The sequence below is a fragment of the Carcharhinus amblyrhynchos genome, chromosome 12 (genome assembly GCF_965287045.1).
Source record: "Carcharhinus amblyrhynchos chromosome 12, sCarAmb.v2.hapA, whole genome shotgun sequence".
Classification (NCBI taxonomy): domain Eukaryota; kingdom Metazoa; phylum Chordata; class Chondrichthyes; order Carcharhiniformes; family Carcharhinidae; genus Carcharhinus; species Carcharhinus amblyrhynchos.
Window position 1 is genome coordinate 1,823,616 of NC_137335.1, and position 144,179 is coordinate 1,967,794.

The 144,179-nt window shown below is 44.2% G+C and overlaps 3 protein-coding genes across 6 annotated transcripts; 2 read left to right on the plus strand and 1 right to left on the minus strand.

Annotated features, from left to right (window-relative positions):
• The first annotated feature begins 535 nt into the window (after window positions 1–535).
• On the plus strand, window positions 536–8,300 carry LOC145350514 (galectin-related protein-like). The gene is made up of 5 exons (XM_080199709.1): window positions 536–619; window positions 1,430–1,495; window positions 1,651–1,739; window positions 4,729–4,903; window positions 7,966–8,300. Exons 1-5 carry the CDS (start codon window positions 596–598, stop codon window positions 8,107–8,109), a joined length of 498 nt encoding a protein of 165 aa, XP_080055835.1. The 5' UTR covers window positions 536–595; the 3' UTR covers window positions 8,110–8,300.
• A 17,297-nt stretch (window positions 8,301–25,597) lies between these two features.
• On the plus strand, window positions 25,598–85,564 carry LOC145350730 (aftiphilin-like). The gene is made up of 9 exons (XM_080199969.1): window positions 25,598–25,708; window positions 36,295–38,130; window positions 59,465–59,613; window positions 59,936–60,062; window positions 60,726–60,782; window positions 62,367–62,486; window positions 70,752–70,812; window positions 82,976–83,099; window positions 84,441–85,564. Exons 2-9 carry the CDS (start codon window positions 36,325–36,327, stop codon window positions 84,583–84,585), a joined length of 2,589 nt encoding a protein of 862 aa, XP_080056095.1. The 5' UTR covers window positions 25,598–25,708; window positions 36,295–36,324; the 3' UTR covers window positions 84,586–85,564.
• Window positions 85,565–107,569: 22,005 nt separating this feature from the next.
• On the minus strand, window positions 107,570–139,779 carry sertad2b (SERTA domain containing 2b). 4 transcript variants are annotated; one of them, XM_080199711.1, is made up of 2 exons: window positions 139,602–139,779; window positions 107,570–109,971 (listed from the first exon to the last, which is right to left on the minus strand). In XM_080199711.1, the coding sequence occupies exon 2, from the start codon at window positions 109,965–109,967 to the stop codon at window positions 109,065–109,067; it is 903 nt and encodes a 300-aa protein (XP_080055837.1). In that variant the 5' UTR covers window positions 109,968–109,971; window positions 139,602–139,779; the 3' UTR covers window positions 107,570–109,064. The 4 variants fall into 4 exon arrangements, with proteins under 4 accessions (XP_080055837.1, XP_080055836.1, XP_080055839.1 ...); XM_080199710.1 differs by lacking the exon at window positions 139,602–139,779 and adding an exon at window positions 115,669–115,768; XM_080199713.1 differs by lacking the exon at window positions 139,602–139,779 and adding an exon at window positions 115,392–115,431.
• Between the last annotated feature and the right edge of the window lie 4,400 nt (window positions 139,780–144,179).

The following is a 144,179-nucleotide window of genomic DNA, read 5'->3' on the forward strand; positions in this document are numbered from 1 at the left end:
GGACTGGAGAATCCTGGGCGAGGGCAGAGAATCCAGTGGGAGCAGCCTGAGCCGAGGGGGACGGGTGTCAGGGGTGGGGAGTGTGTGTGCCGGGGCGCTGCGGGTGTGGCGGGCACTGTGGGTGGGGTGGATGGCAGGGTGGATGCTGGGGGTTGGGCGGAGGGTGTAGCAGGTGCCAGGGGCGTTGTGGGTGCCGGGGGCATTGTGGGGTGGGTGCCAGGGGCGGGGTGGGTGCTGGGGGTGGGTGCTGGGGGCGGGGTGGGTGCCGGGGTGGGGTGGGTGCTGGGGGTGGGTGCTGGGGGCGGGGTGGGTGCTGGGGGTGGGTGCTGGGGGCGGGGTGGGGCAGAGGCAGGCAGCAGAGGCACGGGGGGGTGCTGGGGGTGGGGCAGGTGATCGGGGCGGAGTGGGGCGGGGCGCTGCTGGGGGCGGGGCGGGCGGGCGCCGGGGGCGGTGCCGGGGGCGGGGAGAGCGCCGGGGGCGGTGCCGGGGGCGGTGCCGGGGGCGGGGCGAACGCCGGGGGCGGTGCCGGGGGCGGGGCAGGGGCGGGGCCTCCATGTAAATCCCGGGCAGCTCGCGCCGGGCCTGTCGCTGCAAGATGGCAACAAACAGGGAGCGATCCGTGAGTGCGGGGCCCGGAGAATCCCAGCGCCGCCCGGGCCGGAGAGACAGGGACCGGGAATCCGGGATTGAATCAGCGGATCCCGGGCACTGGGAATCTCCGGGATCCGGCCGGGAGTCCAGGCCTCGGCGCCGCGGCCGGGGGGGGGGGGGGGGGTTTCCTGCCTTTGGATCGGGAGGCGAATTTCCGCTCCCGTCAAATCCCCCAGACCCGCCGCAATAAAACCGATCCGGGAGGGGGGAGGGGGTGTTATTCAGCAATCTGCACTCGGGGGGGAGGGGGAGCTGGGGGAGGATGCTGGGGGGTGGGGGAGGGTGCTGGGTGGGGGTTGGGTGCTGGGTGGGGGATAGGTGGGGGATGGGTGCTGGGTGGGGGATAGGTGGGGGATGGGTGCTGGGTGGGGGATAGGTGGGGGTTGGGTGCTGGGTGGGGGATAGGTGGGGGATGGGTGCTGGGTGGGGGATAGGTGGGGGATGGGTGCTGGGTGGGGGATAGGTGGGGGTTGGGTGCTGGGTGGGGGATAGGTGGGGGATGGGTGCTGGGTGGGGGATAGGTGGGGGATGGGTGCTGGGTGGGGGATAGGTGGGGGATGGGTGCTGGGTGGGGGATAGGTGGGGGATGGGTGCTGGGTGGGGGATAGGTGGGGGATGGGTGCTGGGTGGGGGATAGGTGGGGGGTGGGGGTTGGGTGGGGGGTGGGGGTTGGGTGCTGGGTGGGGGAGGGGGTGTTATTCAGCAGTCTGCGCTCTGGGTGGGCAGCAGGGAGAGGGATTGAAATTGTTCTGATTTCTCCATTTGAATTGTGTTTTAGGCGGAGGACGGTCCCCACCTGAATAACTCACTCAGCTCCCCAGAATCAGAGGAATTTCCACGCCTGGTAAGAGAAAATACCTTTTTTTTAATGATTAAATTGAACTTGCTACATCAGCACGTTCCATCTGAAGATAATTCATGGTGTAATGACTGATTTAATAATGTGTAATTCTGCCCCATTCTGAGAGTTACAAAAACCAATTCCTTCCTTTCTTTAAGACTGTTCCTTTCGGTGGTGTCATCAAAGGAGGAATGAGACCCGGGAAGAAGATCATTGTTATGGGAATAGTGGATCCTAACCCGACCAGGTACTCTTTATTACTTACTTCTGGGATGTGGGTGTCACTGTCTAGACCAGCATTTATTGCCCTGACCTTGAGAAGGTGGTGGTGAACTGCAGTCTCTGTGGTGTAGATACTCCCACAGTGCTGTTAGGGAGGGAGTTCCAGGATTTAGACAGTGATATATTTCCAATTCAGGATGGTGAGTGACTCGGAGGGGAACTTCCAGGTGACAGTGTTCCCAGGTATCTTCTGCCCTTGTCCTTCTCACTGTAGAACTCACGGGTTTGGAAGGTGCTGCGAAAGGAGCCCTGGTGAGTTGCTGCAGTGTGTCTTGTGGATGGTACACACAGCTGTCATTGTGCACCGGTGGTGGAGGGGGTGATGTTTAAGATGATGGATGGGGTGCCAGTCACACAGGCTGCTTTGTTCTGGATGATGTCCAGCATCATTATTGGAACTGCATTCATCCAGGCAAGTGGTGTGTATTCCATCACACTCTTGATTTGTGCCATGTAGAGGGTGGATAGGATTTGGGGAGTGAGGAGGTGAGTTACTCGCTGCAGGATTCCCAGCCTCTGACCTGCTCTGGTAGTCACAGTATTTGTATGGCTAGTCTAGTTTCAGTTTCTAGTCAATGGTAATCCCAGGATGGTGACAGTGGGAGATTCAGTGATGGTAATGCCATTGAATGTCAAGGGGCAATGTTTAGATTCTCTCATTGATGGTGTGGTGTGAATGTTACTTGCTACTTGTTAGCCCAAGCTTAGATATTGTCTAGGTCTTGCTGCATTTGCACATGGACACGTGAATAAATTTGCTTACAAATCAGAGTTGCAAAGTTTTAAGAAGAAATTGCGTAGAGCAATTGGCAAAGTTGGACTAATCTCCAACACCATTTTCACCTGCAACTCAATCAGACTGACTTTTCTCTGGGTGAGCAGAGAGAATTTGATATAACTTTCCAAGGTAAAAACCAGGCTATCCAGGGAAAACCGGAATGGAACGTATTTGAGGGTTTACAGCAATGTGATCTTGGATTTTTTGGACCAGTGGATTGTGTGAGTTGTAACTAGGAGGAATTAATGGGCTAATACTGAAACAACTCAGTGAGGAATGTCTGTCACTGGGATTTGAAACTTTCGGTGTGTGACCAACTCCAACAGGGAAAGTGACAGAACAGATTCCAGCAAAACTCTACAAACAAGTACCAATTGTTCCATGTCATTTTCTAATCAATAAGCAAAAAATTGTTTCAGTTTGTTGTTTAATGCAAGGACCCAGTGTCAGTAGGGCAGCATGGTGACATAGTGGTTAGCACTGCTGTCTCTCAGTGCCAGGGTCCAGGGTTCGATTCTCGGCTTGTGCAGAGTCTGAACGTTGTCCCCGTGTCTGTGTGGGTTTCCTCCAGGTGCTCTGGTTTCCTCCCACAGTCCGAAAGGCATACTGGTTAGGTGCATTGGCTGTGCTAAATTCTCCCTCAGTGTACCCGAACTTGCGCCGGAGTGTGGCAACGGGGGGATTTTCACAGTAACCTCAGAGCAGTGTTAATGTAAGCCTTGTGACACTGAGAAATAAACTTAGAACTTAAACTTAAAAATTTAGTTTGTTCGAACTCACTTAAATTTAAGGCATTTTGAGATTGATCTCATAGACATTTGAGAAATATCTCGTATACAGCTGGGAAAGGAATTATCTTGAGAAATTATTCTACTCTTGAATTTATGTGTGGACAAAAATGTGAACAGCTTTTGTCGTTGGGAAATATTCCAATTTGACCTTTTTTTGGACAGTCCTGATGAGTGTGGTTAATACATTAGTTACAGTCAGTCCACAAACTGAGTCATGGCAGAGATATTGAGGGCCACGTGAACTTGTTTCTTCAGTGTGTTTTTAAACACAATTTTTAGTCCATCAGAGGTTGAAAAATTTGTGCATATTGCACTTTTCCTGTGACACCACCATGGTCTAATCCCCTCCCTATCGGGGTGGTACAGTGATTAACACCACAATGCCAGGGACCGTGTTCAATTCCCGGCTTGAATCACTGTCTGTGTGGAGTTTGCACATTCTCCCCACGTCTGCGTGAGTTTCCTTCAGATGCTCTGGTTTCCTCCCACAGTCCAAAGATGTGCAGGATAGGTGGATTGGCCATGCTAAATTGCTCCTTAGTGTCAAGAGGACTGGATAGGGAAAACACATAGGGTTATGGGGATAGAGCCTGGGTGGGATTGTGCAGACTCGATGGGCTGAATGATCTCCTTTTGCACTGTAGGGATTCTGTGATGTTTGTAACCTCACGACAGTTTTCTAAGATATCCACACTATCCTAATCCTGACTGTGAAGGAGAGTCGTACAGACTCGAAACATTAACCCTGTTCCTCTCTCCACAGACGCTGTCCCACTTGCTGAGTTTGTCCAGCACTTTGTTTTTATTTCTGGTCTCCAGAATCTGCAGTATTTCACTTTTATTTCGGGGTTTAGTTTTAAATGTGTGCGTTATGAAACAATTCAGTGGCTCTGTGTCAGTGAGCAAAGGGCTGGTGAGTGGTGAAACCTTAAACAAAAACTGAGACACTGGAAAAACTCAGCAGGTCTGGCAGTAACAACCAGGAGAGAAACAGAGTTAATGTTTCGAGTTCTTTGACCCTTTGGCATGCTTTGTTAATGTTCCCTGAAGCACCAAAGGACATTTCATTACTTCAAAGGCACTGTAGAAAGATGTTGATGTTAATAATTGCTCTGTTTGTGGCTGTATCGCTGCTGTCTGCAGTTCCCTTTCTCCACCTCCTCTTTCTCCTGTAAGATATTCCTTTATCTTGATTTTTCTCCTGATGTAATATCTGTGTGTGTCTCAATTTATGTTTTGTTTGCTCATGCTCCTTACTGTGCTATAGGTGCTATATAAATGTAGTTGTTACTGTCGATGCAGACAGTTGCTTCATTTAGAACCTTGGGTAGGTTAAACAACTTTTTTTGCGTCTGATTTTAATTTCTTGCTCCCTTTTGCTGCAGCTTTGAGATCAGTCTGTGCTGTGGGGACTCAGACGTATCACCAGCTGATGTTGCTGTGGAACTGCAGGCGAGATTTCCCGATCAGTTTGTCAGGAATGCTTTTGTTTCCGGAGAATGGGGAGAGGAGGAAACATCCATTCCCTATTTCCCCTTCATCCCAGACCAGCCATTCCGGGTAAGTGACTGTTGCAGTACATCGGGACCCCCCCCCCCCCCCGGAGCAGTTCTGGTCTCCGTGTTGTGAATTTGAGGATAGCCGTAGTGGAGAAAATGCACAGGATTTATATGGAGGAGGCGGAGAGGGAGAACAGCGAGGTTGGCTGAAATTCTCCGATCTTGTTCACCCTGCTACCACTGCAGGAGGAATGGAGAATTTTGGCGCTTAGCCAAATTCTCGTTCACAGCAGCGGGACTGGAGAATCCCAGCCGCGGACGAGTTGGAGAATCCAGCTTGGTTATTACTAACGGGGAAAGGCTGATGAAGCTGGCATTCTTTACGGCTGAGGAATCAGCAGATAGGAATATTCAGATCGATGAAAGGATTTGATAGGATTCAAAGAGAATGTTTGTTTCCACTGGTGGAGGAGACTAAAGGCAGACCCAAAATCAAATCTAATAGTGAATTCAGGGGAAATGTCTATGCCCAGAGTTTAAAGGTTCTGAAAGGGTTTAAGAAAATTGATCAATTGTAATAATTCCAGGATATAACCGCAATGATTGGTGTTGTTTTATTTGATGCAGTAAGTTAAACTATAACAGATCTTGCTTTTTAAAATGTAAACGATATTATCTTTTAGACGAGTACAGTTAATCTTTCAAACACATCATTGTGAAAGGTGAGTGTAATTCAGCCAACAATGTGCTAAAGTCTTTCCATTATCACGTCCAGTGGATTCCAGCCTAACGGGGGGGGGGGGGCACAGTCTCACCCGCTGATTTGGAGAAAGCTCTCCATTGTGAACTGATCTCAAACTAATTTCGCAATGAGTTTTGCTGCGTGTGTTAGTGGTAGTGAAAGATTTCTGGAGGTAGATCAATGAAGATTCAGTTTCCCCAGTGGATAATACAGGAATATTTTCCCAAGAGCCCAGAGGCTCGCAGCTTCGCACCGAGTTGTTGAGGATGATGGAATATTCTCCATGGAAAGAAAGTTGGATAAATCCTTCAGAACTCTGAGAAAAGAGCACGGGAAGTGGGATTCATTGGATAGTCTTTCAAAGGCCCAGCACAGATTTAATGGGCCAAATGGCCTATTTTCATGCTGTCTGATTCTATGAAAAACTTTCCCTGTCTCCTTCACTTTACCCTGACTCCACATTTGTATTACATGGTCAGCAACTGTGTGAGGAAGTTAGCAATATGAGAGAGTGATGTTATTTTGTGGACTCATTCTTTTGGACTCGAGTGAAGATGGAGTGAGTGATGGAGAAGAGCTGGGAGTGAATACACCAGGCTCAATTTTTAAACCATTCATAATCCAGCCACTCGCAGAGTTCAAGTATGGGCCGGTTGCAGGAGGATACAGCGATGATAATCTTACACAAGTGAATGACCACCTCTGAGAAGTCCCGTAATAGAGGATTATTGAAACTGGAGGAAAGCTTGCAGTAATACTGCAAACAACAGAGCTTAGATGTTACATTCTTCAGACTTTCCTCCTGCACAGTGGTTAGCACTGCTGCTTCACAGTGCCAGGGACCTGGGTTCGATTCCCAGCTTGGGTCACTGTCTGTGTGGACTCTGCACATTCTCCCCGTGCCTGTGTGGGTTTCCTCCCAGTCTGAAAGATGTGCTGGCTAAGTGCATTGGCCATGCTAAATCCTCCCTCAGTGTACCCAAACAGGCGCCAGTGTGTGGTAACTAGGGGATTTTGATAGTAACTGCATTGCAGTGTTAATGTAAGCTGACTTGTGACATGAATAAATAAACTTTATAGAGAAAAAGTAAAGTTAATGAACCCTTTTCAGGGCAACATTTGAATTTTTTTTAATCTTTATTCATTCTTGACTCGATGAGACTTGGAAACTCGTGAGACCTGCACTGGGTTTGTTAATAATTAAGAACAAAGTTACTGTATAACATTTAAATATATGGGCTATGTAACAGGAATCTAAACTAACTTCACTGAGTGTCAGTTCCTCGCCAAGTATTTATAAAGCCCACATAATGTCCAGTCCTTGCTGCTCAGCTGGTCCCAGAGGGTTAGTATGACGTGGCCCTTACGCTCCATCGCCACCACTTAGTGTGAATTCACAATCTGAAATGCCCCAGTGCTGCCAATGCAGCAGGAGCTGGTGGTTTTACTCTGGCTGCTGGCTGCCTTTGCAATCGAGTAAACGAGAGAAGAAACAGTCATTTGAAAAGACACTGATCAAATATGTTCTTGTTTTGGGATTCTAAATGACTGTTAATGCGGGTGGCTTACAGTCTAAGGACAGAATAGAACATGTTATATGACCTTTGAGTACGGAATATAGAAAGCCATTGTATTTGGAGAAAGGAGAAACTCTTCATAATTCATTGGCCTGGCAGAAATTCTTGTCTTTTTGTGCCTCAAGGGTTTACACACCTTCTGTATCGGCAGCTCTCTGGATTATTGTTCATATTAGTCAAGGTAGTCAGTATTGATCAACCATTCAACTGTGGAAGGCATCACTGCTGTGCCTGATGTTTTTCTCACTCTGCATCCACCTATCTGAATGACCCAGTATGGTTCACTGCAAACAGCAGCTCGATCATAGATAGACCAGACAGGGCAGACTGGCATGTTCCTAGTCTGTGTGCCTTGGTCCCATTCTAGTTATTGCTTCCAAGCATCGTTCCGATGAGGGAATTTACACTTCTTATTGCTACAGAGGGTGAACTGGAATTGGATTAAAATGGCAAAGAGCTAGACCCCACAGGAGTGAGGTTAGAAAACTGTTTGTACGCACCAAGGGCAGTTGGGAACTCTCTTCTGCGAAGGTCAGTTGATGCAAGGTCAGTTTTAACGTTTAAATCTGTGCTTTGTGTTATCTAAAGCGATGGAAGGATCTGGAGAAGTGGAGCTGGGTCAGCTCACTCACAATCTGACAGAGCTGCAGAGTAACTTGATGCAGAAAAATGAGTGTCTCCTGTTTCTGGGTCACAGCTCTTAGCTTTTATCTGTTTAATATTCTGAGTAAATGTGATGCATTTTAAAAGTTGTTTTGATCACATTTTCCTCAAAGACAACGGATTTCTTCTCCTGATTTCCAGCTCGAGATACACTGTGAATATCAACGGTTTCGCATATTCGTCGATGGCCACCAGCTTTTTGATTTTCATCATCGAGTCCTGGATTTATCAGCAATTGATGTGATAAAAATATTTGGAGATCTACAGCTGACCAAACTTGGTTAAGTGTAGTTTGGATTGTCAGGAGGAATTCTGATGGGTCAAAGACTCACCATCACACATGCGTGGCAGTACCAGCTGGGTCTGAACTGCCTCAGTGCCAGACTCCATTGTTCTCTGTCTGAAAGGAAGAATGGGACTGTTGTTTGGCTTTGGGCAATGAAACTGATTCGGGGAATTGGCCATTTTAGGAAGCAGTTGGGGGGGCGGGGGGGCGGGAGAGGAGGTGGTGGGGGTGGGCTGGTGGGTATGGGGAGGGGGGAGCTTATGATGGAAATTAAAATCCAATTAGCGTCGGTTTGACACTGCCACAATGATTCGTTCTAGCAGGTTAACGCGTCTGGAACATCTCCATAATGGGGAGGGTGGGGAGGGGGGTGGGAGAGCAGTGAATAAAATAAGTTGTGTTGTTCACACCACGCACTCTAGAATGTGTTACTGCACTGAAATGACAGCACAAATAATTAACAAATATATATTTTAAATAAAGGACAAATAGCAGGGTATTGTCTAGATTGTAAATAGTTTTTGTAGAGTGTAACATGAACAGTGTTGTTTGTGTTATATGACACTAGGTATTATTTATATACATCATGCCTTTTAGTCTTAATTATTAACCATCAGAATGTTAGCAACTGAATGTAGCAGATATTTAGATCCTTTCTGTACATGAAAGGTGTATTTCTTGAAATTCATTGCTTCCAATCTAGAAACTTAATAAGCTATGAAATTGTAGGCATTCTGACCAATAAATTAAAGAATTGTTTTTAAAAGAAGTAATATAATCCATAATGCTCATCTTAAAACTCTTAAATTGAAAGGTATTTTCTGGGAATATATTGATTCGATATTTTTTAGATTAATCTTCTAAACTCAGCCGTTGTTCACAGCAGTTGGCATCAACGGAAATTGCTTTTTTAATTAGGGTTATGTAAAGAATGTAATATTTCGCAAAGTAACATTTTCTAATTGTAAAAGGAACTAATTTAACAAGAAACTAGAATATCTGATATTTGACACATGCTCAGTTGTTGTACAAAGTTTATTATCTGTTGTGATTGTCAATGTAAAGAACAGAGTTGGAGAAATAAGACCAATCAGATTGTTTTAGGAATTGTGCCAGGAAGTGGCACATCGATGAAGGCAGTGCTGCATTCGGGGTCTTAGCAAATCTGCCATTCGGGCAGAAAGATGTCGGTGTTTTCCACTCAATCATCCAGTTGTTGTGTGTTGCTGCATTTGTCAAAATCTTTCACAAACTCTTCTGTGTATCCACCTCTCTGTCCACTCACTGCTACACTGACGCAGTCTCGTTTGTTAAATTTCAGGTTGACCTTAATGGTCCCATTACAGGAAATAGCAATATCATTGGAACTTCTCCTGTATCTGCATGTTGACTCACAACAGCAGAACACACGTTGCTTAATTTTGGATATCTCAATGTCTCTGAAACTATGATATACTTGGTAGATGCTTTGATAAATGTATGGATTGATGGAAACCTGTAAACTATGTAATTTATCAAGCAAAGATGCCTCTCCAAATGTAATGCTGTTATCAATATCAGGCACTTAACTTTGTTCAGATCAATCTTTAGTAAAATGAAAAATAAATATTTATAATTTCTCCAGCCTTCTTTTTACCGCTTTGCCCTGTCAGTTCAGATGACTTCTTCCCTCTCTGTGTAATGGGCGGAAGGAAATGATTCTTCACATCTGTTTCTTGCGTTTGATGTGATTTGTGACTAGTCAGTGAAAGGGGCTCCACTCCTGCATCATTCAGCCCAGATCCACCACCACCCCCTCAAAAATGCTTCTATAGCATCACAGCAGCTGTGGTGCCAGAGGCAGGGGCAACACATATCTCAGTTGGCAACCCACTTGCCTCTGAGTCAGAAGTTTGAGGATGCCTCCTTTAACATATTCCTTAATGCAAATCCCTTTGACCAATCTCCTGGTCATCTTGAATCCTGCCAGTGCAGAAAGAGGCCAGTTGGCCCATTGGGTTTGCACCAACTCTGTTAAAGAACATTTTACCCATTCATTTACCCCGCTAATCCCCTAACCTATGCACCTTGAGACACTAAGGAGCAATTTACATAGCCAATCCACCTAACCTACACGTCTTTGGAGTGTGGGAGGAAACCAGAGCCCCCAGAGGAAACCCACACAGACAAGGGGAGAATGGGCAGACTTTGCACAGACAGTGACCTGAGCTGGGAATCAAACCCAGGTACTGGGCACTGTGAGGCAGCAGTGCTAACTACTGTGATGCCTGTCCTAATATCATAACAAGTGCTGGCAATACTCAACAGGTCAGGCAGCATCTAGGGGGAGAGAGAGAAATAGTGGCTAGAGTTTATTGGCCATTCCTGCTGCGGGAACTTCTGGACATACCTTCCTGTCCCCCCCGATGGTGGAGGGTGCGAGCAATGGAGAACCCCGTGCACAAGGGCAGGGCAGAAGGTCCTGCTCCTGACCAAGGAACTTTAAAGGAACTTTAAGCAATGATTTTTTTTATGATAATTGTGTTCTGAAACTTACTTTCAATTCCAGATTTTATTAATTGAATTCAAGTTCCACCAGCTGCCATGGTGGGATTTGAACCAGTGTCCCAAAAGCACAAGGAAGCATTCTGGATTTTAATTGCTCCCCTATTGGTGGCCGTGCCTTCAACTACCCAAGTCCTAAGCTCTGCAATTCTCTCCAAAAAATACTGTCTCTTCCAGATGCTCCTTAAAACCTGTCTCTTGCAACTATTCCTAATTCCCCCTTTGTTCCTTACTGTCTCCTGGCTCTTCCTGTCACGCACCTTGGGATGTTTTACTGCAGTAAGTTATCGAGTGTAACTGTGACTGGCGGTTGGATCTGTGTCTGACATTCTGTTCTCGATATGGACTCCGTGCCTTTCCCATCCGAGGCAGCAAGTAACCATTTTTCATTTGTGAACTCGGGATCTTTGTTTAAATCCACCAAGTTTATTTTTTCCGACCTTTAAGAAATGCATTGCATTTTTATTGGATTAGGAAGGAGAAAGCTGAGGTACTGACACCACATTGTACATTCATCCAGCTGGAAAACACTGGGGAGTTTGTGAATTTAAATAAAACACTTCTGCTCTTGTTGAAAGGTGTGTTCCTGAAGGTTTTCATCAATCAGGATGAAGAGAAGAATGACAACTTTTGACTTGTCAACCAATCAGCACCCTTTTCCCTGCAGTATAAATTGTTGTGACAGTTTGAAATTTGGCATTTGTCCTGTTGAGTGCAAGATGTAAAGTTTCATCAACATGTCAATATTCACGATCAAGGGTCTCCCTCGGAGGTCCTTTCTTTCTCTGGATGGAGATGGAGCAGAAACGTACCCTCACGTTTTGACCTCCCCTTGAAAGTTTCACGGACGCATTAGGCTTGATTTTTATCAAGGCTGTGGGTCGTCATGTTGAGACCACACGAGGATCCTGTGTCCGCACTCACCGGGAGTGTTAAATTTTTTTTTAAACTTTATTCCAATCCAATCAAGTCAAATTAAACCCAATTCAGAGTCCCAACAAGTTGGGACATTCCCGATCCAAGCTGACAAGACAGGGCTCTCACCTCCTGTCTTGGGCTTGATCTACATGATCCAAGCTGACTGGAGTAGATGTAGCTCCTCCTCCAGGGCTTGATCTTATTTGCATCTTAGCCAAATGGCCGAGATGCCGCTTTAAAAAATTGCTTCAAATGAAGCTGAAATGTAACCTAATGACTTCAACCAAGTGCAGCATGTCGATACTACACTTGATCTTAGCCAAAAGGCCGAGTCACCGGGAGTGTTAAATACTTGATTTAATCAGCAAATTCAACAGCCAATTGCACACAGCGACATCACCAAACTGTAAACAGGATGAATAACCAGTTAGTCTCCTTTTAGGTGATGTTGGAGCAATAAATATTGGGCGGGACATTGAGAAAATTCCCTTGCTCAACTCCAATTAGGCCTGTGCAATAATTGGCCTGGAATTGAACAGGACAGCAAGCAACTCAACTTCACCTGGGTGACGATGCTCTTCTCTCCTGAGTAGAACTTCGAACCATAAGCTGATGACTCGTGCGAAGCGCTGGACCTGAGTCACACCTCTTCACAAAATACTAACTCAATAAGCAAAATACCACAAAGGCTGGAAACTGAAACAAGAATGGAGGATGCTGGAAAACTCCAGCATCTGTGGAGCGTGATCAGAGCCAACTTTTCGAGTTCTTTTACTCTTCGTCAGAACTTCATCGAAACTGGTTGTCTGTGGATATGGAAAACCCCCAAGTCTCTCTGTTCCTCCAATCTGTTGGGTTTTTTTTACAATTTGGGAAGTCCCCTGTTGTATCCTTTTTGGGTGTAAAGTGGGTGTCCTCCCATTTGCCTACATTGAACTTTATTTGCCCTGGTTTTGCTCATTCATTGAACTGTCAGAATAATTGTGCCGTTTTAGGTTTCTATCCACACTGCTCCATCAGAATGAAAAATGAGAGGTTGTTATGCCTGAAACATTATTGTATCTTCAATGGATCCATGGTTTTGTTACCCCTGGACTTGAATATTCCAACATAACCCTTGCTGCTTTCCCATTTTCCACTTTCCATAAACATAAACTCATCCAGAACTCCCGCTGCTGTATCCTAACTCATATCCAGTTCCATTCCCCCACCACCCTTGTGCTCTCTGACCTACATTGGCTCCCAGTTAAATAATGTTCCAATTCTCATCCTTACTGTCAAATCTCTCCATAGCCTCACCCTTCCCTCTCCCTGGAATCTTCTCCAGCCCCACAACCCTCGGGAGATAGCTGCACTCCTTTGATCCTGGCCTCTTGAAAATCCTACATTATAATAGTTCCACCACTGACAGCCTGGATCCTGCACTCTGAGATCCTCTTCACATCTCCCCGCTTAAAACCCATCACTTTGGCTTGTTTTTTAGTCACCTGTCCTCATATCCCCTTACACAGCGAGATAGAAGAGGGGAGCAGGAGGAGGCCATTTGGGTGGCACGGTAGCACAGTGGTTAGCACTGCTGCTTCACAGCTCCAGGGTCCTGGGTTCAATTCCCGGCTCGGGTCACTGTCTGTGTGGAGTTTGCACATTCTCCTCATGTCTGCGTGGGTTTCCTCTGGATGCTCCGGTTTCCTTCCACAGTCCAAAGATGTGAGAGTTAGGTTGACTGGCCGTGCTAAGAAATTGCCCCTTAGTGTCCTGGGATGTGTAGGTTAGAGGGATTAGTGGGTATAATATGTAGGGATATGGGGGTAGGGCCTGGGTGGGAATGTGTTCGGTGCAGACTCGATGGGCCGAAGGGCCTCTTTCTGCACTGTAGGGTTTGATGGTTCTATGCTCCACCATTCATGGCTGATCATCCAATTCAATAGCCCAGTCCTGCTTTCACCCCATAACCTTTGATCCCAAGTGCTATATAAAAACATAAGAAATAGGAGCAGGAGTAGGCCATCTAGCCCTTCGAGCCTGCCCCGCCATTCAATAAGATCATGGCTGATCTGAAGTGGATCAGTTCCACTTTCTTGCTCTCTCCCCATAACCCTTAATTCCCCTGTCTATCAGAAACCTATCTACCCGTGACTTAAATATATTTAGCGAGGCAGCCTCCACCACTTCAACGGGCAGAGAATTCCACAGATTCACCACCCTTTGAGTGAAGAAGTTCCTCCTCAACTCTGTTCTAAACTGCACCCCACCTTATTTTGAGGCTGTGCCCTCTAGTCCTGCCGTCCTTTCTAAGCAGGAAGAATCTCTCTACCTCTACCCTATCCATCCCCTTCATTATCTTATACCTCCATCATCTTATATCCAGCTGCCTCTTGAATACATTCAATATTATGTGGTTCTGGTCAGAATTTTACCGGCACACCGGTCCCGATTCCGGGGCAGGCGAGGCTCACAGAACGGAATTCTCTGTTGGCCTCAAGTGGGATCTTACAAGCCTCTTGTAAAGTACCTTCAGATACTAAGTTAAAGGTGCTACATAAAGACCAGTTGTTACTGTTCATTGATACGAGAAACCACACATTTGGAGTCTGTGTAGTTTAGATCACTGACTGGTGACGTACTGCCAACCGGCAAAATCCAGTTATGTTTTCTGCAGACACCCCCCATTCCGGTCTGACTGGTTCAAAAGCTTGTGAGTACCTGCTAATCAAACTGGGCTAATTCCTGAATCCAAGAATGATGTATTTTGGAGTGGATCTGTTTGAGCGCTGCAACCCAAAACAGGCCAACATTTCCACCATCAACTGTACCATCGTTTAGTTAAACACTACTTTCCCAGAACAAAGAGACACAGAGAGAGGTGAAGGTGCAAGTTGCGAGAAAGAGAGATGAAGGGGAAATAAAAGGGGAAGGAAGCACCAAGAAACAGAAGGTTTGGAACTGAGGAAGATGTTACACTTTTTGTTACAACATCTGAAATGCCGGTTTATTCTGAAGCTTGGTCGCGCTTTGCCAGTTTAGTGCATCTGCTTCATGGCAACAAATTACAGGGCAGGTTTTGAACCTCTGACATGTTTCAGTGAAAGGAAATTGGCAGAGATTAGATAACGTCTAGGGGTGGCACAGTGACTCAGTGGTTAACACTACTGCCTCACAGAGCCAGGGACCTGGGTTCAACTCCCAGCTTGGGTCACTGTCTATGTGGAGTTTGCACATTCTCCTCATGTCTACGTGGGTTTCATCCAAGTGCTTTGGTTTCCACTCACAGTCCACAGATGCGCAGATTAGGTGCATTGGCCATCCTGAATTGCCCCTTAGTGTCCTGGGATGCATAGGTTAGCAGGATTAGTGGGGTAAATGTGTTGGGTTCTGGGTATAGGGACTGGATGGGATTGTTGTTGGTGTAGACTTGATGGGTCGATTGGCCTCCTCCCGCACTGTAGGGATTCTATAGATAGAACCCAGCGTACGGATACGTATGAACGCCTGGGATTCTCCAAACTCGTGCGTCCCACCACCGCTCCCAGCGAAAACAGAAAGTTTGGTGCTCAGCTGAAACTCCAGTCACTGCAGCGGGACTGGAGAATCCCAACCGGGGGGCGAGGTCGGAGAATCCCAGCCGGGGGGCGAGGTCGGAGAATCCCAACCGGGGGGCGAGGTCGGAGAATCCCAACCGGGGGGCGAGGTCGGAGAATCCCAACCGGGGGGCGAGGTCGGAGAATCCCAACCGGGGGGCGAGGTCGGAGAATCCCAACCGGGGGGCGAGGTCGGAGAATCCCAACCGGGAGCGAGGTCGGAGAGTCCCGGCCGTGGGCGAGGTCGGAGAATCCCAACCGGGAGCGAGGTCAGAGTCCCGGCTGTGGGGTGAGGTTGGAGAATCCCAGCGGGGGTGGGGTGGGGTGGGGGGGGGAGGAGCGGTGGGCAGGCAAGGTTGGAAAATTCCAGTCTCCAGCTATTGACATAAAAATCAGGGTTGCCGGTCACTCTGAACATTTAATTTGAACTCATGATTTATTGATAATTGGTGGGAATTTTGCATTCTGACCTGAAGTGTGAAGGATCTCAGTGTATTTTTTTAGAGAAAACAAGTACACACAAAACAATGTTCATCTAAACTAAACCTGAAAGATGACTCAACTCTTCCTCCTGTTGAACGTTTGAAGTGTCATTAAAAATAAGTGAGTCATTTCATTGTAAGAACTTGATTAATGCAACAAAATAAAATGATGTCAAAGCTTTCCATCTCACACTCATCAGGACAATCGCAAGCATACCAGTGTCAGGGAAACAACAATTTTATACTGTGTGAAAGAGGTTGCTGATTGGTTGGCAAGTGGACTCTGATTGATAGACGCGTTGCCATTGGAGAATGTACCAGTTAATGGTGATTGACAGTTAACTGTCAAGCATTGTTTGAAATTTAAACCAGGCAGCTTGGCTCTGATTGGTTAAAGCATTGCCCCGAGAAGCGAACTAGTGAATGGCTATCACTTATTTTGTTTCGCTGAAACAGGCGAGACATGTGCACACCTTGCCCAGCTGTCCCCAAAAATCCATCTTATTGCATCCAAACCCAACTGTGCCCAAAGCTCATTGATCATATTCTTAGGTTAAGCGTTTCACCTTCGATATGACCCAAATTCCCACCATCATTTATCCTCTCACAGGATGAACAGAGATTAACATGTTAAATAGGAGCAAGAGTGGCCCATTCAGCCCTTTGGGCCTGCTCACTATTCATTATGATCATCCAACTCAGTAACCTTTTCCTGTTTTCCCCCATATCCTTTAATCCCCTTTGCCCCAAGAGCTATATTTAATTCCTTCTTGAAAATTTACAACATTTCTGCTTCAATTGCTTCCTGTGATAGTGAATTCCACAGGTTGACCACTCTGTGGGTGAAGACATTTCTCCTCATCAATGTTCTAAATGGTTTATCCCGGATCCTTAGACTGTGACCCTTGGTTGTGGACACCCTACTATCAGGAACATCCTTCCTGCATCTACCCTGTCTAGTCCTGTTTGAATTTTATAGGTTTCTATGAAGTTGTGTTAAGACACAAAGCCTCCAGACCTTGTCTTTATAACATTCCTTGTTCTATTCCCATTATTTTATCTTTTATCTCCCGGCTCAGCTCTCAGTCTCTGTCTCGCACTCACAGGAGCCACCGTTGTGAATTAGAAATAAATATTATTTCATTTCTTACCACTCAGCAACGTGTCTATTTGTGTATCAGTGACTCTTAAAAATGAATGAAAGAAATTGCAGCAAGTAGTTTGAAGTTTAGTGGAATCTGCCATCTCCTCATCTGTTGTCTCAGACGCACCATTGTTTCCATAATCAAAGTTAACTTCCTTTATCGTCAAGTTTAATAAACGACGGTTTGATTTTGGAATTAATACAATAACTGTGAGGTGCGTTTGAATTGCAGTGTGTGTATGGATTGAGTGTTTCCCCCTGAACAATTCTCAGCAAGAGTAACATCCCTGTGGACATTGTTTGTAATACAGTAAGAATACCTCGATGCAGAACCCTGCCAATTACAACAAGGTCAAACTCACAACCATTCAGTGTAAATACACAATGCTCTCTTTTTAGGACTTTATAAAAATTGGATCGAAACAAAACAATCCGCTATTAATAGTTTGTTTCACCAGTACAAACGGTGCCTCATCAGAGTTGAATTTGCCCTGTCTACATCAATTAATATGTAAATGGATGAGCTATAACAGTTCTCTGTATCGAATAGTGATGAACAGATGTGGTATTGACTGCAATGGGAGACAGCTGTTGGTTAGACTCAGACCCCGTGACAGTGGATTGCACTGGTCATTAACACAGGGAACAATCTCCAATGGAAGTTCCAGTACATTTATTACAAGCTGCTGCTCAACAAACAACCTTTTGCTAATATTACAGTTCGGACCGCTGGAGGCAATGGACATAAACTTCAATTCTTTTGTTCATGTTTGACTGGGAGACATTTTTCTGAGAAAACTGAAGCTTTTTACAGGAGTGATGTTGCCAGAGAATCATTGTCCAAACATAGAAGCAGAGAGGATAGGAGCAGGAGGAGGCCATTTGGCCCTTTGAGCCTACTCCACCAATCACTACAATCATAGCTGATCGTCCAACTCAATATCCTAATCCTATTATTTTCATTCAATCTTTTATTGCTTTGTTCAAAATATTAAAGCTAATGTTTTCCCCCGTTGCTTTGCTGACCCTTTCTGGGGGATTCTGGAGGGGGTGAGGGTGAGATTTGTGATGGGAGCCTGCCCACTGGGTTTCCCAGTTCCACCAGAATGTGGGTGAACACGATGGGGAAGTGATGGGTTTCTAGTATTATTCTGGTCACCTGTGTCGTAGCAATAGTGCTGCCATCCAATAATACTCAGGGGTATTTACTAGTGCTGTTGGGGAGGGTTTAAACTAGACTAGCCAGGGGAATGGGAAACTGAGTGGAGAGACATAAGAGAGGGAAACAAGGAAACGAAAGACAGAAAAGGAGAAAGTAAAGATGGAAGGCAGAGGAAACAAGGGCTAGCAGCAAATAGGGCCATAGCACAAAAAAAAATGCAAAAATGTCAAAAAGACACCTCTAAAAACACTGTATCTGAATGCATATTCACAATAAGGTGGATGAATTATCAGGACAAGTTGATATAAGTGGGTATGATATGGTTATGATTACAGATACACGACTGCAGTGTGACCAAGCCTGGGAACTGATTATCGGTATTTAGGAAGAGCAGCAAAACATAAAAGAGAGTGGGGCAGTGTGGTTAGTTGAGGATGAAATCAGTGCAATAGCAAAAGAGGATATTGGCTTTGGTGTGGAATCAGTCTGGGAGGAGCTAAGAAGCAATAAAGGGCAGAAATCATCAGTGGGAATTATCTATAGGTCTCCAAACAGCAGTGGTAAGGTAGAGGATGAAATTAAACAGGAAATTTGAAATGCACGTAAACAAGGGTGCTACAATAATCATAGGTGACTTTACACGTAGATTGGGCAATCCAAATAGCAACAGTATTGTGGTAAATGAACTCCTCGAGTGTGAATGAGATGTTTTTTAAACCAGTGCATCGAGGAACCAACTGGGGAATGCTCTGTCCTAGATTTGGTATATTTTGCTATAAGGTGTTAATCAATAACATTGTTGGGTGGTATTCTTCAGGGAAGAGTGACCATAACATGATAGAATTCCTCATTAGGATGGAAAGGGAAGAATTCCCTACTGTCCTAGATCTAAACAAGGAAACTACAAAGGTATGAGGCGTGTGTTGTCTAGGATAGATAGAACTTCATTAAAAAGTTTGACAGTGGATAGGCAATGGCTAACATTAAAGGAACAAATAGATTGCACAGCTGTAGATTCCTCTCTACCACAAAATTATAACAGACCCCCTCAGTGGCAAACAAAATAAATTAAGGCAAATAATAGATCCAAACAGGAATTATATAAACTTTATAAAACGTTAGCATGCCCGAGGATAGGGAGCAGTTTAGAACTCAGCAAAAGAGGAACAAGAGATTAATTAGGGGGGAAATAAAGTGAGAGTGAGGAACATGAAAGCAGCCTGCAAAAGCTTTTCAAAATTTATAAAAAATACAGTTTGAAACAGGAGAATTTATAAGAGAACAAAGAACAATTAAACAACTATTTTAGTTCTGTCTTCACAGGAAAATAACATCCCAGAAATGCAAAGGAGTCAATGGTCAAGAGAGAAGAAAGTGAAGGAAATTAATACCGCGGGAAAAGTTTATATTGGAAGAATTAATGGAACAGAAAGCTGATAAATCCCCAGAGGCTGAAAAGCTACATCCCAGAGTGCAAAAGGAATTCTGTACATCCTGGAGCAGGCTGGCAGATTGGAGGGTGGCAAATGTAACCCTGTTATTTAAAAAAAAGGAGTGAGAAAACAGGGAATTACAGAGCGGTTAGCTCACATCAGTTGTAAAGTTAAAATGCGCGAGTCTGTTATAAAGGATGTGGTAAAAGGACATTTAGAAAAGATCAATGGGATTAGACAAAGTCTACATGGATTTATGAAAGGGAAGAAATGTTTGACAAACCCACTGGAGGTTTTTGAGGATGTAGCCTGTTGAGTAGGGTGGGACAGACTGGATACAGGGATGATTTTTGTTTTGGCTGAAGGGTTGGGGGGGGGGGTCGAGAAAAAGGGCCACAGTCTCAAGATACAGGATAGGCCACTTGGAATTGAGATGATGAGAAAGCTCTGCACTCGGAGACAGGTGAACCTGTGGAATTCTCCGCCACAGACAGCTGTGGAGAACAAGTCACTGAATATATTTAAGAAGGAAATAGATGGATTTGTAGACTGTAAAGGTGTCGGGGGTGTGGGGAGAGTGCAATGTTGAGGTTCAGGATCAGCCGTGATCATATTGGATGGGTGAGCAGGCTTGAAGGCCTGAATGGCCTCCCCCACTTCTCTTTTCTGTGTTTCTCCAAATTTTCTGGGTCACAGCACAGTGGCCAACTTGGCTTCTCACCGTGCTGGACCTGACTTTAAAAGAACAGGACACAAAGAACAAAGAACAACCCAGCACGGGAAACAGGCCCTTCGGCCCAATGAGCCCGTGCCGCCGCATCACCCTACACCTACCATGCCCTGTGTGTATGTGAATGGACACTTTGCCACCTTGGTAGCTTTCTCTCATCTTTAACACCCTGGTCCTGAGACTTTGGAGCAAATGGATACCGATCACAGGAAGCATCTATCCAACAAACGTCTCCAAATTTCAGCCAGTTGGGGAGACAATTCACAGATAGAGCTTGAGCTATGAAAATCCCAGGAGATGTGGGATTCCATCCTGTAAGGGTCACCCTTCCCAGCTCCACCCAACTTTTTTACCAAAGGGTGTGCCAGTCATTGTGCCAATCTGGGACTCAACAAGTTCTTTCTTCACCCTTTTCGATGAACTGTGACCCTGCCAAATGTGAAGAATGTTATAATTGTGCAGCTGGGTAAGTATCCCAGTGTTCAGACACTCCCTGCTATTGTCTTCACATCTCAGAAAGTGCCCAGACTGCAGCCTAATCAATAACAACCTGTATTTCTGTCTCACCTTTCACAGCAAGAACCTGGATTTATAGTGAGACATTTCCAAAAGTGCTTCAGAGGAGAAATCATCAAATGTAATTCGACTCTGAGCTATATAAAGATACTTAATTGACAAATGACCAAAAGCTTGGCCGAGGGATTTTAAGGGAGGAGAGAAGGGAAGTTTTATAGAGGGAATTCTGGAATTTCTGGGCTGAGGCAGCTGAAGGCACGGCCACCAAAGGCAGAGTGAGTAAAATGGGACAAACCTGGGGGGGGGAATTTGAAAACAAGGATGAGAATTTCAAAACAAGGCACCCTTGTTACAGCCCAGGAAGAAGGACATTGTGCACATATCCACTCTTTCAAATTTTTGGAGTTGGATCAGAAACTCCAAGTTATATTTTGCAGTTAACCTAAACCCCAAATTTATTTGATTTCAGCATTAGAATTTCACCCCAGGTACGATTCTATTGACCCACTAGAAGGCTTTCAGTAAAACAAACGTTATTTAACAACACAGTTAAAATATAATAAAAAGAATCAGCGTAACTTATACCAATTAAAATATTTAAACATGACAAGGTATAATTCTTAACAGCTAGCTATGTCTATAGTTCCAATTTAAGCAACATTCCCATAGACATTCATCCCCTCCTCAGGATCAGTTAGCACCAAAACAGATATGTTCACGTGGGTGCTAGATTTCTAGCCTTTTAACCCCTCTGGACAGATACAGAAAGACACCTATCTTCAGACTCTCATACAGCAGCCTCCAGAGAAAGATCTATCTTCAAACAGCAGAACTTTGGAGAAAGAGACTTATTTCTTGGCAGATCTCAGTCTCCAAATCAAAAGACAGACAGAGAAACACAGAAAGGTATTTCTCTCTAACAACTCCAAGCAGTATCTGTCCTTGTTTTTCTGTGTAAGCCTCGTCCCACCCAGTCACATGACTATTCCTGTCCATCAACCTAATCAAGTCCCACTCTGAAAAACCCCAGGGGAAAGCACTAAAATAATGACTCTGCATTAGCCCAGATTAAAACAAACATTCTAACAATAGAATCAATTATGCTCCCACAGCATCAACATGTGGGCTACCAGTTACAGACAAAGGGGCACCGGTAAATAGAACTGATTGCTAATAAAAAAACCCACACCAGAAACATGACACAAATACATTTCTTAAAGTCATTTAAGAAACTGTTCAATTAATTCTACTCTCCCTGCTGTTTTCTACAAGATCTGCAAATTTTCATTTTCAATGATTTAGTCAAAGTACGTTGGGAAGTTCCTGTTATACCTGTTTCCACCACCCTCTCAGGCAGAGCATTCCAGACATGACAACTCACTGTGTAAAAAATCATTCTCCTCAATTTCTGCCAACAACCATCCCTTTATAAAATTATTTTATAATTGCGTCACCTGGGTACCTGCTCACCCGGCCTTTGGTGTATTTTCAATGCTGAGTCAAGGGTCAGAGATGTGATGTTGAATTGTTGCTTCTCTCTGGACTGACGGGCTGTGAGAAGCTCCAGCATTTTCCCTCATTTTGCAGCATTTTGCTCATTTGATAAATACGGCAGCTTAGCAACAGTTAAACATTAACACGTTCACTGACCTGTGGTGAAATGCCTTTTGTTAACATGTTTGTGGAACCATTGCCGATATCGATAAGTTGCAGCCAATATTTAGACATCTGAGGGGGTTGATAATCAGAAAGATTTATGTTTGTAGAATCATTGGTGCGTTCTGGTACAGTGTGTTCGAATAGACTCTCTGTGTGTCACCTTCTCACTGTAACATATAGCTTCACACAAATGTCAACTGAGTCACAGAATCATTGGTTAAATTAATTCTAGCCTCTGTTCAGCTGCAGTTAAAACACTTAACCATCCCTTTGTTACCCCTGGGTGTGACTATCCCAATGCACGATGTGGAGAAGTCAGCGTTGGACTGGGGTAAATTCAGTAAGAAGTCTCACAACACCAATTTAAAGTCCAACAGGTTTATTTGGTAGCAAAAGCCACTAGCTTTCAGAGCACTGCTCCTTCATCAGATTCCATTCACAAACAGAGCATATAAAGACACAAACTCATCTTTATATGTCCTGTTTGTGAACAGAACTCCCACTTACCTGATGAAGGAGCAGCACTCTGTAAGCTCGTGTCTTTTGCTATCAAATAAATCTGTTGGACTTTAAATTAATGTTGTGAGACTTTTTACAGAGTTTATCCCAAAGCACCCAGGCCAGCCTTGCTTCTGTCACCCCAGTAAACTGCAGCTCATCCAAAACTCTGCTCCCCGCCTTCCTGACGTGGGGCAGTTTCCAATCCCCCACAGCTCTCTGCTCACACACCCCCGCCCCTCCCCCTGACCCTGTCCAGCGATAGCACATTTTTAACATTTTCATCCTCGTTCTCAAATTCCTCCAAGGCCACCTTTCTGTAATCTCCTCTCGTCCTACACCCTCTGAGATATCAGTGCTCCTCCAATTCTCCCTATTGCTGACTGTGCCTCTAACTGCCAAGGTCCAATACTCTGGGATCCCATCCCAAAACCTCTCCATCCCTGTCTCCTTCTTTAAGACTCTCCGTAAAACCAGCTTCTTTGACCAAGCTTTGGTCACCTGTCCCTAACGTTAGATTCTGATCGGTAATTGGAAATTCCTCACGTTCTGTATAAGAATTGCAGTAAACCGGAGAGAAACCTTGACTATACGCAACTCACAGTAACAGACCAAAATGTATTTTGTCTCTTTTAATGCCTTCATTAAAGCTTTTATTGAAAAACAATATTCTTATTAGAATTGAGAAGGAAGAGATTTTAGTGGGCTTAAACGTGGACAAATCCCCAGGTTCAGACAGCATGTATCCCAGGCTGCTTAAATGTGGCTAAATCCCCAGGCTCAGACAGCATGTATCCCAGGCTGCTTAAATGTGGCTAAATCCCCAGGCTCAGACAGCATGTATCCCAGGCTGCTGTCGGCAGCAAGAAAGGAGATTGCAGGGATTGTGACATTAATTTTCAAATTCTCTCTGGCCAGAGAAGAGGTGCCAGTGGACTGGAGGATGGCTTATGTGGTACTATTATTCAAGAAGCGAAATAGGGCTAAACCAGGTAATTACAGACCAGTAAACCTAATGTCAATGGTAAGGAAATTATTGGAAAAAATTCTGAGGGACAGAATTAATCTCCACTTAGGCAAGGATTAATCAAGGACAGTCAGCATGGTTTTGTCAGAGGGTGATCACGTCCAACAAATTTGATTGAATTTTTTGAGGAGATGACTAGGTGTCTAGGTGAGGGCAGTGCAGTGGATGTAGTCGACATGGACTTCAGTGAGACCTCTGACAAGGCCCCACATGGCCAAGAAGGTAACAGCCCCTGGGACCCAGCGTAATATGGTGAATTGGATTGAAAATTGACTTAGTGGCAGGAATCAGAGGGTGATAGCTGAAGGTTGTTTTTGTGATTGGAAGTCTGTGTCTAGTGGTGTTCCACAGGGATTGTGCTGGTTCCTAGCAACACTTAACGTTACACTGACTCCCAGAAGCAGTGTAAAATGAATGACTGACTGAAGCAAAGGAAGAGGAAAGTTCCAAAGAAGAATCACTTTGGATTCGAAATGTTATCTCTGTTTGTCTCTCCACACAAGCTGTCAGACCTGCTGAGTATTTCTAGCACTTTCTGTTCAGAGGGAGGTGAGTTTGCATTGTAACTGTGATGGTTAATGATACTCTGGGTGACAGATGCTCCAGGCAGATCTGTATTGTGAGCTAAGTGTTTCAGAACATGCTGCCTATGGAACAAATGAAGCATCAGGTGCTTGGCTGCCACCAACTGTTAGGTTCCTAGAACCCAGATGAGGATGGTGAGACTGGGATGTGCCTCCAGGCGACAACGCTGCCATGGGCTGGGAAAGGTGGATGGTTTGCAGAGTGACAAACTCCCCCAGGAATATGGCAGCAAGTGCTGATGAACCAGGGGGCAGAGTCCGGGCTCAATGCCCATAAACTGGCTGGGTTTGGGCTGGATAGGAACGGGACAGCCTGAGAGAGACAGTGGAGCAGAGGGACCAATAGGGGCAGGGCTCCACCTGCAGGGGCAGGGCTTCACCTGCAGGGGTGGGGCTCCACCTGCAGGGTGGGGCTCCACCTGCAGGGGCAGGGCTTCACCTGCAGGGGCAGGGCTTCACCTGCAGAGGCGGGGCTTCACCTGCAGGGGCGGGGCTTCATAGAACTGGTAGCCAAGTTCCGCACACATGAGGACGGCCTCAACCGGGACCTTGGATTCACGTCACACTGTCTGTAACTCCCACGACTTGCCTGGACTTGTAAAATCTCACTAACCATGCTGTCTGGAGACAATACACATCTCTTTAACCTGTGCTTAACCCTCTCTCCCCTCACATTGTCTGTACCTTTAAGACTTGATTACCTGTAAAGACTCACATTCCAAACATTATTTTGTGAATTGAGTTTGTGTCTTTATATACCCTGTTTGTGAACACAACTCCCACTTACCTGATGAAGGAGCAGTGCTCTGAAAGCTAGTGGCTTTTGCTACCAAATAAACCTGTTGGACTTTAACCTGGTGTTTACCCCAGCCCATTGGGACTTCATGTAAATGGGCGGGGTTTAACCTGAGGGGCGGGGTTTATAGTAAGGGGCGGGATTAAGATTGGAGGCGGGGTTTAATCTGAGGGCCGCGTTTGCCATATTATGGGCGGAGCTTCCAACAATCCGGGGAAGTTTGGCTGGAAGGGGGGGGGGGGGGGCTGTGACGTCACCAGTGGGCGTGGTTATGATGACGCCACCAGTGGGCGTGGTTATGATGACGCCAGCGGGTGCGCGACACGTGTGCCAATGGGACGTGATGACGTCACCTGGGGAGGCTGGAGCGATTACGTCACCCGGGGCGGGTGATGCGCGCGCAGTGGGGGCGGGGCTGAGCGGCCGGGCCGGGAGAGAGGGAGAGCCGGGATGGGAGCCGCGGAGGAGCCGGGCCGGTAACAGCGGGTAACCCGGAACCCCGGAGAGAGCGGGCCCCGCGGCCTGAGGTAAGTTTCCTGCTGTCAGGGCCGGGGAGGAAACCCCGAGGCTCGGGCTGGGCTGGAGCCGGCCTGGCGGTAAGGGAGCGCGGCCTAACCGCCAGCCCGTGTCCCCGGTCTGTCCCGGGGCGGCCGGGCCGCTGGAGCTGCTGCGGCCTCAGCGGGAGCCGGGGCAGAGGGGGTGAGGGCCACGGGCTCTCCGCTCACTCGGAGGCGCTGGCAGCCTGGGCCTGCAGTTTAATCATTGACTGAGTGTTTGTGTTGCAGCCTGGGGTTTATCAGCGGGCTGATCCTCTCCCTGCCTTCAAAGGGGCAGCTCCCTCAAGCCAGTGTTGAATAAAGTTGATCAGGAGGCCAGATACAGCAGGGTCAGTGAGTGCACCTGTAATCCCCCCAGCCCTGTATACATGAGGAACAAAGTTAAAGCTTTCCTCACATCACTTTCCTGTTGTTAGACCATAACTTGTGGGGAATTTGACATTTTTCTGCTCAGTTTGACTTTGGTGACAATAACCCTTAAAAGAGGCCAATAGTCTACTGAAATGTCACATTTAAGATGCCATCTTTCAGAATTTTGTTTCCTTCCTGCAAACAAGCATGTGGGTTCCTTGGTTAATAATTTACTGTGAAAGTAGTTGATAGTATAAAAACCTAGTCAGTTTTTTTGGCAATGACGTAAAGGACCCAACTCCCATAATTGACAGTTCTTTTCAGAGTTTGGGAGACATTTAAATCTGAGGAACACATTCGATGTAGAAATAATCCAAACTTTATTTGCATTCTTAAAGCAAAATACATAATGGGAAAGTAATCTTGAAGTTTCTAAAGGTACATACAGTATGCATCCTCTTTCTCTCAAATAAAAACACTGCCTTTTGATTTCTCTGTGCTATCTTGCTGTGGTCAGGACAGTATAGCTGCATATTTAGTGAGGATGCGTCAGTTGCTCTTGTGCTTGGGGCTATGGAGGACAAGGTTACTTTTTTTTGTGTAGTCCTCCCAACAGCAATTTGATTTCAATGTTGAATTTGGTTACTGGGATTTGAATAAGCAGCTTTTGGTTATAGCTGAAAAATGTTGGGAGAATTCCAGGCACCTGTGAGCTTTTGTGGAAGTGGGGAGCAAAGTGGAGCAGTGATGCTAATAATCCTGATGTTAATATCCATGGAATGTAGAAAATTGAGGTGCTTGGAAGCAGGGTCCTATGAGCTGACTAAGCAAACACAGTGAAAGAATATCTCAAAACCAGTTGGAACTGTCAGTGAAACCTCAGTTTCCTAAGTTACAAATATTAGTAGAACAAGTGATTGACATTTTGCAAATTTTTACATTTACTGTGTGTAGGGTAATTGGCTGTGTAAATATCATAACTGTATATGAAATTCCACGTGGCGGTGACAGTGTTTCTGAGCACGTCAGTTGGCCCTATGGAGATCTCAGTATGACAATAGAAAAAGATCCTCCTTTAGAGGAGCACGTACTTACATTTGACCATACCAGAATTTTTAGTAACTTGTTTACCAGTTGAATTGGTTGAACCAGTTAAATCTGAGGTTCACCAGATTGATTCTGGGGATGAAAGGGTTGACGTATGTGGAGAGATTAAACAGTTTGGGCTTGTACTCGTTGGAGTTTAGAAGGGTGAGAAGGGATCTGATCGAGGTACACAAAATACTGAAAGGGATCGATAAAGTAAACATAGACCAAACATTCCCCCTTGTGGGGCAATCCAGAACAAGAGGTCACAGGTATAGGTTGAGAGGCGGTAGATTTAAAACTGAGATGAGGAGGAACTACTTCTCGCAGAGGGTGATGAATTTGTGGAACTTGCTGCCCCATAGCGCGGAGGAGTCTGAATCACTGAATGATAAATATATTTCTGATTTAAAAAAACAGTGTTAAAGGGATATGGGGAACAGGTGGGGAGGTGATTTCAGACCAGGAAGAGATCAACCATGATCTGATTGAATGGTGAAACAGGCTCAAGGGACTGAATTGCCAACTTTTGCTCGTAATTCCAATGTTCCTGTATCAGAAAAATGATTTGAGTGAAGCGGAATGACGCCATTTAGTAGTTTGGTTACAGCTGCTTGATTTGTAGTGATGTGGAAAAATGTATTTAAAATCAGTGTGAATTTACAGTTTGTATTTTATGTATGGACATTAATGCTTTCTTAGCAATTGAAATGAAGAAATCGATATTTACAGTAGCTCGTATCTTTAATGATATATGGCTAATTCACAGCTACATATTGACGAGATGTTCTTTCCAGGTAACTTTTCAGTATGTTGAACTATGATTCCATTTATCACTCAAGTCCTTGCTCTATCTGCGATGATGTAAAGGCACCTGAGGTATTGGATATTTGTCCAACTAAGTAAAATATCTCTTTCAGCGTGTATTGCTCTGTAACATATCTAACTTTGCTAAAATCTGAATATTATTTATAGATCTCCAACTGTGGAGGAAGATATAGTGGGCCAAGCAAACAAAGGTGAAACATCGGAGGAGTAAATTGTAATGGAGAGTGTGTTCAGGAGAAAGGTTATGCAGGAAAAATGAGAACAGAAATTATAAGAGGTGTAAAATGGCAGATTGAGAATGACAGTAGAAACTACAGAAATAAAACGTGAATGAGTACATGTGGTGAGGCTTCAAAGCTAACTAGTTTTTTGGGTGTGTTCCAGTTCTAAAATTGTGAAAACTAATTACACAGTTTAATACAAAAACAGAAAATGCTGGAAAATCTCAGCAGGTCTGACAGCATCTGTGGGGAGAGAACAGAGCCAAAGTTTTGAGTCTTCAGAGCTAGTTTTAAACAAAGTTTAATAGTTAGCCATGGAAAATGTTGAGTCTTTGGCTGTGCATCATTCAACAAAATTCCTAATTTAAATACAATGCCTGCAGTAAAAAACTATGATGTGTGTAAAGTTTTCAAATATTGAAAGTTATACAAATGGAATTGTGAGTGAAATTAAGTTTTGTGCGAACTTATTAATTGCTGAGAATGTGAACATTTTCCCATAAGTTATATTGAGTTTTCCTGTGAGCCCACAGTCTAACCAATATGCCACACTAACAGTGATCATCTCAGTGCATCATGAGATTGTTGAGTAACGTAGTTCCTCTAGAATCATGAACCTGTAAGCAAATAAATTTCTCTCAAATTTGGATTGAGAAATAGCCAGGCAGCTGACAAATATTTTGTCTTTCTGGGTGTATTCGGTGGTGGAGAAAGTCAGTGGAGTTGTTGACAAAGCATCTGCCCTTCCTGCTGTAACTGACCTTCAGTTTTATTGTTCGTGCAGCATACAACTGTGTCACCAAATTTCCACTACTGGAGCACTCAATCGTGCATGTCTCCTATACTACTGGTGTCACTGCTCTTAACTGTCTCTAGAAACTTATTTTGACATTGTACTTTGGGGTGGCACAGTGGCCAGGGACCTGGGTTCGATTTTGGCCTTGGGTCACTGTCTGTGTGGAGTTTGCATGCTCCCCCCCCCGTGTCTGCATGGATTTCCTCAGGGTGTTCCAGTTTCCTCCCACAGTCCACAGATGTGCCGATTAGAAAGATTGGCCATGGTAAGTGGGTTATGGGGAAAAGGTCTGGTAACTCTGAGAGTAGGTGCAGATTTCATAGGCTGAATGGCCTCCTTCTGCACTGTAGGGGTTCTGTGTTTGGCCAGAGGGACCTACAGTTTTTAAAATCCCAAATGATAACTATTCGGTACTGCTTAGGGCACAGTTTGCCAGTTCAGAGTTTACATCAGAAATAATTTTCAGCGAGAGAAATGGATGACAGATTTTGTCATGCACTGGGGTTGAAACGAGGCTGTTGCAAGTGGTGTGACTTGGGTAACAAATTGTCAGTTTGTGCACCCACACCTTCAAACATTTTCAATGCCAGAACTTGAAAAAAAATGTTAAAACTTGTCCTGAATTTAAAAAGGACTGGACTTCGTATGGGGATATTTAACACCAAAATCAATAATGCATAAGAGAACCAGTGCAAGGTTACAGCACACAGGGCCTCACTCGTATTTCCATTAAGATATTTGCCAGTTAGATCCCATCAGTTTCACATGTTGTGCTTGCTGGAAAACCTTTGCTGATAATGTAAATTTGTGCTGAGTCTCAGACATGGTCCTTCAGTCTAGGTTCAGTTCATCTTCCCCATTTACTGTAATGTGGCACTTCCTCATTTAAGTAGAATTTCATGACATAAATGCAGATCAACCCAAAAGCAAGACTTTTCTGTTAAACAGCGAACTTTATAGAATGTACAGGATTGCCCTGTTGTGTGAGGGTATCATGCTTACATAAGTCTATAAAACTATTCCAGTGTGATACAGTGAAACATGATATAAGGTGTGCATGGAAGTGACTTGGAATTTTCAATTGGTATATTGTCAAATCTAAAAATAACAGGAAATTAAATTAATCATAACGTGTATTGAAGCTGCTCCATGGCGTTGGCCCTTTCATCTCCATATCCTCCTCTGGCTCTACAGCCTCCAGAACACTCTGCTCCACTAATTGGTCTTTTGTGGAATCCCTCCTCTTGCTGCACCGTTGACCAGCTTGCCTGTCATCTCTTTGGTCATCCAAGCCGCATAGCCTAGAATTTTCCATCTCTCATGTCCCTCGCATCCTTTATGTCCTTCCTTAAAAGCCCATTTCTCGTCCCAAACATTTTACTTTCCACGTATCTCCTTTGCTTCAGCATACTGACTCTGCTTAAGTTCTTGGGTACCTTTTCTGTGTTAAGGTGCTATAAATTTGTTAGCCTTGGTTTGGGGTAGTACTTACCTCTAAGTCAGAAGTTTTGGGTTAAAGCCCATTTTAGAGATTTGAGCGTAAAATCTAGGGCTAACACCTCAGTGCATTTGAGGGAATGCCAAATTGGTGGAAACATTGACTTTTGGATAAAGGAAGTGATTGCACTGGAGAGAGCCTGCAGAGGAGATTCACCAGGATGTTACCTAGGCTTGAGCATTTCCATTGTTAAGAGAGACTGGATAGGCTGGGGCTGTTTTCCTTGGAGCAGAGATGGCTGAAGAGGGATCTAATTGGTGTGTAAAAAAAAAAATTATGAAGGGTGTAGGTAGGGTGATTAGGAAGGAACTTTTCCCCTTAGCAGAGGAATCAGTAACCAGGGGGCATAGATTGTTAAGTAGCAGGAAGTTGATAGGAGATGTGAGGAAAAAGATTTTCAGAGAGGTGGTAATCTGAAAGGGTGGTGGAGACAGAGGCCCTCACAACATTTAGGAGCATTTAGATGAGCACTTGAAACGTTATAGTGTACAAGGCTATGGACCAAGTGCTGGAAAATGAGATTAGAATTGATAGGTGCCAACGGCCGGTGTGGACACAATGGGCCAGAGGGTCTTTGTGCTGTAAAACTCTGACTCTAAAATGTTACTCTGCTGGCTTTGTACTCCTGAGGTTGATATTAAATACCACATGCATTCAAAGAAAAACAGGGGTGTTTTCCAGGTATCTGGACCAATGTTTATTCTTAAATAATACCGTAAGAAACAGTCGATCGGGTTATTTATCTCATTGTTGTTTGTGGAACCTTACTGTCCACAAATTGGCTGCTGTTATTCCTGGGATCAGTGGTAGTGTGCCCTGAAGATTCCCTAAGTGTGTTACAAAAAAAATTTCAAAATGGTTCAAGTGTCTGAACTAAGACTAATCTTCATCTTCAGCATCTCCAGGATGTGATGAATCTTGGATCTCCCGTACCTGCAGCGGCTGCAAAAGAGCCGCACATGCGTGGTTTCAATTTTTTATGGTGGCCAGGTCCACGCACATTCCCAACAGGACTTGAAGATGAAGATCCCCATGCACCCACACAAAAACTCCAAAAGGGCGCAGAATCAGAGAGAGGTGAAAAGAAAAGGTGTGAGGACAGGGAGAAGTTAAAGACGAAGCTCCCAGTAAGGGAAACAGTGTGTCTGAAATGTTGTGATATAGTATGGAGCTACACAGTGAGATATAAAAGGTTGGGAACCTCTGCCCTAGATTATAACACTGACTGCCATTATGAAGAAATTGATTGACTGTGAAACCACTTCAGGCATCCTGAAAATGTGTATTATAAAGTCAGATTTGTTTTTTCATTCTTGGTATCAGTGCAATTGTCTCTTAGCTTTGAAAATGTACCACGTGGTACTTGGCTGCAGTAAATTTCATCTGTGCTGTTCTGACCATTCCCATATGCTATCCACCTTATTCTTTAAATGCTGATCTCTACTTCCAGTATTCCTCATTCATTTGGCATAATGTATTTTGCTTTAAGCAACCTAAAATATACAAAGAGAGCTGGAGGTATCCTGGTTATGTCGTTATCCTCCCCCAATTTTCTCCCCTGTTGAGTGTGTTTCACCTTTGCTATGGTGTGACTGGTTGTGTTCTAACAATAAGCAGGATTGTTTTTAATTCATTTGTGGAACATGGGTGTCGCTGGCTGGCCAGTTTTTATTGCCCATCCCTAGTTGCCCTTGAGAAGGTGGTGGTGAGCTGTCTTCTTGAATTGCTACAGTCCACGTACTCTTGGTCCTCCCATAATGCCTTTAGGGAGGGAATTCCAGGATTTTGACCCAGTGACTGTGAAGGAACAGCGATATATTTCCAAGTTAGAATGGTGAATGGCTTAGAGGGGATCTTGCAGGTGGTGGTGTTCCCATGTATCTGCTGCCCTTGTCCTTCTAGATGGAAGTGGTCGCAGGTTTGGAAGGTGCTGTCTAAAATCTTTAGTGAATTGCTGCAGTGCATCTTGTAGATTGTAGCAGCAGTGTGTACTGAGCATCGGTGGGGGAGGGAATGGATGTTTGTAGATGTGGTGCCAATCAAGCGGGCTGCTTTGAACCGAATGGTGCCGAGCTTTGAGTGTTGGAATTGCACCCACCCAGGCAGTTGGAGAGTATTCCAGTACAACCAATAGGAGTACAGAAGCTGAGTCTGACCCTGTTCTCATCACTGTCGCATATCCAGTCAATTGTTGGGCAGAAATTAGAATGGTAATTTTGGCAAATTTCAATCCCTGTGTCCCTAACTCCAGTGCAGGGGTTTTGAGGCAAGTTGTCTGACCTCTGCTCTCATCTTGACTACAAGTCCAATCATCACTGCATCAGTGTTTGAATAACTTAATGCCTAACTACCTGAGCCAGCAGAGGAATTCAGTTCTGCTTATGTGAAACAGTATGGTAGTAATTGCAGGAAGGTGCTTGAATGTATTTCGATATATACATTAATACTGCTAAAATTATATAATTCACTTTGTTAACATTTGAGATTTGATTGGTTTCGGTTTCCAATGCGATTTCAGTATTTTCAATTTAAAAGGGGTTCAGCACTGAGGAATTCAAGTGTGCTGATCCTTAACTAACTAAGTTATTTACTTGGGTTAACTTTGTCTTTAAATTCCTTTCTAACATAGGAAAATAACCAATAATGAATAAATTGAAATGCCAAAGTTCACAACATTAAATGCGGGACAGGGCTGCTTTGATGAAGTTCACAATTTGCATTGCTTGCTTACTGATGGATATTATAGTTTGCAGAATTATTGGAACCTCTTTAGATATCTTTGGAAAATTGTCTCCCACTTGCACTGCAACATGGCAGAAGTCAAAGCACTTCAGAAAAAAGCAAGTGGGAAGCATAATTACAATACTTTGGAACCATATTTTATATGAATTGAGCATTTGCCTAATGTTATGTTTTAATTGCTGCCTGTAAACTCAAATTAGATTTTTTGCACAGTTTAAAATCTGTTGCTAATTCTAATTTTTAATTGGTTAGGCTGTAAATGCTTGAAGTCACATTTGCAAGCATTATAGTCTCATTTAACCTTTGGTGCATTTCACTTGTTAACATCATCTTCCTGCAATCTAAAGACTAGTCCACCCTTTCTATTTATATATGTATAAATCTCCAGAAATTTATAACATCATTTTACATCTCTTCAGTTTTTATTTTTGATTTGTGTTTGTAATTAGTCTCCTATCTAAATCTGTACAATGTGGGTGATTTCCATTTGCTTTTGTTGCCAGTATTACTCTGCATGTTGCTGTCTGGATGTGCACTTGTGTAGCAAGATTAATAATGCTGGATAAAAGCAAATTGCTTTGGATGATGGAGGCTGAAACAAAAACTGCAAATGCTGGAAAATCTCAGCAGGTCTGGCAGCATCTGTGGAGAGAGAAACAGTGTTCACGTTTTGAGTCACATTGACTCTGTTCTCTCTCCACAGATGCTGTCAGACCTGCTGAGATTTTCCAGCTTTTTGTTAATATTGTTTTTGTTGTAAATAATGCTGGAACCTGTTCTCTCAGGCAGGAGGCTACATATTTACAGGACTCTTTTCCAGACCATTTAAAAAAACTAACTGTAGGTATTTCTGAGACAGAAAATCAATGGCTGTAGGTTGTAGGACATCATGCCAGATCATCCTCTACGCGTTGAGAGTATGTGATTCTCTTTGAAGATGTCCATTCGTTCATTCTAATCCACAGCTTTGCACCTTGTAAGCTGAGTTAGTCTAAATTTTGTTTTCTCAGAGTAACGCATCTTTGCTACAGTGGGGGTTAATGGTTGCTATTCGGATTGGCGGTTGGTGACTAGTGGAGTGCCCCAGGGGTCGGTGCTGGGGCCTCAGCTATTCACCATTTATATAGATGATCAGGAGGAGGGAACCGAGTGTATGGTGTCGAAATTTGCTGATGACACCAAGATTGGTGGAACGGCAAATTGCGCGGAGGGTGTGGAGAGTCTGCAGAAGGATCTAGATAGGCTGGGCGAATGGGCCAGGAACTGGCAAATGGAATTTAATGTTGGCAAATGTGAGGTTGTCCACTTTGGTAGGAATAATGGTAGGAAGGACTATTACGTGGCAAAAAACTGCAGCAGGCGACGATGCAGAGGGACCTCGGGGTCCTTGTGCATGAGTCGCAAAAACCCAGCCTGCAGGTGGTCAAGAAGGCAAATGGGATGCTGGCCTTCATAGCGAGGGGGATTGAATATAAAAGTAGGGAGGTCTTGCTGCAGCTGTATAGGGCGCTGGTGAGGCCGCAGCTGGAGTACTGTGTGCAGTTTTGGTCGCCGCACTTGCGCAAGGATATTTTGGCCTTGGAGGGAGTGCAGAGGAGGTTTACTAGGCTGATTCCGGAGTTGAGCTATGAGGAGAGGCTGAATAAACTAGGCTTGTACTCGTTAGAGTTTAGAAGAATGAGGGGAGATCTCATTGAGACGTATAAGATGTTGAATGGGATGGATGGGATAGAGGTGGAGAGGCTCTTCCCGCTCAGAAAGGACAGTAGGACTAGAGGGCACAGCCTCAGGATAAAGGGGGGGCAGTTTAGAACAGAGTTGAGGAGGAACTTCTTCACTCAAAGGGTGGTGAATCTCTGGAATTCTCTGCCCGTTGAAGTGGTGGAGGCTGCCTCGCTCAATATTTTTAAGACATGGGTTGGTAGGTTTTTGATAGGCAAGGGGATTAAGGGTTATGGGGAGAGGGCGGGAATGTGGAACTGAGCCACGACAGATCAGCCATGATCTTATTGAATGGCGGGGCAGGCTCGAGGGGCTAGATGGCCTACTCCTGCTCCTATTTCTTATGTTCTTATTTCCCATATCATTATTTGCTGTTAAATGATAAATGTGAGCATGTACAGGTTGAAAAGTGATTGAATTGTTTTTGCATTTGTCCAGTTATCTGCTGTTGTTTAATGAAGATTAGAGTTGGATTTGATTTAGTGTGCAGTTCCATCGATCAGCCTATATTAATTTACAGGGTTTTGATTGCGATAGTCATATTTTATTTCTTTTGAGTGGCATGGTGGCACAATGATTAGCACTGCTGCCTCACAATGCTAGGGACCCGGGTTCAATTCTGGGGCCTCTGTGTGGCGTTTACATGTTCTCCTCGTGTCTGTGTGTGTTTCCTCCAGGTGCTCTGGTTTCCTCCCACAGTCCAAAGATGTTCAGGTCAGGTTGAACCCCACCCCCACTCCCATGATCAAATTGTCCCTTAGTGTTAGGGGATTAGGAGGGTAAATATGTGGGGTTATGGTGTTGGGCCTGGGTAGGATTGTTGTTTGTGCAGGCCTGATGGGCTAAATGGCCTCCTTCTGCACCATAGGGATTCTATGAAGATGGTTGTGTGTCAGCTTATTTAAATAGAAAGCTTAAGGATTTTTTTAAGTTCCCATTCATGTTTGTCCCTGGTTTCGTATGAAAAATTTATTCTGGGAGATGACCTTCCAGAATGTTTCCATCGTGGCCTGCTTAGCAATGATGATTGAATGAGTTTATTTGAAATATAAAGTTCTCTGCCCGTTGAAGTGGTGGAGGCTACCTCGCTAAATATTTTTAAGAAGCGGGTTGATGGGTTTTTGATAAGAGAGGGGATTAAGGGTTATGGGGAGAGGGCGGGAAAGTGGAACTGAGCCACGACAGATCAGCCATGATCTTATTGAATGGCGGGGCAGGCTCGAAGGGCCAGATGGCCTACTCCTGCTCCTATTTCTTATGTTCTTATGTTCTTATGTTCTGGATTTCTAATAACTTCTGTTCTTCTGTCTAGGTGTAACAAACTTACTCGAGGAGAGACATCATGGAACCTGAAGTTATTAGAATGTATTCTTCATCACCACCACCACTAGATGATGGGACTGAAATGGATGATGAGGAGTATGGTGAATTTGGTGGTTTTTCAGGCGTTGGTAGTTCAACCCTTGGTTACACTGACTTTGATTTGGAAGACCACCATGGGAACTTTTTGCCCCAAAACCATTTTGTGCCTGGCCATGAATACCCCAGTCATACCGAGGTATTTGCTGACTTTCATTCAGCAAGTGCCAGTGAGGGCAAAGACTTTCTCTCGGGCTTCTCAAGAGCTGCAGAAGGAATGCCAAATGATGTATCTAGAAGTACTGATAGGAATGTAATTCGATCTAAATCTTCGAGGAAAGATTTCAATTATACGGCAACGGAACAAGCAATGGAATCCATAAAACAAACAGAAATAACTGCTAGATTTGATAGCCTGGCAAAGGATGCTCATGCAATAGGTTCAGGACCGGGAGGGCATTGCAATGGTCAAAAGAGCAACCCAGAAATTCTGACAAATGGATACCCAACAAAAGATTCAACACACTCTCAGGAAATAGAAAATATGGATGAAACAAGTGATCAAACAGCTACAGATGCTCACATTTCTCATCTCGAGTCAGAGTCTATGACAAGACCAGTTGATGACTTTGCTGAGTTTTCTGCATTTTCAAATTTTAAAGAGCCTGCCAATTTAACAGAAGAAAATGCGAGTGGGTCTCAGTCTACTCCCAGCAAAGCGCCACTGAAAACAGAGCAAAATGCTGGCTTTCATTCCACTTTCAGGGAACTGCCAGACATTCAGGTCAGTTCGAACTTTGCAGTGGAGTGTGAGCAACTGAAAGTGGCTTCAAGTTGTGAAAGTGGGAATGGTACAGATGCAGATGTAGCCCACACCCAGAGCAGCTCCTCTGAACATAGTACTTCAGCTGACACAAGCATTGCTAATAGTAATTGGGACTCATCAGAGTCAATGGAACACGTTGAAACTAGGGATCAAAATGCTCAGCAACCAGTTCATGAATTGTTGGACAAAGTAAAAGAGACCGCTACCACACAAAGTAGAGGGAGTCAATTAGTTATAGATCAATCAGGTAGTAAAAAAGGTACACCAGAACTCGAATTGGAAACGTATATTCATGAGGAAGAGTATGGTGATTTTACAGACAGTGGTGTATGTAAACTGTCTCCTATTGAACAAGGCCATTCAGTCAATGATGAACAGTCGGAAACTGGTACGAAACGGACAGAGCAAAATGAATCTGAACATTTTGGAATTTCAGGATACAGCTATTCACAAGATGGCAATTCTTCTACTTTTAGCCCAGTGTTGAATTCTGATGCTCCAGATGATGCTCTAAAACAGTTTGCTAATTTTTCAGAACCTCCAGACAAGAGGGTGGAAATGGAACATGAAGATGATCTGGAATTTGGTGAGCATGGGACTGCTGCCACAGTTAGAAAGACTGACAACGAAGAAGACTTTGGGGAATTTGGGTCCATTCAGGACGATAAAAATGGGTCTGAATTTGCAGGATTCAGAAATGATGAAGACTTTTCAGCTGGTGGACACGACACAGAGTGGAATGCCTTTGGGGATTCAGTAGCTGAAAGTACATCGTGGGCAGCTTTTGGTGACGAGCAGTCTGTTGGTGCCTTTAAAGAAGAAATGAGTCGGTGCGACAGGACAGAAACTGCTCTTTCCGGTAGCCCCCAGTTGACTGGCTGGGCAGACCCTACTCCTGTTCGAGCTATTGAAGAAAAGGCAAGAATTCAGAGTTCAAGTCCAATGGAAGAATCTACGTCACAAGTAAGTGTTGCTCACCTTGAAGTTTTGGCACAAGAAGTATAAGTGAGTCAACTTTGCTGAATTATTGTATTACAGCTAAACACGGAAGAAAAATGAAACTTTTAAAATTCATTCTGCATCTTTTCTTAACACAGCTCGTGAATGCAATATTCATTTTAGAGGACAGGTTAGCAACCTTTCCTAAAGTCTCTAAAAGCTTTGATTTATTGCGAGCTTCCAGGCAATGTTTAACACTAGTCTGGAAGAATTCATCCTCCAGTTTTATCCACACTCTGTGAGAAAGTATTTGGTTCCTACTTGGCATTTTATGATTGGGAAATCAGCTTCTGGGAGTTGTAGATGCAAAGCTCATCCTATTGAGTGGGCCAATGCACTGGGGCACTAACATGCTTTCTCTATAAAGTGCATTGCTCAACTGTTACTCGGAGTTATTTGTGAATGGTAAATTCTATTGTTGTGATATAAATTGGGATTTGAACCAGTTGAAATCTCCTGATTTTTGAGAACATCGTCCTTGGTGTTTTCTAATATTTGAATCAGATCTGAAACACTTTTTAAAAAGTAGTATGCAAATAGCTCAGGTATAATGAGTATAACAGAATGTCCCTGCCCAATGGACTTGTATGTTCTACTTGTACACAAAGGAGCAGGTATGTGTAACACTGGATAAAAGCAAATTACTGCAGATGCTGGAATCTGAAACCAAAAGAGAAAATGCTGGAAAATCTCAGCAGGTCTGGCAGCATCTATAAGGAGAGAAAAGAGCCAATGTTTCAAGTCCAGATGGCCCTTTGTCAAAGCTAAAAGACATTGAAAATGGGAGATATTTATGCTGCAGGGGGAGGCAATGAAAGATGAATCATAGCCATAGAAAGGTAACAATTCATTTGAACATGGGCAGCACGGTAGCACAGTGGTTAGCACTGCTGCTTCACAGCTCCAGGAACCTGGGTTCGATTCCTGGCTTGGGTAACTGTCTGTGTGAACTTTGCACATTCTCCTTGTGTCTGCATGGCTTTCCTCCGGGTGCTTCGGTTTTCTCCCACAGTCCAAAGATGTGTGGGTTAGGTTGATTGGCCATGCTAAATTTGCCCCTTAGTATACTGAGATGCGTAGGGGATTAGTGGGTAAATGTGTTGGGATATGGGGGTAGGGCCTGGGTGGGGATTGTGGTTGTTGCAGATTCGATGGGCCAAAGGGCCTCTTTCTGCTGTGTAGGGTTTTATGAGAATTATTGTATGAATAGCACTTTAACATTGCCACAGAGTGGTTTTTGTTTTGTGATTTGAGAAATCTGTGAATTGTAAATTGAATTAAGACCTCACTGACTTCAAAGTGAATGGGAGTGCTTTCTTCAAGGAATTCCACCTGACTTTATTGAAGTATTAGGGTGGACCCCTAACCACAGGCCCCTAAACTCTGGAGCCGGTTGTATCAGCTCTGCATTTGCAATGTGAACTCGATCTAAAAAGTGGAATTAAATTTTTCCAATCCACTGGAACTATTCTTGCTGGTCTAATCCTGGGTATCGTGCAGGTCCTACTGCAGGTGGGCAAGGGCAGCCGTGTAGTCTGTGGAATTGTGAATAGAATTGAATGTTTAGCAGCCTTCAGCAAATAGCCAGCGTTTGACTTTAAGAGGGAGGAAAGGTCATTGAATCAGCTGATGGTATTTAACAAAGAACAACACAGCACAGGAAACAGGCCCTTCGGCCCAACGAGCCCACGCCGCCATCTTAACAATGTATTTTTCCTCCTCCAACCTGGACCCGTGTCTATGCTTATGGTACCCCCATTGGAAACCAGATTAAGGGGAGAATACTTTAGGGACAATTTGTTACACCAGTCAGCCTAAGAGCACATCTTTGGGGTGTGGGAGGAAACCAGAGCACCCGAGGAAACCCAGGCAACCACAGGGAGAATGCGCAAACTCCCACAGACACTGGCCCAAAGACATGTATCTGCACAGCTCGCAGTGATAGTCACTGAGCTGTTGTGGTGCCCATCTGCTGGTCCTGTTTTAAGCATACACAAACGATGCGAAGTACTAGGCCACTCTCGAAACATCCAAGAGCAGCCCACGCATGACCCACCATGTGCATGCCCCTCGTTAGACAACAAGGTGGACCGACGCACCTGCGGAGTAAAAGAGAAAAAACATCAACACATGTAACATTAGATTTCCAGGTACGTCCCGAGGCTCTGATCCTTATTTAAAACAGTCTCCTATAACCCTCCATCCCAGATACTACCCCCTTCGATGTCCTGATGATTCTACCTTCCGTTGTACCAAATCTGGCTCCAGCTAAGGTGGGTTTTCTCTGTGATCACCTCTGTCTCCAGGTTTACCCAGGCCGCTGGGTGCAGTACTCTATTGATGTCAAGGACAGTTAGAGACTCACTTCTGGAATTCAGCCCTCTCTCTCGCTAGTAGGATTACTAGGTGGTTTTGTTTTTTGGACCCTGGACATAACTAGGTAAGTTTTTAGTATTGGGTAGATGCTTGTGTTGTAGCTGTACTGCCACAACTTGGCTACAGGCATGGCTGATTCTGGAGCACTGATCATCACTACAACCAGGAAGTGGGAGTCCACAATTGTTACTGCATTGATGTAATGTGGAGTGAATTTTATCTGTGATTGTGGGGATCTTGGGAGAAGAATTATCCACTAGTAAGTTGGCTGAAGATGGTTGGGGATGTTCATGATGTTTTGTCTGCCGCTAAGTTATCTAATTCACCATTTGCAATGTGGCAGGATTATAAAGCTTTGGCTGAGTTAATTGAACCATAGAATTCCTACAGTGTAGAAAGAGGCCATCCAGCCCATCGAGTCTGCACCGACAGTCCGATAGAGCATCCCACTGGCCCTATCCCCGCCCTTTCCCTGTGACTCTGCGCATTTAGAAAGGTCAGTCCACCTAACCTGCATATTTCTGGACTGTAGGAAGAAACAGGAGCATCTGGAAGAAACCAATACAGATACAAGGAGAATGTGCAGACTCCGCACAGACAGTCACCCAGGACTGGAATTGGACCCAGGTTGCTTTTGCTGTGAGGCGACAGAGCTAATCGCTGCCACCATGCTGCTCCTTTGAGATCTTTGATTGGTATTGCTTAGCTGCTACATGCTATTTAACATGCAGATCGTTCTGTGTTGTAGTTTTACCAGCTTGACACTTGATTTCCAACATGTTTGGAATGTTTTACGTGCTTCATTGAACTAGAGTTGGGTATCAGGCTTGACAGTGATGGTGAAATGTGGGGTCTGTGATGTTACGAGGTCCCTTGCTGTCAGGTGGGGTTGGGAACTGTAACTGTCAGCATGCACGGGAGTATCCGCCTGTGTGTGAATCAAAAGTGAACAGTACATACGCAGTCCAACATTTTGCAATTCTTCAGGCTAATTTCACGTGTCGGTGTAATATGAAAATAATGTACCAACACCAATCATGTGACTGAGAGCGAAGTGTCATAATTGAGAAGAGGCCTGGGCAGGCGACAGGAAGCGGTTCCAGAAGGAGTCCCAGAGTTGGAACAGTAGCGGTCCCAGTTACAGAGAAAGAAGCAGAGGACGAGGCTGTAGTTGGCAGACTTCATGTAATGGGAGCTCGTGAACTTGGGAGAAGCCCTGCAGATCTAAGAAGGCAGCAGAAGGTCGGGGACTCTGTACCGAGGGCCTTTGGAGAAGCACAGTTTCTGCTGACATGGCTAAAATGCTGTAGCTGTGAACTGGTGTTGGAGCGCAGTCTTGGGAATCCAAGGGAATGGAATCTCAGGAGCTGAGATTGAAACGCTGCAAGATGGGCTGAGACCCTCTGAGTTAGTGAGTTTTGGAGTGAATTCCAATGTGAGATCTTTGAAAGTGAAGAGTGGAGTCCCTCGTGAGAGAGTTTCAATGTGATTGGTTAACTCAAGTTTACTGAATGGGTTGTTGAGAAATCTGTCTTGGCCGCATTTGCCATTTACCACATGTAGTATGGTGTATCGGAACCCAGTTTGTGTTAATTCACATAATCTCCAATTAATTCTGAATATAAGTAGAGATATTGTAAATTGAATGTAATATCCTGATTTCGCCCCCCCCCCCTCCCCAATATCTTTTGATCTGTTTAGCCCCTCGAGCTATATCTAATTTCTTCTAAATCATACAATGTTTTGGCCTCAACTACGTTCTGTGGTAGTGAATTCCACACTTTCACCACTCTCTGGGTGAAGAAATTCTTCCTCGCAATTGTAAAAGGTTTACCCCTTATCTTCAAACTATGACCCCCTAGTTCTGGACTCCCCCACCATCTGGAACATTCTTACTGAATCTACCCTGTCTAACCCTGTTGGAATTTTATAAGTTTCTATGAGATCCCCTCTCAGTCTTCTAAACTCCAGTGAATATAATCCTAACCGACTTAGTTTCTCCTTGTATGACAGACCTGTCATCCCAGGAATCAGCCTGGTAAACCTTTGCTGTACTCCCTCTATAACAAAGACAGATAAGGACACCAAAACTGCACACAATACTGGCCTCGCCACACCCTATACAATTACAGCAAAACATTCCTATTTCTATATTCAAATCCTCTTGCTATGAAGGCCAGCAGTTGATGAACGAGGACGCAATTGTCGTTTTTTTTGAGAAATTCACTACCTTTTGCCTTCTGTATGTTTCCATCAAACCTCCTTCTTTATGCATTTAGTCTCAGTTTGCTTCCACCTTTTCAGGATTATTTCCTCTGCAGACTCCAATACTTCAGATATTCCTGAGCAGCTTTCTGAAATGGTTTTTGAAACTTCTGCTCTTAACTTAAAGATTTAATGTATTGCAATCATTTAGTTGGATCACAAATAATATCAGCTTCATTTGACTTCGATCCAAAAGACAATTTGTTTTCTGGGCTGCCTACATAAGGGATGGCAAGGCAGAATTGTTGGCACTGCTGCCTCACAGTGCCAGGGACCTGGGTTCAATTCCCAGCTTGGGTTGCTGTCTGTGTGGAGTCTGCACATGCCCCGGTTTCCCCCCCTCAGTCCAAAGATGTGTGGGTTAGGTGGATTGGCTATGCTAAATCGCCCCTTAAGTGCCCAAAGATTGCAGGTTCGGGGGGATTAGCAGGGTAAATATGTGGAGTTACAGTGATAGAGCCGGGGTAAGATGCTGTGTCAGAGGGTTGGTGCTGACTCGATGGGTCAAATGGCCTCCGTCTGCATGTAGGGATTTGTGCATGAGTCGCAAAAACCCAGCTTGCAGGTGCAGCAGGTGGTCAGGAAGGCGAATGGGATGCTGGCCTTCATAGCGAGGGGGATTGAATATAAAAGTAGGGAGGTTTTGCTGCAGCTGTATAGGGCATTGGTGAGGCCGCAGCTGGAGTACTGTGTGCAGTTTTGGGCGCCGCACCTGCGCAAGGATATTTTGGCCCTGGAGGGAGTGCAGAGGAGGTTTACTAGGCTGATACCGGAGTTGAGGGGATTGAGCTATGAGGAGAGGCTGAATAAACTAGGCTTGTACTCGTTAGAGTTTAGAAGAATGAGGGGAGATCTCATTGAGACGTATAAGATGATGAATGGGATGGATAGGATAGAGGTGGAGAGACTCTTCCCGCTCAAAAAAGACAGTAGGACTAGGGGGCACAGCCTCAAGATAAATGGGGGGCGGTTTAGAACGGAGTTGAGGAGGAACTTCTTCACTCAAAGGGTGGTGAATCTCTGGAATTCTCTGCCCGTTGAAGTGGTGGAGGCTGCCTCGCTAAATATTTTTAAGAAGCGGGTTGATGGGTTCTTGATAAGAGAGGGGATTAAGGGTTATGGGGAGAGGGCGGGAAAGTGGAACTGAGCCACAACAGATCAGCCATGATCTTATTGAATGGCGGGGCAGGCTCGAAGGGCTAGATGGCCTACTCCTGCTCCTATTTCTTATGTTCTTATGTTCTTATATTTCTGCTCTATGATATGATCCATTCAGAGTACTATTTGGGCTGTTATAACACTTAAAAATTATATGTCAAATTTACTTCCTGTAAATTTTGCGTCACCTATTTTTTGTCATGATTAAATTGGATCTATATTTTGTGTTTTCATTCCTGCTGTCATTGTGTGCATCAAAAAATCACACTTTAATTTCCAACTTGTTATCTAGACTGTTATCCATTTTGACATCTCTGCTATAAGCATTCTAAGTATCTTTAAAGCCCTGGTTTCCATCTGTCGCAGGTTCTGTCTGCCGCTATTTATCCTGACACTGGCCTGACCATTACTCTGTCAAGTCCAAAAATCAAACACTGGAAGCTGTCTATTGTACCAGTTAGTCATCTGTCAGATAACCATATAAAGCATTATTACGCCTCTCCCTCTTTATCAAAAAACACTTTTTGGTGTCTCTAACTGTACATTGTTCAGAAGTAAATTGACCCAGCCTTTTTTTTAAATTCCTTGGTGGAATGTGGGTGTGGCTGGTAAAGGCCAATAATTATTACTCATCCCTAATTGCGCCTGAGCAGGTGGCAACTTGACTCACCAGACTGTGGTGTAGGTACATCCAGATTACTGCTCAGGATCAGTTCCAAATGAGGAGGAATTTCTTTTGAAAATTGGTAGTGTTTGGAATTGTGTTCCATGAAGAGCAAAGGAGGCTGGGTCATTGAACATATAAAAGGCTGAGTTAGATTTTTGACCAAGAGGGAAGTCAAGGGTTATTGGAGGGAGTGGGAGCAGGTAATTAGAGTTGAGGCCATGAACAGATCAGGCATAATCTTATTGATGGGCTGAATGGCCTTTTACTCCTGTTTCTTATGAAGCACTTTGAGGATTGTTCCCTGTAAGTTAGAATATCCTGTGTTCTTACTCCCTACATGCATGACACTGAATTTAAACAATTTGGAAACTATTTACCATTGTATAGCTTGTTCTTGCAATGTATTGAAACCATTCTTAACTCCTGCACAAATCACTGAGCAGTTCATGAAGTGAAAATAATTGGCATAGCACCAATCCATGGGAGACATGGGTAATAACCAGTCTCCAGGCTCATCCACAACAGTTAACTCCAACTTTTGGGCGTGGGAATTAGAATTCCTAAGTAAGTGTCTGAGATTGTTGTATTATTATATAAAATAATGTAAAGATCTGAAAGGAATAAACCAGTTGATTAAGTTTTAATTCCAACGAAACGCATAATATGTTAGAAGTTTTGAGGTAAATTCAGGAACTTGATAACATAAGATGCATTCTAGGATGCCAGTTACAGCCCCTCTCTCCTTCAACTTTCCCAAATAATAAAAAAAAACTGCTCCTTTTTGAAAGTTGAACTGATTTTTGGGGCTGTGATATGTGTTAACAGAATTTAATTTTTACTGAGGAAACAACTTGATTCACTAACTTGGGGGAAATTGTTTATAAAGTGAAAGCCAGAACTGTGAAGCTTACAGATTTGTCAAACTACACATTGCAACTTCTAGTTTGGCTAATCTGTGAAGATTCTTCTCAGTGTCTTCGAATCTAATTTCTTACTCTGAGATCTGTTGCCTGTGCTATCAGGTGTCGGGTATTTGCGTTTACTAGTAAATCTTAGTATTCTTTTGTATGCCTGCTTGCCCTCTGTGCTGTAAAACCTCAAAACAATCATCTGTGCAGTCAGACTCAGGTTCGCTCCATTAAGCTCCAGCGTATGCACTATCTTACTGTGAGTCTGCGGCCTTTGAAAAGGAGTGGATAATGGAGCATGCAATAATTATCAAGGTCACTGATTTATAATTCTTGCGGAAAAATGAGCAGAAATGCAGAATCCCATCAATAAATGATCAGTAAAAACTCCAGGAATACAGATAGTGCAACTTGATTTGATTGTCTATCAACAGACCTGTAGTAAATCTAGTCTACCTTTTGTTATGAGATAGCATATCCTTCAAATTGTAGGAGTGTTGTAATGGAAAGTTCACTAATTTTTCATGTTCTTTTCAAACAATATGTACACGCGTTGCATCTGTTTCAATTGAAGAAAATAAATGATGGCCATTTGCTGCTTCGTTTTACAGAGTCAAGCTACCTGGTTTAAATTTCAAACAATGCTTGGCAGTTAACTGTCAGTCACCATCACCTGGTGCATTGGTAGAGGCATTGCCACTGAGAATCAAAGTCACCATGCCAACCAATCAGAACCCACTTATGAAGTATAAAGTTGTCATTCCCCCAGACACAGCTATTCTTGTGATCACCCTGACTGCAAGATGAAAAGCTTCAACAAAATGTCTTTTTTTTTCAGCAATACTTAAATCAACTAACCAATAACTACCAAACAACTAACTCTGCATCCATTGCATGTGAGAAGTCTGTACTTTTTACAGTTATGTCTTGCAATGTTTTTGGCTATAGGTTTTCTGATTTTACTTAATTCTTTTGCGTTTTACAGAACTTGTTGACCTTCAAGCTAGGTGGTGCTGTTTTTTACTGAGACCCATGTTTATATTGTCACTGACAAGGGCGTGTTGGTCACTGCGACCTTCAAGTGAATTTTTAAAAAAATTAAAAACAGTAATTTTGGTGTTTCCAGGAGTTAACTAAACTTTGAAATAAAGTTTTGGAATTGGACTGAAGGATCATGCTTTGAAGCAGAATTTCTGCAGGCACAGCACACTGCCAGGTTTTTACAGTCTGGTTTCATTCCTAATTGATTCATTTTACACCACCTACCTGCTGGAAATGTGTGTTGCAAAACCATCTGCATCTTCCATGATTTTCCAGTGTATGCTTCCGATGAGTAAGGCTTCACAACAAAAGTATGCATCAATAAAGTCTTCCTAAAGAGTTTCATTCAATTTATCAAAAGTAACATTGGAATAATTATTAATGATATCAAGCTAGGTGGAAATGTGAACTGAGGAGGACACAAAGGTTGTGATGGTTAAGTGACTGGGAAACATGATGGCAGATGGAGTGTGTAATGTAGAGAAGTGGTAAGATGAGAAAAGCAGATTTTTTTTAGAAAAGGTCAAACTTGTGAGTGTTGGTGTTCAGAAAGAATTTTTAAAATTCATTCATGGGACATGATGTCACTTGCTGGCCAGCATTTATTGCCCGGCCATGGTTGTCCAAGGGCAGTTGAAAGTCAACCACGATGCTGTGGCTCTGGAGATGCATGTAGGCCAGATCAGGTAAGGATGGTAGATTTCCTTCCTAAAGGACATAAGTGAACCAGATGAGTTTTATTGGTCACTGGTTTCATGGCTATCAGTAGATTCTTTTATTGAATGCAAATTCCATCATCTGCCGTGGTGGGATTCAAATCCAGATCCCCTGAATATTAGCTAAGTTTCTGGATAAATAGTCTAGCAGTAATACCACTGGGCCATCGCCTCCACTAATTGGATGTGCTCATACAGGGAACACATAGTTAGCATGCAGGTGCGGCAAGCAATTAGGAAGGCAAATGGCGTGTTGGCCTTTATTGTGAGGAGATTGGGGAACAGAAATAGAGAAGGCTTGCTGCAATTGTACAGAGTTTTGCTGGAACCACATTTGGAATAATGTATGCAGTTTTGGTCTTGCGTACTTTATAGCTGAATTGTAGGTGCTATAGTGAAGGTTCACTAAATTGGTCCCTGGAATAAGGGGAGGGACGTTGTCTTTTGGTGGAGGCAGAGTAAATTAGCCTTAAGTTCTCTGGAGTTTAGAAGAATGAAGGGTCGTCTCATGAAAATGTACAAGGTTTCGACAGGGTGAACACTCAAGTTGTTTCTGCGGGTCGGAGAATCCGTACAGAGTTTCAGGATGAGGGGCCAATCATTTACAACTGAGGTGAGGGGAAATTACTTCACCCAAAGGGTTGTGAATCTTGAGATTTCTCTACCCCAGAGGGTTGTGAATGCTCCATCATTGAGTATATTTAAGGGTGGGATACCAGATTCTTAAGGGATTGAAGGGGTGGGTGGGAATATGGAGTTGAAGCCCAAGATCAGCCATGATCATTTTGGATGGTGGGGTAGACTCAATTGGATGGGCTGAATGGTTCACTCTTGTGTTCTATCCAGTGGAGTTGGAGTTTCATCACTGGATTAAAGCAAATTACTGTGGATGCTGGAATCTGAAACCATCAGAGAAAACGCTGGAAATCTCAGCAGGTCTGGCAGCATCTGTAAGGACAGAAAAGAGCTGACATTTTGAATCCAGATGACTGTCAGAGCTTTGTCAAAGGGTTACCTGGACTCAATGTTGGCTCTTTTCTCTCCTTACAGATGCTGCCAGATCTGCTGAGGCTTTCCAGCATTTTCTCTTTTGGAGTTTCATCAGCTGCGGTTCCATCTACCTCGCATCCAGTAGCTATTTCCTACAGTCTTTATAAGGCTCTCCCTTCTTCACCATTTCCAGTCTTTTATCCAATCACAGTTACGAGCAACCTAAACCTTAAACTAGAAAGAGTGCAGAAAAGATTTACTAGGATGCGATTGGGACTTGATGGTTTGAGTTATAAGGCGAGGCTGAATAGACTGGGACTTTGTTCTCTGGAGCGTAGGAGGCTGAGAGGTGATCTTAAAGAAGTCTATAAAATAATGAGGGTCACCGATCAGCAGGATTGTCAATATCTTTTCCCAGAGGTAGGGGAGTCTAAAACTAGAGGGCGAAGATTTAAGGTGAGAGGGGAGAGATTTAAAAAGGGTCTAGAGGAGCAATTTTTTTCACAGAATGGTGAGTGTCTGGAACAAGCTGTCAGAGCTAATAGTAAGTAGAGGCAGATACAATTTTGTCTTTAAAAAACATTTAGACAGTTACATGGGAAGACGAGTATTGAGGGATGGGGCCAAACATGGGCAATTGGACTAGCTTAATGGTTGAAGGGCCTGTTTCCGTGCTGTAAACCTTTGACGCTTTAACATTACCGTTCTCTTACCTTAAATCTTGATGCATCTTCCCCTTTATTAGTGATTACTGCCATTAAGCACAGTACCCCCCCATTCAATCAAACTATGTCTGTGTGCAGTGATCTGGTGGGAAGCTGGGAAGAAAATGGTGGCTTGTGTTTGGAGAGAGACTTGTCCGTTTTTAATTTGTTTAAAGAGCTTAACAAATGTAGGATTCATGCTCATAGCAGTAAGTCGCTTTTAGCAGCCTCCATGTAGGAACCAGGGTGTGGATCAGGGCCAAATGGTCCACATTTCAGGGGATTGTTCCTTGTTTTGTCTCGAGGGGCATTTCTTGTCCTTATTTCTAGGACAGCCTTTGAAAGACTGAACCTGGAGTCTCAAATGGAACTGCAAGTGAGTGAGGAAAATCACCACCACCCCCACCCCCACCCCCAGGGGGGTTAGCATCCAGAGTAATGTGGAGTGTGGCTGTTGAGGAGAAAGTCTTAGCATGAGATGAGTTGCAGCAGCCAATTAAGGCTTGTGGTCTTGACTGTTGTAAGCGGGAGATGGAGCAGGCATTTCTGCTTTACAAACTGCGTGTTACAAGATGTATTAAAATGAGTGGTCCTTCCTAATTCACTCTTTCCCCTGGTTAACCCCGGTTGTAGTGTTTGCTCAAAGTGCTCTGTGCCAATTACTAGCTGCTCTTAACAGTTCTGTTCCTCCTCCTGCCCTGCCAGCCCCCTCCCACTTTGCAGCTCCCAGATGAAAGGAAGAATTGGGAGGCAGAGAAATAACAAAAAGATGATAGATGGTAAGAGAGAACATTTCCTTTGGCTCATTGTATTGCCCAAGAATTCTGCTTAAAATATACAAATGTTGCACCAGGCATGCAATCTGTTTGCCTCTTCAGACTTCCTGTGCTACATTTTGGTATCTGTATGTGTGCAAGTATCTTTTACAGCTGAGTGGTTTAAATTTCATGTTCACAAAATAGCAACAAAGAAGGAGGTCAGAATTATATGCATCAAACACAAAAAAAACCCAAGATAACAAAGATTATGAGGAATTTGCATATCTATAGTTAGTGGGAAGGAGAATCCAAGCAGATTTTCGTAAACGCTGAGAATCCTTCTGCTTTCATCTTAGTTTATCCTCCAAGCTGAATATTCCCTGCTGCAAATGCAGTTTCTAACATTAGTAAGCTGGAGTGCTGAGTTCCTGGCTGTCCACGATATCGTCAATCTCATCTGTAGAATTTCAGCAAGGTAACAGGACAGAGAACCCGGTGTATGTTTCTCTATCCACCTTCTGGAATATTTAAAACAAGTGAGAGATGAGCATTGAGCATGTACTGTGCTGAATTTAGAAGAATGAAAGGTGATCTCACTGAAATGTACAATATTCTGAAGCAGTTTGACAAGGTAAACACTGAGAGGCTGTCTCCCTTTCACTGGGATATCTAGAACAAGGGGGTACAGTCTCAGGGTAAGGAGTTGATCTTTTAGGATTAAGATGAGAAATTAATTCCTTCAGAGGGTCGTGAACCTGAAATTCCCTTCTGCATGCAAAGATTCTCCCAACTCGACACTGCTGTCTATTTCTACTGGGGGCCTTGTAAGCCTGGTTTCTACAGAAATATGTAGCACAGTGACCCTTGGGGAACTCAGTTATAGTAGAACGAAGGGGGAGGACAGTGGTGTGCCTCAGGGATCAGTACTGGGTCCCCTGTTATTTGTCGTTTATATTAATGATTTGGATGAGAATATAGGAGGCATGGTTAGTAAGTTTGCAGATGATATTAAGATTGGTGGCATAGTGGACAGTGAAGAAAGCTATCTCCAATTGCAACGAGATCTTGATCAATTGGGCCAGTGGGCTGACAAATGGCAGATGGAGTTTAGTTTAGACAAATTCGAGGTGATGCATTTTGGTAGATTGAACCAGGGCAGGACTTATTCAGTTAATGGTAGGGCATTGGAGAGTTATAGAACAGAGAGACCTAGGGGTACATGTTCATAGCTCCTTGAAAGTGGAGTCACAGGTGGACAGAGTGGTGAAGAAGGCATTCGGCATGGTTGGTTTCGTTGTTCAGAACATTGAATACAGCAGTTGGGATGTCTTGTTAAAGTTATACAAGACATTGGTAAGGCTACGCTTGGAATACTGTGCGCAATTCTGGGCATCCTATTATAGGAAGGATATTATTAAACTAGAAAGAGTGCAGAAACGATTTACTAGGATGCTACCGGGACTTGATGGATTGAGTTAAGGAGAGGCTGAATAGACTGGGACTTTTTTCTCTGGAGTGTAGGAGGCTGAGGGGTGATCTTATAGAGGTCTATAAAATAATGAGGGGCACAGATCAGCTAGATAGTCAATATCTTTTCCCAAAGGTAGGGTAGTCTAAAACTAGAGGGCATAGGTTTAAGGTGAGAGGGGAGAGATACAAAAGTGTCCAGAGGGGCAATTTTTTCACAGAGGGTAGTGAGTGTCTGGAACAAGCTGCCAGAGATAGTAGTAGAGGCAGGTACAATTTTGAATTTTAAAAAGCACTTACATAGCTACGTAGGACGATAGGTATAGAGGGATATGGGCCAAATGCGGGCAATTGGGATTAGCTTAGGGGTTATAAAAAAAAAAGACGGCATGGGCAAGTTGGGCCGAAGGACCTGTTTCCATGCTATAAATCTGTATGACTCTATGACAGGACACAGTCTCTTCTCTCTCAGCGCTAACTGCTCAATGGCAAGTTTAAAGGTCTGGTTTGAATGTTAGAGATTGAATGAGTGAATGGGAAAGTGAATAGGGGTTAAATGGGTGAATTGTGTGTGGAGGATTGTGATATGGGGTTAGTTGTAATTAGATGTTAGGCTACGTATTAATCCAACATTTCCTGGGGAACTATGCAGGTAAGTACGTGGAAACTGTCTCAAATCTCCGAATCTGACTCAGAGTTGGTGACATTTGAAAAGGGCAGAGAGTCCCAGAGAGCAGGGACATTGCCCATGAGAAGTTAAAGCTTCCTGGGCAGTTTTTATAGCGGTTTACACATCAGGACTTCTGCAGTTCCGAAGCACAACTCGGGTCTCGCATCTTGTCTCTGACAATCTGATAGCCCCAGATCCAAGGCTGGGATTCAGATCTTTTGTCTGTTAGGAATTGAGGGAAATGGAGAGCGTGTGGGAAGATGGAATTAAGCTTGAAGATCCGTTGTGACTGTATTGAATTGCAGAGCACGTTTGAAAGGCAGTATGGTCTACACCACTTTGTTCTTTATATTCCTAAACATGTTTGAAAACTGCAATCCCTCACACACCCGATGTGAATGGAAATTATTTTTGTTGGAGTAAAAAAGAGTGGAATTTAATCTAAAAAAAAATGAAGGCTTGTTATGAGTTTATCTTTTCTGAGGTGACTGAAAGGTCAAAATTGTGTACGTGATAAACTATCTAACCTGAGAGTACAATGAGACACCCTGACACACAACTGGTGTAGTTACTGGGGAGTAAGTTGAGCAAAATCTACCTGGCGAGGTTCTTTATACTTTGCAATCTATTCTAAATGAGTTATTAATTTATCAAGTTATTTATTAATTAATGAGCAGTATAAGTTTTGGATCTGCTTTCCATTTCTGGTGTCTGGCATGGATTTATTATTTTCAATGTCGTGTTTTCTTAGAGCAGCAAAATAATTGCTTTTTAAAAAAAGCAGATGTTTTATCCTTAATATTTTTAATCTGGGTACTCAGAATTCACAAGACCTTCAGACTCTCGTCATTTCAGTGTTTTGACCTTCAATGGTGCAGAGTAGCATCGCCAATTAGGCGGATTCAGAAGAAGTCCCCATTATCAGAAGTTTTTCTCTGGGCATAAATAACAAATCTTGCCTTCCACAGAAGAATGAGACTATCTGCATTATGTTTCTGTCTGCCTAAGACATAATATCCCCTGGCTATGAGCAAAATCACAAGAGTGCCACAAGTTCCAATCTAATTTTTAAAACGTTTTCTCTGGTTGTGAATAGGCTTCCATTACAAAGAATGAAAAGTTTAGTATCTTTTACATGGTTAGGGTGTGTCACAGCCATGAAATATCTTGGCAGTGTAGTCACTGTTTATAGAGAAACAGGCAACTGATCTGCTTACAGCAAGATCCCACAACAGCAATGAGGTAAATCATCAGTTTATTTGTTCTGGTGCTGGTGGTTGAGGGATAATTGTTGTGAGAACTCAGGAGAGCCACTCCGCTCTGCTTCACATAGTTGCTAAGTAGAAATATGATGATGTGACTATAACTGAGACTTAGAAGGACAGAATTGGGTGTTGAATATTCCTAGGTGTTCCGGTCCGGAAAGATTGGTGGTATTAAGGAGAACATTGCAGTGCTGGAGAAAGATGTCATAGAAACTAGAAGCAGGAGTAGGCTATTCGGCTGTTCGAGCCTGCTCTGCCACTCATTATGATCATGGCTGATCATCCAACTCTAACCTTTTCCTGTTTACCCCCCCTCTCCCACCTCCCATCCTTAGATCCCTTTAGCCCAGAGAGCAAAACTAACTCCTTGAAAACATGTAATGTTTTCACTTCAATTGCTTTCTGTGGTAGAGAATTCCATGGGCTCACCACTCTCTTTAGGTGAAGAAATTTCTCCTCATCTCTGTCTTAAATGGTTTACTCTGAATCCTCAGACTGTCCCCTGGTTCTGGACTCCCCATCATCAGGAACATTCTTCCTGCAACTACCTTGTCTAGTTCTGTTAGAATTTTATAGGTTTCCATTAAATCCCCCCCTCATTCTTCTAAGTTCTAGTGAATATAATCCTCATCGACTCAATCTCCTCGTACGTCAGTCCTGCGATCATAGAATCAGTCTGGTAAACCTTTGCTGCATTCGTTCCATAGCAAGAACATTATTCCTCAGAAAAGGAAACCAAAACTATGCACAATATTCCAGGTGTGACCTCACCAGGGCCCTGTATAATTGCAGCCAGACACCTGTGATCCTGTACTTGAATCCTGTAGCTATGATGGTCAACATACCATTTGTCGTCTTTACCACCTGATGCACCTGGATGCTTACCTTCAGCAACCGGCGTACAAGGACACCCAGGTCTTGTTGTACATTCATTCCTCTCTTTCAATCTGTGCCATTTCCAATAATCTGCCTCCTTTTTTTTTAACAAAATGGATCACCTAATATTTATCCACACTATACTGCATCTGCCATGCATTTGCCCGTTCACTCAATTTGTCAAATTTCACTGAATCATCTCTGCGTCGTCCTCACAGCTCACCCCCACCCAGCTCAGTGTCAGCTACAAATTTGAAGATATTACATTTTCATCCCCTCATCCAAATCATTAATATATATAGTGAATAGCTGGGGCCCCAGCATAGATCCCTGTGGTACCTCACTAGTAACTGCCTGTCATTTGGAAAAAGACCCCCTACTCTTTGCTTCCTATCTGCCAACCAGTTTTCTATCCATCTCAATTCGCTATCCCCAATCCCATATGCTTTAATTTACATGCTTATCTCTTGTATGGAATTTTGTCAAAAGCCTTCTGGAAGTCCAAATAAACCACATTCACTGGCTCCCATTCATTAACATCACTAGTTACATCCTCAGAGAATTCCAGTGGATTTGTCAAGCACGATTTCCCTCATATCTTTGCTGACTCTGTCCAATCCTGTCAGAGGGATTGAGGACAGAATCTATTTGGCTAGAGTTAAGGAACACAAAATGAGCGATTACATAGCTCAGTGTAGTCTCTAGGCCACCAACCATTGGGAAGGACGTAGAGCAACATACCTACAAGAACATAAGAACATAAGAAATAGGAGCAGGAGTAGGCCAACTAGCCCTTCGAGCCTGCCCCGCCATTCAGTAAGATCATGGCTGATCTGTCGTGGCTCAGTTCCACATTCCCGCCCCCTCCCCATAACCCTTAATCCCCTCTGTTATCAAAAAACCATCACAAGGAATGTAGAGAGGTGCAATTTTTTATAGTTATGATGAGGTTAATGACCTGAATATTGACTGGGACAGTAGTAATGTAGAGGGGGGCAAGAATTTCTAGTGTGTGTTCAGGATGTTTCCAGTCCAACAAGGAACGAGGCACTGCTGAACCTGGTTCTTGGGACTAAAGGGGATTCGATAAATGAAGTGGCAGGAGGAGAACGTGTAGGATACAATGATCATTGTATCACAGGGTTCAGACTGGCTCTGGAAACAGACAAAGAACAATGTAGAGAAAGAATAATTAATTGGGAGAAAAGCCAACATCCAAGGAGTAAGAATGGATGAAACAGAATAATTTGGAGTTTACAAAGTAGCTGAATAATGGGCTCCCTTCAAGAAGAATGTCCAGGCACAATCAAACTGTGTCCCTGTGAAAGGGAAAGGTTGGGCCAACCTACCGGAGTTTGGTACAGTGCCACTCGAGCAAAATTCTAGCTCATGGAATAAAAGCAAACGGGACACTTTTACGACAGGTTAGAAACAGTGATGAGAAATAGTTGTTTTTCAGACTGGAGGAAGGTTTGTAGTGAAGTTTTGGGATCCTTGCTCATCCTGTTGTAAATTATGGTGTGAACGTAGAACATAAAACATTTCAGCGCAGTACAGGTCCTTCGGCCCTCGATGTTGCACCGACCTGTGAAAACAAACCTAAAGCCCATCTAATCTACGCAATTCCAATATCATCCATATGTTTATCCAATAACCATTTAAAATGCCCTTAATGTTGGTGAATCCACTACTGTTGCAGACAGGGCATTCCACACCCTTACTACTTTGAGTGAAGAACCTACCTGTGACATCTGTCCTATGTCTATCACCCCTTAATTTAAAGCTATGTCCCATTGTGCTAGCCATCTCCATCTGAGGAGAAAGGCTCTCACTATCCACCCTATCTAATCCTCTGATCATCTTGTATACCTCTATTAAGACCCCTCTTAACCACCTTCTCTCTAACGAAAATAACCTCAAGTCCCTCAGCCTTTTCTCGTAAGACCTTCCCACCATACCAGGCAACATCCTGGTAAATCTCCACTGCACCCTTTCCAATGCTTCCATATCCTTCGTATAATGTGGCGACCAGAACTGTACGCAATACTCCAAGTACAGCCGCACCAGAGTTTTGTACAGCTGCAACATGACCTTGTGGCTCCGAAACTCAATCCCTCTATCAATAAAAGCTAACACACTGTACGCCTTCTTAACAACCCTATCAACCTGCGTGCCAACTTTCAGGGATCTATGCACATGGACACCAAGATCTCTCTGCTCATCCACACTACCAAGTATCTTACCATTAGCCCAGTACTCTGTATTCCTGTTACTCCTTCCAAAGTGAACTCCAGTTGCCACCTCTCAGTCCAGTTCTGCAGTTTATCTATGTCTCTCTGTAACCTGCAACATCCTTCTGCACTGTCCACAACTCCACCAACTTTAGTGTCATCCATAAACTTAATAACCCATCCTTCTACACCTTCATCCAGGTCATTTATAAAAATGACAAACAGCAGTGGCCCCAAAACAGATCCTCGCGGTGCACCACTAGTAAATGAACTCCAGGATGAACGTTTCCCATCAACCACCATCCTCTGTCTTCTTACAGCTAACCAATTTCTGATCCAAACTGCTAAATTACTCTCAATCCCATGCCTCTGTATTTTCTGCAATAGCCTACCATGGGGAACCTTATCATACGCTTTACTGAAATCCATATATACCACATCAACTGCTTTACCCTCATCCAACTCTTTCATCACCTTCTCAAAGAAATCAATAAGGTTTGTGAGGCATGACCTACCCTCCACAAAACTGTGTTGACTATCCCTAATCAAATTATTCCTTTCTAGATGATTATAAATCATATCTCTTATAATCCTTTCCAAAACTTTGTCCACAACAGAAGTAAGGCTCACTGGTCTATAATTACCAGGCTTGTCTCTACTCCCCTTCTTGAACAAGGGGACAATATTTCCTATCTTCCAGTCTTCTGGCACTATTCCTGTAGACAATAATGACCTAAAGATCAAAGCCAAATGCTCTACAATCTCCTCCCTAGCTTCCCAGAGAATCCTAGGATAAATCCCATCCATCCCAGGGGACTTGTCTATTTTCACACTTTCCAGAATTGCTAACACCACCTCCTTATGAACCTCAGCCCCATCTAGTCTAATAGCCTGTATCTCAGTATTCTCCTTGACAACATTGTCGTTCTCCTGTGTGAATTTTGACAAAATATTCATTTAGGACCTCTCCTATCTCTTTGGACTCCATGCACAACTTCCCACTACTGTCCTTGACCGGCCCTAATCTTACCCTAGTCATTCTTTTATTCCTGATGTACCTGTAGAATGCTTTAGGGTTTTCTTTGGTCCTACTTGCCAAAGACTTCTCATGTCCCCTCTTAGCTCTCTCTTTAGGTCCCTCCTGGCTAACTTGTAACTCTCAAGCGCCCTAACGGAGCCTTCACGTCTCACCTTTACATAAGTTTCCTTCTTCCTCTTCGCAAGAAATTCAACTTCTTCAGTAAACCACAGTTCCCTTGCTCGACCGCTTCCTGCCTGCCTGACAGGTACATACTTTTCAAGGACATGCAGTAGCTGTTCCTTGAACAAGCTCCACAGTTCAATGCAGAGAAATGTGAAGTGATTTATTTTAACAGGAACGGTATGGAGAGATGGTATAGAATAGAGAATCCCTAAGTGAGGAGCAAGGACAAAGGGACCACTTTGTATTTGCACATATGTCATTGATAGTGGTCAGGTAGTTTGAGACTGCAGTTAATGCAGAATACAGTATCCTTGGCTTTATTAATAAGGGCAAGAAGATATAAGAACCAAGGAACTTGGAACACTAGTTTGACCTCAGCTGGAGTATTGTGAGCAATCTGGGCAATGTCTTTAGGAAGGATGTGAAGGCATTGGAAAGAGTGCGGAAAAGATTCATGCGGATAGTTCCAGGGATGAGGAATTTCAGGAGATTGATTGGAGAAGTTAAGACTGTCCTCTTAGCAGCAGCGAAGGCTGAAAGGCTGTTTGATAAAGGCATTCAGAGTCATGAGGGGCTTGGACAGAGGCAATTTGGAGAAACTGTTTTCGCTTGTGAAAGGATCGAGAGGACACCAATTTAAAATAATTGGCTCAAGAAGCGTAGGTGACATGAGGACAAACTGTTTGACACAGTGAATGCTTAAGATCTGGAGTTCACTGGGAGTACTCTGGAGGCAGGTTCAGTTGAGGCATTCAGAAGGGAATTAGATTGTTATCTAGAAAGGCAGAATGTGCAGGGTTGTGGGGCAAAGGTGGCAGTGGGACTAGCTGAATTGTCCATTCAGAGCTGGTACAGAAGTGATGGGTGGAATGGCTGTCTCCTGAACTGTAGCAATTCTGTGAAATTAGTTTACCAACATTTTAACTTATTAGCTCAGTTCATGATGTCTGCCTTGTGTTCATTCGGTGTTTTACTGTTAGATGGTGCTCTTATGGATATTATTACAATCTCATCATAGCTGAATACAATCCGTACTATATTGTGGTTATGAAAATTTTGCCCAGGATGCAGTAAGAAAGGAAATTAGTGTTGCATAAGAATATGGAATCTGAATGTCCTCAAACTTCAATTTCTCCCATTCCAGTCATGCTTTGGTGACAGAGCATTCTCTCTGCCACCTTCTTCCGTAGGAAAGAGATGCAAAAGTCTGAAGTCACGTACCAACCAACTCAAAAAACAGCTTCTTCCCTGCTGCTGTCAGACTTTTGAATGGGCCTACCTCACATTAAGTTGATCTCTCTAAACCTAGCTATGACTGTAACACTACATTCTGCACCCTCTCCTTTCCTTCTCTCTGATCGGTATTCTTTGTCTGTATAGCGTGCAAGAAACAATACTTTTCACTGTATACTCATACATGTGACAATAATAAATCAAGTCGAGTATCAGTTAGACTCAGACTGGAAATATGTAGGCTGGGTAAGAAAGTCAGAAGTACTTCCAGAATTTTCTGTTTTCATACAATCACAGTGGTTCAGGAGGAGCAAATGGGACAAAATAGTACACTTGATCAGCATCCCATCCATCACCATCAACGTTCCCTCCACCATTGGCACAGTTTGTCATCTGTGAGATCTACTGCAGCACATAACTAAGCTCCTTTGGCAACATCTTCCATGCCTGTGACCTCTACCATCTACAGGCACAAAATATGTGAAATATATCGCTATTGCTTCACTGTCACTGGGTCAAAATCCTGGAGCTTCCTCTTTAACAGTATATGTGTGTACCTACACCACATGGACTGCAGCAGTTCAAAAAAGCAGCTCACCTTCTCGAGGGCAATTAAAGATGGGCAATAAATGCTGGACTTGACAACGGCACCTACATTCTGTTGAAGATAAAAAACTAGCAACCTAATTGGAGTTACATGTATATTGTACTAATCAAAACTGGAAGAGGGAAAATGCAAACTAATGCCAATTGTTGCTTTTTAATGTAGATGTCGCTGCTAAATCGTCTGGAGCGAGTTTTCCAAACGTGTTTTTCTCTGATGCCAGCTGTTATGGTCACCAAAGAAGAAATCTGTTCTCTTGGACAGCTCCTGCAGTCTGGATTTGGGAAAGGAGAACGGACCAAGGCAAACAATGGGTAAGATTGTGAACACATTACAGAGGATTAATTGTAACAAATTAGGAAAAACTTAACTGAGTGCGATGTGTGTTTCTGATAAAGGCCCTAAATATTGAGCTGGTAAACTTGAGAATAAGTGATAATCAGAATGATCTCTGCATACTGTAGCAAGAAGCGCTGTTCTTTAATAAATCCAATTGTCCGTTTACTGAAACCAAGGCAAATTAAAATCAGTAACAGAAGTATGTTGGTGATCTGCTCCAAACAATGCTGTGAGCGCCAGTGTTTAATTTGCTGCGTCATGTGTTGACAGCTTTGTGTTTTCTGTGGGCTTGTATAGGGAGTTGCTGTCTGTGTGGACGGAGCTGCGGGATGTGGAAGATGCTCATGGCCTGAGGTACCAGTGGGGTGGTTCCCACAGCAACAAAAAGCTTCTGATTTCCCTGGGAATTGATACCAGAAACATAGTAAGTTATGGAGATTGGGGAACAGGGGGAAACGTATTCCATTTATTTATTTTGAGTAAAAAGAGACTCAATTCGAGGCAGCTTTGTTTTCTTACAAAAACAGTTATGCTTCCTGATTCATTCCTTAAGTGCACTGACCCCTGTTGGGGTAAATGAATCATTCTGTAGCAACAGTGTTCCTGTTCTATTTTAGTGAGGTAATCATTTAGTAATTTTGATGGTACTTGTTGGGTGAGAAGAAATCCCTTGTCTTTGAAAGCTGCCATTAGCTGCAAGAATATGAAGCTTTGAGGCAAGTTTGATGTGTCCTCTGAAGTTTGGCACTTGTATAGTAATTTATCAGTACTGCACTGAACTGACAGATTATGAATTGAAACCTCAGAATGGAACTGAAATCCATTATCAAGTTCAAAAGCTTTTATCATCTGAACTGCGCTGACATAACCTCAATAAGAACACGACAGCAATATGGGCAAACCAGTCTCCAACTTTAAAAACTTGTCCAACTCTTAAGTTGCTCATTGGAAATAGAATCGGAAACTGATTATGCACCAGCTTGGTGAGACTCAGGATCATTAAATATGCTTCATTTCTTAAATGTTGATATTTTTACTTCATGCTTTTAGTAAAGTAACACTAAAGTAATTGTTTCTGTTTCAAAAGTTATTTACAGGCCAGAGGAAGCAGCCTGTCATAGTCCCTGCATATGCATCTGGCCTGGTAAGTCCAGTTTTAAATGATATAATGTGGGGGCGATTCTCCCCAAAACGCCAAATTCACGTAAAAACTGGAGTAACTCGCACTGTTTTTTGAGTGGAATTTTCAAAGTGAATCTCTCACATTCTGAACACTGCAGAGTACACTGGCAGGATTCACTCTGAAAATCCGAGAGTGGGACCTATTCCTGCCAGAGAGTCCGGCAGCATAGCGCTGAGTGAGCCACTGCTTGTGCACCAGTCAAGATCAGTGCATACACAGTAGTCCCGCACTGCCAGCTCCCCATTGCTGGTCAGCCCTGTGACCATGCATTGCTGCCCTTCTGACCCCCCACTTCCCCATTGCTGGCCTTCCAGGTCCCTCTGGGCCAGCCTTGATGGCAGCCCCTGACCTCCCACTTCCCTCCCGCGGCTCACGATTGACGGATCTCTGTGCAGAGTGGCAGCGAGTCCCCCCCCCCCCCACCGATTGCTGCCCCATTGGCACTGCCCAGAGGGGAATTCCTGTCTTCAGGTTGGGAGAATCACCCCCATGATATTTTAACTATTTTTAGCTTTGTACAAGTGGCGGCACAATTGGGCCAATGAGCTGTTTGTGCACTCTGTAATTCTATTATTTCCTGAACATTATTGCAACACAACATTTTACAAATATGGCAGATGGAACCAATTTTCTCTGATTGATGATTCAAGTTTTGAAATAAACTAGGTGCATAGATCTTCTTTGACAACCTGGACATCAAGATAGATTTTTTTATAAACTGTGAAAATGACTATCAAACTACTGCAAATGGAAGTGTCATTGTGTGTGAATTGTGGGAAATAGATTTGCTTATTGCCTTTTCATCATGCTGAGAGCACATAATCAGGAAATTGTGCGCTACACTACTTTCTACTTATGCTTCTGCAGCCACACTTTTCAAGTTATGCAAGTTCCACTAGGTGAGGCTTCATGCCAAGAGTGCATAAATTGCAACATTTCATATCTAGGATACACTTGATTTAGGCTATGCTGAACTTACGCAAGACCCTAGTTAGATCTCACCTGGAATGTTGTGTACAGTTTTGGGTGCCATACTGCAGGAAGGATGTTAGCGCATTGGAGAGAGCACAAGAGAGGTTTACAGGAATGGTTCCAGGGATGAGAAACTTCAGTTGTGTGGATAGATTGGGACTGTTCTCCTTGGAGGGAAGGTGGCTAAGAGGACATTTGATAGAGATGCTCAAAATCATGAGGGGGCTGGACAGAGTAGGCAGGGAGAAACTGTTTCCGCTGGTAGCAGGATCACGAATGAGCGGGCACAGATTTCAAGTGATTTGCAGAAGCATTTGTAAAATGAGAACAAACTTTTACATACAGGTGGCTGGGATTGGGAATACACTGGAAGTGTGGTGGAGACAGGTTTCATTGAGGCATTCAGGAGGCCATTAGATGATTATTTGAATAGAAACAATGTGTAGAGGTATGGGGAAAAGGCAGGGGAGCGGCACCAAGTGATGATGCTTGATTGGAGAGCCGGTGTAAACATGATGGGCCGAATGGCCCCGTATGCCATAACAATTATGTGATGTTACTTTTGTTTTTTAGGGCATGTTAGAACCCACCAAAGAACCAGTCAAACCAATATCGGCTGCAGAGAAGATAGCCTCAATAGGTCAAATGTCAAGTGTAATGCCCTCAGAGATGTCTACATCTGATCAAACCCAGGTAAGAATAAAGCATCATTCTTGTTTCACTCATAACCTTACTGAACAGTTAAGATGTCGGGATAAGGAAGAAAATTGCCTAGGATAACTTTGCTGGATGATTTGCCCCTGGCCTGGCTTTTTAAACACAGGCCTGGCTTTTCCTATTCTTTTCATTTCATCATGTTTTTGAACTTTTATTCCAGGTTGAATGGTGGATTGCAATCATTTTCGAGGTTTATAACAATGATTTTTATTTTTGTAGCTGATGGATAAACCCTGTCCTCTTGTGGTGAAATACCTTTCTCATTTTAGAACCCTCCACAGAAATGAGGCAGCCTTTGGAAGAAGAAATGTGAAGAAGAAATTTGTGACATATTAAAAATTCCAGTTTTACTCTTTACCATCCATAAGAAACAGGAACAGGCCATTTAGCCCTACAAGTCTGCTCTGCCATTCAGTAGGATCACAACTGATCAAACATTCCTCATGTCCACTTTCTTGCCCTTTCCCTGTAACCCTTGATTGCCTTATTGATCAAAGATCTATCTATCTCAGCCTTAATATAGACAAGATCTTTCTGTGGCAAGGAGTTCCAAAGACCCACAACCCTCAGAAGAAATTCCTCCTCATCTGTCTTAAATTGATGCTCCTTTACTCTGAGACTATGCCCTCTGATCCTAGACTCTTCCATGACACAGGATATTTACCCTTCTAAGCCTCTTAAGAATCCGATATGCTTCAATGAGATCACCTTATTATTCTAAATTCCAATGAATCGAGTCCCAACCTGTTTATCATTTTCTCAAAAGACAATCCCTCTATACTGGGGATCATAACATAAGAAATAGGAGCAGGGGTAGGCCATCTAGCCCTTCGAGCCTGCCCCGCCATTCAATAAGATCATGGCTGATCTGTCGTGGCTCAGTTCCACATTCCCGCCCTCTCCCCATAACCCTTAATCCCCTCTCTTATCAAAAACCCATCAACCCGCGTCTTAAAAATATTTGGCGAGGTAGCCTCCACCACTTCAACGCGCAGAGAATTCCAGAGATTCACCACCCTTTGAGTGAAGAAGTTCCTCCTCAACTCCGTTCTAAACCGCCCCCCCTTTATCTTGAGGCTGTGCCCCCTAGTCCTACTATCCTTTCTGAGCAGGAAGAGTCTCTCCACCTCTATCCTATCCATCCCATTCATCATCTTATATGTCTCAATGAGATCTCCCCTCATTCTTCTAAACTCTAACGAGTACAAGCCTAGTTTATTCAGCCTCTCCTCATAGCTCAACCCCCTCAACTCTGGCATCAGCCTAGTAAACCTCCTCTGCACTCCCTCCAAGGCCAAAATATCCTTGCATAAGTACAGTGCCCAAAACTGCACACAGTACTCCAGCTGCGGCCTCACCAATGCCCTATACAGCTGCAGCAAGACCTCCCTACTTTTATATTCAATCCCCCTCGCTATGAAGGCCAGCATCCCATTCGCCTTCCTGACCACCTGCTGCACCTGCAGGCTGGGTTTTTGCGACTCATGCACAAGGACCTGATGAATCCTGGTGAACCTTCTCTGAGCTGCCTCCAGTGAATTAATATCTTTATTTAAAGGGACAGGAACTGCTCAGTGCTCCAGATGTGGTCTCACCAGTACCTTGTACAGTTGCAGCAAGACTTCCCAACTATTACACTCCAACCCCCTTGAAATAAGGGCCAACATTCCAGTAGCCTTTCTGATGACCTGTACCTGTCTGCTAGCTTTCTGTATTCAGTGCACAAGTACCCCCCAAGTCCCTCTGTATTGCAGTTTTTCTTCATTTAAATAAAATTCTGTCCTTTTGTTCTCCCTTCCAAAATGAACTTCACATTTTCCCATATTATGCTTCTTTTGCTAACTTTTTATCCACTTTCGTAACCGATCAATATCGCAACAAAGCAATTAAGAGGAAAGTGAAGTAAAAGGCATTATTTTGATGCAAACCAAATGTGAACAAAAATTGATTTGCAGTATAAATTAAAGATATAAGGTGGAGGAAATGAGTATCAGTTTATTTACATGCAGGGAATTGATGCATTTTATATGGTCAATACAGGATTATTATATAAAAAATAAAAATGCCTCCTTTTGAATGCAATTGCTTTAGTACCATTATAGAATATCAATGGTCCCTCAATTTATATTGGAACAATAAACAGGATTGGTCCAAGTCAGCACAGATTCATTAAAGGGAAATTGTGCTTGACAGATCTTCTGGAAATTTTTGAGGATGTGACCAGTAGAGTGGACGAGAGTGAACCAGTGGATGTTGTGTATCTGGACTTTCAAAAGGCTTTTGACAAGGTCCCATGCAAGAGAATAGCAAGCAAAGTTAAACCTCATGTTACTGGGGGTAATATATTGATGTGGATAGAGAACAGGTTAGCAGACAGGAAACACAGAGTGGGAATAAATGGGTCATTTTCAGTGTGGCAGGCAGTGACTAATGGGGTATTGTAGGGTTCTGTACTGGGACCTCAGCTATTCACAATATACTTTAATGAATTGGATGAAAGAATTGAATACAATATCTCCAAATTTGCAAACGACACTTAGCTGGGTGGCAGTGTGTGCTGTGAGGAGGATGCTAAGAGGCTCCAGGGTGACTTGGACAGGCTGGCTGAGTGGGTGAGTACTTGGCAAATACAATATAATGTGGATAAATGTGAGGTTATGAGAAACGAGAAGACTCCTCTTCACAGAAAAGTAATCAAACAAATGGGTGTTGAGCTAAAGGAGGGAATGTCGGAGAGCTAACAGCATTAGTCAGTGTTGTGGTTTTTAAGGAGTATCTTGAAAGAGGAGAGGGGATTTGAACAGCGATGTGGTTTGGGGGCAGGAATTCTACAGCTGATATAGGGCAGAAAAAGGGAGGCTAGCACAAGAGGGCAGAGTTTGGGGTGGAATGGGTTTGTAGGGCTAGGGAGAGGGTACAGAGGTCATGATGGAATTTAAACATCAAGGTGAGAAATTTGAATTTGTTGTGTGGTCACTGATGTCTATGAGGAAGGGGCAACGGGTGATTGTGGCACAGCAGAATTTTGGCAACCTCCCAGGAGGACAGATTTAATAGAGTTTACAGGTAACAATTAGTTGCTGAAACCAAAGATACTAACTTCAATCTGAGCAATGTTCAGCTAGAGGAAATTGGCTTATCCAATCCTGGACATCAGACAATCAATCTAATGAAACACAGGCAGTGGGGGGGGGTTGAAGTAGGAAGTGAGATGTAGGACTGGGTGTCATCAGCATTTATATGGAAGCCAGCACTGTCGATAATGTCACTAAGAGACAGTAAGCAGATGAAGTGGGCACCCAAGGTACTTTAGCAGCTCCAGAGATTATTGAAAGGGCTGACTAGAGAGGCAATTGCTCACAATGCTGTAACTATCATTGGATGGCACAGTAAGAAGTCTCACAATATCAGGTTAAAGTCCCACAGGTTTATTTGGTAGCACGACCTTTCGGAGCATTGCTCCTTCATCAGATGAGTCATGGACTTTAACCTGATGTGGTGAGACTACTTAGTATGCCTACCCAAGTTCAACACTGGCATCTCCACATTAACCAATTGATGCCATTCAACTGAGCTGTGTGATAGAAGAAAGATCTTGGAGGAGGATGCAGTGGACTGCCAGGTTAACACTGAAAAATCCCAGTTGGTTGACTCCGTGATTTTAAGAGCTTTTTGTGCATCAAAACACTCAGATTTTGGTACATCCCAAAACATTCATTTAGCTTTCCTTAATGCATTTTGGTTGAAGGCAAGCGACAGTTGTTTTGTCACCCCAAATTGCCAATGTAGGAAATTCCAGTTTGTTTGAGAGCCCTTCAGTTAAATTTAATTCACTGCTATGTCCCAGTCAGCAGTCTGGTCCTTTCAAATAAGAACCATTATAGTACATGTTTATTATCTGGTCGATGCAAGGAAGTGGCATTGTATTTTGCCCCTCTTCTTCACTCTCTCTACTCGATGTTTCCCCTGTGGGTTGGGGAATGCACCTGCAGACAGGCCGAATCGAGGCCAGAGGGTCACAGTGGCAGTGCAGATATTTTTGAACTGAGATTGTAGTGCTTGATTATGACTTGAGTTTTCTAAGGGTTAGTGCATGTCAGAATGGCAATACTGCTGTAGTTGTCTATTTGAACCTACAGAGAAAGCTTGCCTTTGGATTCTGTCTTGGTTCATTTGATTTCTTCGTATCTCAACCAGAAAATCTCTCTCTCTGCCTAATATTTGACAGAAGACAATAAAACAGCTGTTTTCAGTTGTGTCAATGTGCTTTTCACAAGTGACACGCTCTCACCTCGGGAACGATTAGTGATGTGAGAGATTTAGAGGTCATTGCACGAAGGCATGTTTGCCTGCCTGGTCCATTTCACACATTTTATTCCAGGATAAAAGTAACATGAGCTTAGAGGGTAGACGGCCTTTCAATATTATGCATTGTTCTATACCTTTTTCATGTTGTCCCCTCATCCTCCCTTAATTCAAAAGTTATGATGATGATGAATGTTCCATTTTATAGAATCATAAAATTCCTACAGTGCAGAAGGAGGCCATTCAGCCCATTGAGACTGCACTGACAACAATCCCACCCAGGCCTTATCTCTGTAACCCCATGTATCTACCCAACTAATTTCGCTGATGCCAAGGGGAAATTTAGCAGGGCCAATCATCCTAACCTGTACGTCTTTGGACTGTGGGAGGAAACTGGAGCACCTGGAGAGCCCTCGCAGACACGGGGAAAACATGCAGACTCTGCACAGACAGTGACCCAAGCTGGGAATCGAACCCGGGTCCCTGGCGTTGAGGCAACAGTGCTAACTGCTGTCACCATGCTTACCATGAAAGACAGGATTTTTAGTTTCTGAACCCCTTGTCCTGCAATCTCGTTGGCTGCCTGACAGGCGGCTCTGACATTCAACACCACCATGGCTGATCTTATCTCTGCCTCATCCCCACCTTCCTGCCCCACTCCCACTGATTGATCTCAAATTTGATTGTGTTTCTGTGTCCACTGCACTGTGGGGGTCAAGAATTCCACAGGTTCACAACCCTTTGAGCGAAGTAATTTATTTATTCATTAGTGTCACAAGTATGGCCCACAGTAACACTGCAACAAAGTCAGTGCGAAAATCCCCCCGTGGCCACACTCCATCACCTGCTTGGATTCACTGAGGGAGAATTTAGCATGGCCAATGCACCCAACTAGCACATTGCCCCCCCCCCGACCCTGGGAGGAAACCGGAACACCCGGAGGGAACCCACCCAAACACAAGGAGAACGTGCAGATTCCACACCGAAAGCAACTCAAGCCGGGAACGGAACCCGGGTCCCTGGCCCTGTGAGGCAGCAGCACCAACCACTGTGCCATTGTGCTGCCCTATCTCTGCCACCCCTGAGCCTAAAACTATGGCGGCCTCTGATGTTTCAGCAGGAATCTTTAACTCAAATCCACCAACATTCCACCTGATGCTCAACTATTGAGGAATGGCAATGACTGCAAAGATCCAACCTCCCTCAGTGCTAATACTCTAGTGAATTCACACAGGATCAAGGATTTTAGTAGCAAGAAGATTAGTATTCAGCTCCAATACATTTTTGCATTATTTCTTGGATTTATGCTTGAATACTTGTTTGAAATTGGGCCGAACCCCAGTTCTACAGGAATGTGTTTTGCAGTCTTTTAACCTTCTCCAAACCTTAATTCACAGGCTTCTTGTGGAATCCCCACTAGTTTACTGCTTTTTTGTTTGAAAATGATGCCTAGCTGGATTTCTGTTAAACCCAATTTGGGACTGGAATCTAGATTTACAAAAACCATTGAACCATCCGTTTGCCACAATTCACCTGATTTAAAATTCCTTAAAACCTGTTGTCAGCAACAGCTATGCACCTTCATTACAGACCAACTCGGTAATGTGTCGTTCTCTGGATTGTGTATAGAAGGAGGTCATGCTGAGTCATTTTTAGTGATTAGATTACCCAACTGCCGAGATACACTTAAAGCTTTGTCAAGCGCACTGAATACTATTGTAAGTCCAGCCACTTATTCATTTACTGTGGAACAAGGATACAAGGGTACCTTGAGTACTAATGTATAGCTTAAATGGATAATAGAATTCAGGCTCTGTTTTCTAATTCGGGCCATCCTGTGGTTGTTTCTCCTCCCTCTAAAAGTCAGTCAGGTGAAAAGATGCAATTTTGTCTGCAATGTGACTCTCCCAGGCCTTTAGAATGTTTACAGATATATTCTAAGATTAGAAGGCCCAAACGAGTAACCAATCCGTCTATATCCACTGTGCATAAGAAAACCGCCTGCATTCGCTCTCTGGCTGATAGGTGCATGAGAAACCTCAAACTGACTTGCTTTCCCTTCTTGCCACTCCTGATTTTTGTGGGAATTTGACCTGCATACTATCCTACCAGCACAGTGATCAGCAAGTAAACTTCCTGAACCATCTCATCATTTTATTTAGTTGCATCATATTCAAGATGAGCTAGCACAGGCAAAAGTTACTGTATTTTGATGCTACTGTTGTTTGGCACTGTTGTCAGGCTTGAATCATTTTAATTACTGGGATTTTATGATCTCCATTTGCTCCACTGTTTGAGTGGAGACCTAACTGAAGGAGATGAATGTCTCATGTTGTATTTTTCACATTCTTTGGAAATTTCTCTGGCTCTTAATCTGTAAAAGTTGGCGAGAGTTATATCAGTTGTGCCAAATTTCCTTAGTCTTCTGAGAAAGTAGAGGCGTTGGTGAGCTTTCTTAACTATAGTGTCGGTGTTGGGGGGCCAGGGTGGGTTGTTGGTGCTCTGGACATTTCTACTTTGTCCACGTTGATGTTCTCCTTTACTCTTCCTGAAGTCAATGACAATCTCCTTCATTTTGTTGACATTGAGGGAGAGATTATTGTCATTGCACCAGTTCACCAGATTCTCCATCCCTGTCTCGTCATTCTCAGGAATCTGATCCCTATGGTGGTATCATCAGCAAACTTGAAAATCGAGTTGGAGGGGAGTTTGGTCACACAGTCATAGGTGTGTAAGGAGTTTAGTAAGGGGCTGAGGACACAGCTTTGTGGGGCAGTGGTGTTGATGATTGCGGAGGGGATGTTGTTGCCTATCCTTACTGATTGTGGTCTGAGTTAGGAAGCTCAGTCATAGAGGGAGGAGATGAGTTTTGTAGGAATAATGGTGTTGAAAGCTGAGCTGTAATTAATAAACAGGAGGTGAGAAGTAATTTTTTACTCTGGATAAATGTGAACAGTGGGAAGCAGTGTGCATTGTATGAGTTGCAAATGTACCTGGGAGAAGTCGAGAGTTTAAAACTACTAATGCTGGAAATTGGAAATAAATTGGAAGCAGAGAGTCAGCATTGTTGGAGGAAGCGGGCAAACATTTTAGGTGTGCATCTTTCTGCAAATGTTTCTCATGTCTTTACCCACCTCTACCCAGCTCTGTCCCTCAGCTTAAAGGGATCTACATCTGAAACATTGAATTGTGTCTAGTCTCCCAACAAATAGTGACTAGCCTCTGTTTCCAATTCTTGATGGTTTTATTTTAGAAGCCAGCAGAGATGATAGAGTTGCAGAAACCTCTTTCAAAAAGTTTCCATTGTCTGTTGTGATGCACTCTTATTCCAGAACATTCTGGTATGTTCCCAGGGGTGTTAGAAGATTATGAAATACCCTTTCCATCGGTTTTCCTAATCTCCTTTGTTCCTGTTCACTGCTCACTCCCTTTCTGGAAAACAGCTCAAGTACTTCAGCCAAATGAGCATAGTTGTTGTATTGGTCATGATGCTCGTGCCATCAGAGTATTCCGTTGGAAAGGGTGTCCAATTGAGCTTAATTTTTGTCCACATGTTCACTTCCAGCAAAGATTGCTGCCAGTAATCTGGATGATTTTTTCCCTCTTTTAGCACAGATGTATTTTACTCTGGTTGTCCTGGTCAGTACAAACCAGGAGCCGAACCTGGCACAGGCACCTTTTTGGTCTGTCTGGCTTGGAGACAGCTCCTTCGTCTGGAGGTGTTTACTTGCTGCCTCCTTCCTCATTGCTTTAGAGAACAATGTCTTTGTTTAGCATAATGTAAACTTCTTTGAGAATCGTGTGTTATGGACAATTACAGTAGAGTTGGGGGAATACTTGCCAAAATTGTCAACTTTCATGTTAATTTTGGAGTGGGACATCTATTTCTCTTGTCAGCCTGTTCCGGTGTAATGTAATGTTTTCTTTTCTCCCCAGGATCACGTCCCGCCTGTGCAGTTTGACTGGAGTAGCAGTGGCCTTACTAATCCTCTTGATGGTACGTCCCTGCGTAGAGCCTCTGGCACCAGAGCTGGAGTTAAGAAAGCTGCCAAGTTCAGACAGACCTCTCTCTGCTGATTCTTTTACTTTCCATTTCTTCCTCACCTGTGGAAATCCTTGCTTTATTGATGTGTGCAACCTTAATTGCATATGCACATCTCCACAATTCGAAATGAGAGAATGTGGGCAATAGGAAACTAAAAGTGCACTCCTATATCTACTCACTGACTTTCACTATTTTAATTCTTTTCCTTTTATTACAATAACCTTACAAAACTGCACAATATTGGTGTACCAGATTGCATTTGCCTAAACCAGCTGATTTTATGATCAAAGTATTTTAAGTTTTGAAGCATTAATTCCTGTTTTCCTCATGAAAAATTATTGCAATTTTAATGTGGGAAGCAGCAACATTTGTTCAATTTTCCAATACAAGTTCTGCCCACATTTTGAAGAGATGTGTATATGTAGAGAAAGTCAACTGGGTTAATTGAACCAAGGCAAGTACAATGATACATTTCTATCATTGTGATATATTGCAAGTTATAGTAAATGATTCTAAATGCATGATGTAGGGTATTAAACTTTAAAAATTTCAGAATGAACATGCAACAAGACTTGTCTCCTGTCCCTAGGATACTTCCCCTCTCCTATTTTATGATCTACATTTCTTTTTGACTACAAAGTTTCTCAAACAGAGATTTATTTATGAAGTTTGCTGTAACAAACAGAATAAGTAATTTGCTCAGCGTTGATTGCTTTTGAATGTTGCATGATGCCTGATATCAGTGAGCTAATGCATTTCAAGTTTCTCTGTGTGTAAATACTTGCTAACATTTGACTTGACTCTAAGTATAAAGTTGATCTGAAATGGGCAATACTACATCATGCATTGGCTTTTTAACCCTTTGAACACTCAATTTTGTGGGTTGTCTACTGCCGATTATATTGCAACTGGCATTTTATAAACTTAAAGTATTATGTAACCGAACATAGATCTATAATAGTAAACAGTAAATTATTGGCATAAAGTTAAAGAATGATTTTATTAAGTCCTTCGGCAGTACTCCAGGGGTTAATCATGTGGGTTTGATCTAAAGTCCTGTTTTACAAATTCCTTACTGAGAAGTGGAAGGAAAGCCTGGGTCAGTCTCTGTTGTTTTGGTGTTCGTTAACTACTCCAATCAAACCTTCCTTCTCACTATTACACCTAATCCTTTCTGCTTGTAACTCATTTGTCTGGCTTTCTGAGTGCAAAGTAGACAATAAGTTTCTTTTTCTTTTAAACGGAAATTCTGTGCCTCAGCTATGTCATTGAGGAAAGTACATAAGCTCTGTGTTACCTGTGTATTGTAACTAATACTGATTGTGAAACGGGTTGATTTATCAACTTACTTCGATATTGGCTGATTAATCCTGAAACTGTTTTGAATGTTTATGTTTCTAGTATGTAGTAATGATAACCTGCATGTTGAAGTTTGTCTCTTCCCCTTTCTGAACCCCCTTTCTTCCTGGCTTTCCCTCTGTCTGCTGCCAACATGGTTACTCAAGCTAATGGAGCTTCCTCTATTCTGAGCCTCGATCTCTTTGGGCTCGTGGATGACACTAGCTCTGGCAACAGTAGCATGATCCCAGGTCAGCAGAATGTCTTAACTGCAACCTGTTATAATTCTAACACTGTGATAACTTGACTCTTTTCCCATGGACAGAATAGTGTTCATCCAATTGGCATCAGAACCTTCTGATTTGAGTAAGAAGTCTCACAACACCAGGTCAAAGTCCAACAAGTTTATCTGGAGTCAGGTGAGTCATTGACCTGATGAAGGAGCAGCACTCTGAAAGTTTGTGATTCCAAATAAACATGTTGGACTTTAAGTTGGTGTTGAGAGACTTATTATTGTGCCCACCCCAGTCCAACGCTGGCATCGCCACATCATGGCCACCTTCTGATATGAGGCAACAATGTTTTACATCCAATTGAAAAGTTAAATGTTTTAAAATGCAGCTGGTTTTCAAATCTGAAACCTGCACAATACATTATTTGGCCATTCTATCTAAAGGAGGGTGTGTAACATTCTGTTTTGTCTGTATATGTTTATGTATGTTCCAATATTCTCAGATCTAAAGTCCAGCCACTCTGGAAATGTATTTCCTCTCTGACTAGTGAACTTGGATCAACCGCTTTTTTCAGATTTCTGGTGTTCTTTGTTGTTGGTATATGGACTGGCTAGGTGACATTTATTGTACCTTGTGAGTTGTCTTGGTTGTGGACGGTGGGCTTTCCCCTTGAAACCCTGGAGGGTTTCCCTTTAAATCCCATTCACCAGCCTTGCTGCTCTGCCTTGATGTGATATCGAGTCAAATATTGTCTTCATGTTGAGGCACTGGATCAAGCCTGTGACAGAGCCTATAACCCAGTGCTTCTGCTGGGTCTGCTACTTTGCTGAGGTGTTACTTGATGACAATGTTAATATCTCCTATCACATGACTGATGTTTGGGAAGGGGCCAAGGGGATAATCAGCTGGATAGAGTTATTATGCCCTTGTGGTTGGGCCATCTTTCACATTGTCAGTTAGATGCCACTTTGACATTACTTCAGTAACTTATCCAGTGCACAGGTCTAAGCACAGTGCCAGGGTTGGTAACTTCTGCTATGTCCAATGTACTGAATGTTTTCATGTCACATGGGGCGATCACGGGAGGAGGTCCAATGGGATCATCCACATGACGATTTTGGCTGGATGATTGGAGAAACCTCAGCCTTGTCCTTGTACTTGCGCACAGGTTGAAGGTGCGGATGCTCGTGAAGCCTCCTCCTATTGGGTTGTCCCCATTATTTGTGGCTCAATATTGTAGGGCTGCAGAGTATTCCCCTGATCTGTTATTTCTGCAACTGCATAGCCCTTTCTGCTAGCCACTTTTGTGTTTGATGTGCAGGTAGTCCTTTGTAACAGCTTGACTAGGTTCTTGCAAAGAAATGGCTCCTGGCAGAGTTCTCTATACTTTGCATTGAACACACAGTCTGTCCTCTCCGTCATCTTAAATCACAGCCAGCGCTATTTGTGATCACTTTCCTGTATTTCTCCTCACTCCATTACAGAGAAATCCACATGAGTTGCTTTCCTTTTCAAGTGTACGCGCATTCCCTTTGAGATGCATCCAGTTCCTTTAATTATTCATGTATGTTGTAAGTTTGGCTGATAAAAATTTCTTGCTGTTTTCTCCTCTCCACCTTTCTTCTGGAGATGCGGTGTGCAGCAAAGTTACACCCACCTTTTTTCAAGAAAACTGATGGCACACCGTCTTTGTCCAACTTTAGCATCTTGGAATTTCAGTACACAGTGGTTTCACGGGGAAGTCATTTGTCTCACTTTTTGTTTGCCACATCTTCCAAATCTATATCGTTCTGCTTGCATGTAATAGTTTTCCTTTTAAAACCTTTGCATTGGTGTCTTTACCTTTAGATATACTGCTAGCCACTGCGAATAACAGGTGCCTTTACATAGAAAACCACAGCACAAACAGGCCCTTCGGCCAACAAGTTGCGCTGATCATATCCATACCTACTAGGCCTACCTATAATCCTCAATCCCATTAAATTTACAAATAGGATTTTCCTGCTTTAATTAATAGCTGGTAAAACAGCACTGTTAATAATGTAGAAAATAACTTTCCTTTGAACTAAGATTATTTATGTGCCTTATATTTTAACACTCAATTCTCCCAAGAAGAAGTGGTCAAGAAGGCACATGGTGTACTGGCCTTCATTAATCGAGGGATTGAGTTTAGGAGTCGGGAGGTAATGCTGCAACTTTATAAGACCCTTGTCAGACCCCACTTGGAGTACTGTGCGCAGTTCTGGTAGCCTCACTACAGGAAGGATGTGGAAGCTATTGAGAGGGTGCAGAGGAGATTTACAAGGATGTTCCCTGGATTGGGAGGCATGCCTTATGAGGATAGGTTGAGGGAGCTAGGGCTCTTCTCCCTGGAGAGAAGGTGGTTGAGAGGCGACCTGATAGAGGTTTATAAAATGTTGAAAGGAATAGATAGGGTGGATTCTCGAAGGCTATTTCCCAGGGCTGAAATGGTCGCTACGAGAGGACACAGGTTTAAGGTGCTGGGGAGCAGGTACAGAGGAGATGTCGGGTAAGTTTTTCACTCAGGGTGGTGAGTGAGTGGAATCGGCTGCCGTCAGTGGTGGTAGAAGCGAATTCGCTGGTGTCTTTTAAAAGACTTCTGGATGAGTATATGGGATCTAATGGCATTGGAAGTTGCAGATAGTTCTGTGGCTTGGTAGGTATAGATGTGATTGGCGCAACTTGTGGGCCGAAGAGCCTGTTTGTGCTGTCGTGTTCTATGTAAAATCAGTTGGTATTGTCTTGTTTAAATACAAGTAAAGAAGGAAGCAAGATCCCTGCTTTTATATAGCACCTCACTACATTAGTATAGGAATACCTCTGCTTCACACTTGTTTAAGTGCAAGCTCATAGTTGGAACAGTGATTAGCACTCACGCCTCACAGTGCCTGGGACCTGGGTTTGATTCCTGGCTTGGGTCTCTGTCGATGCGGAGTTTGCACGTTCTCCCCATGTCTGCGTGCTCTGGTTTCCTCCTACACTCCAAAGATGAGTGGGTTAGGTTGATTAGCCATGCTAAATTGACCCTAGTTTTGGGGGGGCATTAGCAGAGGAAAATAGGTGGGGTTACAGGTATTGGGTGGGATTGTTATCGGTGCAGACTTGATGGGCCAAATGGCTGCCTTCTGCCCTGTAGGGATTCTATGAATTCTGATTTCAAAATGAGAAACCTGGAAGTGAATTCTGTCTCAATGCATTCAGTGCACCTGAAATGTGAGGGAATGAACTAGTGAGTAAACACAGCTGTCTGGGATTGTCATTAATGTAAATGATTTAAGCACCTGTCCCTTTCATAGAATCATAGAAACCCTACAGTACAGAAAGAGGCCATTCGGCCCATCAAGTCTGCACCAACCACAATGTCACTTAGTCCCTACCCCCAAATCCCTACACATTTTACCCGCTAATCCCTCTAACCTACGCATCTTAGAGTATGTTTTGAGTGAGTGGGACTGTACTTCAAAGAAACAAGATGCTTCTTGAGCAATGTAACAGTGCTTTGCACACAGCACTCAATTTGGCGCCAGGGGCAGATAACCATCACATTTTGAAGCTGGAACAAAGTTGGGTCCTTAAGGTGTTTAATTGTTCCACAGCAGTAAAAGCTGCAACTTGAGAGAACACTTGTGAACCCAGGGAGGGTACCTATCAGAGGATGACTCTGGATCAGTTTTAACCCGATGGAAACCGGGATGGAGGGGGATTCGATCCTATGGAAGAAAGCGGGGAAAGAATCTGGTTACAGCTCTAGTTGGTGCCCATAATGTTCTGTAAAGAGCTGAGAGGGCTGTTTGTGAGATCTGTAACGAGGTAAGTGCTGAAGTACACTCAGATGCTTCAACGTGATTGGCAGTGACGTCAGCACAGCAGTATTTACAGTTTTAAAAAGTCAACGTTCTTTCATAAATCGAGATGAATTGCTCCTTCAAAGGCTAGCATGGACATGAAGGGTCAAATGGCCTCCTTTCGTGCTGTAACCATTTTATGATTTGAACTAGGCCCAAACAGTTTTTGAAGTTAATATCATCATGTTTGGGAAACAAACTCAATATGATTAAATCATGAATGGTTACAGCAGGAGGAGGCTATTTGGCCCATCGTGTATCTGCTAGCCCTCTGAAAGAACAATTCCTCTAGTGGCATCACCACAGACTTTTCCCCATAGTTCTGCAAAGTTTTCCTTTTCAGATAATGATCCAGTTCCCTATGGAAAGCCATGACTGGGTCACGCCACACCACACTCAGGCAAAATGGCAGAACCGTAAGAGAGTTTTTCCTATGGGAACATCTGTTCATTCTGAAGTTAACTTTTCATCTTTTCTTTTTGGTTTCTTTTGTTGTGCTTGGTTTAAGGGAACAGTAGTAAATAAAGAGGAAGGCTATCTAATTTTATGGAACCTTCTCATTATTGCTTTGTTATTCTGTGTGAGCGCAGAGAGTGTGCTGTCGGATTGTATACACAGGTATTGTTACAACCTTGTGTACGTCACTGACAAGCATACATCAGGAGCTGCAGCTGTCTGTGTTTTCACCTCTCTTTTTCCCCTGCCCCGTCTGGAGATGAATTGTAATGGCCAGCTATCACCCCCTGTTGACCTAAGTCATCAGTAGTATAAAAACAAAGTGCTGGAGCATAGTAGTTCCAGAAAAGAGTCATATTGAACTTGAAACGATAGCTTGGTTTGTCTCTCCACAGACGCTGTGAGACCAGAGTTTTTCCAGCATTTTCTGCTTTTATTTCAGATCTCCAGCATCCGCAGTATTTTTGCTTTTAGTTGAAGTTATTAGCGGCCTGCATTGAATAGAGAACCATTCTTAATTGCTGATTGCTATATAACCTCACTGCTACCTCACAGTGTCAGGGACTTGGGTCACTGTCTGTGCAGAGCCTGCATGTTCTCCCCATGTCTGTGTGGGTTTCCCCCAGGTGCTCCGGTTTCCTCCCACAGCCCAAAGATGTGCAGGTTAGGATGATTGGCCCTGATAAATTGCCCCTTCATGTCAGGGGAACTGGCTCGGGTAACTGTGTGGGGTTACAGGGAATGGACCCAGGTGGGGTAGCTGTTGGTGCAGGCTCGATGGGCCGAATGACCACCTCGTTCACAGTAGATTCTATGATTCAACTACAGGGCTTCTTTATGGAGATTATGATAATTGCCATTACATACAGGAGGGAGGATTCTGTCCACTTTATACTTGCATCAGCAGCTGTTCTTAAAACTGAAATGGAAGAAACTCAGTATTCCTGGTGGTTTCTTAGAACATTTCTGCTTATGGTTTGCCAAGTTTCACTGATACTGTTGATGGTGAGAGGGAAATAAACCTGTAGCTAAAATATTGCTGAGATTTTCCTGATTTAAAAGGAAGATGCAAAATCAAAGGAGCAATCTAAACCACATGGCACTGTGTTAAAATCAAACTCTTCCAAAAAGAGAGTTTATTGTGCTGCCTTTCTTTCTCTAAACATTAGTCAGGATAAGGAAATAAATAATGAATCATCATTTTGGAGAACGTGCTGAATTTTGACCCATGTTGAATGCACAGTGATTGACACCATCATGATCAACAAATTACTGCAAGATAAAAAGATGAGGTTTTTTAAAAAATCATTGATAATTAACTGACTTACGGATTGGCATTGCAGAACAGAATTATTACTTAACACCTAAATTCATTTAACTTCTGCCATAGCACGCAAACTTTAACTCTCTAAGTGGCTGCTGGGGCCTTTCTGCCTTTCCCATTCAGGTTCCAAAGTGAGTGTGAGGGTCTCACAGACTACACTTAGGTTGAAAAAGGACAGTCTGTCTTTCTCTCTATTTCCAGAATTAGGAACGGATTTTTTTTATGTGTACATTGCTTCAAGTATCCTTGCAACCTATTTTTATTTTGTTTGTATCCCAATTCAATCCAATCAAAGGCCAATTCAAAGTCTCATCAAGTTGAGACATTCCAGATCCAAGCTGATAAGACAGGGCTCTCACCTCCTGTCTTGGGCTTGATCTACATGATCCAAGCTGATTGGAGCAGGCATTGCACCTTCTCCAAAACTTGATCTCATTTGCGTCTATGCCAAAAGGCCAAGATGCTGCTTTTGAAAATTTGCTTCAAATGAAGCCTCAGTGTAACCTCATGACTTCAACAAAGTGCAGGATGCCAAAACTACACTTGATCTTAGCCTCAAGTAGAGTTTGCAAATGAAATGCTTAGTTTTTTTGGAAATAAATCAATGGTTGCACCATTGCAAATCCCTTTCTAGTCAGAAATAGCACCAGGAGTTAGGCCTTTGGCCTCTTGTACCTACTCCAGTATTTAATATGATTGTAGCTTACCACTTTCAACCTCACTTTCCACCTTGTGTTTAATCCATGATTTGTTTTAGAATTCTGTCTGTGCTTTCTTCCTGTAGCTTTCAGAAACATTACTATATTCAACATGTTTAAATAGTATTAGTTACTTTCCTATTGGGATGCATTAAGTGCAAAACAAAAAAAAAGGCCTACTGATTTCTTTTCCAGCTGTGAACATGGTAAATTGGGTGTGTTACCGGACTGCTGTAATAATCCAGGTCACATGTCTGAGAAGCTGAATTCTGTTTTTTCAAAAGATTTAACAATTAAAAAACTCACTGGCAAAAGTCACTTGTAAAAACCAACTGGTTCACTAATGTCCTTCAGACAAGGAAAGCTGCTGTTCCTACCTAGTGCCACCTATATGTGACTCCAATCCCATGCCAGTGTAGCTGAGTCTTGACACCCTCTTGATTTATTAAGCCTCTCAGCTGTATTGCAGCTTCAGGACAATTGGAATGGGATAATGACTACCAGCGGAACCATGTTCTATGAATGATTTTTTAAAAATATGTTGCATTTTCCTCTGCCTAGCTGTTGTGTCGTGTGATTGAAAGCTGACTTTTTGATGCAGGACAACCATTGATCAAAGCTGTCTGTCTAATTCTGTCACCCGTCTAACAGTTCTAAGAGGAAGTTTGAGTATTATTAGCTCTATATTTGAGCACATTTGTTATGAACGTTTTGTCTATAAGTAATTCTGTTCTAATGGGACTTGTGATAAATGTCACACTATAAAAAGCAAGCTTGAAACTGCTGTGGATTAGCAATGTTGAATTATTCTGTTGATGCTGCATTGCTACAAGTATGTAGCAGAGCTCCTCCCAAAAGTATTCAAATATCAGAGATTTGTCAAATTAATGCCTAATGACTACACACAGCCTCCTATGCGGCAGTTATTTGCAGCGAATCAGAAACAGCTGCAAGCTTTTAGAGGAAGGAGCTGGTTTAAACCTTTATGGTAACTTGGCATATTAGGTTGTTACAACTTGATGCAACTACAACAAATTTATCATCCTCATCTAGCCTTTACTGCAATCTAGAAATGCTGCATTTTAGTCAATCTCGATGTTCCACTTCTGTGCTGTTGAATTTTGATCTTTCCTGGCCTTTTTGTGGCCTGATTCTTTCGGTAATCTTGCAGTGCAGCTATTATTAAACCAGCGCTGAGAATTAATGTCCAGAATTTCCCCGCTTGAGCAGCCATGCTGCTTTACTGAGCCAGATATCATTTGTTTGGTCTAAATTCTGCATCTCTTGACAACTTCTGATGTAGTCATTTAACTCTGTTATTCCTTTCAAAGTGCTCATTAAAGTTGAGGGTAATTGCACTTTCTGATTGTGTTTTCGGGAAAGCAGCACATTGCCAAGTCAGTTAGTTCATGTTGGCATTTTGAGAGCAGTCACTTTAATGACCTGTTCTCTGCATTAGTGAATTCCAAAGATAAATGACTCTTAGAGAAATTCCCTCTCATCTCAGTCTTAAATGGGAGACCCCTTATTTTGAAACTGTGCTCCCTGGTTTTGGTTCCTCCTTGAGGGAAACATCCTGTGTACATCAGCCCTATCAAGCCTCAACTTTCAATGAGATCACCCCTCCTTCTTCTAAACTCAAATGAGTATAGGCCCAACGTATTCAAGCTTTCCACATATCCAAGCCCCTTCATCCCAGAAATTAGTCTCGTGAGCTGCTGCTGAACCATAACCATAAGAACAAGGAGCAGGAGAGGGCCGTTCAGCCCCTTGAGCCTGCTCTGCCATTCAATATGATTATGGCTGATCTCATCTCTGGTTCAACTCCACTTTCCTGCCCATACCCTTAAACCCATTACTAATTAAAAATCTGTCTATCTCGTCCCTGAATTTACTGGAAGTCTCGGCACCCACCGCACTCTGGGACAGTGAATTCCACAGGCTGTCAACCCTGTGAGAGAAGTAATTTCTCCTCATCTGTTATATTCTAAAACTGTGTTGTTCTAGATTGCCCCACAAGAGGAAACATCCTCTCCACGTCTACTTTGTCAGTCCTCCTTATCAATTAGATCTCTCTTCTTCTAAACTCAGAGTATCAGTCTAAACTGCCCAGGCTTGCTTTGTAAGTACAACCCGTCATCTCTGGACTTAATCTAATGAACCTCCTCTGAACTGCCTCCAATGCAACCACACCTCCCTTAAGTAAGGGAACTAAAACTGTACACAATGTTCCAATGTGGCCTCACTAATGTTTTGTACAGTAGCCGCAACACTTCTACTTTTATATTCTATTCCTCCGACAGTAAATGCCAAGATTCCATTTGTGTCCCTAATTACTTGCTGTACCTGCAATGGTGACTGACCTTTTGAGATTCTTATACATGTTTGGTAACGACTTTGAACACATGGTGAATTTAGATCTTGGGTTAACTAGTTCACAAAGGAAAAAAAATTGGGTAATAATCTTCACATTGTATAGATTTGCTGTAGGAATTAATGTGTTCATGGAGTGGTTAGATTATGAAAACACAGGAAGCAGCAAAGCTTGCTCAGATCTAATGTGGCTTCCTATATATTAACGTGAAAAACTTGCAAATCTATGAAGGTACAATGTACGTTTGGAAATGTTTTTCCTTCAAAGTAAAAGTTTAGACTTTATTTTCATTGTATCTGTACTTGAGGCCAGAGACATTTCTTCCGGCCCTCTGTCCTAGACCAGCTCGCTTGCTGTACAATGGGGATGAAATCTGGGACCCTTTGGATCCCCACATGACTTGTATAATATTAACTGATGCCTCCACTGACTAAGGAGCTAAAAGAATCTGCTGAAACATAGATTGCACAATTTATTCTTTCATCACGGAGTTTGCATACAAGATCCCTCCTGTTTGGAGTTTTAAATGATAGCTGTGCCCAAATACTCTGAGTACTTTCTTCCAGTAATGTTTCGAGTATTTTTATGAAGATTTCTGCCATTTTGCCTGTGGCCATTTTCTTTCTTGTGTTTCTCCTTGAGAACTTAGTTAAATTTATTTTTGTTAGATTCATGTTTTTGCCTAGTTAGCAACTTTGACTTAGAGGTTGAAACCTTGTGCACTGAGATTTATTGCAAAATTATTTTCAGTGATAGAAGTTGCAGACTTCTAGATGCCCAAGAATATGATTAATGAAAGCACTTTGTGGTTTAGTGCACTTGCCAATTAGTGTCTATAAATTCCCAGAAAAATGGATTTTGTAGTATTTTGACAAATTATCTGAAAACATCTTCAACCTCAGCAGTTCTGTAAGTTTAAAAGAGTAACTGTTTTTTGGCTTTCTATTAAGAACCTATCAGTGAACTGGTGCACTTTGACCTACATGTTAGAGTAATTCCTGTTAGTGGCCAAATTTGACATTCCATTTATTGAATTCTGTGGATCTGGACATTTTTAGTGGATTTCTGTTTCATCAGTGTTCACTGTAGTTTGCTTCTAGATTTGTGTATTTCTCTGTCCTTTTCAAGTCAATAAATGGGCTGAAGTTTGAACATTTTATGTGAGAAATTGTGGCCTGTACTGTTTCTACAATTGTTGGACTTTTCAAGTTAGTCTGACAATATAATACTAAGAGCAGTAGTTTTAACTTTCTGTAGTTTTATGGTTAGTCACATAACAGTTCTCTTGAGGTAATTTTTATCCAGCAATTGCATTTCTCTCTCAGTCCCAACAAGAAGAATTTGGAAAATGGGAATAACTCGCTAAAGGCTCAGGTTTTAAATCATCTGGTAAATGCCTATAAATGTTAGAGATTATAGAATGTAAAGTTTTGAGGTTGTCATGTTGCAACTGTTCAAAGAAAGTTTTTATTTATGGGTAAGAGAGATATGGGGAAAAATTGATTTTTGAGGGATTCTGTTAAATTTGGAACATCTCATTTCATTGCCCAAAAAAAAGTGTCACTTTTACAACGAATCTATTTGCTATCAGGCACGGCAAAGTGTCATCGCTTTAAGCCCTCGGTGAAGACTTGGCTAGCGCCATAGGAAACTTCAGATAAATTGTTACAGCTGGCACAATATAGATTAAACGTTTCTGTCAGTTTGTGATTTTATATAAATATTTCAGATGTTTACAGAAATCCGAACCCTGGCCTTCTAATTATATATTTGTAGCTATGTACCGAATAGTAGAGTGACCTAATTCTGTGCCCTTATTTCTGTAGGTGTTGACCCAGAACTCTATGAATTGACAACATCTAAGCTGGAAGACCCGGGCACAGTCAATCGAATGACTGATGCATTTGCTCGCCTCATGTCAACAGCAGAGAAGACCAGCACATCCACTAGGCAAGAAATTCAATCCTTTGCAATCCTATCCAGCAGCTAAGCTTACGTTGAGGTGGTAGTTTATATACTGGAGTATCTAGTTAAAAATTAAATATGCTTTTATATTAATATTTAACGTATAAATCTGTGATATGTCCTAATTTCTCAGAATGCTGAGAATTGCTGCTCTGCACAGTATTTCACCAGTGTTCTCCTGTTTATTGTATGTTTGACCTGGTCTTGTTTGTGAATGGGTAAATTAAGCATTGATCTGAATGTGATTTTATTTCAATGTGGATTCCATGTGCACTTGCAAACATATTAGATGAAAGATGATCCCACTGAAATCCAATTCTAAGACTAATTAATTCCGACTATTTGTAACTGCTCTGAAGATGGCTGTTTATCCCCTGTCTTTCCTCCCATTCCAGTTCCCTATAGACATACAAAGTGTTGCTGCCTGTTTCCTGACTCTTAGCAAATCCCTTCCCCAATCAGCCCTGTGCTGATGGGACAGCACGTTGGCACGCTAGTTAGCACTGCTGCCTCTTGGCATCAGGGAGCCCGGCTTTGATTCCCAGCTTGGTCAGTGTGTGGAGTTTGCATGTTCTCTCCATGTCTGGATGGGTTTCCTCCGAGGGCTCCGGTTTCCTCCCACAGTTCAAAAGACATGCTGGCTAGGTGCATTGGCCATGCTGAATTCTCCCTCAGTGTACCCGAACAGATGCCGGAATGTGGCAGCTAGGAGATTTTCAAGTAACTTCGTTGCGGTGTTAACCTATTTGTGACTAATAAATAAACTTTATTTTAAACTTTGCTTGCTGCCCTACAGCCCATCAACACTTTGGTTTTAAAATTCTCAATCTCCTTTCCTTGGTCTCCATTCTCTCTCTCTCTCTATCCTCCTCCAAAGCTCTGCATTCTCTGGCCTCTTGTGCATTCTCGATTTTAATCACTCCATCATTAGCTGTTGTGTCCTCAGACGTCGGAATCCTAAAGCCCTGGAGTTCTTTCCCTGAAACTCTTCCACCTCCCCCTCCTCCTTTGAGACCCTCACTTTACACCTATCTCTGGCTGAGCTTTTGGTCATCTGTCCTTATCAATCAGCTGTTTGGTTTTGTAACCGCTCCTCTGACCTGTCTTGGGATTCATAAAGGTGCAGTATTGATGCATTTGTTTGAAGTGTTTGGGCCTTTAGAGGGAGCTAGCCTTTGTGTTATTTTATAATGAACAATGATAACTTGAACATTTGACTCTTGGGCAATTTATTAAGCGATCAGATTAAATGTGCAATGTTACCCCTTCTCAATTCTTGCATTGATGCCACTAATTAAAAAGAGAAAATTATTATTTTCTTCATAGGAAACCCAAGAAGGAGGAATTTCTTAGTAAGGAAGCTGCCAAAGTGATAGCAAGCCTTCCAGACTTGTCATTCATGCACGCCAAAGTGCTGATGTTCCCGACCACACTAACACCTTTGGTAAGCTCCTGTCATAAGGCAGACTGAACACTGGATCATAGTTTTATTTTCTGAACATTTTAAAATCAAACTTATTTTGGCTTTCTCAAAATAAAATAAAAACTAATCAGTCATTCGGGTGATTTGTTCGTACGACTGTTCTGGAGAGTTCTACAGACAGTACGATGCTGTTGTATATTTATTTATACTGAAGTGATTTAAGTGTTTATATTAGAAAAATCTGTAAATATCAGGTGGAAGGTTCATTCTGCATATTAGTTATTTTCTTTCTGTTGCTGTGTTCAGTTGTACAAATTTGTTTAGTCAGCTAATTTGACAGGGACCGTTTCCACACTGGCGTAACTGTGTTCAGATGCTAACAGCGGAATCCCGGTGGATTGTTTCATGTTGGGTTTTGTTACTTTCTCTGATGCAAATGAAGGCAGTTTCTTTTCAGACATTTCTGATAAAACAGCATTGGGTTGCAGATGTTTCTTTGCTATTGCCATTTGCCGCATTTCATCAAACCAATGATCTGTCTAACTTACAAAATCAAGGTGATGCAGTTACCACTGAGGCCCTTACTGAGGTGAAAACCCTGTTGTTTATTTAGGAAACCACTATCTAATAACAGTTTGGGCATCAGCGGAGCTCACCATCACACAGATGCTGCATCTCACAAACCTAAGATCATTGGGGAAATGAAGGACCAATATCTAAATGTCTTATTCAGATCCTTAAGGTCAACCTGATCTTTTGCTCATTATTTCTGCTTTATTTTGCCACTAATACATTTTATTGAGGATTTTGCACAGTGTAAAGACAAGGTGGACATAATAGTTTGCAGTGATTTGGGCTGTATGTACAGTAATAACTATGGATTGTAAATGTTGGTGAAATTCCTATGGAAAATCTCTGATACAAAGAAGAACCTACATAGGTTGATGTGCATGCCCAGGTTCTTTTATAACTGTAGTATGTAAATTTACTTTTAGAATACACAGAAAATAAAGAGATGATTTGAAAAGATGTTGTGTGTTCTTCACTCTGACAGAAATGCCATCTAATGGCAACGTTACAGATTCAGGAAGAATTATTTGGGTGAAAGAACCTTTAATCTGATGCTCTGTTCCTAATTGTACCCTGTGGTTTGCCAGTTGTATGCAGCTTAGTTCATTTCATTTTTAAAGTTTATTTATTAGTCATAAGTAGGTTCACATTAACACTTAATGAAGTTACTGTGAAAATCCCCCCAGTCGCCACACTCCGGCACCTGTTTGGGTACACTGAGGGAGAATTTAGCACGGCCAATGCACCCTAACCAGCACGTCTTTTGGATTGGGAGGAAACCCTTGCAGACGTGGGGAGAATGTGCGCGTTCCACACAGACAGTGACCCAAGCCGGGAATCGAACCCGGGGCCCTGGAGCTGTGAGGTGGCAATGCTAACCGCTGTGCCACAGTGGTCTTTAATGAGAAATGTAACATGTACTGGTTGTTGCTGATACTGATTCACTGAGTGTTTCCATTGGTCTGTTAACCAGGATTCCTGGGGATGTGAAATATTTTACATTCTTGGAAAAATGTTGCCCTCTGCTGTGCAGCTGTTGTCATGCAGTCTCAGCCGCACATGTTATTTTGAATAAAATATCCTAACTAATGCCAAACCTTTTGTTACAAGGACCTGGATCTATAAAGTGTAACCATTGAATATACCGTCTTACGATTCAAGTCTTTTTAAACCTGCCTAATTCAGATTAAATTTCATGTCCCAACAAACACTTAGGGGCGGCACAGTGGTTGGCAGTGCTGCCTCACAGCTCCAGTGACCCAGGTTCAAATCCCAGCTTGAGTCACTGTCTCTGCGGAGTCTGCATGTTCTCCCCATATCTGTGTGGTCTGTGTGCTCTGGTTTCCTGCCACAGTCTGAAAGCCATGCTGGTTAGGGTGCATTGGCTGTGCTAAATTCTCCCTCAGTGTACCCAAACAGGCACTGGTGTGCAGCAACAAGGGGATTTTCACAGTAACTTCATTGCAGCGTTAACGTAAGCCTACTTGCAACGAATAAATAAATTTCAAATGATCATTTCAAGAGCATGGCCTTTTTCTATTCAAAGTGTTTCTCCCGCTGAAACAGTTACAAGTTTTTTGATGTGAACCAAACTGACCACATGTTTCTAAAACTGTCAGGTCAGAAGCACTCCATCTAGGAAACTTAGAATGCAAGATAATTTTACACTCACCTGTTGATCCCTAGCTTTTTCAGTTTTCCTCTGTCTAATCATGCAATCCTCACATTATTTCTCACATTTCACCCTGAATGTGGTTTGCAAACCTTTAAGTTAAAGTTTTTTTCAGTGCTATATGCACGATTCACCAGTGACTGAATATTTCCACTTTTAACAACAATCACACTGTTACTTGTTGGGTTGTAGACACTCATCGTTAAGTATAACTTGAACATTAATCTTTCATGCTGGTCTCTACTGTACAATACCCCTTTCACTCGCTGGAAAACAGCTTTTCAGTAAATTCTCAGATAATCTCTACAGTGCAGAGCTGGGGGGATAGGGATTGGGGCTGGTGGGGGGCTGTGGGTGAGACACACAGTCTGGACTGCTCCATGGGGAGCTTGTTTTGCCTTTTTCATCAGTGTTGTGAGTGACTCGAGTCCCGTCAGCAGATTCACTGAAATATCCACACAAAAAAAAAGTGACCAGAGCGAGAGGGAGCTTGCTAAAGATGTTCACATCCTCCTTTCAGAACTCTGAAATTTGTGCAATGTATGGGTTCCTGCAACATCCTCTCTAACTGATGATTACTGAGCCAGAATGTAGTGTTGAAAATCATGAATGAAACGGTACACGAAGCTGCCATTCGTACCTGTGCTGGCATTTTGAAAGAGTTATCCAGTTAGTCCCACTCCCCTGCTCTGTCTCCGCAGCCCTGCAGATTTTTAAAATATTTATCCAATTCTCTTTATGAAAGTTCCTATTGGATCTGCTTCCACCGCCCCCTCAGGCAGCGCCTTCCGGGTTACAATTCTCATGTTGCCACTGCAATTTTTAACAGTCAGCTGACAGTTCTCTCTCCTGGTCACTGAACTTGTTTCCACCAGATACAGTTTATAATTACTCTTGGATTTCCAGACAAGATATTCTTAACGAACTTCTTCATGATTTTTAACAACTTTCAAATCTCCTCAATCTCTGCTGTACAAAGAACAACCTGAATTTCTGCTTTTTCGCTCTGCACCTTTTATTTTTGATTACCTGTTGGGGTTTTCAATGCAGTTATACTGTCAGCTGCGTCTCAGTTGGCAGCTGTCTCTTACCTCTTGGGTCCATAGATGGTACATTCAAATATCTTGGCTGACATACTGAGGGCATGCCGCACTGTTGGTGCGGTCTTTCAACTGATACCCATTCTTTAAACTAAAAGGAAAAGTGTACTGATGGTATCCAGTTCAGATGAAATTTTAAGTGATTGATAGAGCATACATAAACTTATCGATTGCATACCCCATGATACTGGGTTTTAACTTTCTTGGGGAGGGATCTGGGGAACCGATGATTTTTGTTTAGCACAGTGACTGTGTTAACCCTCTTTGTGGGTTTCCTGACCAGTTGGACCATGTGGACATGGTGCCACAGAGATCGATTTCCACCTCACTGTTTAAAGAGACATCACCAACATGAATTTTGATGGATTCTGCAACAGGCAGTAGAGTTGGCACGATGGAGTGGACGCGGTCCAAGGCTGCACCACCAGTGAAACCTCCCCGAACATGATGAAGGATCTTTGGGCAGATGCTGATGGGAGGAGGAGGCTTGCTGCTGAACTCAGGAAGGTGCTGCTGGAGGATGTTAGATAGGACACCAGCAGGAAGTAATTGATGCTAAAACATTGAATGTATTCAAGAGGTGGCTGGCTATAGCATTTGGAGCGAATGGGATCAAAGGTATGGGAAGAAAGCAGGATAAGGCTATTGAGTCAGCCATGATCATAATGGCCTCCTTCTGCTCCTATCCTCTATGTTTCTAGGACGGGAGTGTGGGGCCATACGCTGGGATTTGATGCCAGAAGTGGTTTTAATAAGAGGGCAGGAGTCGTGTTAATATCAATGTAATTGAATAATTCACAAATTTAAATTGACAAACTGCTTCTCTGGAAGTGGATTCTGACACGCTGCAGACAAAGTGGATGGGAGTCAGATGCTGTCTGTCTCAGTGCTTCTAACCCACACCTTCCTGAAAGTTAAAATGTCTCCCTTCGCTGTCCTCCCTCAGCTCACCTTGGGATGGTTATGGTGTGACAGGTGTGTAATCCCAGTCAGATTCCACACCTGCCACTGTCCACGGAGCAGGGTAACAGTATGTCCAGAAATAAGGCCAAAGAAACTGGCTGCTTCCACCACATTTAGCCAAATGACAAAACTAACAAGTCTCTCCCAGAACACCAGTGAGCATGATAAACCAGTACTGAGATGTCCACCAGAATAGTTTCAGAAAGCTCTGTGATTTCTTGATTTTCAGAAGGCGTTTGACAAGGTACCTCACAAGAGGTTATTGCAGAAGGTCAGGGGACATGGAGTTGGGGGTAGGGTGTTAGCGTGGATAGAGGACTGGTTGTCAAATAGGAGGCAGAGAGTGGGGGTCAATGGGTGCTATTCGGATTGGCGGTTGGTGACTAGTGGAGTGCCTCAGGGGTCGGTGCTGGGGCCTCAGCTATTTACCATTTATATAGATGATCTGGAGGAGGGAACCGAGTGTATGGTGTCGAAATTTGCTGGTGACACCAAAATTGGTGGAAAGGCAAATTGTGCGGAGGGTGTGGAGAGTCTGCAGAAGGATCTAGATAGGCTGGGCGAATGGGCCAGGAACTGGCAAATGGAATTTAATGTTGGCAAGTGTGAGGTGGTCCACTTTGGTAGGAATAATGGTAGGAAGGATTATTACTTACGTGGAGAAAAACTGCAGCAGGCGACTGTGCAGAGGGACCTCGGAGTCCTTGTGCATGAGTCGCAAAAACCCAGCTTGCAGGTGCAGCAGGTGGTCAGGAAGGCGAATGGGATGCTGGCCTTCATAGCGAGGGGGATTGAATATAAAAGTAGGGAGGTCTTGCTGCAGCTATGTAGGACATTGGTGAGGCCGCAGCTGGAGTACTGTGTGCAGTTTTGGGCACCGTACTTACGCAAGGATATTTTGGCCTTTGAGGGAGTGCAGAGGAGGTTTACTAGGCTGATGCCGGAGTTGAGGGGGTTGAGCTATGAGGAGAGGCTGAATAAACTAGGCTTGTACTCATTAGAGTTTAGAAGAATGAGGGGAGATCTCATTGAGATGTATAAGATGATGAATGGGATGGATAGGATAGAGGTGGAGAGACTCTTCCTGCTCAGAAAGGACAGTAGGACTAGGGGGCACAGCCTCAAGATAAAGGGGGGGCGGTTTAGAACGGAGTTGAGGAGGAACTTCTTCACTCAAAGGGTGGTGAATCTCTGGAATTCTCTGCCCGTTGAAGTGGTGGAGGCTACCTCGCTAAATATTTTTAAGACGTGGGTTGATGGGTTTTTGATAAGAGAGGGGATTAAGGGTTATGGGGAGAGGGCGGGAAAGTGGAACTGAGCCACGACAGATCAGCCATGATCTTATTGAATGGCGGGGCAGGCTCGAAGGGCCAGATGGCCTACTCCTGCTCCTATTTCTTATGTTCTTATGTTCTGTGTACACACGCAGGCAGCATTCACTGCTCACACACACCTCGCAATGTGAAGAATGAAACCCAGCAGAAACTGCTGAACATACCAGACAAGTCAGTTACCAACTCTGGAGAGAAAAACAGTATGTCAACAGGTCCCAATTCTCCTGCCTTCTCCCTGTAATCCTTGATCCCCCTAATTGATCAAGAACCTATCTATCTCTGTCTTAAAGACACTCAATGATCTGACCTCCACAATCTTCTGTGGCAAAGTGTTTCACGGATTCTCCACTCTCTGGCTGAAGAAATTCCTCCTCATCTCTGTTTTAAACGATTGTCCCTTTAGCCTGGGGTTGTGCCCTCTAGTTCTAGTTTTTCCTACTAGGCGGATTATTGTAGACAATGCTGACAGTCAACAATTCCACGTTTATGAGTCACATGTAGGCTTACATTAACACTGTAATGATGTTAGTGTGAAAGTCCCCAATTCACCACACTGTGGTACCTGTTTGGGTACACTGAGGGAGAATTTAGCACAGCCAATGCACCCTAACCAGCACGTCTTTTAGACTGTGGGAGGAGACCGAAGCACCCGGAGGAAACCCATGAAGACACCGGGGAGAAAGACTCGGCACAGACAGTGACCCAAGCTGGGAATTGAACCCGGGTCCCAAGCGTTGTGAGGCAGCAGTGCTAACCACCATCTAGCAACGAATGCCAACTGAACCTGCACGCTAACCTTAAGAGTGTCAGGGCTGCCTCGCCAACCAATCACCATCCCTTTTCTCATGCAGTATAAATTGTTGTTTCCTTTGAAATTTGGTATTCTTGTATCAGTCCTGATGAGTGCAAAGCAGAAGGTTTCAACAGTGTGACACAGTTTGTCAGCAATACTAAAATTCTATCCCACCGAGCAACAATTTAAAATGTTTTAGCATTAAAGGTAGGAGATAAACCTGAGTCATTTCCGAAACACAGCAAGCAATGTGTGCACAACAAGATCCTGTGAATAATGTGATATTGAGCAGATAATTATGTTTTAGTGCTGCGGACATCCTTGGATAGTTGAATTAAGATGAATTGAATGGTCCTCCTCATCCTGGAACCTGTTTGTTTCTCTGTACTGTCACTCTGGCCCACATGAGGGAGCCCCATCACACCAGTGACAAACAATCGATTAAAGATCAGGAATTTCACTGGCGGATCCGCAGAACTGGACACTTCACCACTTCCATCCTCTGTAGATTCGCCCTCATCGAGATAGAAACATTCCAATCTTCATGAACAAAATCCAAGCCGGGGGTTAAATGCAAAGGGCGGGAAAGTGGAACTGAGCCACGACAGATCAGCCCTGATCTTATTGAATGGCGGGGCAGGCTCGAAGGGCTAGATGGCCTACTCCTGCTCCTATTTCTTATGTTCTTATGTTCTTATAATCTCATAGCCAAGAACTCACATCCCTGGTTCCTGGGTTTCTTTTCCTTTTGGGAAGCTGTTGAGTTTCACTGGGATCTCATCCCCAGTATGTCACCAACCTCTCATGCCACGTGTCTGAGACTGCATGTTGAGAGCAAGTTTTCTCTTGTGGGAGAGGCTGGAACCAGGGACACAGTTTAAAAATAAGGCGGAGGAGGATTGGACAGTCCTTTCCTGGGGCTGGGGTCTCCCAAAGTGATAGAGCAGGAGCTGGGAAGAGTTGTCAAGACTGGACAGAGAGAAGTGGGAATGGGACGTGTTGGAGGACAGGCCAATGAAGAAGGGTGTTTGCTACCTTATCAGACACACCATTGTTACAAATAATTCCAGAGCTGTAACTGCCAGCCTGAATTACCCTGCTTACAAACTGATGATGGCCTTCCAAACCATAGGTGTGTTATTGCTGTGTCACCTCACACTCAAACGATTGGAGTTATCTGAATGTTACACTGCTGTCAGATTCTAGCGAGATGTTCTTGGCAATTTCATTCAACGACCTTGAGTTGCGGCACTCAGGCTGTTTGACTATCTTCAATATTTGTATGATTAATAAACTAAAGTGCTCAACGGAGACAGAAAGAGCAAGGTGTTACAATGCACTGATTCTTTCTCCTCCCAACTTTCACCCGCACTGATATCCAAGAGATTAATCTTTAATATTTGGAGATTTCAGGGCAATCTGGGGACTGGGAGACCTGGTTCCTGACCCCGAGCTCGTGCTCACATCAACATCAAAATGAATGTTCCATTTTTAGTACAGTAAGAAATTTCAACACCAGGTTAAAGTCCAACTGGTTTATTTGGTAGAACAAGCCACTAGCTTTCAGAGCCTTGCTCCTTCATCAGGTAAGTGGGAGTTGTGTTCACAAACAGGGCACGTAAAGACACAAACTCAATTTACAAAATAATGTTTGGAATGTGAGTCTTTACAGGTAATCAAGTCTTAAAGGTACAGACAATGTGAGTGGAGAGAGGGTTAAGCACAGGTTAAAGAGATGTGTATTGCATCCAGACAGGACAATTAGTGAGATTTTGCAAGCCCAGGCAAGTCGTGGGGATTACAGATAGTGTGACATGAACCCCAGATCCCGGTTGAGGCTGTTCTCACGTGTGGAACTTGGCTATGGTTCTACAGGTATGTCAGGAATAAAATAATGACAAGAGTAAGATTAGGGCCAGTAAAGGACAGTAGTGAGAAGTTGTGCATGGAGTCCAAAGAGATAGGACAGGTGCTAAATGAATATTTTTCATCAGTAGTCACACAGGAAAAAGACAGTGTTGTCGAGGAGAAGACTGAGATTCAGGCTAGTAGACTAGACAGGATTGAGGTTCATGAGGAGATGTTAGCAATTCTGGAAAGTATGAAAATGGATAAGTACCCTGGGCCAGAACGGATTTATCCTAGGATTCTCTGGGATGTGAGGGAAGAGATTGCAGAGCCTTTGACTTTGATCTTTAGGTTGTCATTGTCTACAGGAATAGTGCCAGAAGACTGGAAGATAGCAAATGTTATCCCCTTGTTCAAGAAGGGGAGTAGAGACAAGCCTGGTAATTATAGACCAGTGAGCCTTACTTCTGTTGTGGGCAAAGTTTTGGAAAGGATTATAAGAGTTAGGATTTATAATCATCTGGAAAGGAATAATTTGATCAGGGATAGTCAACACGGTTTTGTGGAGGGTAGGTAGTGCCTCACAGACCTTATTGAGTTTTTTGAGAAGGTGACGAAAGAGGTGGATAAGGGTAAAGCAGTTGATGTGATGTATTTGGATTTCAATAAAGCATTTGATAAGGCTCCCCATGGTAAGCTATTGCAGAAGATATGGAGGCATGGGATTGAGGGTGATTTAGCGGTTTGGATCAGAAGTTGGCTAGCTGTAAGAAGACAGAGGGTGGTGGTTGATGGGAAATGTTCATCCTGGAGTTCAGTTACTAGTGGTGTGCCGCAAGGATCTATTTTGGGGCCACTGCTGTTTGTCATTTTTATAAATGACCTGGATGAGGGCACAGAAGGATGGGTTAGTAAATTTGTGGATGACACTAAAGTCGGTGGAGTTGTGGACAGTGAGGAAGGATGTTGCAGGTTACAGAGGGATGTAGATAAGCTGCAGAGCTGGGCTGAGAGGTGGCAAATGGAGTTTAATGCGGAAAAGTGTGCAGTGATTCACTTTGGAAGGAGTAACAGCAATACAGGGTACTGGGCTAATGGTAAGATACTTGGTAGTGTGGATGAGCAGAGAGATCTCGGTGTTCATGTGCATAGATCCCTGAAAGTTGGCACCCAGGTTGACAGGGTTGTTAAGAAAGCATACGGTGTGCTAGCTTTTATTGGTAGAGGGATTGAGTTTCGGAGCCATGAGATCATGTTGCAGCTGCACAAAACTCTGGTGCGGCCGCACTTGGAGTATTGCGTACAGTTCTAGTCGCTGCATTATAGGAAGGATATGGAAGCATTGGAAAGGGTGCAGAGGAGATTTACCAGGATGTTGCCTGGTATGGTGGGAAGGTCTTATGAGGAAAGGCTGAGGGACTTGAGGCTGTTTTTGTTGGAGAGAAGAAGGTTAAGAGGTGACTTAATAGAGGCATACAAAATGATCAGAGGATTAGATAGGGTGGACAGTGAGAGCCTTTTTCCTTAGATGATGATGGCTAACATGAGGGGACATAGCTTTAAATTGAGGGGTGGTAATTATAGGACAGATGTCAGAAGTAGGTTCTTTACTCAGAGTAGTGAGGGCGTGGAATGCCCTGCCTGTGACAGTAGTGGACTCGCCAACATTAAGGGCATTGGATAAACACATGGATAATATTGGAATAGTATAGGTTAGATGAGCTTTAGATTGGTATCACAGGTCGGTGCAACATCGAGGGCCTAAGGGCCTGTACTGCACTGTAATGTTCCATGTTCTTTAACCTGTACTTAACCCTCCCTCCATTCACCTTCTCAGTACCTTTAAGACTTGATTACCTGTAAAGACTCACATTCCAAACATTATTTTGTAAATTGAGTTTGTGTCTTTATATGCCCTGTTTGTGAACTGAAATCCCACTCACCTGATGAAGGAGCAGTGCTCCGAAAGCTAGTGGCTTTTGCTACCAAATAAACCTGTTGACTTTAACCTGGTGTTGCATGACTTCTTACTGTATTTACCCCAGTCCAACGCCAGCATCTCCACATCCTGTTTGATGAACCCACGAATTTGCCTGCCTTTGTCTTGATTTATTGCAGATTCCGAGATTTCTTGTTCCTGTTTATTTTCTCTCTCCTTTAGCAGAATAAAAACTCAGAATATCTTGGGAAAATTGAAGAATTGTATTCCGAGTATCGGCCGTTTCCTCTGCACCTTCCTCGGTCCCAGTGAATCGGAGATTGATCCGTTTTAAGTTCTGTGAATATTTTCCCTGTTTTCCTGATGCAGCTGTTCGTAATTTCAATCGCTTGTTGCAGAACATCTCATTCTTGCTTCCACCATCATTTGTCAAAGCTGATATTAAATACTTCCATAAAGACACTCCCTCCTTCACCCTCAGTGTGCCTGTTCTCTATCCAACACACACTCAATCAGTAACATTTTGTGCCTCTTCAGTACAGACCATATCTTATTTATTTATTGGTGTCACAAGTAGGCTTATATGAGGTTATTCACTTTGGTAGAAATAATAGTAGGAGGGATTATTATTTAAAGGGTGAAAAGCTGCAGTGTGCTACAGTCTCAGTCTGCAGGTGCAGCAGGTGATCAAGAAGGTGAATGGAATATTGGCCTTTATAGCGAGGGGGATGGAATATAAAAGCAGGGAGGTCTTGCTGCAATTGTACAGGGTACTGGTGAGGCCGCAACTGGAGTACTGTGTGCAGTTTTGGTCCCCTTATTTGCGAAAGGATACATTGGTCTTGGAGGGAGTGCAGAGAAGGTTCACCAGGCTGACACCTGAGATGAGGGGTTTAGCTTACGAGCAGAGATTGAATAGACTGGGCCTGTACTCGTTGGAGTTTAGAAGACTGAGGGAGGATCGTATAGAGACATATAAGATAATGAAGGGGCTAGACAGGGTAGAGGTAGAGAGAAAGGAAAAAAGACTAGGGGGCACAGTCTCAAAATAAGGCGGGGGGGGGTGCAGTTTAGAACGGAGTTGAGGAGGAACTTCTTCACTCAAAGGGTGGTGGATTTCTGGAATTCTCTACCCACTGAAGTGGTGGAGGCTACCTAGTTGAATATATTTAAGTCATGGGTAGATAGATTTCTGATAGACAGGGGAATTAAGGGTTATGGGGAGAAAGTGGGCAAGTGGAACTGATCCACTTCAGATCAGCCATGATCTTATTGAATGGCGGGGCAGGCTCGAAGGACTAGATGGCCTACTCCTACTCCTATTTCTTATGTTAACACTGCAATGAAGTTACTGTGAAAATCCCTTAGTCGCCACATTCCGGCATCTGTTTGGGTGCACCAAGGGAGAATTTAGCCAATGCACCCTAACCAGCACATCTTTCAGACTATGGGAGAAAACCGGAGTATTTGGAGGAAACCCACGCAAACCTGGAAAGAACGTGCAAACCCCACATAGACAGTGACCTGAGTCGGGAGTCGAACCTGGGGCTCTGGTGCAGTGAGGCAGCAGTGCTAACCACTGTGCCACTCTTGCCCACTGTGCCATGGGAGATTATTTCCATGCTAGAGCAGTCAAGCCAATTGTCTACAGTCTAGCCTCAGTGACAGATTTAAAGCAATAATTTCTGAATTTGTTAATTAGAAGAGGTGAAAGGCATTTGGCTGGTGTTGACTCATCTCACTGCTGGAAACAAGCCTCCTGCTAAGGAAATGAAATCCCGAGCTAAACTGGGAAGAGTAACTTAATGGCGACCTTAACTAGGTTAGAATTGTTTTTGCCGTAGTGCAGATGAATGGGGTGGGCCGGCAGTGGTGGGGATCTCATAGAGACTTATAAAAATTCTAGTAGGAATAGAGTAAAATTCTATCAGGATGTTCCTGATGGTGGGGGAGTCCAGAACTAGGGTGTCACACTCTGAGGATTGAGGGGTAGCCATTCACATGTTAATGACATTTGTTTCCAGATTTCCGTGGGACTGACAGCCAGCTGGTTTGTATTGCTGGAACACCCATATTCCCCAGTCCACCCACCAGAGACTACTCCTGCTTTGTTCTTCTTTGAAACATTTGCCAAGAGGGCTGGTGGTAAAACCAGGCAATCGCTAAACTTTCAACATTCTTCACAGAGGAGAAAGCACCATTATTTGACAGCAGCATTCATAGCTTACCTTGGACAGATTCACCAAGATAGGCGAGTTCATTCTAACTTGATGAATATTTACACACAGATTATTGCACCAACCCTATTCCAGCAGAGAGAAAATGCCAAGACAAGTAATGAAGAAAGGATATTCACTCCAAAGATAATAAGAACAGGGCTTGGATTAATAAAAGTGTTGTTTAAATTAAGAGCTGGAATTCTTTGATACAACTGCTTTATTCTTTATTGTACAAGTTAGACTAGACTGCTCACTCACAGAGGAGACGGAAAGGCAGAGTGACACACTGTATGAGGAGAGATTGACTAGGTTAGGATTGTTTTCTTTGGAGTTCAGATGAATGAGGAGAATCTTATAGAGACTTATAAAATTCTAACAGGCCTAGACAGGGTAAATGCAGGGAGGATGTTCCCGGTGGTTGGGGGGGGCGTCCAGAACCAGGGGTCATGGTCTGAGGATTCAGGGTAGACCATTTAGGATGGAGGTGAGAAGACATTTCTTCACCCAAAGAATTAATTACGACCGGAAGTAGTTGATGTCAAAACATTGAATGCATTCAGTGGATATAACACTTGGGAACAAGGGTTATGGGGAGAAAGCAGGATTAGGCTATTGAGTTGGCTGATCAGCCAAGATCACAATGAATGGCAGAGCAGCCTCAAAGGGCCGAGTGGCCTCCTCCTGCTCCTATCTTCTATGTTTCTATGACACACACTGTACAGGGAATAATCAGGGGGATGGGACAGGAAGGGAAAGGGAATGAGACAAAGTAAAACATGAACAATCACATTGTTCTGGTATTCAGGCCATCGTGCCGTGCTGTTTGAACAGACTATCCAGTTAGTCCCAATCTTTGCTCATTCCACAGACAACTGCAATGAGCTTTCCTTCATTACTTGTCCAATTCCCTTTTCAAAATTATTATTGAATCTGCTTCCACCGCCCTTTGGGCAGTGCTTTCCAGCTAATGAACTCATTCCAGATCCGAGCCAAGCTCTGCAGTCCTTCCACATCCAGTTGGTGATGGACAAGTTAACAACTCACTGGAAGAGGCTCCACAAATATCCCCATCCTCAATGATGGAGGAGCCCAGCACATCAGAGCAGAAGATAAGGCTGAAGTATTCGCAGCATTCTTCAGGTAGTAGTGCTGAGTGGATGATCCATCTCGGCCTCCTCCACTGGTTCCCAGCATCATGATGCCAGTCTCCAGCCACTTCAATTCACTCCACGTGATATCATGAAATATCTACAAAGGCAATGGGCCCTGAGAACATTCCGAGAATAGCACTGAAGACTTGTGCTCCAGAACTTGTCGCTCCTCTAGCCAAGCTCTTCCAGTACAGTTACAACACTGGCATCTACCCAACAATGTGGGAAAACTGCCCAGGTATGTCCTGTACATAAAGCAGGACAAACGATGGAAGGGGTCATCATCAACAGTGCCAACAAGTGGTACATACTTAGCAATAACCTGCTCAGTGACACCCAGTTTGGGTTTCACTCAGCTCCTGCCCTCATTACAGCCTTGCTTCAAACATGGACAGAAGAGCTGAATTCCAAAGGTGAGCTGAGAGTGACAGGCCATCAAGGCCACATTTGACCAAGTGTGGCATCAAGGAGCCCTAGTGAAACTGGAGTCAATGGGAATCAAGGGAAAATCCCCTACTCATTGAAGTCATATCTGGCACAAAGGAAGATGGTTGTGGTGAATGGAGGTCAGTCATCTCAGCTCCAGGACATCTCTGCAGGAGTCCCTCAGGGGAGTATCCTAGTCCCAACCATCTTCAGCTGCTTCATCAATGACCTTCCCTCCATCATAAGGTGAGAAGTGGGGATGTTTGCCGATGATTGTACAATGTTCAGCACCATTCGCAACTCCTCAGATACTGAAGCAGACCATGTCCAAACGCAGCAGGACCTGGACAATATCCAGGCTTGGGCTGACGAGTGACAAGTAACAATCACACCACACAAGTACCAGGCAATGACCATCTCCAGCAAGAGCGGATCTAACCCTTGCCCCCACCCCCCGATGTTCAACGATATTACTGTTGCTGAATCCCGTGCGGTCAACATCCTGGGAGATACCATTAACCAACAAAAACAGAAAATGCTGGAAAATCTCAGCAGGTCTGACAGCATCTGTGGGGAGAGAAAAGAGCCAACGTGTCGAGTCTGGATGACCCTTTGTCATAACTGAGAGCAAAGAGAATCAGCGGAGATTTATACTATGAGGGTGTGGGGTGGGAGTTGGAATGGGACAAAGGGAATGTAAATGAGGATACAGAAGGCTGAGAAGGTGCTAAACGTACCCATTAAGTGATCAGAATGTGTGAATGGCAGAACAATGGAATAGTGGTACAGTATTTCGCTTTGTTACCGTCGACCAGACACTGGAAATTAGAAACTGAACTGGGAAAGCCATACAGCAGGTCAGAGGTCAGGAATACTGTGGTGAGTAACTCACCTCCTGACTACCAGGGTTGGGAGCGGGGGGGGAGGTTGTTATGTGTGTGTCGGAGATGCGCAGCTAGCGTGTTGAGTGAAAGCAGCTTCTCAGAGCGCACAACACACACGGCCCAGAGAAAGGGATCCAGCCAAGAGGAAAATGGAAGTGCGTAAAGATGAGAATGATCTGACAAAGATCCTGAATCCCCAAAGCCTGTCCACCATCTACAAGGCACCAGTCAGGAGTGTGCTGGAATTCTCTCCACTTGCCTGGATGAGTGCGGCTCCAGCAACACTGAAGGAAAACAGCCAGGATAAAGTAGCCCCGCTTGATTGCTACTCCTTGCACTAACATTCACTCCCTCCGCCACTAATACAGAGGGACAGCCGTGTGTACCGTCTACAAGATATACTGCAGCAACTCACCAAGGCTCCTCAGACAGCACCTTCCAAACCTGTGACCTCTACCGTCTAGAAGGACAAGAGCAGCAGATATTTGGGAACACCAGCACCTGGAGGTTCTCCTCCGACTCACTCACCATCCCAACTTGGGAAAAAGAAATCACCATTCCTGCACTGTTGCTGGGTCAAAGTCCTGGAATTCCCTCTCTAACAGCAGTGTGGGTGTAAAAGATAAACCCGTTGGACTTTAACCTGGTGTTGTGAAGCTACTCACCGTGCCCACTCCAGACCAACACCGGCATCTCCACATCATGGCAAGAGGAAATAACAGGCTGGTGAAAAAGGCAGCTTTCTGAAAGATGAAAGCCGTGGGAGGAATGAGGTGAGGCGATATGAAATAAAAGATACAAATTCAGACAGAAAAGAAAGATCAGAGGCAGCGAGCAGGGCTCTCAAAGGCCATTAGAAAGATGATAAATGCTGGCCTGTGATGCCCACGTCCTGTGAAAGAATTAAAAATCTGTTAACAAAATGTTCTCAGGTCACCCCTGGTTCTTTCCCAATCACTTTCAATCCAAACGAGGCACAAAAAGGTCCAAGGTGGAAAAACAGGACAAGGGAAGACCTGCAGAGGGCAGCAAGGAGCTCCCCATGACCTCCCCCCAACCATTGGCTAAGAGGGAGGGGCAGAGAATTCAACCGTCTTTACAGAAAAACAATGAGGATAATACACAACACAGCCATGGTGGGGGGGCACATCCAGAGGTGGGGGGGGGGGGGGATGCTGTGCAGCCAAAGGGGAGGGGGGAGGACGTGGTGCAGCCAGAGTGGGGTAGGGAGACAGGGCACAGCCAGGGTTGGGGGAGGGGGGGGATGCTGTGCAGCCGGGGAGGGGGTTGCGGTGCAACCGGGGGGGCGGGTGGGGGGGGTAACAGGGCGTCACCAGAGGGGGGGATGCAGCGCAGCCAGTGGGGGTGGGGGAGGAATGGTGCAGCCAGAGCCGGGGGGGGGGGGGGGGGGGGGGGATGTGGGGACGGCATAGCCAGAGGACGGAAGGACACAGGCAGTGTACTGAGTGAAAGCAGCTTCTCAGAGTGCACAGCATCCAGGATTCCAGCCAGGGCCCACAGGCAGGGGTCCAGCCAAGAGGAACATGGAAGTGCGTAAAGATGAGAATGATCTGGCAGAGTTCTGACAAAGATCCACAAAAAACTCTCCAAACAAGCAGGAAGAGACTGGGGCCCTGGGCTTTGGTTACAATGAAAGATAACATAGTAAATACTGATTGTCAGTTCAGGGTGAATCAGCTTTTAAAGCATCCATTTTTTTAAATAACTCACTTCCAAAATCTAATCACATGCTACTTTGTATCTTAAAAAAGTAAAGTTTATTTATTAGTCACAAGTAGACCTACATTAACACTGCAATTAAGTTTCTGTGAAAATCCCCTAGTTACCACACTCTGGCGCCTGTTTGGGTCAATACACCTAACCAGCATGTCTTTCAGAATGTGGGAGGAAACCTACGCAGACACGGGGAGGTGATGGCCTCGCGGTATTATCGTTAGATAATTAATCCAGAAACTCAGCAAATGTGTTGAATCCACTATAGTGGATGGTGGAATCTGAATTCAATTTTTAAAGAAATCTGGAATTAAGAACCTACTGATAGCCATGGAACCATTGTCAGTTGTCAGAAAAACCCACCTGGTTCACTAATGTCCTTTAGGGAAGGAAATCTGCCATATTTACCTGGTCTGGCCTACATGAGACTCCAGAGCCCCAGCAATGTGGTGGACTTTCAACTGCTCTTCTGAATAAGGGCAACTAGGGATGGGCAATAAATGCTGTAAGAAGTCTCACAGCACCAGATTAAAGTCCAACAGGTTTACAGACTCTCCACTCACCTGACGAAGGGTCAGAGGCCCAAAAGCTAATGGCTTTTGCTACCAAATAAACCTGTTGGACTTTAACCTGGTGTTGTGAGACTTCTTGCTGTGTTTACCCCAGTCCAACGCCAGCACCTCCACATCAATAAAAGCTGGCCAGCCAGCAATGCCCATTTCCCACAAATGCATTAAAAAAACACAGACAGTGACCCAAGCTGGGAATTGAACCCGGATCCCTGGCACCGTGAGGCAGCAGTGCTAACCACTGTGCCACCATGCCACTCTATCAGATCAGCTTACTGAGAGTAACTCACCTCCAGACTCCCCAAAGCCTGTCCACCATCTACAAGACACAAGTCAGGAGTGTGATGGAATAGGAGTACAGGATTTGAAAGCAGGAGTAGGCCAATTGGCCCCTCGAATCTAGCTGTGCCCTCAATTCCACTTTCTTGTTGGCTTCCCATTACCTTCGACTTCCTTCTGTCAAAAATCAATCCAACTCAATCTTGAATATATTCAATAATCAAGTCTCTACTACTGTCTGGGGAAGAGAGTTCTGCACACAAATGACCCTCAGAAAAAAAATATTCTAATTTCCTGGAATAATAAATACAGCTTCAACACTCAAGAAGCCAAGAAGCTCAACAGCATCCAGGACAAAGCAGGCCGCTTAATTGGTGCCCCTTCCGCCACCTTCAACATTCACTCTCTCCATCACCAACATCAGAGTCACAGCGGTGTGTACCATCTACAAGATGCACTGCAGCTACACTCTTAGCACAGGCAAGTGGCAGCAGAGACAGTGGTTATAATACTCCAAAATTCCATGGATTCTGAAAAGGTTCCAGTGGATTGGAAAAAGGTAATGTAATGTCCTTACTGAAAGAAGAAATTATAGAGGAGTTATTTTAATGTCTGTCAGTGAGAAATTATTGGAATCCTTATTAAGGAAGTAATAACAAGACATTTGGAAAGTCAGAACATTACCCTTCAGAAAACAATACTGACTCTGATGGGCGAAGTGTGTTTGACTAATTCGCTCGAGTCTTTGAAGATGTAATGAACCAAATGGATAACAGGGATCCTGTAGATGGAGTATGTCTGGACCTCCAGAAGGGCTTTGATAAGGTGCCACACAGAAGGTTAATACAAAAAGATCACATGGGGTTGGGGGTAATTTATGGGCTTGGAGAGAGGTTAAATAGGTCTTTCTCAGGTTGGCAAATTTAATTAGTGGAGCGCCACAGGGTTTGGTCATAGGCCCCCAACTATTTAAGATCAGTGTTGATGATTTGGATGCAGGGATAGAGGGTACAATAGCCAAATTTGCAGATGACACTAAAATAGATGGGATATTAAGTAGCAATAAGGAAATAAAACATTTATAAATGGATATGGATAGGTTAGATGAGTGGGCCAAAGTTTGGCAGATGGAGTTTAAATTGGGTAAGTATGAGGTTATAGGTCAAAGAAGTGGAGAGAAATTTCAAAATGCTTCAGTGCAGAGGAACCTGGGTGTCCTTGTCTATAAATCATAGAAAGTTAGTATGCAGGTGCAGCAGGTAAGGAGGAAGCAAATAGGGAATAGAAGTGTAGGGAAATGCTATTGCAGCTATACAAGGCATTGGGGAACCACATCTGGAGTATTTTGGTCCCCTTAAGAATGACAGTACATTAGAGGCAGTTCAGAGAGACTTCACTGGATTGGTGAGACTTCTCTTATGAAGCGAGATAAGCAGTTTAAGCTGATACTGAAGTTTAGAAGGATGTGGAGATCCAATTGAAGTGGATATGATAAAGGGGATTGACAAGTTAGATATACAGCTGATGTTTCCCTTTGTTGGACATTCTGTAACAAGAGGCCATAGTTTTAGATTAAGGACTGGCAGATATAAAACAGAAATGAGGATGGATTAACTTCACTGAAAGGGTGGTGAATCTGCGGAATTCTCTATCCCAGAGTGTGGTGGAGGCCAGAACACTAAACACATTTGAGGATGTGATCGATTTTTAATTAGTAACAGGACGGAGGGTTACAGGGAGCAGGAAGGAAGGGAGGGAGAATCAGGCTTAGGATGAGATCAGTCACAATCGTATTGAATAGTGGAGCAGGCTCGAGGGGCTGAATGGCCTACTCCAGCTCCTGGTTCTTACGTACTCACCAAGGCTCCTTCGACAGCAGTGACGATTCTGAATCAGCCTCCGAGATGGTCCAAGCAAGCTCAGTTGTAGAAAGAGTTACCAAACGCACTCACCACCATCTTCTCAAAGGGGCAATTAGGGATGGGAAATAGATGCGGGTCCAGTCAGTGATGCCCAGATAAAGTCGGAGGTTTACAGCATAGAAACAGGCCCTTCGGCCCTACTTGTCCATGCTGTCCTTTTTTTTAAACCCCTAAGCTAGTCCCAATTGCCTACATTTGGCCCATATCCCACTATTCCCATCTTCCCATGGAACTGTCTAAATACTTCTTAAAAGGCAAAATTGTACCCGCCTCTACTACTACCTCTGGCAGCTTGTTCCAGACACTCACCACCCTCTGCGTGAAAAAATTGCTCTTCTGGACCTTTTTGTATCTCTGCTCTCTCATCTTAAGCCTATCCCCTCTAGTTTTAGAGTCCCCTACCTTTGGGAAAAGATATTGACTATCCAGCTGATATATGCCCCTCATTATTTTATAGACCTCTATAAGATCACCCCTCAGCTTCCTATGCGCTGGAGAAACAAAGTCCCAGTCTATCCACCCTCTCCTTATAACTTAAACCATCAAGTCCCAATAGCATCCGAGTAAATCTTTTCTGCACTCTTTCTAGTTTAATAATATCCTTTCTATAATAGGGTGACCAGAACTGTACGCAGTATTCCAAGTGTGGCCTTATTCATGTCTTATACAACTTCAACAAGACGTCCCCATAATTTAACCCTTTAAGTCCTGGTATTATATACAAACATATGGATTAGGAGAAAGCGTAGGCCATTTGGCCCCTCAAGCCTGCACTCTCTCTAGTTTTTCCAATTCAGAATTTTTTAAATTTGAATTTAGAATTTTAAATTATAATTTTTTCTATTCCACATCCTGTGAATGAGTACTGGAAGATGAACTACTTAAGCTTCTGGGATACAAGTCTGAATCTGGCTATTCCAGGACTTGGATCTATCTGAAAAGTGCAGTGATTTGAAATAAGAGCGGCTGAAAAGAAAAGGAGAACATTTTGTTTTATGATTTATTGTTGAATATAAAACTACAAAAGCTGCTCGATTCCACTTACATTTGTCCAACTGCATTTCATTAATGACATTTTGGAATTAGGTGTGAATACAGGAACCTTGCTTTCAGATGTATACGTTTGCAATATTACACAGAAAAAAAGGCACAGCTCCAACATCCGCGGGAAATTTCCGGCTGCTTTTGCTCTGGCAGAAGCGAGAAGCGCTTTGAGAGAGAAAGCCAGAGCGTTTCAATTCTTTGACTGTGGCTCCCACTTTTCCACGCAGAAATGTACATTCCATAAGCTAAATACATTCCTACGATACATACATTCTGTACACATCAAAACCCATTTAGCAGATTCTGTTAGCTACACAATTAAAATAAATATATTTACACAGAATAAATAATGTTTGGGAAAAATATCACTTTGCAACCAATGTTTTTAATCTGCTCTCTCCTTGTCATTTTTTGCTATATTGCAGTAACCAATGGGAAGTAGTTCTGTGATCCTTGAGTTTATAATGTATCTACCAGTTCTGTCCAAACTCTCTACACAAAACACAGCTTTTATATACACGAAAAATGGCCACTTTGGAGTATTTTAAAAAAAAATCCCCATGAACCTGAAAGTTGAACTGGGATTCCAAATTCCCTGAAAATCAAAGCATGACATAAACTGCATGCTGAGTTTATCCGGAAGGAGATACTTTTGTTTGGATTCTGATCAGCTCCAAGCTCAATATTCATCCAATCCGACATAGAAAGAAAATGCCCAGACTTTCCAACAAGGTGACAGCGGATTGGAAAATCAGCAGTTTCTGGGTGGAAACCACACATGGTACTTTGGGTTTTGAGGGAGAAAAGAGGGCTTTGTAAACACCAACTGGGCCAAGCAAAACCTATCACTCGCTCTTCCTTCATTTTGTTTGCAGTAAGAAATCTCACAGCACCCAGGTTAAAGTCCAACAGGTTTATTTGGAATCATGAGCTTTCAGAACACTGCTCTTCATCAGCTGACTCATCTGATGAAGGAGCGACACTCTAAAAGCTCGTGATTCCAAATAAACCTGTTGAATTTTAACCTGGTGCTGTGAGACCTCCTACTGTGCCCACCCTGGTCCAACGCTGGCATCTCCACATCACGGCTACTACCTTCACCTCGTTTGGAAAAATGTTTTTAAATTTGCAATGTGGAAGCCTAAACGTGGTCAAAGTTACTGCAGCAAACTATTCCCGTGGCAAAGACAAAGCAGAGTTTCAACAAATAACATGGGACAACAAACATAATTTAAAATTTTCTTAAATAAATTAACTTAAAGAGTAACGCCTAAATTAGCTATACGCATTGCAACAAGAACAGGTTGTGATTTGCATACAACTGCTATGGTACCATCAAAAATAACAAAATCTACAATGCTATTATATAATTTGGCAGTCAGCATGGTGCATTCCGATCATTCCAAAGCAATGTACAGGACAATTACCAAATATGTTTCTCTGTAAAAGCCGTGGAAAGCAATTAAACTCCGTAAAAGTCATGCATAGAAATCAGCATTTTGCCTGAAACTTGATCATTTAAAAATAAAAATAATTGGGGGGTGGTTGGATGGAGATTCCCCGAGGGAAAAGAGGGGAAAAAAAGTAGTCCTTCTCCAAAAAAACAACCTGCCTGAAGAATAACTCGACATATAAATCCAGCTGAACTGGATATGCAAAGTGGTGTTACGTGGCTGGCTTCAGCTCCAGAGGGTTGAGGAAGGTTCATTCAATTATAGTTTTTTTTTAAAACAGAAAGAGGCAATGTACTTTAATCACCGTAAAGTGTAGATTCTCACAGGAAAACGCAACACACACCACCCAGGCAGAGATATAGCACACAGGATGATTTGTTTAAAAAATGGACAGTCTGGAGGATAAGCAGGGTGCTTTCCTTAGACCACCACAGAATCTTTCAAAATACAGGAAAATTCTACATTTATTGCTGGTTCCTGGGACATTATTTAAAAAAAAACAGAGACCACTTCCAGCATAGCGTGTTTCTGCATTTTACAGTGAAATAGTGCAGCTGCTATCAGGATGTTTTGAAACCCCCTTTTATATATCTGTTTTTTATATATATATTTAATTTTTAAAAAGGCATTCACTCACACACTGTCTGATGTCAGTAAGTGAGCAGACATTGGAAGTAAAAAGGATGTCAAGAGTTAGGCCCTCAAAATCCAGCCATCAAACCGCAAACCCATTTGGTCAGATCCTAAACATACCCCCCACCCTAACCCCACTCCCCCAACAAACCCCTCCTCCCAAACACACCCCCCCTCCCCACCCCACCCCACATCCTATCTTACAGGTATGGAAGTGTTGGACATAAGCACCAAGTTGTTGTGTTTACATTTCCTGACAAAACGCGCTACGTGGCTGCTGTTCACTTCATTCACTTGCCTGCGCCCCTCATAGACTGGATGTCTTGCATTGAGACTAGCAGTGAGAAATAGAACAAGAGTGGCGGGGGAATAACTGTGGGGGGGGCAGAAGTCGGGTGGGGGGGGGGGAGGAATCACAATAGAGACTGGGTTTTACTGAATAAATAATGCACCGTGTGTGAACTGATGCATGCCGTTAACAGCACGCGCGCGCACACACACACACACACACACAAAACATCTCACATACGCACAGACCTCGACCTGCTACTGGTGATGAGAAAGAAATTCTCCATGAACTGGAGAAGCCACCAAAGCTGCTGGGACGGTTGTGCCACTCCATCAGTTTCACAAAAACAACATCTCATCTTCAACCTCCCCATGATTTCCATGACATCTGTGCATTAATTTGCAAATTCTCAGAAAATCAAGTATTCTTTTCACATGATAATTGTTACAGACTTGTAACAAACCTCTCTGACCCAGGAAATGGACAATGTTAAGTGTGGAATCTCATTCCTTCAGACTGTGAACTGTTCTATTAAGTTTTTAAAATGTCTAATCTGAAATTCAATACTTTTCTTCTGTCTCTTTTTGCCACCGTCTCAATCTAATCCTTCTTTCCATTTTATGATTTCTCTTTTTCTACCTAGTTTGATCTTAAATTCACCCATTTCCAAATCCTTTGATTGTTGGTTGTTATCAGTGACTGGGCTTCCTCGCTGCATCACTATCAGCTTTACATTCCAGAACAAAATGTTCAAACGTACTCTGTATGAGTAAGTCAACCTAGCGGGTAAAAGGTTGCAGTAATATATGAGCTGATAGGTTAACCACTGCCGTTTTGAACCTGATAAGAAGACACTGAAGGATAGTTCCATGACTGGTAATGCTCTACGTGGATATACGAAGAGTTCTGGTAAATATTCTGGGAGAGGGAGCCAGGGTTATGATTATTCATAAGGTCCTGTTTAAGAACACAGTTAAGTACACATCCTCCTTTCTTTAAATAAATACACACGGTCTTAGATTGGTTGTGGATCCCAATTGCTTTGATATTCCCCTAGCTACACGGACATTCAGTTTATCTTTTTGTATAAAAGTACAAGTTACTCTTGTTCATCTGAACTTAAGAGTATTGCAAAAGCACATCCTAGCAAAATAGCTATCTTGGTGTATAAAAAAGTCTCTTAGAAATAAAGAATAATTGCTGATCTGTACAAAAATACAAAATAACCCCATACTGCAGGTTCCCAAAGCACAGTTAGCAATGAACAGACTGATCTAAAGACAAGAGGAAAACATTGAGATTGTTCAGCTTACCATCAAAAAAAAAGGGAAAACCACATGTACACATTTCATCGTGTTTTCAACATAACCTTTGTGCTCAGTGTGTACATTGCACAATGTTTCAGGATTGACACATCACATACTCTCTGAAGGCAATCCTTGCCTACAGCAAAGTGTTCAGAGCTCCTTCAGTAAGAGAATGATGAATAAAACATTTAAAAGCCTACCAGAGGACAGATACAGATGAAGATGTTCCTGACTTTATAGCAAACAATATCGAGCGTAATTGTTATCTTGTAGAGGCAAGCCAAAAACACATGCACAGAATTTGCAGCAACTCCATCACATTTAAAAATAATAATGACATGAACATTATCTGTAAATGATGTATAAAAATTTCATCCTTTTCTATCTATTTGCCACATCAAGACCCAACAAGAACCTCCATGATGTGGTCAAGTTCTGCAAGGTCCATTTTGAAAGGCTGGTTTGGACTCACTGACTGGTTACTGTAGGGAGAAAAAGTTTTCAAGATATCGTCAGCTGTGACAGCAGTCATTTTCGAACTGGATCCCGTGGACGTACAAGGATCAAAGTCGTACATGGAGGTGTCGATGTCCGCAAATAAGATGTCATCGAGTGTCAGATCTGTTAAGAAACCCGTGGTGGTGATTTCAAAGTTGCCCGGTAAGGTGTCTGCAAACCTGACCTCTGAGGATCTGCCTTGCTGGAACTTGGTGGGGTCATCGCTGCCACCCTCACTCGAGGCACCTTTACAGCTCCTGGTGTCGGTTGTGGTGGGAGATGGACCCAGCTCCTCAATTTCATCCAACGCTGAAGAAAAACTGTCTTTCTGCGAATGGTTCTGCGGTTTGCTCGTGCCCAAGTCAACGATCTGACAGCCACTAAAGGTGTCCTCCTCGAGCACCGAGGCTGGGGTCAGACAGGCGTCTGGCGATGTAGTGCTTGCTAAACTTGTCAGCTGGATTGGAGGGACGGGGAGATGATTGAAGGCAGGCTGGACCTCTCGGTAATTATCATTGAGTGTGTCACTGGGCTGAGATGAGGCAATGAACATTGGTCTTAAACTGCCTTCCTGCTTGAGCTCTTCCTGAATCCGCCTCAGCATGTTATTAATTAACACCGTCCTCTGTAAGCTGGGCTCCAACAAGGGCTGGTGATTGTAAAGTTTCATGAGGGAAATGTTGAAGATAGTCTGACGCTGTAAGGTATACGACACCTTGGATGGGCCACTCCCACCGGACATTTTGCCTTCCACCCCATCTTCATGTTCACTAAACTTCCGTTTCGCCCCTTTCGCCAACATATATCTGAAAAATAAAAACTCACTGTTCAAACACATTCTTTGTAAAATATATCCTCAGGAATATCAAACTCTAAATTTAAATGGAAAATAACACTTTACATAAAGAGTCAAGTGGGTAAAGTCTTGCAAACCTGTCACAAAATGCTCCAATTTATTAAAACTGATGACAGTTTTTATCTGGAGCCAAACATAAACCAATTCCCTCGTGGAGAATTGAAGAGATCACGGCTCCAAGACTCAAATCCCAGCCCGATCTCATCCTGAACGACCCTCAGTGCCGGCACTGAATTGACACAGTTTAAATATGGACAGTCAGAGACAGGAATTATCAACCACCACAAACCTCAGGCTGAGGATTCACCTTCAACTAAATAACCCACTTCTCAGCACAGAGAATATTCTGGAACATTTCCTAATCAAAGCTATTTTTTGTACAGAATGCAACCATGTTCTAATTTGCGATTAGCCTCAAGGCGAGAGTTTGCTAATTACAGACCCAGAAGATTCAGTCAATTAGATCAATTTGTGTAACTGTAAAGAAAAGGCTGAGGTACAGACAGCCTGACCTAAACTAGCTGGTTACCGACACCCATCAATACTGACCTAAACTAGCTGGTTACCGACACCCATCAATACTGATCTAAACTAGCTGGTTACCGACACCCATCAATACTGATCTAAACTAGCTGGTTACCAACCCTCATCCATACTGATCTAAACTAGCTGGTTACTGACACGCACTAATACTGATCTAAACTAGCTGGTTACTAACCCTCATCAGTACTGACCTAGCTGGTTACTAACCCGCACCAATACTGATCTAAACTAGCTGGTTACTAACCCGCACCAATACTGATCTAAACTAGCTGGTAACTGACACTAATCAATACTGATCTAAACTAGCTGGTAACTGACACTAATCAATACTGATCTAAACTAGCTGGTTACTGACATGCACCAATACTGATCTAAACTAGCTGGTTACTGACATGCACCAATACTGATCTAAACTAGCTGGTTACTGACATGCACCAATACTGATCTAAACTAGCTGGTTATTGACACGCACCAATACTGATCTAAACTAGCTGGTTACTGACATGCACCAATACTGATCTAAACTAGCTGGTTACTGACATGCACCAATACTGATCTAAACTAGCTGGTTATTGACACGCACCAATACTGATCTAAACTAGCTGGTTACTGACACTAATCAATACTGATCTAAACTAGCTGGTTACTGACACGCACCAATACTGATCTAAACTAGCTGGTTACTGACACTAATCAATACTGATCTAAACTAGCTGGTTACTAACTCACACCAATACTGATCTAAACTAGCCTTACCAAAGCAGAATACCCGAGTAAATCACATTTACTATTACTGACAAACACTGGAGGAGAATGCATTTTCAAAGCACTCACATCGTCAGATTCTCCCAAAGCATTTTACATTTAATGATTTATGTTTATTGAACTATGGAATCAGGCTGTTAATAACCTTTGGATTCTTAGGGCTAATAGATAATTGTTTTCCAGAATTAGCATTAGAGACTTTTAAAAAAAACTGCCAGAGCTGAACATGAACTTTCTAAAAATGTCCAGATATTGTTGGGGAGATTCCTGCTGAACGGGTAATTTTACACAGGAAACTGAGTGATTATTAACATCGCAACAACCTCGCGATAGAAAAACATTCCCATCGAATTATTGATGGATTTATCTTAACGCCATTATTGGTAAATTTTACAATATTGTCGGATAATGCATTTAAAAGGAGGGTTCAATCATAAACTTTTAAAAACACTTCTCTGGATAGCATGTTCTAAAAAGATTTAAAGTTTAAAGTCTTATTTATTAGTGTCACAAGTAAGGCTTATATTTACACTGCAATGAAGTTACTATGAAAATCCCCTAGTCGCCACACTCCGGCGCCTGTTCGGGTACACTGAGGGAAAGTTTAGCATGGCCAATGCACCCTAACCAGCACGTCTTTCAGATAACCTAAGCTCGACAACCACTTTTAGTATTTCTCTTATTGGATAAGATGTTTTCTAGTAAGTAAAACTGTTGCTGGGACGACCAAAGAAATACTCCTAATCTCCCTTAAATATATCCCATCACCTGGCTCCCAAACAGATTACCTAATGAAACAAACTTTTATTCAATACTAAAGTGAGCAGGGCAATGTACTTAGGGAGGTCTTGCTGCAGCTGTATAGGGCATTGGTGAGGCCGCAGCTGGAGTACTGTGTGCAGTTTTGGGCGCCGCACCTGCGCAAGGATATTTTGGCCTTGGAGGGAGTGCAGAGGAGGTTTACTAGGCTGATACTGGAGTTGAGGGGGTTGAGCTATGAGGAGAGGCTGAATAAACTAGGCTTGTACTCGTTAGAGTTTAGAAGAATGAGGGGAGATCTCATTGAGACGTATAAGATGATGAATGGGATGGATAGGATAGAGGTGGAAAGACTCTTCCCGCTCAAAAAAGACAGTAGGACTAGGGGGCACAGCCTCAAGATAAAGGGGGGGCAGTTCAGAACGGAGTTGAGGAGGAACTTCTTCACTCAAAGGGTGGTGAATCTCTGGAATTCTCTGCCCGTTGAAGTGGTGGAGGCTGCCTCGCTAAATATTTTTAAGAAGCGGGTTGATGGGTTTTTGATAAGAGAGGGGATTAAGGGTTATGGGGAGAGGGCGGGAAAGTGGAACTGAGCCACGACAGATCAGCCATGATCTTATTGAATGGCGGGGCAGGCTCGAAGGGCCAGATGGCCTACTCCTGCTCCTATTTCTTATGTTCTTATGTTCTTATGTTCTTATGTTCTTTGTGATGCTTTTTCGCACTGAGACAGGAACGTCCCACTTCATTCTAAAATTTGAAGCTTGTACAAAGTGTGGCTGTTGAAAGTTCAGCAAAGCAGAGTTGTTGTAAGCACGGGTGGTTCGCAGTGTGTTCCCAGAGAAAGTGCTGGTGTGAGTTGGAGTGAATGGAATGGCAAAGGCTTGAGATACAAATAACTCAGCATCAAATGACAGCTTAATCACTGTCCAGAACAGGGGCAGCAGGAGAACGAAGAAAGGTTCTTCTAGAAATAGAACAACCCCATTAGTTGATGCAGGTCAAGTAGGGTGCCTTGAGATCCAAAGGCCAAATCTACACCAAAAAAAACAGGTTTGGAACTTGGAAATACTGAAAGGTTTCACCCAGTTTGCAGATGATTCACTCTCTCAAACAATATCAAAATCTTCCAGAATTTAGGAAGTAAATTCTCACAGGATACCCGAGTGATGGGTGGATTAGCAAAATCCGATTTAAGTTTTAAAGTTTATTTATTTGTGTCACAAGTAGGCTTACATTAACACTGCAATGAAGTTATTGTGAAAATCCCCTAATCGCCACATTCTGACGCCTGTTCGGGTACCCGGAGGGAGAATTTAGCATGGCCAATGCATGTGGCCTGCACATCTTTCAGACATGGGAGGAAACCAGAGCACCTGAAGGAAACCCACGCAGACATGGGAAGAACATGCAGATTCCATACAGTGACCCAAAAAGGGAATTGAACTGGGTTCCTGGCACTTTGAGACAGCAGTGTTAATCACTGTGCCACCCATCGCTGTTAACTTGGGATTTGCTTATTGGAGACTTGCTGTTACATGTTATGTTTTAAGTAGTTAATGAAAGATCTATAACTGTCTCCTCCAGTGGGTTTTTGATTAAACACACAACTAAGTTGAAAACCCAAAACCTAAAATAGAAAACCCACGCAGACACAGGAAGAACGTCCAGACTCCGCACAGTGACTGAAGCTGGCAATTGAACCCAGCTCCCTGCTAACCACTGTGCCAGCCCAAAAAGCCTACTGCACCTAGTATTTCCAGGCGCTCTCCCATCCAAGTACTAATCAGGCCTGAGTTTGCTTAGCTTCCAAGATCTGGTATTTTGAGACTAGTTTGACTAGTAGGAATTTGTGCAGAAATATGCTTAGTAACTTGGCCGATATAATTTCAAGGTAATAATCTCACCGCTGACCCAATCCATTCCTGATCACAGCATGGATTAGCTGGAAAGTTAAGAGAATCTCCAGGAGTGCAGCCATGACAACATCATCATCATCAGGTTAAACAGCTAATCACATAGGCGCATTCTCACCGGCAGCAAATCAGGAAGTCAAATGCCCTGAATTCCCTTTTATTAAAATTTTACAGACTGCAAATTAAAGGGAAGACGCTGGCCTAGTGATATTGTCACTAGACTGTTAATGTTCTGTTGACCCGGGTTCCTGTTACAGCAGAGGCTGGAATTTGAATTCATTAAAAAAAAATCTGGAATTAAGAATCTACTGATGACCATGAAACCATTGTCGATTGTCGGAAAACCCCATCTGGGTCACGAATGTCACTTTAGGGAAGGAAATCTGCCGTCCTTACCTGGTCTGATTTACACGCGACTCCAGAGTCACAGCAATGTGGTTGACTCTTAACTGCCTTCCATGGGTACTTAGGGATGGGCAGTAAATGCTGGCCCAGCCAGTGATGCCCACGTCCCATGAATGAATAAAAAAAATAAATTATAAGGATACACACAACGCACTTAAGTCAGTGAACCAGCTGGTAGTTACCACACAGAAAATACTGAACACAAGAAGCCCCAGGATGTGACATAACCAATTAAACAATTTCAACCTCAGCATCCTGCTCTTTCAACCTACCGCTTTGAATTTCAGTGTGAGATATTATTGCTTGCACATAAACTAACCAACCAACAAGCAGCACACAGTGGGCTAGCACTGCTGCCTCACAGTGCCAAGGACTTGGGCCCAATTCCGGCCTTGGGTCACAGTCTGTGTGGAGTTTGCATGTTCACCCCATGTCTGCGTGGGTTTCCTCCGGGTGCTCCGGTTTCCTCCCACAGTCCAAAGATGTGCGGGTCAGGTGGATTGGCCACGCTAAATTGACCCTTCATGTCATGGGGATTAGCAGAGTAAATACGTAGAGTTACGGTGATAGGGCCTGGGTGGGATCACTGTCAGTGCAGGCTCGATGGGCCAAATGGCCTCCTCCTGCACTGTAGGGATTCTAAGATTTTTAACCAACTAATCAACAAACTAACTCGCCGAGCAACCAACTCACAAAGTAACTTACTAACAAGCCAAATAACTGACCAAGTAACCCATACACAATACAACTAACTCGCCGATCAACCAACTCACAAGGTAACTATCTACCCAATAACTAACTGTCCAGAGCTATAAACCAACTGCTAGACTGGGAGCTGATATGAAATTAAAGCAGCTTTGAATGGTGCTGGAATTCTAATTTTATGTTGCCAGAAACAGGAGTTTCTCCTCCATCCATCACTTCATAAAAGTTAATCAGTAATCTTTTACACTAACTGACACAGAAGCTAGAAACTGTTTACCGTGTGGAATTCCAGCAACATATCAGCAGAATTCTATGACAAACTCCACTTCTCAGAAGCACCTCAGTGAAGCAGGAGTCTGTGTGACAATGTCCCTCAGCTGGGGAGGAAACTCCGATTTTCAATAATTCCTCTCGGAGAGCCCAGACTTCCACAGACTCAGAGGTAGAGATAGTTCAAAGTGAGGGTCTGAATCTCAGAGGATATTGGCAGTCTGGTTCTATAATTTCTGACACGGAGTGAGAAAATGAAGAGAGATCATTGTGACCAAACTTACTTCCTGCACCAGCTCCCCACTTCTTCACCCAACTTCCCCTCCATAAGGCTTCTTTAGAGAGAGATTCGGGGCATGGTGAAAACAGGCTGGGTTATTGCAGAGATCTCTCTGTCACCCCACCCTGCACACACATGCTGCACATTTTTTACAAGTTATTCACGCATGTTGCTGCTGAATGATTGGCTGCTGAGAGGCAGTAGCAGTAAGAGTTTGCAGGAGGAGTGACTCACAGCCTGTGTCAGGTTCAACAGCAGAAAGACACTGGCAACAGGGATCGTGTACAACTCCCAGAGTCACAGAGTCCTCACGTTACAGCAGACTAGTATGACAGGGAGGCTTCCTCAACGTCAATAGTGTGTAGACTTGTGACAAATTAAATCCATACTCACACGGGCGTGTGCCCAAACTAATCCTGAGAGGGTGCCCCAGGCCAGTAAAGACTAATCTCCCAGACACAGTGGCAGGCAACAAATTTAACATTCTGAAAGGGTTTGATAGAGTCGCGTAAGGAAGATGTTTCCACTCACACAGAAGGAGCCAGGACGAACCAGCACAAATATCAGATAGTCCCTAACGATTCCAAGCACAAATTCAAGATCCGGAGGGAGGAGAGAGTGTCGATCTGTGTGAGGGGGAAAGGGCTGTGTGTGGTATTGATACAGTGAATGGGAAACTGGATAATCAGAATGTTGAATCATAGAATCCCTACAGTACAGAAGGAGGCCATTCAGCCCATCGAGTCTGCACCAACCCACAATCCCACCCAGCCCCTATTCCCGTAACCCTCATTTACCCTGCTAGTCCCCCTGATACAAAGGGGCAATTTAGTATTGGGGGGTGAGCGTGCGGTGGGAGGGGGAGGGGGGGAGTGAGCATGTGGAAGGGTAGGAGAGTGTGTGGGGGGTAGGGGAGTGAGTGTGTGGGGGGTGCAAGTGGGGGAGTGGTTCCCATCTCCTTGTGCACAAAACCCAACAACACCTGATTGTGTGAAAGAATATCCCTGCCCCAGAAAAACCAACTGACAGACACCCCCCTACCCCACTGACAGACACCCCCCCAAACCCCCTGACAGACACCCCCCCAAACCCACTGACAGACACCCCCCAACCCCACTGACAGACACCCCCCCAACCCCACTGACAGACACCCCCCAACCCCACTGAGACACCCCCCAAACCCACTGACAGACACCCCCCCAACCCCACTGACAGACACCCCCCCAACCCCACTGACAGACACCCCCCCAACCCCACTGACAGACACCCCCCCAACCCCACTGACAGACACCCCCCCAACCCCACTGAGACACCCCCCAAACCCACTGACAGACACCCCCCCAACCCCACTGACAGACACCCCCCCAACCCCACTGAGACACCCCCCCAACCCCACTGACAGACACCCCCCTACCCCCCTGACAGACACCTCCCCAAACCCACTGACAGACACCCTCCCAAACCCACTGACAGACACCCCCCAAACCCCCTGACAGACACCCCCCCAAACCCACTGACAGACACCCCCCTCCCATCCTCTGCTGTGTGACTGATGGACACCTGCCCCACTTTCCACTCAAACACTTGCTTTGATGTGACATTGGGGAAGGGAGCCGGGGTGAGAGAGAGCAGAGGGGGAAGAGAGAGGGGGGAGTGAGCCAGGGGGAGTGAGGGGGGGGCAGTGGGCTGGGGGGGGGGAGTGAGGGTCTGTAATAGCCATGTGTAGCACTCAGTGACAGGTTATTGAAGGTTCTGTACCTCAAACCAGCCTCACCAATCGTTAATCTGGATCCATTCTCAATTCTGTGAGGATAACAGATTGGCGAAACACGGCTCCCCATTTCCAACAGATTGGGATAGCTGCAGCAACTCCCATTGCAGGGATATTTATTTTCCCATAACAGGAGATTACTCGGCAAACCCTCTGCCCCGAGACAGATTTGGATTATTCCTGGTAAAACCCATTGCCAGTCTAGCCTGTTCACAGTTTCTGAGAAAACCCTTACATTCAAATCAACACCCAGTTCCTCTAGTTTTATAACACAGCGGTGAAGAAAGTCCCTCAACCAAAGTCTTTAAAAAGACAATAAACATAATGAACTATTCAAAGTGGTGTTATTTTCCTAAAGGCATTGATGAGAATCTCAGCAGTGGCCCTAATCAGAGTATAGAATACAGTAACAGTGGGAGAGTTTACAGTGAGTGATGAAAGCTGGGATAGGAGAGAAACTACACTGAGGATTCTCACTGTGCTGTGTGGGAACTGCAGAAGCCAATAGGGCCTCTAACTCAAATAAACTACTGCTACAGGTGGAGAAGGTGGTCAAGAAGGTACATGGCATGCTTGCCTTCATTAGCCAGGGCACTGAGTTTAAAAATTGGCAAGTCATGTTGCAGTTTTATAGAACCTTAGTTGGGCTGCACTTGGAATATAATGTTCAATTCTGGTCACCACACTACCAGAAGGATGTGGAGGCTTTGGAGAGGATACAGGAAAGATTTACCAGGATGTTGCCTGGTCTGGAGGGCATTAGCTATGAGGAGAGGTTGGAGAAACTTGGTTTGTTCTCACTGGAATGACAGAGGTTGAGGGGAGACCTGATAGAAGTCTACAGGATTATGAGAGGCATGGACAGGGTGGATAGTCAGAAGCTTTTTCCCAGGGTGGAAGAGTCAATTACTAGGGGGGCACAGGTTTAAGGTGTGAGGGGCAAGATTTAAAGGAAATGTATGAGGCAGATGTTTTCCAAAGAGGGTGGTGGGTGCCTGGAACTCACTGCCAGGGGAGGTAGTGGAAGCGGATACGATAATGACTTTTAAGGGGCGTCTTGACAAATACATGAATAGGATGGTCCCAGGAAGGATAGGGGATTTTAGTTCACATGGGCAGCATGGTTGGTGCAGGCTTGGAGGGCCGAAGGGCCTGTCCCTGTGCTGTAATTTTCTTTGTACTGAAATTGGTGGCTCCAGGAACGTGATGTTTCAGTACACCACCAAACATAAACATACAAAACAGGAGCAGGAGGAGGCCATTCAGCCCCTCCAGCCTGCTCCTCCATTCAATAAGATCATGGCTGATCTGTTTGAGTTTCCAATTCCATATTCCCTTCGATTTCCTTGTCTAATAAGAATCTATCTTCCTGCTCCTTAACAGTATTCAGTGACCCCCCAGTTCAACTGCCTTCAGAGGCAGAGAGTTCACACAGCCCTCAGGGTAAAATAATTCCCATCATCTCTGTCGGAGGGTGATTCTTAAGAGTGATTCCTATAGCCCTGGACTCATCCACAAGAGGAAACATCCTCTCCAGATCCACCTTGTCGAGATCGTTCAGGATCTCATAAACTTCATCAAGTCATCCCTCACTCTTCATGCAAACAAGCCCAGTCTGTCCAACCATGAGACAACCCACTCATTCCAGGTATCAATCTCATAAACCTCCCCTGAACCTCCACCAATGCATTTACACTCTTCCTTGAGTAAGGAGACCAATGTGGTCTCACCAATACCCTGTATAACTGAAACTAAACATCCTTATTTTTATGCCCAATTCCCCCTGTAGTAACAAAATGCATTCCATTAGCCTTCTTGGTTACATGCTGTACCTGAATGTCAACCTTCTGTGGCTCATGCACCAGAATATCTTGATCCCTCTCTACCTGGGAATTCTGCAGTCATTCTCTGTTTAACTTATGCTTTGTTTTCTTTTATTCTTGCTGTTAAACTGAGCAATTTCACATTTTCTCACATTATACTCCATCTGCCAGATTATTGCCCACTCACTCAACCTATCGATATCTGTTCGCAATCTCTTCACAATGTACTCTGCATGGTGGCACAGTGGTTAGCACTGCTGCCTCACATCGCCAGGGACCTGGATTTGATTCCTGGTTTGGGTCATTGTCTATGTGGTGTTTGCATGTTCTCCCCGTGTCTGCATGGGTTTCCTCCGGATGCTCTGGTTTCGTTCCACAGTCCAAAGGTGTGCAGGTTAGTCTGATTGGCCAAACTAAATTGTCCTTTGGTGTTGGACGATTATCAGGATAAACATGTGGAGTTATGGGGATAGGGTGGGATTGTTGTCAGTGCAGGCTCAATGGGCTGAATGGTCTCCTTCTGCACTGTAGGGATTCTATGATTCTATTATGATTACTCTCCTACTTTTCTGTCATCTGCAAATTTAGCCACCGTTCCTTCACTGCCGTCATCATGACCTAAATTGTAAAGAGTTAAGGCCCCAGCATTAACACTAGTACATCTGCTAACTTATTAACTACCTCTTTTAAGACCCTGGTATGAAGTCCATCGGGACCTGGAGACTTGTCAGTCCACAGCTCCATCAGTTTGTTCAATACTGCTTCCCTACTGATTGTAGTTTCACCAAGTTCCACTCTCCCTTCCACCTTCTGATTTACAGCTATTGCTGGAATATTTTTGTATCCTCTGCAGTATAAGTCACTAAGATTAATACTCTAACACTCTTGTTCTAAAACAGTACTCTAATACTTTAGTATTGGTCAAATGGTGGATCACTGTATGGAGTATAGAATCAAAGAATCCCCACAGTACAGAAGGAGCCCACAGCTAATCCCCCCCAAGCTAGTGTCAATCCACCTAACCTGCACATCTCTGGACTGTGGGAGGAAACTTCTCACAGACAGTGACCCAAGTAGTAAGGGCGTGGAATGCCCTGCCTGCAGTTGTGGACTCGCCAACTTTAAGGGCTTTCCAATGGTCAGCGGATAGGCATATGGATAATATTGGAATAGTTTAGGTTAGAGGGCCATTAGATTGGTTCCACTGGTCGGCACAACATCGAGGGCCGAAGGGCCTGTACTGCGCTGTAATGTTCTATGTTGGGAATCGAACCGTGGTCCCTGGCACTGTGAGGCAGCAGTGTCCACCATGCTGCCCTTGAACTTTCACACACACTGCACTCAAACCAAGATGGACACAAATAAAAAGTGAATCGATAACTGTTTGCTTCATCCTGTGGTGATGGGGAATTTCAGGCACATCAGTGCACATCCCCTGAACCTGCTACAGGACAGAAGAGGAGAAGGAAATCTGACCCTCTCCACGGATTCCCAAACTCCCAGGTTGCAGGTGGAGACTTTCAACTGATCATTAGTCACTGGTTTGGATTTTGCAGTCGCCGGTAAAGTGAGGGTGATCGCAATTGGCCAACTGCCCACAACCAACTGAATGGAGCTCATTGTCATTGGGTGTCTAACCCAGCACACTGTCCTCTCCTGGAGAGCTGAGAAAGCAGCAACATGAATCTTCAATCAGACTGCAAAATCCTCACTAAACACACAATCCAGACCGGGAAAGATAAACCAGATTTCAATCATGTCCAGAAATGAAAAAGATTGGGAAAGAAACAGAAACATTAAAAAATATTCCACTGTGTCTAAATCTCCAACACCAAATTGTGAAGGAAGGCGGTCACAGATTTATAAGTTACATTTTCAGGGCTAGAGGGGTGTTGTTTGTCGGTAGCTATGATATATCACACACTAAAATTTCACTTACATTTTACATATCAGCCTAAAGTTTTTCTGACAGGTTTAGTGGGTGATTACTGAGTGAGACACACAACTCCAAACCCTTACAATGTCTCCATTTCAAATCACTCAGAGAGGCGTTGCTATCTGTGGTGTAGCAGGGTAATTTTACACAGCAGCCTCAGAGATTTTTCCAGGTGTACACGTGGACCCTGGAATCCACTCCATACCCAACACAATGCAGGTCACACCGTGAAACCTGTCAAGTAGAGCAATCTTTACTGAGACTCCAAATCTATGTAGCAAACTAATTGTACACTCAGGGCATGAACCAGGGGCAGCTTAGAATGCACTGAACACTTTGCACAACTTAAAACACAACTTGCCACAAAGCAGTCGCATGTAGAACTTCCAGCAAGTTGGTGTCTCTGATCTTTGTGTTTTAAAGTTTAGTTTTTAAAATGTATTTATTAGTGTCAGCGGCAGTCTTACATTAAGTGTTCGGAGGGAGAATTTAGCATGGCCAATGCACCTAACTTTAGGGAGGAAACCGGAGCACAAGCTTATGGCTTGTTTCCCTTCAACAAACCCTCCAGAAAATCACATTGACAGGTGAGAGTTTGGTAGATCAATGCCTGGCAACAGCAGGTTTGGTGAGAGAGGCAGTTTTGGAGGAATGGGGAGCTCTTTACCCAGTGAATGCTCTCTCTCATTGGGATTGAATCTTTCACAGTCCCATCCGAGGGAGAAGAATACACACAGGTGGAATAAAACTCCCAAATCCACTCAATTTCTTCACTTTCAGTCACTGGGAAGATAACAGCAAAAAAAAAAGGACAGAAACAGCTGATTATCTGGAATCCATAAAGAATGACATTCCAGAAACACTGGGAAATGGAGTTTGTGTGTGAGGCAGTGACACTCGAGCGAGATGGGAGTCTGGAGCACATAACCTCTGCTTTCTATAAAAACATGGATGGGGAGTGGTCTGAGTGTGTTCCCACTGTTCAGCAACAGGACAAAGAAACAATCTACTCTGGTATCACTGTTAGGGACAGAATCTAATCACTGTATTTAAAGATGACTGTTTACTCCATAGACCTCATTAATATAGGATCATGTGATTAGGTATCAATTAAATTGACAAACTGAGGTATTTAGCAACACAGCCTTGCTCCTTATGTAGTTGATACTTTCTCTTAGGGGAAAGTGTGAGCTTAGTCGTTGGAAAACCCCCTCTGTAAAGAGTCAAGTGGGAGATGTAATTTTTAAATCGGCAGTGTGGGAATGGAAGAATTCATATGTATCAATTAGTCAATTTCTTCTCCCTCTGCCACATTTTCTACCTCACTTCATTTAGCAATAATTAATTGATGAGGAGAGCGATAATTAATTTCTGGAATAACAAATTGGCAAACTAAACTAGCAGCTCTGATCAGATCATCACAACCCGTGTCAGTCTCAGAGTTTGGCTGTTTGGAAGCTCAGTGTAAAAAAACATCTTGGTTTTTTTTAAATTAAAAAGCGAGCTTACTCCAGCTGCTAACAAAATTATCAAACAGAAAATTCACACAAGGACGCTCGTTACAAAATGGACATTTTATAAATATTCAAATTCAATCATCCCAACTGAGGGGATCAGGAGAGAAAAATCTCTCACCAACTTTTGTAGATGCCCCATAGGAAGCGCTCTTTCTGGTTGTATCACAGCTTGGTCTGGGCTCCTGCTCTGCCCAAGACTACAAGAAATTATAAAGGGTTGTGAATGTAGCCCAGTCCATCACGCAAACCAGTTTCCCATCCATTGACTCTGTCTACACTTCCCACTGCCTCGGGAAAAGCAGCCAGCATAATTAAGGACCCCACACACCCCGGACATTCTCTCTTCCACCTTCTTCCATTGGGAAAAAGATACAAAAGTCTGAAGTCATGTACCAACCGACTCAAGAACAGTTTCTTCCCTGCTGCTGTCAGACTTTTGAATGGACTTATCTCGCACTAAGTTGATCTTTCTTTATACCACAGCTATGACTGTAACACTACATTCTGCACTGTCTCCTTTTCTTCGCCCTTGTGTGTTCTATGAACGGTATGCTTTGTCTGTAAAGCGCTCAAGAAACAATGCTTTTCAGTATGTTAATACATGTGACAAAAGGCCAAAAAAATTCTATCAGCATTCGCTGGGAATATCGTCATGTCAGAGGATGGAATAAAGCAGCTTTTTTATACCTGGTTTTGTGTGATAGTTAAAAAGAGTTATTTCTCCCAGCATGGGAGCCTGGTGCAGGGGGAGGGCTGGTTAGGAAGTGAAGCAGTTTAGTGTAACACACGATCTGCACACTTGGGAATTGTCAGTAAATTGTTCCCCAGCGCTGGAATTCAAGTCGATGGAAAACTTCACTGCCAGTGTCAATACTTCACATTTATTTTGATGATTCACAATTATTTCGAATCTGGAGTTGCGGTTTTCTATAAAGGAAACAGAATTTATGGAACAGTACAGCACAGAAAGAGGCCATTCGGCACATTGCGTCTATGTCAGCTATTTTAAAGAGATACCCATTCACTCACACTCCCCTGCAATTATATCTCCAATTGCTTTCTGAAGTGCTGATTGAAACTGCCTCCACTGCCCTATCCTCGCTTTTTTGCCTTTGGTTATTTTGCCATTTACCTTTGTGATGATACTGTGCCTTAAAGAAATGTATTTATCATGTTTCTTGTAAGGGACATGTTTAAAATTTTCCTGTTTTACATGGTGCAGATTTGTCTGCACCAGGCAGCGCCCATGCTGAGGTTGCAGGCTAATGGCTGATTTTAGCTGGGAATGCCTTTCTTTTAATCCGAGTTAATGTACTTCTTGTTTATTTTGGTTTTCCCCTGGGGTTTCAGATTAGGGTTTTGATTGGGTTGATTGACAGAGACAGCCATATGAATGGGTGGAGCTAAGCTTACAGGGAAGATACACATTTCTCTTTCATTTTAAAACAGTTTCTACCTGGTCCTGGAAAAAGGAAGTGTCTTTTTGTCTCTCTTGCTCTGGAGGCTGCTGTTTGGGGCAGTCAGGAGACATCTATCTCTCTCTCTCCAAAAGGTGTTTAGAAAGCTCAAGGACTGTTAACAAGTACAAGCACGTAAGCCTGGATGTTGCTAATTGATTTTGGAGAGGAGTTTAAGTCTATAAGAGGAATATTGCTTGAATTGGAACTAATAAGGTTTTGTTAGCAGCTAAAAATTGTATCTTGTCATTTTTAAGTATATCAATTGGTAAAAGTTGAACTAATTAATTTGTTAAATATTAAACTGCATTTATAGAATCACTAGAGAGGAGGCCATTCAGTCCATCAAGCCTGCATCAAAAGCAATCCCACCCAGGCCCTTTCCCCATAACCCCATACATTTACCCTGGTAAGCCTTCTGACACTAAGGGGCAATTTAGTATGGCCAATCAACCTAACCCACACACCTTTCAAATGTGGGAAGAAACCGGAGCACCCGAAGGAAACCCACGCAGACACGGGGAGAATGTGCAAACTCCACACAGTGAGCCGAGGCTGGAATCGAACCAGAGTTCCTGGCGCTGTGAGGCAGCAGTGCTGACCAGCGTGTGATTAAAAAGCTTCCTAGTGTGTCAACAGAATCACAGCTGGAGTGAAACCCCTCATCTTCATACTAATATCAAAAGGGAAATCTGTTGGGGTCTAGTTGGGCTTTAGAACGTAGCCCAGGCTTTCTGCTCTGCTCCCAAACACTTGCAATCTGTGCGCTTTTGTTTCATTACTGACTGCTCTCCTTACCTAACTCCAAACCCTTCATGATTCTGAAACCTTTCCTGAACCTTGTCTGCTCTAAGGAGAACAAACCCAGCTATTCCGGTCTAACCATGTGCCCAAAACCATTCTTCAGAATCTCCTTCACACCCGCTCTCCAAAGTCCTGACATCCTTCCTGAAGTCTATGGCCTTGCCGTAGTATTGGTCAAATGGTGGATCACTATATGGAGTACAGAATTACAGAATCCCCACAGTACACAAGGACGCCATTTGGCCCATCGAGCCTGCACCAACAACTCCATCCTAACCCAGTAACCGTATGTATTTACCCTGCTAATCCCCCCCCCAAAACTAGAGTCAATTTAGCATGGCCAATCAACCTAAGCTGCACTTCTTTGGAGTAGTGTTTGGGGATCAGACAATGATGGTCTTGGAACTTTAACCAGGTTCTCCTGGCTCCAGAGTTACTTTGGACTGAACTCAATCTGGAAAAATGCCAAACAGACACATGATTTGACAGAGCCAATGGTTTCTCCTGACATGAGAGAGCCAAGATACAGCAAAGCCCTTGACCTTTCCCCCAATTACTTCCTGGACATTTACTGGATCATATCTGGAAAAGATACCAGCGGCCCAGAGTAGGAAAACTCACCAAACACCAAGGGGAAAGTCACATTTTGATTGAATTTGTGAAAATATACCAGGTGGTTAGAATTTACAGTTCTGCCTGATTCTGTAGTTGTATTAAAACCTGGTGTGTTGTACATCGAGCAATGCGCACACGGACAGCGCTGGGGTTTGATAATGGCAAGGTGCATTGGGTCAGTCTTTAAACAAACATGAATATGGTTGGCTGGATTTTAACAGCAGCAGTTTTAGATCTCCTGAGATTAACCCTTGCTAGATGGACTTGGGTGGCAGGATGGCACAGCGGTTAACCCTGCTCCAGGGACCCGGGTTCGATTCTGGCCTCTGGTCACTGTTTGTGTGGAGTTTGCACATTCTCCTCGTGTCTGCGTGGGTTTCCTCTGGGTGCTCCAGTTTCCTCCCACAGTCCAAAGATGTGCAGGCTGAGTGGATTGACTGTGCTAAATTGCCCCTTAGTGTCAGGGGGACTAACAGGGTAAATATGTACGGTTATGGGAATAGGGCCTGGGTGGGATTGTTGTCGGAACAGTCTCGACGGGCTGAATGGTCTCCTTCTGCACTGTAGGATTCTATTGAAGAAGAATAGTTAAATTGTTCTTGTTAAATTACCGAATATGGGAATGGATTCGCTGTCCCTGCTCAACTGAAGTTATCAGAATTTCCCCAACATTTCTGAACCTTAGCGTTTCTACATTCTGGTTTTAATTTACCAAATTACTGCATCCACGCTACAGCTTGCTGTTGGTATAGAAGTTAAATGATGTGTTAGACAGGTTGACTTTGATTTCCTGGAACACTTTTGGACAATTCTGTTGCTATAACCACAGTTTTACGCAGTATCTGAACTTGGCAAAACCGCGTTTATTCCTGTTAAATGTGATGTGACAGTGGACACGACGGCAGCTTGTTTACCAGGCTGGGCAAGTGTCTTGTGAAGACTCCTGTCTCTTTAGATAGCTCATTACAGGTTGCAGTCCCATTAACTGCTTCAGGTAATGTTTACCTTCAGTCGCTCTGCACCTGCTCCCCCCATTAACCCAGAGAGAGAGAATAACACAGGCTGAAAACAGTCCCCAGGGTGATACACCAGACAGGGACAGGCAAATCAGATTGTCCCCCCCCCCCCCTCCTCCTCTGTCACTCCCCAGCTTTTGTTCCATCGCGGTCAGTAGACGGGGCAGACATTTTCCGCATGCACTCAGAATGGAAACTCCCTTTTCTGTCACCATTTTACACAACTCTCTGTTTGCAGGAACTCAGAGAGACTGATGCCTGAGCGACCCCGCTTCCCACATCATCTCAGCATTAAATCAGCTCAGTTGTTAGCATCCTTGTTTGGGAATTACGACATTCCAGCCTCAGGTTCCACTGCAGGATTAGCACCGACAGCCTGGGGGGGGGGGGGGGGGGACAGTATCACAGGGGTGAGGCACCTGGGGGGGGGGGGGACAGAGAGAGAGAAGGGGGGGTACCCTACCGCAGAGGGGGGGCGGGGGGCGTGTGTCGGGGCTCTACACCGTGTGGAGAGGTGCTGCATTGGGGTAAACGCTGTCTTTTGGATGAGAATTTAATCCAAAGTCCGGTCAAGTGAATGTAACGATCCCGTGGTTTCGATGTTTTAAAAATTTAATTAGTCACAAGTAAGGCTTACATTAAAACTGCAATGAAGCGACTGTGAAAATCCCCTCCACACTCCAGGAGCCGGGGAGGGGGGAACCTCACTATCAACACAGATCCTTACACTGTACAGTGTGTGTGTGGAAATTGATAGGCTGCTTCTCCTACAGTTGAACAAGTATTTCAGTGGCTGGAAAGTGCTTTCAGACACCTGGCCGTGTGCAAAGCAATTTACAAATGCAACTCTTTTTATAATCTGTCCAAAAAGCCACCTCAGCAAACATGCTTCACTGCATGTCATCTCCAAGTGAAATATGGTCATAGTGGGATTGTCTTTCTGTGCCTCAGTCTCTGTCACAACTCTTTGTTAGGATGATTTAGAGATTATCCCACTTGCTGTGCATTCCCCACTTACACATCATCTTCCATTTGAAATATTTACTGAATCTTTCTTCGTTCCCTGTACAATCACTCCCACAGCAAAACACTGGATTCCCCCCCCCACAAAACCCTCACTGACTCTTCACATTAACAAACTCACTGTAATGATAAAATCCCCCCCGCCCCCCCCCCCCCCCCCCACTGCGATACCACGAGAACTCCCAATCCCACTCACCAAGAACATACAAGGGCAAACACCCCCCCCACCCCTTCCCACAAGACAAAGGGTGGCGGGGGGGGGGACCCAGAATCAGGGAAGGAATTAGAATCATCTCAAATCCCAAACTCTCTCTGGGAATGCAGATGTCAGAGTTCTCTGTTCCATGTCGATTGCAGTAAGAAGTCTCACAACACCAGGTTAAAGTCCAACAGGTTTATTTGGTAGCAAAAGCCACTAGCTTTCAGAGCTCTGCCCCTTTGTCAGGTGAGTGGGTAACTCACTTGGTTTACTATCAAATAAACCTGTTGGACTTTAACCTGGTGTTGTGAGACTTCTTACTGTGCCCACCCCCAGTCCAACGCCAACATCTCCACATCATGGAGATTGCCACATTGCAACCCAATCTACTGCAACACGTGTGTTAGAGACGGCACATACACCCTCGACTGTTCCATCTCATTAGAGGGATTTCTATATCGCTGCAAAGAAATAAAAATACAGAAAGATAGATTACGGCCAGAATTCTCCGATCTTGTTCACTCCATCACTGCTGCCAGCAAGAATGGAGAATCTGGCACTCAGCAAAATCTACATTCACTGCGGGGGGGCTGGAGGGTCCCAGCTGTGGGTGGGGGGTGGGGGGGGGCGTGGAGGGCCCTAGCCACGAGCAGGGGGACCGGAGAATCCCAGACCCGGGGTGGGTGGGGCACTGAATATATCCAACTAACGGGCTCTCAGGATCTCTCTGCAATGAGACAGCGACCTGTTGTTTGGAGAATGTTGTGAATAACAAAAGGCAGGAGGCATTTAGCACAAAGACATTTAAATAACCAGTAAAATCTGTTGCTACTGGGATTATGGGGGGGATGGAACGAGACACCAGGATACCGAGGGAACTCCCTTCATTGTGGCTTGTGGGATCTCTTACATCCACCTCTTAACATCGCTCCAAGCATTTTCATGGATTGTCACCGGCTAGGCCAGCATTTTATTACCCATCCCTAATTGTCCTTGTTCTTGAACCGCTGCAGTCCATGTGGTGTAGGTACACCTACAGTGCTGTCAGGGAGTGAGTTCCAGGATCCTGACCCAGCCACAGCGATATATTTCCAAGTCAGGATTGTGAGTGACTTGGGGGGGGGCAACTTGCAGCTGGTGTTCCCAGATATCTGCTGCCCTTGTCCTTCTAGATAGTACAGCTCACAGGTTTAGAAGGTGCTGTCTGAGGAGCCTTGGTGAGATGCTGTAGTGCATCTTGTGGATGGTACACACGGCTGCCATTGTGCATCAATGGTGGAGGAACTGGAAGTTAGCAACTAAATGGGGCTGCTTTATCCTGGATGGTGTTGAGCTTTGCGAGTGTTGTTGGAGCTGCACCATCCAGGCAAGTGGGGAGTATTCCATCACACTCCTAACTTGTGCCTTGTGAGTGGTGGACAAGCTTTGGAGAATCAGGAGATGGGTTACTCGCTGCAGGATTCCCAGCCTCTGACCTGCTCTTGTAACCACAGTACTTATATGGCTGGGTCTAGTTCAGTTTCTGGTTAATGTAACTCTGGGATGTTGATAGTGGGGGATTCAGCAATGGTAATGCCATTGAATATCCAGGGGGGACGGTTAGATTCTTTCTCTTATTGGTGATGGTCTATGCCTGGCGCATGTGTGGTGTGAATGTTACCCTGCCACTTGTCAGCCCAAGCCCAGATATTGTCCAGATCTTGCTGCGTTTGGACATGGTCTGCGTCAGTATCTGAGGAGTTGCGAATGGTGAACGTTGTGCAATCATCACCGAACATCCCCACTTCTCACCTTGTGATGGAGGGAAGGTCATTGACGAAGCAGCTGAAGATGGTTGGACACTCCCCTGAGGGACTCCTGCAGAGATGTCCTGGAGCTGAGCTGATTGACCTCCAACCCCTAGAATCATCTTCCTTTGTGCCAAGTATGACTCCAACCAGGGGAGAGTTTCCCCCCGATACCTACTGATTCCAATCTCACTAGGGCTCCTTAATTCCACACTCAGTCATGGGGAGGTGCATCTGCAGCTGCCTCCTTGTTGGGGAGGATGTGAAGCACGTTTACCCTTCTTGTTGGTTCCACCACCACTTGTCGCAGTCCCAGTCCAGCCACTGGGTCTGGGACGGTACTGAGCCAGTCTGGGTGATGGATGTTGAAGTCACTCACCCAGAGTACATTCTGTGCCTGGGCCCCCCTCAGTGCTTCCTCCAAACGGTGTTCATGGAGGAGTACGGATTCATCAGCTGAGGGAGTACGGTACACGGTAATCAGGGCGTTTCCTTGCCCATGCCGTGAGACTCTATAGGGTCCAGAATCAACACTGAGGACTCCCAGGGCAACTCCCTTCTGACTGTATACGACTGGACCGACACCTCTACTGGGTCTGTGCTGCCGGTGACTCAGGGACAGTAACGTGGTGTCTGGGGTGTTATCTGTAAGCTATGATTCTGTGAGAATGACTATGTCAGGTTGTTGCTTGACTGCTCTGTGAGACAGCTGAGGAGTTGCGAATGATCATAAAAGCAAAATACTGCGGACACCGGAAATCTGAAATAAAAACAGAACATGCTGGAAAATCTCCGAGTCTGGTAGCGTCTGCGCAGAGAGACAAAAACAGAGTTAGCATTGAGTCTGCGTGACTGTCCCTCAGAGTTGGATGTTCCCTGGATTGGGAGGCATGCCTTATGAGGATAGGTTGAGGGAGCTAGGTCTCCTCCCTGGAGAGACGAAGGTTGAGAGGCGACCTGATAGAGGTTTATAAAATGTTGAGAGGAATAGATAGGGTGGATTCTCGGAGGCTATTTCCCAGGGCTGAAATGGTCGCTACGAGAGGACACAGGTTTAAGGTGCTGGGGAGTAGGTACAGAGGAGATGTCGGGGTAAGTTTTTCACTCAGAGGGTGGTGAGTGAGTGGAATCGGCTGCCGTCAGTGATGGTAGAGGCGAACTCGCTGAGGTCTTACAAAGAACAAAGAACAACCCAGCACGGGAAACAGGCCCTTCGGCCCAACGAGCCCACGCCGCCATTTCAACAAAGCATTTCCCTACACCTACCCTGCCCCGTGTGTGTGTGAATGGTACCCCTAATGTAGCCAGATTCAGTCTTCTAAAAGACTTCTGGATGAGTACATGGGATTTAATGGGATTGAGGGTTATAGATAGGCCTGGTAGGTAGGGATATGATCGGCGCAACTTGTGGGCCTGTTTGTGCTGTAGTGTTCTATGTTCTATGTAGAGTTATCAGAACAGCTAGTTCCAGTGGAATCTTTAAACTCCACATACATTATATCACACCTTTAACTTAGAAAAGAGCCTAAGATGCTTCACAGGAAGGTAAAGAGGAGTTGACACAGCCAATCGTTTAAGGGCTGGTGACTGGGAAGCTTGAGGATTTGTTTTTGAGGGGAGAGTGGTGGGCAGTGGCACGGGGTGGACATCAGGAACCGCGGCAGCCTCTGGAGCAGGGCGAGGTTACACTTCACAGTGTGATTTACAGCTGCTTCTAAAATCACACTCCCAGAATCTGCAGACTGTAAAAAACCAGCCCGTCCTGAAAACATTTAATCCAATTTAACTGAGGGGTGGGGGGCATTTCAGGGAGAGAAAGAAACTCGGACACACCCCATATTAAAAAGAAAAAGGCTTGCATTTGTATAGCACCTTTTACAACTCCAGGATGTCTCAGAGTGTTTCATGGCCAATGAATGATGTTCAGAGTGAAATCACTTCTGTAGAATCGCTACAGTGCAGAAGGAGGCCATTTGGCCCATTGAGCCTGCACTGACTACAATCCCACTCAGGTCCCACCCCCGTAACATATTCACCCTCCCAATCCCCCTGACACTAAGGGGCAATTTAGCATGGCCAATCAGCCTAACCTGCACATCTTTGGAGTGTGGGAGGAAACCCACACAGACACAGGGAGAACGTGCAAACTCCGCACAGACAGTGACCCAAGCTGGGAATTGAACCCGGATCCCTGGCGCTGAGAGGCAGCAGTGCCAACCACTGAGCCACTGTGCCATCCATATGAATGGTTGCCGAAAACCTGTTGTTGTTTTCCTGCTGGTTCTTTGCCAATTCAGTTCCTTTGACTTTCCCGTCCTGTCCCCGTGATGTACGGAATGCAACAGTTAAACTGTGCATAGCGAGATCCCAGAAACAGCAGTGTAAGGATGAACAAATAATCTGTTTAGAAGATACTGGCAAGGTGGCCAGGGGAGAACAGGCCAGCTCTCCTTTGTAATAAAGCCCCCATTCAAAACTAGGACAACTCATCCGGAATGAGAGATTGTTACAGGGCCAACTGTGCTTTGGAATATCACTTCCAAACCAGAGCAAGTGAAGAAAACAGAATACCACACTGGCCCCAGCCTGCTACCACATTCATACAACTTGTAAATATAACACCTCCAGAATCTTCTCACCCTTACATTATGTAACTAATCCTGCTTGCTCACTATTTAAATGAGGTGCCACACAGGAGCTCTGATATCTGCTGAGCAGAAACTGATAGCCAAGTTCCGCACACAAGGATGGCCTCAACCGGGATCTTGGGTTCATGTCACACTATCTGTAACCCCCATGGCTTGCCTGGACTTGCAAAATCTCACTAACTGTCCTGTCTGGAGACAATACACATCTCTTTAACCTGTGCTTAACCCTCTCTCCACTGACACTGTCTGTACCCTTAAGACTCGCATTCCAACCATTATTTTGTAAATTGAGTTTGTCTTTATATACCCTGTTTGTGAACTGAACTCCCAGTCACCTGAAGAAGGGGCAGTGCTCCAAAAGCTAGTGGCTTTTGCTACCAAATAAACCTGTTATAGAAAGGATATTATTAAACTGGAAAGAGTGCAGAAAAGATTTACGAGGATGCTACTGGACTTGATGGTTTGAGTTATAAGGAGAGGCTGGATAGACTGGGACTTTTTTTTCCCATACAGAGGGTGGTGAGTGTCTGGAACAAGCTGCCAGAGGTAGTAGTAGAGGCGGGTACAATTTTGTCTTTTAGTACGATGGATATAGAGGGATATGGGCCAAATGCAGGCAACTGGGACTCGATTGGGGGTTTAAAAAAAAAAGGGCAGCATGGACAAGTTGGGCCAAAGGGCTTGTTTCCATACTGTAAAACCTCTGACTCTAAACCTGTTGGACGTTAACCTGGTGTTGTGAGACTGTTTACTGTGCTTACTCCAGTCCAAAGCCAGCATCTCCTCATCATCTGCTGCTCCTACATACAAACAGGGAGATAGCTGTACTCTCAAACTGCTCCTGTTGTGGCTGGATTGAATTTCAGTTTATATCAAAGCATTGGGTTCATGACTCAAAGTGTGTACAGTTGAGTGAATTGGTTACTGGGGAGCAGGGGACGACACAGTAAAAAGTCTGACAACACCAGGTTTAAGTCCAACCGATTTATTTGATAGTAAACTCACTAGCTTTCGGAGTTAGTCCCTTCGTCAGGTGAATGGAGAGTTCTGGCCTCAGACAGAGCATATAAAGAGCAGGGGACAAACACAGCGCCTTTCTGATTCCGACTCCACAGGCTAGAACAAAGATACTCCACTTTCTTCACTAATTTCAAACTAGCCAACAAGACACAACATTAGCAGATTAGACATTGCGAATGTGCAGGATTGCAGGGAGGGAAGGTTTGAGATTTCAAATCAGATCCACTCTCTCTCCAATAAACTCCCTCTGCTACCCTGAATCAAATGATTTGTACACAACCCACTCTCTGCCAATCCCTGTGCTTCCAACTGGGATCATTTTAAATTCCAACACATCCTTTACCTTTCTCCAATCCGTGGAATCAATGGCAGGATCCCAGAGAAACCCAGAACCAGAACTAAAACACTGACGAAAAACGGGCATCAGGTCTGATTGGAAATGTGGTTTTAGTTACTGCGATGATCCAATAATCGCTGAAAAATATTAACGCTTTTCACCAGAGACCCGAGCATTCAGTAAAATAAATCATTTCAACAGGGCATATATAACCCCCCCTCCTGACACACACATATACCCCCAACTCCTCCTGACACACACACACATCCCCCCTCCTGACACACACCCACACCCTCCCCCCCTGACAAACACACACACACACACACCCCACCACGAAAGTGCAGATAGTGCCACACAGACTGAAAGTTTACACACTAATCCGTGTAGTAACTGGATAGAAACAAGTCCAATCTATGTGTGACACACAGGCAGGGTAATCCCCTCAGCAAAGGCACCTCTACTTTGAGCGTCTCTGTTCATCCAACAAGTGGAATTTGGTAATTGTCCTGTGTTACTGACCAGCACAAACAAAACTTTCATTCATCATCTCTCCAGACTGGATGGTCTTTAGATTATACCCCTCCCCAACCCTGAAAACCTCTGGGAAATCCTGGATTAAATCAGCAGGATCTCAGAACTGTCCCATGGAGGGATCGCAATGACACTGAGCGGACACCACCAATACAGGCCATTCGGCCCGAGTCAGTGCTGGCATACACATGAATGTGGAAGAGACAGACTGGATGATCTGGAATCCTGTGTTAACAGCAAACCATTAACAATATTTAACACTTCACACACCCACAGTGAACATCTCTTCATTTCATTTTGAAATGTCTGTCAAAGAGTTCTTGACAAGGTGAAGGAAGCAGCCATAAAAACTCCTTTAAACATGAATCCCGGAAACTTAGAGGAGACTCTGTCACATTGAGGAACAGCACCTGGCCGGAGGAACCCAATAAAGTACAAAAATAAAGTTAAAGTTTATTTATTAGTCACAAGTAGGCTTACATTAACACTGCAATGAAGTTACTGTGAAAATTCCCTAGTCGCCACACTGTTTGGGTTACACTGAGGGAGAATTTATCATGGCCAATGCACCCCAACCAGCACGTCTTTTGGACTGTGGGAGGAAACCACAGCACCTGGAGGAAACCCATGCAGACACGGGGAGAACGTGCAAACTCCACACAGTGACCCAAGCCAGGAATCGAACCCAGACCTGTGGCACTGTGAGGCAGCAGTGCTAACCCACTGTGCCACCAAACCTCTCCCAGAGAAACATTTCCAGGATAAACATTCCTTGATTATTCACACATTGAATTAAATGAGGAGGAATGGTCACTTTTTTATACTTCAAGCTCACAGTCTCAATATCAAACAGTGAGAGACTGGAGGACAATGAAGGAATAGCCAACACAAACCTCATCTCCCACTCCACCAGTAGAAAACTCTGTCAGTAACCACAGGACACCGAGTTAACGGCAATAAAACCAGGAAGTAACCTGAGAGAGTTTTATGTGCAGAACATGGTTAGTATTTGGGACAAATTCTGATAGTGTCAGATACAGGTTCGATCATTTTTCAAAAGAAAACTGGACAATTGTGAGAAGGAGAAAGATCTGGAGGCCCAGGGAGCAGGAGCTGGGTGTGGAACTCAGGCCCACTGATCCAAGAACCAACACAACACAAATCCCCCCTCCTCAGGCAACAGACACATCCCCTCAACTCAATATTAACTTACAGAGGGGGCTACTGTGAGTTTGGGTTCACAGAGTGCATCATTAACTCCGTGTTCCATCACTTCACACAAATATCCCATACACTGCCTTCTCCCACAAACCAAAGGCACCCAATTCAAGTCTATTTCAGGGAGCGCATTGGGGCTGGGGTAAAGAGAGGGTCAAATCTTTCAGTTATCACTAATCAGGGCATTGCTGTCCTTCCTCGGACTCTTAACGGGGGGGGGGCTGGCGGGGGTGAGGGGCGAAAGAGAGAGAGAGAGAGAGGGGGGAGCTGGCGGGGGGGGGGGGGGGAGAGCTGGCAAGGGTGGGGAGAGGGGGAGCTGGCGGGGGTGGGGAGAGAGAGAGAGAGAGGGGGGGAGCTGGTAGGGGTGGGGAGAGGGGGAGCTGGCGGGGGTGGGGAGAGGGGGAGCTGGCGGGGGTGGGGAGAGGGGGACAGAGATCAACTGTGGTTCTATAGAATCGCTACAGTTCAGGAGGCCATTCAACCCGTCAAGTCTGCACTGACTCTCTGACAGAGTATCTTACCCGGGCCCTCCCTGCTGCCCCATCCCTAATCATTAAATCAGAAATAAAATGTGATTTTTCATTGCAAAAGGGCTTTGCTGTTTTTAGTTTGTATATGGGTCGTATTTAAATTAAAAACCACAAAAGTTTTAAAAATAATTAATTTCACCAACACAGGCCTATTTACAATTTGATATCCACTGGTACCAACTCAAATCTAAACAGCACATCACAATAAACTCTCAAGTGGATTAAATCTACCCGTGTCAACTAAACTGGCCAATAATAATCAGGACAACAGCTAGATTTAAACCTTTCACTAATCCCACACTCCATGCAAAGACTCAAACATTTCCTAACCATCGTACAGAGATAGGAGAGAGGCAGAGTGAGACTAACAATATTCGCTTTAACCCATCGAGGCTCAGAGATACCATTTGCTGAAACTATTTGTACTTTACCCAGTGTTGAGAGGCAGCTGTAACCCTTGGTTTGGCCGTCTCAGGAAAGGCTGCTTCTGGATGTCAGCACTGATGTTTATCAGTGCCTGTTCCACAGGCACTCACCATCCACAGAGTCAGTACAATCTCACACACACACTAAGCAATACTCTCATTCCGAAAGCATTCTTCTCTCTGCCGATTCCAAACATTAGGATTTGTCTTCAACCAGAGCTTTGACAGCAGCTTGAACTGACCCAACCAGTTTGCTCGCTTTGTACAGCCCGCCTGGAACAGCAGAGTAAGCACCCTCAGCACCCCACCCTTCACTCCCCAGCACTGGCAAGTCTTTCTGCACTCCGAGCTTCAGCACTTAGTCAGCAGTTAAAGTGAACCTTGACCCGCTGCCTGTCAGTTCGCCTCTTCCCCACCCTCAGTACAACTTGCTCTTTACTTCCAAAGCTGCACCCACTGCTCCTGATTGAGACCCGTCCTGTAAACCATCACCTTCTCACAGAATGGCTCACAGACTGAGACAGAGACACACAGAGACAGAGACACACACACACACACAGACAGACACACACACACAGACTGAGACAGAGACACACAGAGACAGAGACACACAGAGACAGACAGACACACACACACACACAGACACACACACACACACAGACACACACACACACACAGACACACAAATACGAACATACATAGCCCTAAAGAGAGACACAAATATGAACATACACAGCCCTAAAGAGAGACAGAGATACACACATACACACTCCCCCCAGCCCCCCAAAGACAGATACACATGCCGAGAGACAGACAAACACACCACGAGACAACTGCACACATACACACCCCCAAAGAGACAGACACACACACACACACACACACACACTTCCCCCCACCCCCCACCCCCCCCGAGATAGAAATACACACACACTCAAAAGACACACAAACACATGCATTTGCCCCCACCACCCTCCCCGCAACTCCCCGAGAGACACACATGGAGAGTCAGAGAGAGAAAGAGACACACACCTTCCAAGAGATACAAATATAAATTACCAAACAGAAGCTGGAGCAGTCAAACACTCCTTTAGGGAAGTGGCTTCGGATTTTCACTTGGTTAAGACCATTCTATCTTGCACTAAAATTCATTAACTGGCACTTAGTACCTGCCTTAAACACCGATACAATCACCCCAAAACAACCCATTGAAAACTCTGCAAAACTAGACTAGTAAATTATAAATGAAAGTTATTTCATCACCGCAAAAAGTGACACTTCCTGCAAGTGCCAATATGAAGCTAATATTGCAGTGAATATAATACTGGACAAAATCCCAAACATTCATTACTGAAGGAGTAATGTTTGTCTGCAGTGAGAGAAATACCGATCTTTAAAATAAAATCTTCTCATCAAAAACCAAGACAACCTGATGTCAAGTTTTGAGAAGTTTATTTTTACCAAGAGCAGGTTTCACTTTACCGTCTCTCTGCACACTGGACGTGAGAATCCACTCCAGAATCTCACCATTTCAAAGGAAATGGTCACAAAACCTACACTGATGGTAGGATAAGAACAGATATTCTGCTACAGGCCACTCTGTTCACCCCCTCTCCAGTTCACAGAATCTCCCAGGATTCAGTCATTCCAAACCTACATTATTCATTGAGTGTGTGTCCCATCACTCACCCCAAATTTAAAACAGCCCAAATATGAACAACACCAAAAGGAGCATCGTTTCATGGAAAAAAGAACATCCAAACTTTTGTTTCCAGGGAAACAAAGGCACAAAGCAGGGGGAGGGGGGAGAGAGAGAAGACAGCAGAGGCACAGGGGGTGGGGGGGGAGAGAGAGAGACAGACAGACAGAGGCCACAGGGGGTGGGGTGGGGGGGGGAGAGACAGACAGACAGAGGCCACAGGGGGTGGGGGGGGGGAGAGACAGACAGACAGACAGACAGAGGCACAGGGGGTGGGGGGGGGGGAGAGACAGACAGACAGACAGAGGCCACAGGGGGTGGGGGGGGGAAGAGAGACAGACAGACAGACAGAGGCCACAGGGGGTGGGGGGGGGAAGAGACAGACAGACAGACAGAGGCACAGGGGGTGGGGGGGAGAGAGAGAGAGAGACAGACAGACAGACAGAGGCCACAGGGGGTGGGGGGGGTGGAGAGACAGACAGACAGACAGAGGCACAAGGGGTGGGGGGTGGGGTAAGAGACAGACAGAGGCACAAGGGGTGGGGGGTGGGGTAAGAGACAGACAGAGGCACAAGGGGTGGGGGGTGGGGTAAGAGACAGACAGAGGCACAAGGGGTGGGGGGAGAGACGGACAGAGGCACCAACGGTGGGGGGTGGGGGGGTGAGAGACAGAGGTATACAGAGGGAGAGAGAGAGATTAGGAATGCCAAATCCTTCCTTGCAGGTTTCCACCTTTCAGTGGAATTACTCTGGCGATGTCTCACACAATAACAGACAGGCTGACAGAGGGAGCCAGCTTTATAATACTCCAAAAACACACACTCGCCAAGAGTAACACACACATTTCTTTCTGGCGAACACATTCTCCTGGTTGGATAAGCTGCCTTTGGAAAGTCTAACCAGTGTTAATCAGCAATTTATATACAATTAAAATTCTCTATTTACAGTAACCAGAGTTTTAAAAAACTCTGATCAGCTGCAAACCAGAAGTCAGTTTTTGAATCATTCCAGTGGAGCCAGCCTCCCCAAAAATCAACAGGAAAACTGCACAGTACAACCAGCCAAAGGAATGGCTTTTCCTGCCATGATTCCCAGTGATCGTGGGAGGGGGGCGGAAATCAGGATATTAAATTTGATGATCAGCTCTGATCAAAATGAACGGTGGAGCAAGCTCGAAGGGCCGAGTGGCCTCCTCCTGCTTCTAGTTTCTATGTTTTTATCTGGAGAGCTCCTAGATCTCAGAGTTTAGACACAATGTGTTTAACACCGGGGTGACTGAGGAACTGTCGACTTTATTTAAACCCTCTGATCTTTGCACTAGTCAAAATATTTCAGTTGGAACTGAAACTATTAACAATCAGTTACACACTGATAACTGTCTCCTGGAGCTCTGGCACTGGGGGAACGGGTGCATTATTGTTTAACACACATTCTTCAAAGTTTTAAATCTGTTCTGTGTAACATTTTTATTAACAATACAACAATCTCTGCTGTCTGAAAGGTTGCAATAAACAATGTGTCCAAAACTCCAGCCTGTGGCCGAGAACTCCCTTCTCAAAATGAAAATCTTGCTGATCTTACCGAATGCTTTGCCTCCCAGAGTTGGTGAAAGCCCGTGTCACACACTAAACCACAGCAACCCCATCAGGCTAACGCGCTGTCTGTCCGCTCCGCTCAAAGTTTCCAGCTTCGCTTCCCAGTAGTTCCCAAGGATTATGCAACGGTGAATCCCAGAGTGATTACACAGCAGCCTCGGTTTGTGCAGGCACTGCCCTTGAAAGCTGACGTGAAACAGAAGAGTATTTTACACCCAGCTCCCTTCCCAATCCCAGGGCTGCAAAGCGTTCGCTCACACACGCCTCACTCACATTCACTCTTCCAATCAAATGTAGGCTGCTCACTGACAGCCAGCCCCTAGAGCCTAATCCCTGTGCCTCTATAGGTCAAACACAGTCAGAAATCTCACTGCACCAGGTTAAAGTCCAACAGGTTTATTTGGTAGCAAAAAACACTAGCTTTCGGAGCGCTGCTCCTTCATCAGGTAAGTGGGAGTTCTATTCACAAACAGGGCATATAAAAATACAAAATTCACAAAAATAATGTTTGGAATGTGAGTCTTTACAGTTAATCAAGTTTTAAAGGTACAGACAATGTAAGTGGAGAGAGGGTTAAGCACAGGTTAAAGAGATGTGTATTGTCTCCAGACAGGACGGTTAGTGAGATTTTACAAGTCCAGGCAAGTCGTGGGGGTTACAGACAGTGTGACATGAACCCAAGATCCCGGTTGAGGCCATCCTCATGTGTGCGGAACTTGGCTACCAGTCCCTGCTCAGCGACTCTGCGCTGTCGTGTGTCGTGTGTTGTGAAGGAGAATGCTTACCCGAAGATCAGAGGCTGAATGCCTGTGACTGCTGAAGTGTTCGCCAACAGGACGAGAACAGTCTTGTCTGGTGATTGTCGAGCGATGTTCGTTCATCCGTTGTTGTAGTGTCTGCATGGTCTCCCCAGTGTACCATGCTTCGGGACATCCTTTCCTACAGCGTATCAGGTAGACAACATTGGCCGAGTTGCAAGAGTATGTACCGTGTACCTGGTGGATGGTGTTCTCACGTGTGATGATGGCATCCATGTCGATGATCCGGCATGTCTTGCAGAGGTTGCTATGGCAGGGTTGTGTGGTATTGTGGTCACTGTTCTCCTGAAGGCTGGGTAGTTTGCTGTGGACAATGGTCTGTTTGAGGTTGTGCGGTTGTTTGAAGGCAAGAAATGGGGGTGTGGGGATGGCCCTGACGAGATGTTCATCTTCATCAACGATATGTTGAAGACTCCGGAGAAGATGTCGTAGCTTCTTCACTCTGGGGAAGTACTGGACGACGAAGGGTACTCTGTCCACTGTGTCCTGTGTTTGTCTTCTGAGGAGGTCGGTGCGGTTTTTCGCTGTGGCGCATCGGAACTGTCGATTGATGAGTCAAGCGCCATATCCTGTCCTTATGAGGGCATCTTTCAGCGTCTGGAGGTGTCTGTCGCGATCCTCCTCATCTGAGCAGATCCTGTGTATACGGAGGGCTTGTCCATAGGGGATGGCTTCTTTAACATGTTTAGGGTGGAAGCTGGAGAAGTGGAGCATTGTGAGATTGTCTGTGGGCTTGCAGTACAGTGAGGTGCTGAGGTGACCGTCCTTAATGGAGAGGCGTCTGTCCAAGAATGTAACTAATTCCGGAGAATAGTCCATGGTGAGTCTGATGGTGGGATGGAACTTGTTGATATCATCATATAGTTGTTTCAGTGATTGTTCACCATGAGGCCAAAGGAAGAAAATGTCATCGATGTATTTAGTGTACAGCATCGGTTGAAGATTCTGTGCAGTGAAGAAGTCTTGTTCGAACCTGTGCATGAAGATGTTGGCATATTGAGGTGCGAATTTGGTCCCCATGGCTGTTGCATGTGTCTGGATGAAGAACTGGCTGTTGAAGGTGAAGACATTGTGGTCCAGGATAAAGCGGATGAGTTGTAAAATTGCATCTGGAAACTGGCAGTTGTCGGCATTGAGTACTGAGGCTGTTGCAGCAATGCCATCGTCGTGGGGGATGTTGGTATCGAGCGCCAAGACATCCATTGTGACAAGGAGTGTCCCTGGTTCAACTGCTCCATGTGTGCTGAGTTTCTGTAGGAAGTCCGTAGTGTCGCGACAGAAGCTGGAGGTTCTTTGTACAATGGGTTTCAGGATGCCCTCGACGTAGCCGGAGAGGTTCTCACAGAGAGTCCCATTGCCCAATACGATGGGATGGCCAGGTGTGTTTGCCTTGTGTATCTTTGGGAGGCAGTAGAGATCTCCAACGCGGGGAGTACGTGGGATGAGAGCACGGAGGGTGCTCTGAAGGTCCGGATCAAAGTCTTGATCAGACTGTTGAGTTGACGAGTGTGTTCTTTAGTCAGATCTGTGGGTAACTGTCTGTACTGTTCCTTGTTGTCCAGTTGTCGGTACACTTCTTTACAGTAATCCGTTCTGTTCAGTATGATGATGGCCCCTCCTTTGTCTGCTGGTTTGATGACAACGTTGTGGTTGGTCTTGAGAACGCGGGTAGTGTTGCGTTTTGCTTGGGTGATGTTTGGGGCTGTCTTGTGAGTGCGGTTGATTAATCTGGTGTTGACGCACCTCCTGATGGTTTGGGCATACATGTCCAGTCGAGGGCAGTGGCCTTCTGGAAGGGTCCATTTCAACTCTTTCCTCTTCTACAATCACCAGGCAAGAGTGTTCTCTTCTTTTTGGGGAACACTTCAGCGGTCATGGGCATTTGGCCTCTGATCTTCGGGTAAGCGTTCTCCAAGGCGGCCTTCATGACACACGACAGCGCAGAGTCGCTGAGCAGAGACTGATAGCCAAATTCCGCACACGAACCCAACCGGGATCTTGGGTTCATGTCAGACTGTCTGTAACCCCCACGACTTGCCTGGACTTGCAAAATCTCACTAATTGTCCTGGTTGGAGTAAATACACATCTCTTTAACCTGTGCTTAACACTGTCTCCACTCACATTGTCTGTACCTTTAACACTTGATTACCTGTAAAGACTCGCATTCCAATCATTATTTTGTTAATTGAGTTTGTGTTTATATATGCCCTGTTTGTGATCAGAACTCCCACTCACCTGATGAAGGAGCAGCCAGTCAATGCCACACTCTATGAAGCTGTAACACTGAGTGTTATACCCCACAGTCAGAGACTGGCAAAGACAAAACACTCATTCAAAAGGAGCAGAGAGAGACAGGGAAGGGGTTGGGGGTTAGTGGGGTGGGAGGTGTGGAGGGGGTAGGTGGGGGTAAGAGTTGGTGGGTGGGAGTGAGGTGGGGGAGGGGGTGCAGGCTACAATCAATTTTGGATTTTTTTTGAAAACTGAATGAAATTTCAAATTCTGCAGCTTGGAGTTGAACAGAATCCTGAGGCCCAGCATGGACCGGAGAAAAGGAGTGACTGGAGAAGCACTGTCAAATCATCCAGCACCTTTTACTGAGTAAAACAACTGCTGGTTTACCCAGGTTAAAGGTGCTATATAAATGCACATTGTTGAGGGGGGATTTTGTGTCTGTTCTGCACAGAGAGAGTGGATCCCAGTGGGAAATCAACTTCACTTTAACTAACTACAGCCAGGGTGCTGGGCCGGAGCGCTGGGATAGGTCCCTCTCCGGCAGCTGCTCCTTGTGAATATCCAGAGCTGCTGTGGGAGTGAAAGCAGCTCGACAGAGAGTAACCACCTGGGATGAACTGACAGCTCAGAGGGCTAGTATAAACATGATGGGCCTAACAGCCTCCTGTGGGCAGAATATTTTGGGATTCTGCTGTGTGTGAGAAGACTGGCCCCTTTTGGAGATTCACTCTCCAATCAGAACCCATCCCCAATTCACCCCCGTTGTTACTCAGACACTGAGGTTACTGGACGGGACGCGAGGCTTAACTTTCACTGAACTGCCTGTCCCCTCATCAATATCTCTCACTGACTGGGGCCTTTCCACAACCCAACTCAACCTACTGCTCTCCCGATGTGTACTAGATTCTGAAAGCAGGAGAACCAATCATCTTCTGATGTGTACTAGATTCCAAAAGGAGAAGAACCAATCGTCTCTTTTCTCTGTGGAAGCGGGTGTGTAAATGAGGTTCGGTAATCCTCCATCTCGGGAAGTCCAACATTAACAGAGAGATCAATCCCCCAGTTTCACCACTGCTGGGATTTGGAAGAAGTCATTGGCTGGAACCATCGTTTTAAGGATTGCATTTGGGAATCACACGTCACCCACAGAAGGGGCTACAGCTCTTAAAAGACATTTAAAAAGTAGTTAATCAAGAAGCAACTGTTTAAATTTAATTTAGATGAATGCGAGGTGATGCATTTTGGTAGATTGAACCAGGGCAGGACTTACTCAGTTAATGGTAGGGCACTGGGGAGAGTTACAGAACAGAGAGATCTAGGGGTACATGTTCATAGCTCCTTGAAAGTGGAGTCACAGGTGGACAGAGTGGTGAAGAAGGCATTCAGCATGCTTGGTTTCATCGTTCAGAACATTGAATACAGGAGTTGGGATGTCTTGTTGAAGTTGTACAAGACATTGGTAAGGCCACACTTGGAATTCTGTGCGCAATTCTGGTCACCCTATTATAGAAAG

Coding starts and splice junctions, on each gene's coding strand:
- sertad2b (XM_080199710.1), bottom strand. CDS start 115,712: ATGGAGGGGAAGTTGGGTGAAGAAGTGGGGAGCTGGTGCAGGAA. Junction 109,972..115,668: donor GTGGGGAGCTGGTGCAGGAA/GTAAGTTTGGTC, acceptor TTTATTTTTCAG/ATATATGTTGGCGAAAGGGG.
- LOC145350514 (XM_080199709.1), top strand. CDS start 596: ATGGCAACAAACAGGGAGCGATCC. Junction 620..1,429: donor CAACAAACAGGGAGCGATCC/GTGAGTGCGGGG, acceptor ATTGTGTTTTAG/GCGGAGGACGGTCCCCACCT. Junction 1,496..1,650: donor CAGAGGAATTTCCACGCCTG/GTAAGAGAAAAT, acceptor CCTTTCTTTAAG/ACTGTTCCTTTCGGTGGTGT.
- LOC145350730 (XM_080199969.1), top strand. CDS start 36,325: ATGGAACCTGAAGTTATTAGAATGTATTCTTCATCACCACCACCACTA. Junction 60,783..62,366: donor CTGCATATGCATCTGGCCTG/GTAAGTCCAGTT, acceptor TTTGTTTTTTAG/GGCATGTTAGAACCCACCAA. Junction 62,487..70,751: donor CTACATCTGATCAAACCCAG/GTAAGAATAAAG, acceptor TTTTCTCCCCAG/GATCACGTCCCGCCTGTGCA.